The following is a 144,179-nucleotide window of genomic DNA, read 5'->3' as shown; positions in this document are numbered from 1 at the left end:
GTTGATTTAGTATTTTTGCTTATTGTTGAATACAAATATTTAGTCATAGAGTCTAATGTCTTCAGTAGCATTCTATCTATATGTATTATATATATATATATATATATATATATACAAAAACTCCATAAATATAAGTTAGTAATAAAAAGAAGCATAAAAAGAACTTCATATTATTTTAATTATGTATATAGAAAATTAAAAAATTAATTAATTACAATTGATTTTATTAGTATAACAATTATCAAGATAGAAAAATATATTTTTAATTTGATATAGCATTATAGAAATATTACAAAAAAATTTAAATTTTCTTTAGAATTTATTTAAAATTATTTAGGAACTTCTAGATTAATTTTTAAGACTTTAATAATAATAAAATTTTACTAATTTGAAAGGCTATTATAAAAAGGTGGAATAAGATTTGAAGGCCATTCAAGGTTTCTTCACTAATATATTATTTTCAAATACCATTTTAAAGTCAAAAATGAAAAAATATTAGTTTTACTAAAAAAGAATAGAATGACCAATAGCTAGTATAGTCCTTCTAGGAAGAAAGTTGCATAAGTCCCATATGGATGTAAGTAGGAGGATAAGACCCAAGTTTTGTGACCATTCTAGAACATCCATATGCACTACTTGTGAGCCTTGGTGAAGTTGAAATCATTAATCTTTTAAGAAAATTATCTTTGAGGTAAATTTAATTCACTAATTTTTTTATTATTTAATATATATTTTTGAATCTTCATAACTTACTTATAAAAAATTAAATTTACATGTTCTTAATGTTATTAGAAAGATAATAAGATTATCTATTTAAAAATATATAATTTATCTTTTAATTTAATTTTTTATTGAATAAAAATTTAGTGAACAGATTGTAATTAGTTTTGTAGGTAAATTTTTATAACTATATATATTTCTAAAATTGAATGTGTAATTGCTTAGTTATAATTCATTCACTTATTTTATGTTATTTTTCTTTGTTTTTATTATTTTATTTTTTTACTTTATACCATCAATAATAAATAATTTTTTATTAGAGCCATCTTATGATTTAGATTGAAGAATTTTTTTTTATCTTTGCACCATGGAATGTATCCAACTAAGAATATGTATTGGAAAATCAACAATTAAATAATACATAAACATTTCAAATAATACAAAACATCCTATAGTAATTTAATTATTTAATAAAATTTTAAAAAATTATATTATAATATAAAAAAAAATTTGAAAAAATATAATAATTATAAAATAAAATAATATTACATGAAATCAATAAATAAAAAATTTAATTAATTAAATTTTCTTTGATTTCCATAATCAATACAAAACCTTCAATTTTAGAAATATATATAGTTATAAAATTTTAATATTTAAATATATATATAAATAAATATTAAATTAATCTTAATAGTGATTAAATCAATCCCTTTTTATTATACTTCTCCTCTCTTGTTTTCATTTCCAATCCTTATTTGTTGTTCATATTCTTAGTCAATTCTTTCCATCTCAATCTTTCTTTTCATCTCTTCTCTCCTTTCTCCCTAATTTTCCATTTATGTTTTTAATTAATGTCTTTTATCTCAATTCTTCTTTCTTTTTTTCCTTTCTCTCCTCTCTCTTCTATTGTTGGCCATTTCTACTCCTAATCCTTGTTTTTTTATCATGATCTTCTCTACTTGTTGTTCATCTTATAATCCTTTTAAACAATGGCTAGGTTTTAGGATTTAACTTATACTTCCATAAAAGTGTATGTTTTTGTATTTTCTTTCTTTTTATTTCTTGAAGTGAGTGAGTGAGTGAGTGAGTGAGTGAGTTGAGTTCTTCTTCCTATTTTTTGGAACAACAAACAACATCCAAATGTCAATTTAAAGAATTCCATTGATTTGATTCAATGCTAATCTAATATATATCTTAAAAAAATTATTATATTAGCTATAAATATTTAAATCTTATTTTACCAAAAAATATTAAAAAATCCTATTGAAATTATTCAAAAGGTTTAACTTAGGCATTTATGTAGGTCTACAACATCAATCACGGCTAAAAAACACAATGAGATAAATCTACAAGCAACACTTTATATTCTCTCATCTACAAAAAATTTAATCAACTTTATTAATCCACAAAATAAGACATCAAACATAACAATTAATTTTAGAGAAATCTATTAAATTGCAAGAAAGTAGACACTAAGTCAATGAAGGAATATCTTGTCTTTTGAGCAAGCTCACTAATTCTTCTATTGAATATTGTAAATAAGAATGCAAACCAAGTGATGAAGCAGATGCCACATTTGCAACAAATGTACAATTGAATAAAGTAACAATTGTGGTAAGAAAGTAAAGATGAGAGATTCCATAACTAAAAGTGCATCTAGGAGCAAGAGCATTAGAAGTACTCTTTGTGGAGCTAAACAATAAAGAATGCATCTCAATAGTAGTGACAATGAATGAATGAGTGGGATTCTAAATTTAATTGGCCCGATTGAAAAAAGCACCAAAATTAAAAATAATATGAAGAAGAGAGGAGGAGCTTGACTCACTTACTTACTCTAAGAAAAAGTAAAAAACATAGAAACATGTACTTATATGGAAGAATAGATTAAATGGGATCACCGTTTGAGGAGGTTAGAATGAAAACAATAAACATGGAAGGTCATGACAAGGAGATGGGGCTGAAAACAAGAACATCAAACAAAGGAGAGAGGTGAGGAGGTTGTGAAGCATGATAGAGGCTAGGAATAAGAATGGCAAACATGGATTGAGAAGGGGGAGGAGAATACAATGATGGGTGGATCAATTTAACCACTACTAGGATCAACTTAATATTTCTTTATCTATATATATATATATATATAAAATTTTTGTAAAGTTACAACCATTGAAAAATTGTATTTGAAAAAAGAGTTTTTGAAAAGATCATTATTTATTATTTGTATGATTTTTTAAAACTACAATAAAAATAAGATAAAAATTTTAATTTTTAAAAATCTGATATTTTTGATGTATTTTTATATTCATTCTTAGGTGTTGCAATATTTCTATATTATTGAAGTAGAACTATTGCAATGAACAAAAAAAAAAAAAAAAATTAATTATATATAGAATATTTTTAAAAAATATCTATTGAATTTCTTGAGCCATGTCACTTTAAAAGAAAGAAGCATTTACATGGATTATGTGACCATTGACCAAATTTTTTGCAAGAAAGAATGATTTATTTTATAATTTAAAATTGCACTATAAAAAAATGATTTTAAAAATTGAAGTTTTTTTATTATATAAATTACTAACATAAAAAATAGAAAGATTAAAAATTAATAATAACCAAAAATCTAAAAACAGCAACAAAAAGAGATAAAAAGGAGAGAAAGTTTAGAAAAAAATTATTTTCAAAGAATATACAAAAAAATTATAAATCAAATTGGTAATTTTTATTTTGAACCCAGGATTTTTTAAAATATCTCATTATGTTAATTCATTAGTTCATTGTTGGCTTATTGAAATTAACTTGTACAAGATGCAATAATTTGATAAAGATTATAAACTCTGTACTTTAGTAAAAAGATTACTTTGATTTCAGCAATATGATTTGCTAATAATTGTAAATTTCATGGTCATTTTTAGATGCAAAATCAAAGTAAAAAGTCACAGTTTTTTGCAATTTTCTTGTGTTTGTCAAATAACTTGTGAATGTAAATTAAAAAAATTGCAGATTCTTGCTCTACCAGTCTTGTTAAGAATTTGTGCATATTGATTACTAAATCAAATTCCTGGTTTATGTATGTGCTGCTAGATACAAGAATCAAGTCCACTCTTAGGTTGGTAAAGTGCCAAATACATTTTTCTCATTAATAACAGTTGATCATGTATTTTATACATAAAAATTTACTCTAGATATTTTAAAAAATAAATTATGTCATGTTTAATATAAATTATACATCTCAAGGTTATAAACTCATATTTTTAAGAACGAACATAGCAGAAGAAGAAGAAGAAAGAAAGAAAAAAAATAAACGTGTGGTTTTGCAAGCTAGCCTTGAACATTGGGGGTTCTATCAGCGTCAACTTGTGTAGATGGTAAGTCTGTTCGTGGCTTGGAACCTGTTTGACCGTCACTCGGCATAGCAGAGGCCCCAAGACCACTGACAACTGCCCAGGCTTTGAAGGTCAGAAATGTGCTTCAATTCGTGGATTTACGCACTGTCTTGGTGATGGGCTCCTGATTTCTTTCTAGAGGTGACGTAATAGGGTGCCCGGGTGCTAAGGCAGCTCCATTGTCGATCTCGGTAATCCTCGACACACGCATCGGCGAGGTAGGGCTTGGATGCTGGACGGAGACGTAACGATGCGCGTGTTTCTGGCAGCAAGGAAGCTCTTTCCTTGCATGTACCATCTTGCTGGCTGACTTGATTGCTGCCCAAGTTGATGCTCTCCCCGATTTGGTTTTATTGGTCGGCCGCTCTCTTGGTGCTTCACTGCCATGGCTCTCGTGGATTATGCCTCCGATGACGACGAGGACGATGCTCTCGCCTCTCCCAGGTGCAGGTCTCCCTTTACCTCATGCCCTGTCTATCTTCTTTCCAAATCTGATTTTACTTTTAAATTTTCTTCTCCCTTAATTATTTCCTTTCTCTTGCAGCTCTCCCGTTACTCTTCCAACACCTCCTAGCACCCTAATCGTCGCTCCGCCACCCCCTCCACCAACTTCTGTCTTGCCTAACCCTGCTCATCTTTTCGCCACCTCCACGGCGGTTGCCTCCACCAGCATTTCTTCTCTTTCTAGGAAGCGGCTCCAATCAAATGGGAGCGCACATCCTTCACATCATCCCAAAGTCCCGCGCGTTAATTCTTCATCTGCCCGGACTTCAGTGGGAAGCACCCTTGTGCCCCCACAGCTGAGAGGAAGGTCAGTCTTTTGTTTTTCCTGACTGCATTGTCTTTTGTTTTTCTTGGACTCCATTACCGCGGACAGCCCCTGCACTTCTGTCCCGCGTGCATCATTATTTTCTGGGGACAATTTGCAAACCTTGTAATAGCTGTGGTGCACACTTTTTCAGGAGTAATGTGGCGACTGAGGATCTGGATAAACTCTTCGTTCACAGGCAACAACGGAGACCAGGATAGAACTTTCCGTGTAGAAAGCTGAGCGAACTACTTTCAGTAATGTAGGTTTTTTATCTGTGTCTAATGTGAGATTTACAGAATCGCTTCATGACAGCTTTTAATTAGTTTTCCGTCTTATACGTTGTATGCAAATGCCAAGGTTTAGGATTACCTGAATATGATTTGTACAGAATATCTCTTTCACTCTGGGGTTAGTCGTTAGTGGTGGTTTCTTGTTCTCATTGTTAACTTTTTGCATCTCACATTTGTCGCAATGGTTTTTCGAAGGTATCTTTTAAATTATAAAGTGAACCTCTAAAGTACTTATCATACTCTTCCTTGACAAACTCACAATAAAACATTTAACTTTAAAAAATAAACGTCTCAATTATTAATTGAAATGTAGATGACGTTAAGAGATATGTACAGAGCTTCTGTACCTAGCTGATAAGCTCTGCTAATCCTCAAAGTTTTAGGTGCCAACCTAAAAATATTCAGCTTGTCTTGGTGTTCAAAGGCATTTCCATGTACTTAGCAAACATAGCCATAGCATGTCGAAACAATTATTTAATTATTTGACTAAAATTCAACTTAAAATTGTACATCAATTGAAATAATGTCTTTAATTTTCAATACCACTCACAAATAGTTTTTGAGTTTGCTATTCTTTGAAATTCATCTTCCTAATGTTACAACCTTTTAATTTGCAACATATTTATAGTTACCATCTTTTGCTCCAACTTGTTTGTAATTCAAGTCCTTCGTAAGTTAGTTGATCAATCAACTTTTTACTTTACGTTCCAAACTTGATGTATTTATCATTGCTTTAATAGCAATGGTTTAAAAATATGGCATTAAGATTCAATGACATATTTGTAGTGTTTGAACATTTGGAATCAAGTCTATGTTTTAGAGTTATAATATCAAAGATAAAATTGGTATCAACTTTTGTATGGATTCAATCTATTCATATTCTTCAAGAAAATCATCTTCGTCAGATATAATTTGGATTTATTTAAAATGTGGTGTACGGGGTTACTTTGAGATTTGACGTCATGCAACAATTCTATGGATGTAATATGTACTAAGATTTTGGCACAATGACTATCACTCTTAACAACCACACATTTCTATGAGAGTGTAGCAAATATCTTTGTCAATGTTTCATTGGTCTTAAGGATAATGACCACCAATCAATTCCATTTTCATCTTCAATCGGTGCAAAACCAAGTAAAAAAGATCTCACTTGACCTCATCTATAGTTATTTCCTTTGCCTTACAATTGCTAAAAACTTAGTACTTTAACTTTGGTTGGTGCAAGTAGTAGCATTGTTATAATAGTTGACAAAGTTTGTTGCAATGATTGTTGCACCTTGCTTGCTTTTTACAAAAAATAGGCAATTGTGTGAACTTGGTTGGAGTGGAGAGTGGTCTAATGAAGGTGTAGTAGATTGAATAGATTGCACTATAAAAATAAGTATTTGAAAACAACATGTTGAGGGCTAAGTTGATGTGGTGGTTGAAATTACAATAAGATTTTGTAAAGGGTTTGGATTAGTAATAGCTTGGTTTGTGTGTATTTATTGATAAGAATGTGTATCTTTTCTTGAGTTGTAGAGTTGCATGGTGTATTGAGCTGCAGAACAATTGTTGAATTAGATTTTATACATTGATGTTGTATAGGATTTGTAGGATCGTCGCCAAAGTAGTCAATAAAGATTGATGTCCTTTGCTTGCTTCTTACAAAAAATATGCACTTATATGAATCTAGTTGGACTAGACACTAGTTTACTAAGTGATTTTTTTTTTTATAAAATAAGAGATTTTATTTAGATTTTTTTAATAATAAAATTACTTATTGATATAATTTCTTTGTTACAGAAGTATTTACATTTTTATAAAAGGATAGGTTAGTATTTGATGGTTGAATTACTTAGAAAAATGAGCATAAGCATAGGTATAGAAAGAATTTTGAATTAATATAGAGAGATACTTTTATTATCTTTATTTTTATTTATTTATTAATTATTCTTTATATATTTATATAAAAAATTAGAAATTATAAGAATGTCATAATGAATTAATGTAATAAATACTATTAGATCTAAAAAATATAAATGTTATTTTTTTAAATAATAAAAATAATACATATAACTTGCAAGTTAAAATTTGAGATAAAAAAGATATTAGGAGTGTAGGTAAAATTGAGTGAAATCGACAAATGAGTACCATTTACAATACATTTGGTAGAGCTTTAAAGTTGGAAAGAACATAAGTTTGCTGAAAGTTATTCTTATTAGAATATGCATCAAGGTCTTTTGTTTTAATTCGTAAATTATTCAAAAGACATAATTTGATTAAATATTTTTTAAATCTTAATTTGGTTTTTTATTCAATAAAAAGAATATAAATTTAAAGTTTATAATTTAGAATTTAAGATTTAAAATTTTAAAAACTTTATATAATGATGTTATATTTTGAATATAAATTTTTTGTATTATGTTTGCATCTTGTCGAATTACTATTTAATTATGTATTATAATTTGTAATATATATATTTTTAGATAGAAGTCATTTAAGATTTAAGATTGTAATTTAAAATTAATAATTATTATATTAAAGTTGAAAGGTAAAATGAGATTATTAAAATATATAAAAAAATTAAGTTGTAGATTTAGGATTATATAAGAGTGATGATTTGATTTTAGAATTAAAATTTTAATTTGTAAAATAAAAGATTGTATGATTTGTGATATAATGTAAAAAATAGTGCTTAATAAATAATCATAAAATACCAAATAAATTTAATTTATATTTTTTTTAAGTAATGAAAAATTAAAAATGGATTTTTTAAAAATTATTTCATCATGAAATATCTTTTGAAATTATTCAAGAAATACATATTCATGTTTTGGAGCTATTTATATAATTTTTTCATATCAATATTTATAAGTATGATAGAAATATAACAAAATATCAAATATATAAGATATTTGTAAAAATACTTAAGAAAGATTTAAACTTCATATTAAAACATTCAAGATTTAGGGTTATAAGGGTGTCTCCAATTTTTAAAACTTGATATTTTTGGAATTTGACTTGATCTATCTCCCTATTCATAATATCTAAGATTTCAATAGTATAATTATTTTCTTATAAAAGTCCATAGTTTGGAAGATATAGCTACTTTGACAAGAATTTTAGGATTTTTACTTTAATCATATAAAGATTTTTAAAAATTTTAAAAAGTCCATTGGATCTATTTGAAGATTATCTATTTTAAATATGTACTTGAAGTTTTTTAAAAATACATGATTTTATAGATATAAAGTATTTAGCCATTTGGTTGTTGAATTGACTTTACATAAAAATAGATTTTTAAAGTTTTGATTTAATCTATCTTCATATTTTAAAGGTCTAGAAATCTAGTAGTAGACTTAAAATCCTATACATGTTTTTTAATTTTGAAATATAAGGCATTTGACTTGATACAATTTTTTTTTTGATTTTTTGTATACTCTATTTTTTAAAGTTTTGATTTTACCTACTTCCCTATTTGTGATACTTTTGATTCTAATTGTATATTTGAAATTCTTAGCAAATTTATAGTTTAGGAGATATAAGGTTTTCAAAATAATAAAATTTATCTTTAATTAATGTATGTTATATATATATATATATATATACATATAGTAATTCAAAAAATTATTTCAATGTTGATATATTTTGAAAAGAATGGTGTATTAAAAATTAATTGTAGTGAATAATGATACATGATTTCTATAGCAAATAAAGTACTCTTTTATAGCTATCAAATGAGCTTAGGTTGAAAATAATCCATTAGGTAATTGTGGAGCTACAACCAATCCAATTTGAAATAGTATTAAAATACTTTTTTGAATGTAATATCCAATTATATATCAGTACTTTATAGGACCTACTTTGACCTTAAAAATTACTTTTAACCTCCTAGAAATACTTTTTATTAAGTTTAGGCACATAACTGCTTCAATATTATTTCATTTTATAACTATTCTTTTCTATAATTCTCAAACTTCCTTTGGTTTTATCTTTCAAATGTTGAGTTGGCATTTGAGGTACTTCCAAAGATGTTCAAAGGAATTAAGATTAAAAGACCGAGCAGGCCAATCCATTATTTTAATCCTATGATTATCAAACAACTTCTATGCTAGTTTTGAGTTATACTTGGGGTCATTATCTTGCTGAATAATCACCTCCTCTTCAAAAATGCCAAATTCTTTAATGTTAGGAAACAAGTTTTTTTCAAGAATTTCTACAAATTGCTTAATATCCATCTTCCTCTTAGCTTCTACCATCTTTTCAATCTCATTCCATCTCATATAATCTCATACCATTATATTTTTACTTCTATGCTTAACTATTTCTTAGATCTTCTTGTTAAGCAAAGATTGACCTTTTTGTTTCCACACCTGGTTTTTGCCCTTTGATCCAAATCTATTGATTTTTATCTCATTTGACTAAATAACCTTCTTCTAATCATCTGTAATTCATTTCTTGTACTTCAAAATAAAATCCAAGCATTGTTTTCAATAGCAATTAGATAGTAGTGGTTTTTTCTTCTTCACCATGACTTTCATATTTCATTTCTTGAAAATATTTCAAATGGTTTGGATTGACACAGGATTATTGATAATATTGTTAAGGTTTTAGCAATTTCAACAATATTTTTAGCCTTCTTAATATTGATTTGGCAAATGATTGCCATTTGATCTACTATAGTGAGCTTCTTTGGTCTACCTAATTTAAGATTTTTCCTATAAAAAGTGATATATATTTAGAAAAATATATATTTAGAAAAATGTATATTTAGAAAAATGTATATTTAGAAAAAAATGTATATTTAGAAAAAAAGTGATATATTTTTCTAAATATAAAATAATAGCCTTATTGCAACTAAATTTCGAAGCAATTTGGCCATAAGATTTTTGAGAATGAAGAAGAGTAGAAGTGATGTTGTCTTAGAAAGAGCAAGAAATGAGTTTCATAGTTGGTTAAAGAATTTTTAAGGATACAAGAATCTCACAAAGAAATATGTCAAGATTAAAAACAAAGAATGAGATTGCTAGCAAAAGTGATTTTAAAGACTCCTATTTATACTATAATGAAGGTTACATCAGTCTATGGTACCTTCTATGGAAGTTTTTAGAAGTCTAAAGAAGCTTCTAGAAGCCTATGGAACTTTCTAAAAGATTGTGAAAGATTTTACAAGTATTTAGAAGGTTCTAAAAATTTGTAAGAAATTCTAGAAGGTCTTAGAATGAGGTAATTTAAAATATATTGATGCTAAGAATTGTGATTAAGAATAGTACTTTTATAGCTATTAATAATTATTAATGATGCCATTAAATTAGTAATAATATTCTCATAGTAAATTTGATGATGATAGAATGCTGTAATGTTGAGAAATTGATAGAATCCAAAAATTAGACACCACTTTTTAAAAAATTGTTTCAATACTACTCAAAATTAGATTGGTCATAGCTTTACAATTATCTAATGGACTCTTTTTAATGTAGGATTATTTGGTAGCTATAAAAGAGTATTTTATATATGATAAAATTACTAAACATCAAAAATCTCTTAAGATATTGAAAGTTTAGTACATTATCTTTATACACTTTATCTTTCTTTCAATATCCATGTATTCAAGAGAGTCTCAATGTATATAAAAATCAAGTACTAAACCCATAATAAAATCACTAAACATCAAAAATCTCTTTTAAGGTCATGATACCAAACACATTATATTTGGGCATTTATTTAAAGAGAAATATATTATCTTTTAGGATCTTCATTTCAATTATGTTGTTTTGAAGGTTGTGATAATTATAATGTCTCATTTGATAATTCAGCAAATAATAGCTCTTGAATTGAATTTGCTTGTTATTAATTTTTTATCTTTTTAGTGCTACAAATACACAAAAGCTATATACAAAGATAAAAAGTAAAATGCTATCTTTTATGTATCTTGTTTCTTTTAAAGGAAAGATTTACTATTCTTCAACTTCACTTTGATAGATGTCATTGATAAAAAGCCTCAACCTTCTTTATTGTATTTATAAGATTCTTTGTTAGCTTCAATGTGCATTCACTAATATCATATATGCACTAATAAATAAGATATTTCAATCTATGTTGGCGTTGCCTAGAATCTAAGTGAAAATTTCTACCATTGAAAGGTGACAATTTCTACCATTAGAAGGTCAAAATGGAGCTTTTGTTGGCATCTTTGGACCTTTGGAACATTTTAGATGAAAGTGAAGAGCCTCCAAGTATGCATGCTGATGCTAAAGAGAAGAAGGACTTCACAAGATGTGAAAAGAAGGCTTTTGGCATGATTGCCACTAATTTGGATGAAGCCAAATTTTCTCACATCATTTCTTGCAAAGGACTAGCAGAAGCATGAAAGACTCTTTGCAATATATATGAGAATAAGAACTTATCTAATATCATCTTCACAGGGAGGAAATTCTACACTTGCAACATGGAAGAAGGTGAAGACGTCATGACTCATGTCAATAAGGTAAAGGCCTTTACTAATCAACTTGCAATTATTAACAAGCCTTTAAAAGAGAGTGATATTGTCATGACCTTGTTTATGAGCCTTCTCGAGTCCTACAAATACCTCATTGTGGTATAAAAGTCCATCAAACTAAAAGAACTCACAATGGATTATGTGATGGCAAGACTTGCTCATAAAGTCATCAAGAGGAAAGAAAAAGAGCCTAAAAGTGAAGATTCGGCAAGACAAGGCAAGGGGAGTCATTCTAACCAATGTGGCAATGTAAGAACTTGCTTTATTTGTGGAAAACCAAGTCACTTTGCTCGAATGTTGCTATAAGACTAATAAAGGAGATAAAGAAAGAGTAAACAATGCTTCTGATGAATATGGACGTGATGATTCTGAATTCATGGCAAGTGAAGGCACTTCGATGGCTACCATGTCCAAGTAGATTATTAATTCTGGTACTACCAAACACAAGACTCTATACAAGTGTTCATTTAACACTTATGAAGAGATTTTAACAACAAATATCTTCATGGGAGACAATGGCATAGTACAAGCTATTGAAATGGGCTCTATTGTTATAGAATCGTTGTAAAAGGCCAAACCAAGAGGATCAGATTGAAGGACGTCTTACATGTGCTAAAGATGAAGAAAGACCTCCTCTTGGTGAGTAAACTTGTTTCACATGGTTATAAAGTACAATTTAATAAGAATGGATGTTTTGTGAAGACATTGGAAAGAGATCATATTAAAAAGGGCTTTAGAGATGGCAACCTCTACTTCATCAAGTATAAGAAGGTGAATGGAATTGAAGTGGTAACATTTGCTGAATTTTCTCAAGATCAAGAGAAGTTTGGTATTTGGAATTGATGATGTCATGATGTAACATGAATAATAGGTGAAAGAGTATGGAGATTATTGTAATTTAGGAAATCTTAGTTCAAAGTATTAGAACAAATTATCTTAGAAATATAGTTTATAGTCAAAGAGGGAGAAAAATTAAAAGATACCAATGCTGCCTTTTAAAACGGTGACTTCTACTTACTTTGTAATACTATAAGTAAGGCAAAACAAAGTAGATTAGAAAAATAAATAATATATGAATCTTAAGAAGAAAATTAAGAGTGAATTCAAAAAAAATTTACTTAGAAAAACTAGATATCGATACCCTGAGAGGGCCGGTTATGAACCAGGGTCGAAATCAGATTCTAAGGCACAAAACTGAGTCTCGATGATGACTATGAGGTTATTTTGGAGATCGGAGTATGAGGTTTGAGAGTAGACTGAATAGGCTTTCTATGAGCATTGATTTTGGAGGATTTGAAGTTGTTATGACTTTGTAATAGCTTTGCAAAGTCAAGGTTGGGTTTGAATGACTTGGATTTTATGAAATAAAATAGGATTTATGTTTTGAGTGATTTCAAGAGTTTTTTTACTAGATCTACAAGTGAAATTTTGTAGGTTCTTGGTTATAGTTGTGTTTAATATGTAACATGAATTTCAGCTCGATCTAATGGTTGAATTGAGGAATATTGAGGTTTAAGTTGGTCAAGGTCTCAAAAAGTAGAATTTTAGGTTCACTGAGGGTTTTTAAGATATCTTACAATCTACTAGTTGGATTGGAGTAAAAATTATGTAAGAGGGTATTAGACTTGTTTTTCTATGTATTAGAGAATTTTGAAATCAATCGAATAGTACAAAGGAGAGATATTGACTCTGGAAGATTGGCATCAAGATTGGAGAAGGAGGCCGGCCAATATCCAAGTACATTTTTGAAGTTATTTTCAATTTGGTAAATCCGATCCTTTTCAATTTTTTTGTGCTTATTTTTTAACTTATTTTTCAAAAAGAATACAAAATTTGAGTTGAGATCAATGGTTTATTCATTAGTTATTGAGGTTTAAATCTATTATAGGAATTACTAGGATTTGGTTTAGGGTTTGGATTAGGATTTGGTTTAGGGTTTAGGATTTAGATTAGGATTTATTTAGGGTTTGATTTAGGATTTAGGATTCAGTTAAGATTTGGTTTAGGGTTTAGGATTTGATTAAGGATTTGATTTAAGATTTAGGATTTAGATTAAGGTTTAATTTAGGATTTAGGATTTGGACTAGGGTTCGATTAAAGGTTTAGTATTTGGATTAGGATTTAGTTAGGGTTTGGAGTAGGATTTAGTTAGGATTTGGATTAGGATTTGGTTTAGGATTTAAGATTTAGATTAGGATTTGGTTAGGGATTGGTTTAGGATTTGGCTTAGGATTTGATTAGAATTTGTTTAAGATTTGATTTAGGATTTAGAATTTGACTTAGGATTTAGGATTTTATTAAGATTTAAAATTTAATTAGTTTTGGTCTAAAGTTTGAATGAAGTTTAATAGGATTTTAACTAAAATTAAACTAAGATTGAATTGACATGTATTTGAGTGATATTTGTGATCATTCTAATATTTCTTTAAAAATTGTTATTATTTGTTTGAAATTTCTTTGAATTTTTTTTGAATTTGATTAACTTTGTTTACCATTATTATCGTCTGTTTGAACATTGTTAATATTCTATTAGAATTAGGATTTTGTTATTGCAATTTCCATTCTTCCTTCCACATCCAAGTGCTCAGAGCATTCTCAAGCAAGACTTCACGTATTATGAAAATGCTTAGGTCATTTGAATGCCAACAGCATGAAGGAGCTCCAATCCATGGTAAGTGGCTTAGATCTTGGTCATATAAGCCACAATGCTATGACACTTGCTTGTGAAGGTTGTATTCAAGGCAAACAATAAAGGGCCTCATTTCCAAGTGGAGTTGTAATATGTGCAATCAAGTTATTGGAGATTGTCTATTCTGATGTTGGTGGATCTATGAAGATGCCATCAATAGGAAGTGCAAGGTATTTTGTCACAATCATTGATGACTTTTCAAAGAAGGTGTGGATTTTCATCCTAAAAACAAAGAATGAGTGTTTCACAAGGTTAAAGGAGTTTAAAGCTCTTGTGGAGAAGTAATGTGAATGCAAAATCAAGGTATTGCATACGAACAATGGAGGTGAATATATGTCAAAGCAATTCAATGATTTCTTGAAGATGCTTGGTATTGCAAGACAAATCTCTACTTTTTACACTCCACAATAAAATGGAGTTGCTGAAAGAGTAAATTGAATCATTGTGGAGATGGCAAAAAATATGCTTCATGTACAACATCTTGGACATGAATTTTGGGTGGGAGTAATGGTGAATGCAGTGTACACAAGAAATAGGTGTCTTATAAGTGTACTTACATCAATGACACCGAAAGAAGCTTGGAGTAAGAGAAAACCTTGTGTTTCTTACATAAGGACCTTTGAATGCATATCATATGTAAAGATACAATTGCTAAGATCAACAATGAAAAGCATGAAGATGTTGATGATGATGGTGATGAGGATTATAAACCTTTAAGTGAGAAAAGACTATCTTCAAAAGAAAAGAAGGATGGAGGTGACCATGGAGTGCAACAAGTTGAGTTTTCTTCAAATGAAAGGAGATATCTTTTGAGACATAAAAAATAATATGGTGAATGGTGGAAGGACCACATTTTTCTTCAAGTAAGTAAAGAACATGCCAATGTTACACTTCTTGCTAATCCGTTTAGTTTATGTGATGCAATGAAGTCCACGGATGCTATGAAGTAGGAGAATACTATAGAAGAAGAATACAAATCACTCATAGACAATAGAACATGGAAATTGAGTCAACTTCTATCAAATCGAGCTTCAATTTGTTGTAAGTAGGTATTTAGAATAAAGAGGGATGCAATGGGCAATATTGTGAGGTATAAGGTAAGATTAGTAGGTAAAGGCTACTCACAAGTTGGTGATGTTGATTTCAATGAGACATTTGCTTCCGTGGCCAAATTCACCACCATTAAAACCATTGTGGCAATTGGAGAGCAATGGACTTGGAGATGCACCAAATGGATGTGAAGACGACTTTCTTGAATGAAAAATTAGAAAAAATCTACGTGGATCAACCTCAAAGATTTATTGAAGAAGGCAAATAACACATTGTATATAAGTTGAAGAAATCCTTGTATGGGCTCAAGCAATCATTAAGAGCATGGTACCAACATATCGACACCTTCTTTGTGAAAAAGAAATTTGTAAGGAGTGAGTCTGATCATTCTATGTATGTGATGTAATCAAAAGCCTTCTTATTCATTGTTATTCTTTATGTTGATGATTTGATCATCTTGACCAATACTTTGAAAAAGATGGATTGGTTGAAGGCAAAGCTAGCAAAAGAATTTGAAATGAGTGATTTGGAAGAGCTCCACTATTGCTTAGGAGTGGAGTTTGTGAGAGATCAAGCTAAGAAGATCATTACATTAAGCCAAAAAAAGTACATTGAGGAAGTATTGAAATGGTTCAACATAGAGGAGTGCAAGTCCATTGGAATACCTTTGGAGGCAAATTTGAAGTTGATGAAGCTCACAAATGAGGAATTTGTTGAAGTTGAAGAAGAAATGAAAGATGTTCTATACAAGGCAGCAGTAGGCTCATTTATGTATGCAATGGTTGGTACAAGGATAGATCTTGTATGTGTGGTGAGTGTTGTGAGTCAATACATGTCAAAAGCTGGACCAATTCATTGGGCAACCATTAAAAAGATCTTGAGGTACTTAAAAGGTACTTTGAACTTCAAATTGTGCCTTGGAGGTGATAGTATTACATTGCATGGATATTGTGATGTAGATTGGATTGGAGATGCAAATGATAGAAGATCAATAATGTGATATATATTCTTTGTTGGAGTGGGAGCAAGTTCATGGAATTGCAAGAAACAACCAATAATTGTAAGGTCTACAATGGAGGCAGAATACATGGCAACAAGTCATAGTGCAATAGAAGCAATATGGCTAAGAAAAGTTTTAGAAGACATTGAACTTAAGCAATTGGAAGCAACTCCAATGAAATGTGACATTCAAAGATGCCTTGCTTTTGTCAAGAATCCAAAGTATCATTCAAGGATAAAGCACATTGACATTCAACATTACTTCATACGGGAGAAGATTGAGATGGGAGGCATTGACATGAAGTATTGTGCAATAAAAGACATGCTTGCTGATTTGTTCACAAAAGCATTGGTCAAAGATAGACATTATAAATTGATAAAGGGATTAGGTTTACTAACCTTTGACCAATAACAAAGTGGGAGTGTTAAAGTAAATCGAAGAGAAGTTAGAAGGTAAAGGATATTATTTTAGATAAGTTGCTTATGATCAAAGGGTAGCAAAAAGTTACCAAGTTACCAAGATGGTGGCTAGGATTATAAGTCGCAGCTAGGATTTAAAAAGGCGGCTAGGTTAAGAAGAATCTAAGGTTAAATTGAATGAAAGTAAAATGAATACTAGCTAAAATGGATGTAAATTCTACCTATAAGTAAAGGATATTGGAAGTGAGAAGCATCTCATTCCACACTTCTCTTATGTCTAACCTTGCTGTTTTCTACTTACTTGTATCATGCTTGTTGTATTTTTTCAATAAATATCTTAATTAAATACTTTTACTATCAATTTTTTAAGAAATAAAAATTTATATAGTTTAAAAAATGATCAAATAATAAAAATGATAAAAAATAATAAAAAATAATAAAAATGACTTAATAATAATAAATAAAATAAAATAAAATAGAATTAAAATTAAATCAAATTATCTAATTAGAAGTAGAAGAAAGAATTATTTTACATGATGTTAAGGAGTGGATTATCATTAAATGTGAGTAATGTTAGAAGATTTGATTAATGACTTAGTATTTTAAGAACAACAAGTAATAAGTAGATTAGAATTTAAATAATAGCTTTAATTTTAAAATTCACATAGTTAATTCACTTATTATGAGTTAGAATAAAATTTTAATTAATGGAGGTTTATTTTAGCTCACATATAATGAAGTCACCTTTTTAATATTCAAGTATAATTTAGATGATAAACCAAAGACCATTGAAATTATGCGCACTCAAGTTAAATAAGTTACACACTTATTTAAATTTTGGAACAGTATAATGACAATGATCTCAAGGAATGCCTCTTAGGTTTTAGGATCAAAATTATAGCCCTTGGCATGTACATGGTTGTTGAAGGCTAGTGTCTTTGCTTCATCTTAGATGTTCTATATTTGCAGGATATTAAGAAGATATTGGGAGGAGTTTTTTTTGGTTCAACGTATTTCTATCAATGAAATTCTTGCAGACTTGAAGTTGAAGGTCTAACAATTACAAGGATTAGTGCAAGATAATAATGATACAAATTGAAGAATTAGGATGTGATTTGCTTTCAGCAAAGCACATCAAGGACTATGATAGAACAACAAGAACATGTAGTACCAATTATAAAAAGCTTGAAAATCAAGACAAGCTTTCGTAGCTTGAAATAGAAAAAAAAGACATCCTTTGTTCCAATATGATGGTTGGGAGTTGGACAAAGAAAGAATATATTCCTTGATTGTTGACTTCCTACATAATACATTCTAACAAAATCACAGCAGATTAAGAGATCCAAACTTTTATCCAAACATGCTACAAAAACTATAAATAGGAGGATTTTGAAAAAAAGATGATGTCTACGTAGATTGTCTTAGATGATGTTTCTTCATCAATAGATATGGACATAATTAGAGGCGGTATATAAAAGCTAGACTCTAGAACTTATATGTAGATGTTAAGATTAAGGATTTACAAAAAACAATAGCAACAAGAATTAATTGAGATTTTAGTATTTAAGATTTAAATCCTCAATCTTAAACTTAAAATTCCATTAGTATATATATTAAAAATGATATATTATTACTTAAATTATTTTTGTGTAAGATAAATCAAATTTCAATTGAAATCTAATAAATTTTTAAATACACTTCAAAGACTATAATATTCTTAAGAAAGTATTTATTAAAATAATTTTTTTGATTACATATAATATAATTATTCAGAAAATTTATACACATATTTGTGAAATATCAAAATCAAACAAAACTATAGTAAATTCTATAACTATTAAATTTCTAAAAAATAATATTATAAACCAAGATTAAAGATTTAGAGTTTAGGATTTTAGAATTTAGGATTTAGGATTACATATATGTCTTCATAAAATAGGCATACTTTTATTGAAATTTTTATTTGACCTATCCCACTTTTTTTAAGGATTGTAATTCTAATGGTGCAATTAATTTTACTTATGCTTCTTTCATTTGGTAGATATTGACTTTTTAATTTTTAAAGATAGAATTGATTTTTTTATTCATAAATAATTAAAATATATTGAAGTATCTTACCTCCTTATTTTAGAATATTATAAATCTATTTATATAATTAGTTTTTTCAAAAAATATATAATTTAAATGATATAGAGGTTTTAAAAATAAACTTTAAAATTGGTAGTTTCTTAAATTTTTAGAATTTTGAAATTTGGATGTCACCTGCCCTCTGCATTTTTGAAGGTTGTAATTACAATGGTGTAAAAATATTTACTTATGCTATTTTTATTTGGAAGATATGAAGGATATGATTTTTTAGGATTTAAGGTCGGCTATAGAATCTTAAGGTTTAAGATTTATAATAACAAAATTATAATTTAATATGAACTTGATATAAAGCATAGCTATTGCCTTAAAAAATTACTTAGAATAGATTTAAAAATTGATACAATATAACAAAAATTGAATTCAAAATCAATAATAAAAAATTTAATTACTTGATTCAAATCTTTAATACATTTATGTTCATATCTAAATATTCACAAAAAATCTACAAATTTATTATATATTTTTAGAATCAAAGATTTTACTTTTCTGAAACACACTACAAGACATTTTTACTTATAACTAATAATTTATGAAAAATCCACAAATGTTCTATATACTATTAGAATTTCCTTAAAAAATCGGTCATAATAGACTCAAAACTTGCTCAAATTCGATCCAATTTGCATACAAAATTAATAATTAAAGATTTGGTTTTCTTAAAATAAATCTGTTATATTTTTTAGTTCTTAAGTAGAGATTTACAAAATATCCACAAACATGCTATATACCATTGAAATTGCCTTATAAAACCAATTGGAAAAGATTCAAAATGTACTCGAATCAAACCAAATTTGTATACCATGTATCAAGGACAAGAACTCCATGAAAAAATAATTCAGACAAGTGAGCCTTCACTCAAAGAGAGGTAACAAAATATATATAAACAAGTATATATATTGAAAGAAAAACTGGAATGGCTATTGCCAAAAGACAAGAAAACTAGAGACCCTTGAAACTAGACTAGAAGCAAGAAAGGAGTTGACAAGAGTGAAGAAGCCTTCACTCTTGTCTCTATATATACTATCTAACTAGGGGCTATGTGGCGACGTTCTATAGGACCTCCAATATGTGTTGACTTTGTAGGATACATGCCTTGACTTACAAGGCAAGTTTTTCTACGTGTGGGCCACATAGTTAGCTTGATCTTCAAACTAACAACATGTGTGGCACATGGCCAACTTGTTGACCACATTTCTAATCCAAAAAGTCAATTAAAGACACTTATGAAGTCAAAGCAGCGTCTAGGAAGTTTCTAGGAAGCTTTTATATTAAATATTATAGAATTAACTTACTTTTATCTACTTTTACTTACTTCTACCTATTTCTATATGTAATTATTAGCTTACATGATTATGGCCGTGACATTACCCCCCCTTCTAGGGACGAGATCCACGAGGAGCGGTCATTATATGTTGAAGAAATCTATGATGCGATGAATCGTATTTGCTACATACTCTTATCTCTGTTCTCTTCGAAGATGATTGATAGGGCCTCTCAACCATCGGTAGTGTCCCATACCAGGGCGGAAAGACCACCCAGTTATTTGATCATTGTTGAGGCCTTCGTAACTTCCTTCGAATAGAATATTTGGAACACCATGAGGCGATGTTCCTACCTCTAGCACAATCACCAAACATCGGGAGCCCCTTCCCAAATCGTGATACCAAACGCGTTGTATCTCACCATCTATTCGAGGAAGAACATGTCGTTGTTGAAGATCTTCATCTCGATTGCATCGTCTTGAAGGTTGTGACAATCGTAATGTCTCGTCCGGCAGGTCAGCAAATGAAGGCTCTTGAATTGAATCCGCTAGTTGTTGGTTCTCCATCTCTTAAGCGCCACTACTACAACGAAGCTACGAACAAGAATTGAAAGTAGAATGTTATCTTACCTAGATGTTGTTTCTTTTATAAAAAAGGTTTTCATCTTGATATTGATGGATGTCGTCGATGAAAAGCCTCCACCGCTTTTGCTGCATTTGCAAGATTCTTTATTGGCTCCCATGTGCGTTCACTAATACCATATCCGCGCGAATGGAAAAGATATTCTAATTTATTTCAGTGTCACCTTGAATCTAAGACTTCTTCTACTTCAAACTCTTTATTATTGTCCACTTCTATAGGAGGAGGTGGAGTTTCTCGTCTTCTTGGTATGTCCACTATCTTGTATGGTTCAAGAAGAGACACGTGGAATATTGGATGGATTTTCATTGACTCCGGTAGATGTAAACGATATGTAATTGGATTGATTTGTGCAGAAATAGAAAATGGTCCTAACCTTCGATAGTCCAATTTGTCACAAGGACGAGTGGTCTTGATATTACGACGAAGTAGCCATATCTTATCACCCAAGACGAATGATGGTTGTACCTTTCGATAGACATCCGCATTGGCCTTTTGTTGTTCTTGAGCCTCTTTTAACTGCGCCTTCATCGTTGCATGTAGCTCTGATAAATGAATTGCCAAATCTTTCGCAGCAGGATTATCAACTTTTAAAAAGTCAAAAGTATCAAGTCGTGGATGATAACCATAATTAGCAAAGAAAGGTGTTTGTTTTGTAGAAGAGTGTATCGTATTATTGTAAGCAAACTCTGCCAATGGCAAAAGAGTTGTCCAATTATCTTGTTGGTAATTAATGATACATCTTAAATATTGCTCCAAAACTTGATTAACATGCTCCGTTTGTCCATCAGTTTGAGGATGGAATGCCAAAGATAGTTTTATATCCACTTTAAGAATCTTGAAAAGAGTCCACCAAAATCTTGATACAAATGGAGTTCCCCTATTTGATATAATATCCTTGGGTAATCCATGATAGCGATAGATATTGTCAAGAAAGAGCTTAGCTGTTTCTTCACCTGTAATAGATTTTTTACATGGTACAGAATGTGCCATCTTGGTAAAACGATCTACTATCACGAATATAGAGTCATAAGAATCTAAGATTGGAAGATCCGTGATGAAGTCCATAGAAACAGAAGACCATGGTTGTTCTGGAATGGATAATGGCTGAAGAAGTCCAAAAGATCGATGACGAGGAGTTTTCGATCTTGAACAAACATCACATGATTGTACAAAATCTTTAACTGCCTTTCACATTTGAGGCCACCAAAAATCCATAGATATCAGCTCCAAAGTCTTATTATATCCAAAATGTCCTGTTGCTGGGAAGTCATGACGAGCTTGAAGAACACGTAAACGTGCTTCTCCTTGTGGAACATATAGGCGTCCTTCGAAATAGAGTAGGTTTTTCTTGAATTCAAATTTAGATGGATCATGAGATTTAGAAGAATTGTTCTTGATATCATGAATAAGAGGGTCTGAAGACATACTTAACTGGACTTGCTTAAGAAAAGTTAAATCAACAGTCAATGTTGATTTTATTGCTCGAAGATGAAATTGTTCCGGCTTCAAGAGAACCATTCTTTGTTGCTCAAAAGCTGCATCTCCTTCTTTTGGTGCAAGATAAGAATGTCTAGACAAGGCATCGGATAAACCTTGTTGTTTTTCTAGCCGATAAGTGATGATGAACTCGAATCTTGATAAAGACATGTTCCAACGAGCTTGGCGACGATTTAATACGCGTACTGACATAAAATATTTGAGGTTCTTATGATCCGTATACACGGTGACTGGACTAGAAGCGCCTTCTAGATAATGACGCCATTCTTGAAAAGAATCCACAATTGCAAGAAGTTCTTTGTCGTGGATCTCATAATTGATTTCTGATGCTAAGAATTTTCTTGAATGAAAGGCTACTGGATGAAGTTTGTCATCTGTTCCCATTTGTGATAAAATCGCACCCAGAGCAAAGTCTGATGCATCTGTTTTCATAAAGAATGCTTTGGAAAAATCAACACGATACAAGATTGGTGGAGAAACAAACGCTGTCTTCAAAGATTCAAAAGCAACTTCCGCTTCTTGATTCCATTGGAGTTTTTCTTTACAAGTCAAACGTGTAAGTGGAGCTGCAACTCGAGAGAAGTCTTTGATGAAGATCCGAGAGTAGTTGGCAAATCCCAAAAAATATTGGACATCTCTTACTGTTTTTGGGATCTTCAAGTCTATAATAGTTTGAACTTGCTTAGGATCCATCATAAGTCCATCATTTGAAATGATGTAACCTAAGAAATTGATTTGAGTAGTGTGGAATACACACTTTTCTATCTTGGCATAGAGTCCTGTATCTCTTAATTTTCGTAACACACGACGAACATGAAGTTCATGTTCTTTTGGATTCTTAGAATAGATCAAGATGTCGTCTAGATTACATACTACAAAATCGTCCAAAAACTCTCAAAAAACATCATTCATTAGATATTGAAAAGTTGCTGGTGTATTTGTAAGTCCAAAAGGCATGATTTTATATTCAGAATGTCCATACCTAGTTCGAAACGCAGACTTCTATTCATCTCCTTCTTTGATGCGTACTAGATTGCATGCTCTTCGAAGATCTATTTTTGTATAGATCTTAGCTTGATTCAGCTGATCAAGAAGTCCGGATATTAAAGGTAGTGGATACCTGATTTTGATGGTAATCTTGTTGAGTCCTCGATAATCAATACACATCCGCAATGATCCATCTTTTTTCTTCACAAATAGAATTGGAGCTCCTGCCGGAGATTTAGAATGGCCTATGAAATTCTTGGCTAGATTTTCTTCAATATACTCCTTGAGTTCAGCCAACTCATTTTGTGATAAATTATAGATTGGTCCGAATGGTGGTTGTGCTCCTTCTTGAAGGTCAATTGAACAATCATAGGGACGATGTTCCGGGAGTATATCCGCATTTTTTTTTTCAAATACATCTTGAAATTCTTGATATTAGCTTGGAATGCCACTTGAAGTCTTCTCACCAGTAGGAACGGGTGTAGCATAAATAATGTATGGTGATTCTTTCATAATAGCATGCAAGAAAGCTTTTACACCTATAAATACGAGTTTAATTAAACTGGACTTATGACTCTCTACTTGCTTAACTACACTGTTAGTTATACTTTTAGAGAAAGTGAGAGTTCGGGAAATCCAGTCTATTTGAGGGTTGTATTTTTCTAACCACGATAAACCTAAAATGATTGGATTAGAGGGAGATCTAATGATATTAAATACTACAAAACTATTATGACCATTGATTATTACTTCTATAGGAAGGATTTCGTGAGTAATATCTCCAGAAGATAATGGACGACCATCTATGACTTCTACATGAATAGGTTTAGTTTTCTTTACTAAATATATGCTATGTCTTTTAGTAAATTCTTCATCTAAAAAACACGGTGAGGCTCCTGAATCTAACAAGGCAGAGACTTTGTAATGTTTAGGTCCTAAAATAACATTTAATATAAAACAAGGAGAGGGCTCTGAGGAGAGAATAGGATCTTTACTAGAAGTTGTGCAAGGTTCCTGCCACACGGTCCCTATTGTAGTTGGACAAACTCGTTTTTCGACATATTATCTTTTTTTACAGCCATACTCCTCATTTTGTGATTGCGTCATTTCTTTGGATAATGTTGAGCAGTGTGCTTTGGTTTTCCATAATATAAACATAATCCTTCTTGACGACGACGAGTCTTTTCTTGCTCAATAAGACGTTTAAAACGTACTGCATCAATTTACATATCCTCTACTTTCGAATGTATGTGTTGAAGAGGTGTTGGTGTTGCCATCGAATTATAGTAACGTTGAGGTCCACTTGTATGGTTCTCAGATCGAAATTCAAAAAGGCGATTGTCGCACTTCACAGCAAAATCAATTGCTTGACTCAATGTTTGAGGATCAGATAAGTTGAGCATTAATTTTTTTTACCTCATATTGTAATCCGTAGAGAAATTGGCTAATAAGTGCAGTATCATCCCACTTGATATCAGTTGCAAGTTGTCAAAATTGTGAAGCATATAACGTTACTGATCGATTGCCTTATCGTAAAATACAGATCTTATTGGTTGCAACACGAATTGCATCATGTTTTCCATACATGGAACGAAGCTCCGCCAAAAAAGCCTCTAGATTATCCAATATTGGATCTCGTTGTTCAAGAAAAGATGAAAACCATGATAGTGCTGAACTTGAAAGAAGCGTACCAATGAATCTAACTTGTGATCCTAGAGTTGAATAGCTTTGGGGTTGAAGTTCAATTACAAGTTACACTTGATTGATAAATCCTCGAAACTTGGATCTGGTGCCATCAAACTTCTCGGGTAGGATAATTCTTGGTTTTCAAACATTTGAAGGGCGTTCCACCATAGGAGAAAGGACATGGTTTGGTGTAGATGTTGAAGCAGTTCCAACCATTTCTATATCTTCACTTCCTGCCAATCTTGTTGCTCCTTGTGGTGGTAAATTGAGTTGATGCATTGCAAGCATTAACTCCCTCAATTGCTCTTACATTTGTGCCATTGCACTCTTCATTTCAAGAAGTTCTGCCATGATAACACTTAGAAGAGGGAAGATGTCTAATATCGCTCAAGATAAATAAAAGAGAAGACTTGCGGACAAAGAAAATACTAAGGATAATATCAGTTTAGAAGAAGGTAATCCGCAACTTCTAATACGCTTACATCTTATCAAGAAAAAGGGGTAATCCACTCTTAATGAAGATTAGACAAAGCTGTGATATTGTAGGTGTACTCTTGTCAATCTGTCAAGGACAAGAACTCGATGAAAAAACAATTCAGACAAGTGAGCCTTCACTCAAAGAGAGGTAACAAAATATATATAAACAAGTATATATATTGAAAGAAAAACTGGAATGGCTATTGCCAAAAGACAAGAAAATAGAGACCCTTGAAACTAGACTAGAAGCAAGATAGGAGTTGACAAGAGTGAAGAAGCCTTCATTCTTTTCTCTATATATACTATCTAACTAGGGGCTATGTGGCGACGTTCTATAGGACCTCCAATATGTGTTGACTTTGTAGGATACATGCCTTGACTTACAAGGCAAGTTTTTCTACGTGTGGGCCACATAGTTAGCTTGATCTTCAAGCTAACAACATGTGTGGCACATGGCCAACTTATTAACCACGTTTTTAATCCAAAAAGTCAATTAAAGACACCTATGAAGTCAAAGCAACGTCTAGGAAGTTTTTAGGAAGCTTTTATATTAAATATTATAGAATTAACTTACTTTTATCTACTTTTATTTACTTCTACCTATTTCTATATGTAATTATTAGCTTACATGATTATGGCCTTGACACCGTGTTTAAGATTTAGGATTTAGAACGTAGAGCCTAAGTCTATACTAGTCGAACTTATTACAAGGATAAATAATCTTGATATTGTGACAAAGTATCCATATCTTGTTATCTACATTGAATTACGATTTTTCTTTGTGATAGGCATCTACTTTGATATATGTTTTCTCATTTTTTAATTTCTTATAATCGCACCTTCATTGTTGCATGTAACTTTGACAAAAAAAATTATCAAATCTTTTTCTATAGGATTATCAACTTTTGAAAAGTCAAAAGTATCAAGTCTCTTTAATAGAAAATTGTATTAAGTCTACAACTTCTAATTCTCAAGTATTATGAAACTTAGAAGAATTATTCTTGATATTATAAATAAAAAAATCAAATAAAAAATTTGATTAAATTTTTTTGACAAAAATTGAATCAATAGTTTATTTTGAATTTATTTCTTAAAGATAAAAATGCTTTAATTTCAAAAAAATTATTCTTTCTTGATTAAAAGCCAAGTTTTTTTTTCTTTTGATGTAAGATAAAAATATCTCGAAAGGTTTTTTGCCAAATTTTATTATTTTTTGGATTAATAAGTGATTTTGAAATCAATTCTTAATAAAGACATGCTCCAACGAGTTTGGCGACAATCCAAAACATAAGCCAATATGAAGTACTTGAGGTTCTTGTAATTTGTATATATGGTGGCTAGACTTGAGGAACTTTTTAGATAATGATGCCATTCTTGTAATGAATCTATGATTGTAAGAAGTTTTTTTTTTATGAATCTCATAATTAATCTTAATTACTAAAATTTTCTTATAAGAAAAAACTATTGGATGGAGCTTATTATTTATTTTCATTTTTAACACGGATTTAGGGTTTAGAATTTAATGTTTATGAGTTAGGATCATAACAACTTCCAATTCTTCAAACATCATATCTAAATATTCTTAAACTAAACTATTTAATTTAAAAGTACTAGGAATATTTGAACTAGTATAATTTATTCTATGACTATGAACATATGGCCTATATTAATCACTAAATGGTTATTGTTGATATCCATACATGCATATATAATTATAAATTATATTTTCTCTAGATATACTTTTAATATCTTATTTTTTTTTTAATTTTTTACCTAAAATATTAGACATCCTCTCAAAAAATATATATATATATATATATATATATATATATATATATATATATAATAATAATAATATTTCCATCAAAAATAATAAAATCTATTTTAATTTCTTATAAATTCTTAAAAAATCTTTTAGGAATTTTTATATTTTAATTACTTTAGTAATATTTTTAAAAATTAAAATAGTATTTCTTATGAATCTATTTATTATAAATGCATCTCTTGTAAATACTTATAAATAATAATATCAAATTAATATATTTTAAAAATATAAAATAATATATTATAAATAATAAAATACATATATAATTTTCCATCACATCAAATTAGAGCATCAATATATCAAATTCTTCAAAAGTAATTTATAAATAATAATATAAAAATTCAATAATAAATATCATGTTAAAATCTTTTTAATTTATCTAATATATATCTAAAAAATAAATCAAAATATAAAAGAATTAGAATATGCTATAATCTAGAAATATAATACCATCAATAAATACTCACATTGCTCAATTCTACTCGAATATATGAAAATTTCTTTACCAATCAAGCAAAAAATTAATATAATCAAATTACAATTATAAAATCTTCATTACTCACATTTTAGACATCAATTTCAAATTGAATTTAAGAAAACTAATTAAAGAATAAAATAGAAGTATAAGTAATGATCATCTTTTGATATTGTGGTGTATATGTTATGATCATTACCTACACTTGCATTTTGTGCATACATTTATACTTACAACATCATTTTCTTTACTTACACTTACATTTATACTTATATTTTTATCATAATTTTTACTTACACTTATAACACCATTTTTCTTTTGAATATATAACTTATATAAATATCTATATAATATAGTTAGGTTTATATGATTGTCTATTCATTGTACAAAGCAAAAAATCAAGATAAAAAAGTTGATCAATTTTGAAACTTTAGATGATCAAAAAAATTGCAATTAAATCCCTATTTAATAATAAATACATTTTATAATTGTACCAAATCACACTCAAATTTATGGTTTAAATTTATCTTAAATTTAGGCTAGAATTTATTTTCACAAAAATTAAGCTATTAATACCATAAGATTATATCTTTAGATTTTAGATGTTTAAGTTTGATTACTCATGTAATATTTGTTTTTTTAATGTTTTGTATAAATAGAGATATTAATAATATAAATAACAATTATAAATGCCTCTCATAGAAAAATCTATTTATAATTGAGAACCACATTACTATCTTAATAAGCTTTCATTTAAAATTTATTATATTTTAAATTTTTATATGTAATCATAATAAAAAAATACATGAAATTAAAATTATTTACTCTAATTGTTCAAAATATCAATAAAATATGCAAAGATGCATTTTTATAAAATATATTAATGATTATACTAAATTTTCAGATTTAAAATTTAGGATTTAGGATTTTTAGGATTTAGAGTTATATGTGTGTTCAAAAAACAATTTTCATACTTTTTTTAAAATTTTGAAATGACCGACTTCTTTCTCTTCTCTCAAATTTAGAATTTGGGATTTAAAGTTATATATGACTAGATTTAAAATTTTAGGATTTAAATTTATATATGTATTTAAATCAAATTTAGGATTTTAAAATTTATGATTTAGGTTTGAGTATATGATTTAGGTTTTAAGATACAGTGCAAGACTAGATAAGAGCAAAGGAATAGGAGATACGGGAGCTGAGAAGACAGATCACAGAGAAGAAAGTGGAAATAAGAGAGGTGAGAGAGGAGATCAAAGAGAATGAAGAGGAAACAAGAAGGGTGGAAAAAAAATTGCCATTTCTTTGGAAATAGAAGTGAAAAAAATAGTTGAAGCAAAGCTGCAGTTCATATGGCAATGAATCATCAACCGTAATTAACAGATTAGTAGTCTCCGATAAGAATTAAATAGTCTTCAATCTATGCAAGAAGCACCGGCATTGGCAAGTATATAATCTTAGAAAGCAACTGGATTCATAATATGTCAGATGATTCTTATGTACTCGAGTATGCTTACTCGTTTAGGATTTGCTTACTTATACTTGTGATAACATCCTTCTCTGGTGACGAGGTTTAGGATTTAGTGCTTAAGACTTTTTACCTTCATAGGCAAAATAAGTAAGCCTAGTGTAAGTTTTTTCATTGTGTTTTTTCATTAAGGTGTCAGATAAAGCTTCACGTGATGCATCTTTTACATATTGGTGTCTAATCTAGAGCCTTTGGCATTTGATTTTGTCATTGAAGTGCATGATCTACTATGTTGATATTTTGATGTATTCTTATAAGCTCCTGCTTTTTGTGGTGATCTGGGTTTTTTAGGGCTTTGTAGCCTGAGTTTGCTGATAGAAAGGTTGAAATACTTTAGATTTGTTGTCACTAAATCATTACTACTGCTGCCTTAGATTTTGGCAGTTCATTGTGATATTTTAGTGAATATATTATGTTAGCTATGTTTGTGCTAGATAGATCATCAAACTTTCTTTTAATTTGTAGAGTCTGATACTTCGATTTGCCCAATCATGTAGGATTTTTGAAGGATGACTTTTCCGCTATCCATTGTTGCTGGGAGAGGTATTCAATTAAATTTCATTTCAATATGTATCATGTTGTTTTTGTAATATGTGCTTCTTTTCTATTCGTTGTTAGTTCTACTTTAGGATTGCTTTTGAAGCAGTAGGATGTGTGATTATTTGATACTTGGCTTATTTTTTTAGCAGTATGAAAAGCGCTATAGCTTAAACCTTAAACTTGATTTTTTTAATGTTTGATTGAATTTTTTTACCATTGTATATGATCTCCTATTATGCACAACTATTTCCAGAGATTTGTGAAAAGTTCTTGTAGGAGTTGACAAAATTCATGGTTTTGAAGAAGGCAAAATACAAATCAAAGAAATTGGTTTATTTATTATTTGTGAGCTAGTCTATTTGAGATATTGTTGAATGGCAAGAAGGTTTGAAAATGATGTTTCAAGATATTGATTCTAAACCCAAGCGCTTCAGTAATCTAGTTGCATTCAATTAGAACGATAGGTAAGAAAGGTCACAAGTTGATAAATACACTCTGTACATAAGCAAGATAATAAGAGACAGAAATGGACGCTGATTGATACTACAAATAACCATCTAACCTTTTTTTGGTTTTTTTGGTGGTTGGAATTTCCAAGGCACCATAGATGTGACTTTTGTACATTGGATAGTACTCAAGTCTAAACCTTGCCATGGGTTGAAGGATATCTTTGAATTGAAAAAAGATCTTCGAGGTGGTCATGAAAAGGGCATCATCCAGACTGTGATTTGTCCCATAATGGCTAATGTTATTGCTCAACAGTTCAAACTTTTTGCTATTCTTATTGACCTTGATGATTATTGGTCTTTAAATTAGATGGATGAATCAATAATATATTGGTATACTTTTTAGTTGAGGGCTAGGGCCATTAGATGCATTAAAGAATTTTTGCAGGATTTTAACAAAGTCGAAATAGTCACTTTCGAGGTACTAGCAATTTATGCACATCTACATGGTAAAAATAAGGATTTGCTAGTTATAAAGAAATAAAGAATGTATGAGCCTCCAAAGATAGATAACTTGAAGGATTTGATTGAATTAATATTTGATGAAGAAATTTTGTGTGCTTAAGTTCAAGCTAGCGTTCAGCAACTTCAAAAGTTGCTGCACAAACCTTTGTTCTCTGGTGTATGAGATGTGGATGTGCCTAAGCAACATAGCATATATTATTAAAAGAAATTATTAGAACTATTTTTTTTTAGAATCATCAATTAATTGTCAACAAATTTTATTGCATTTGTACATATATATCAAGCTTTTGGTGTAATTTAGAATTTTTTTCATCAATTACTGTCTTGTCAATGTAATGCCTATTCAGTGGAGAATGTTGTGGAGATAAATTTGGTAAAGATTTGGTATAAAGAAAATTCCAGATTTTGTGCCATTCTGCTCTAAGAGATTCTAACATTAGTATGATACTATACATATTGTATATTTACAATGTCTTTTGAGCATATGATATTGAAATTGGACATCAAATGGATGAGGGGTCATTTAGAATTGTATATTAGGGTTTTATTTACAAAGATATTTACAGCCATTTTAATTCCAGTAATATATCTCAATGAAAGTGGCTTTTGTTGGCTATGAAAGTTTCATTGTTGCGTGGCTGATGGTATGATAAGTTTTCATTTTGGAAATTTCAACCGCTGCATGATGAATATGCGAAGCTTGTTTATTGTATCATCATGCTTTGCTTTGCATTTTCAGGAAGAAAGAAATCAGAAAAGGAGGTAGTACTTATGGTTTTAAAAATGAGTAAATTTAGAATAGCAAGTGATCAAATGCCAAATTTCATCTAAATCAACGTCTCCAAGTTCATGCATTTAGGTTGTAGATTTTATACACATTATTCAGAGATAATGCCAAATTGGATGGAATTAACTGCTATGAGAATAAAGCATTGAAGTAGACTATAAATGAGGGTGTTTTGTGTTTTGTAATCTAACAATTGCTATTTAAGTTATTGTTCCTTTATCATATCTTAGAACAACACTTTAAATATGTGTTGAATTTCTAAGCACTATGAATGTTTCTAGGTTTCAAACATGGGACAAGGTGATCGAGGTTTGATTCTTCTATTCATTATATAGTAAGGTTTTAAATTGCTGGCATGCATGTAAGAGTTTTGCTGGAATGTAAAGTTGGGCTACATATCATAAACTTTGACAACAAGTATGCTAATGCAGTAGAAAATTATTTAGAGAAGTTCTTAGAGAAGGATTTTAAACAACATAACTAGGATTTTTAAGGATCAAGTTTTGAGTACATCCCTTCTTCCATTTTTGATGGTTACAATTTCAACGCTGCAATTGTTGACCTATACCAATTCTCCAATTGAAAGACATAGACGGTTTGACTTTTAAGATTGGAATTAAATTTTAATTATGACTTTGTAATTTAATTTAATTAATTTATTTATTTTTTTGGTTTAGATCAAGATGTAAAGGCTCAATGTGGGATTCTAGAATGGTATGGCATTTATTCATGGAACACCTTATAAATGACTTGTATGTGAATGAAGTTTTAGGATTTTAAAAGTATGTATTTTTAGAGTTTAGAGTTTAGGAGTGAGAAGTTAGAGATAAGAGGTTATGAAAGGTTTGACTTTCGACTTAAGATTTGACCTTTGATTTTTAAGGTTTATGAATTTTGTTTAGGGTTTAGGGTTTAGGATTTAAGGTTACGATTAACTTCAGTTTTAATATGGGCGTTGATTTGGACTTTGACTTTTTTATTAGATTTTAGTCGTCACCTTGACTTTTATATTATTTTTAGATAATAACTTTGACACTTGGGCTTTAAACTTTGAACTTTGAGTTTGTAAATACAAAGTATAAATATAAAATATATATACAAATTTTAAATATAAAATTTAAATTATAAAATAAATCCTAACTTTTATATTTGTGGATCTATTCTAAATGGATTATACATGTTGGCAGCAAGTGGCTCCAAATTGACCAATAAAATAGCATGTTGTACCAACACAGTCTTCAAAAACACCTTGTTCTTTAAAAGTTAAAAGTAAAAATAAAGGTTAAAGAAATTATAAAAATAAAAGTAGAATGAAAATATTAAAGTTAGAATTAAAATAAAATTTGAAAATAAAAAATAAAAAATATAAGTTTAAGTTTAAATTAAAGTTAAAATTAAGATAAAAGTTAAAGTTAGAATTAAAGTGAAGGTAAATAAAAAAAATGGTTAAAATTTAGGATTTAAGGTTTAAGATTTGAAGGTTTAAAGATTTAGACTTTAAGATTTAAGGATACATTGATGTCTTGTAGAAAGATTTAGTTTTTAGGATCTAGGATTAAGGATTATGATTTAGGATTTAGAGTTAAGAATTACAATTTAGGATTTAAAGTCATAAAGGTGTCTCATAGCATTTTGACTTTTTATTTTTGGATTTTTAAGGCACTTATCTCCCTATTTTTAAGGTGAAGCCACAAGATGGATGTGAGTCCTACAAATTGATCTTAATTGGTAGATTAATTAAAAACATAGTTTTAAGTCATTCAATTATACAAATATTAAGATTAGAAAGTCTTTTTGACTATTCAAGTATTTATTATAATTTAGAAGTATCCACAAGTTACAAAAGTCTTATTAGATGAAAAGTTATAAAAATAGAGTCTTAGTAAGTCTTGGAAGCAATTATCTTAGTTAGTTTATTATTTTCTTATTGTTAATTATTAAGAATTAGTTATTGAGACCAATATCTTCATTGGCTCCTATTAACATGTATTACTTATAAAATCCTATCAATGATTAGTTAGTAGTTAGAAGAAGCATGAAAAAGAGCTTCATGTCTTTTTAGTTAATTATATAAAAAAATAGGATTTTTAGTGGATTTAAATTAATTTTATTACTATAAAAATTACTAAGATAGAAAAATATAATCTCATATGGATATTAGTATTATAAAAAAAATTATAGTATTTTTTAGAATTTATTTAGAATTCATTTAGAATTTTTTATAAATTTTTAGAGAAAATTTCAAGACTTAGATAAAATTGAGTTTTACCACCTTGGGAACCATTATGAAGAAATGAAGCAAGATTTGAAGATTGTACAAGGTTTCTAGGCTGATTAGGTATTTTTGAACACCATGGTGAAGTCGAAAATACAAAAAAAAAAAAAAAAAAAAAAAAAAAATTACTAGTAGAAAATAAGAGGACTAGCAACTAATGTAATCCTTGTAGGAAGAAAAGTGCACAATTTCCATGTGGGTTGTAGCACCTTGGATATATGTAGGAATATAAGACTAAGGCCTCAAGTACTCTATAGACAACTCTTACACACTACATGTGAGCCTTGGTGATGCTCGAATCCCTAATCTATAAATAAGTTACCCTTGATGTAAAAATTATTCACTTAACTTATCCATTATTTATATTCTATCTTTAATCTATCATAACTTACTCATAGTACCTTGAAATTACGTGATTTTTATGTCATTAAAAATATAAAAAAAATCTATCTAAAAATATATTTTTTAATTTTTAATTTTACTTTTTATTTGATGAAAATCCAATGAAAAAACCTTGACTTAGTTTTAGGTGTTGTAATTACTTGATTTCATTTCTTTCACTTGTATTGTGGTTGTTCTTCTTTAGTTTTTACCAATTTCTTACTTTACTTCATCCAAAAATTACAAGAAACTCTTAAATGAGGCCATCTTGTAATTGGAGCTGAGGAGTGATATTCACTCTGATAATAGGCATTATCATTTAGTCTTGATTGTTGGTATTATTAATTAACAAGCTATAAATTACAAAAAGATATCATGAATTATAACTTGAGAGATGGCAATCTCTATGTCATTTAGACTAATGATAAAGAATTTGAGATAAAACATACAAAAAGCTTCAAAATATAATAATATAAATTAGAATCTCAAGGATAGAGATTTTTTTCTTCTTCTATAATAATATAATTTTGGCACCTTTAAGATTTTGGAAAGATTGTGTATGTAGCAATGGCTTTTGTATAGATCCAAAAGTTGTATCATTAAGCATGATAGCTATAAGTGTTATTTCCACATCAATTTGGATGTTTTTTTTTCCTTTTATGAAGTTATAATTTTAAAAGATCTTCAGAGGTTTAGGATTCTTCATTTACGTCAATTAGAGGAATATTACATATTCTAAGTCATTGTTGATATCATACCATGAGAAATTTTTTCATGTAAACATGGTATTTTTTTATTTCCTTCAAATATATAAAATACATATTATTGCAAGGAATTAACAAAAATAGATGAAGTTCTAACCAAGTTTGATTAGAACCAAAATTAAACAATAATATGTTAAATCTATACTTCTATTAGTTGTTTTATTAGACCAACTAGTTTAGAGTGGCTACTCAACTGACGATTCTGCTAATACACAAGTTCTACATGACATAGTTTGAAACTATGTGATAGCAAGGAAATTGCCTATTGTTCTTTTCAAGCATGTCAACCATAGTGTATGACAACCAACCATATATTTTGACATAGTTTCACTAGAGAATAAAGAAAATCATTAAAGACCGCATCAAAATTTTAAAACATGACAAATTGAATTTTTTTGTGACGACTCATTGCATCACGAACGTGACGAGGGATACAACAAACATACAAAATATTTTTCAAATATCTTCAAATATGCTCAAATATTCTATGGATATTTCAAAAATATACTAACATGACTAACAAGTAGATACATATGATGGTTGGATGTAATAGATGTGACATCCATTAGATTTCATAACCTTAGACCATGTCATTATGCTCAACTCATTTGTTAGAATTAATAACCTCTTTGAATGGACTAGATGGGCTATTTGGAAGGTTAGTTGATTTTTTAGATTCTACTTAATGTGATATTTGAAGATGTGCTTAATAGAGTAAGAGCGAGGTTGCAAGTGCCCGTGATTGTTTCAACATCTTGTAAGGTTGATCTTTTTCGCATCCTCAAATATCACATTTGCCAAAGCTAGTCCTCAAATGCAATAGTTGATGCAATCGTCATAAGTGCATTACTTCATGTATGCTTGCTAAAATCTTGTTTTGTCTCTCATGGGGTGCTAAAGCTCAACTAAGATGGTGGTTGATGCTACCACATTTTGAAGATGCACAAGGTCAAGTTTAAAACATAGCTACTTAAATTTAAGAAATGTATTGTAGATATTCATTATCAATAACTAGGAGATTGATAAGGTATATAGAAAAGGAATTGAGGCCTATTTTTTACAAGGATTTTGAATTCTCATGTTCTTTATTAAATATATACAAGTATAGTCCCTCTTCTGTTATATTTTGAAAGCTAGGAATGAATGTCAATTGTGAGTTGTATTTTTGATGTGAAATAATTATATAGAATATTCTATATAAGTCTAAGTATGTTATTTTTATAAAGCCTGAAAATAGCAATTGTTTGATCGGAGCATACTAGAATCATTGGCTTTATAATTGGAATTGTTTCTATATTAACTACCTTAAAGTTTTCTTGCTTATGGTTTTTTATTTTTTTATTTCAAATGCCAAAAGTAGAACAAACAAGAACACCGTGTGGTTTAGGGTTTAAGGTTACATGGGTGTCGTTGAAAAAATTGGCTCATTAATTTTGAGTTTTGACTCATCCTCATTTTCGGGATCTACAATTCTAATGGTACATATTTTTATTTATTTATTTATTTATTTATTTATTTTTCCCGACAAGTTTTTCATTTGGAAGATATAGGAGGTTTGACTTTCAAATTTAGATTGACTTTTTGAGTTGTAGGATTTTGAAAGTAGGTATATTTAGATTTTGACTTAACCTATACCCCCATTTTTGGGATCTACAATTCTAGTGGTACAATTTTTTTAATAAGTTGCGAAGAAGCTGGGAGGAATATGGTACGACAAGTAAGATGTTACAAGAAGCTACGAGTGTGCTATTGTACCCAGTACCTCACAGAGCCTCGACATTGTCAGCGTTTCTTTTACCTGGCGACAAAATTTCGCCAGACACTGAGAGGTGGCACCCTTAGATTTGTTCAAATCTGGAGGGACCAACCACCACTGGCTGAATGGGGTCTGCTACATGACAAACGAATCGTTGGACACGGTACTCAGACAGATGTAGCAACACTTGGATCCACGTAGAGCAACTTGAGGAGGGCATCTTTACCGATGATACCCGCTTTTATTTGATGACGCTGCCGATCAGAATCAGACACTATTCGAGATCGTACCATACCCCCAAATTAGATCAACTTGCTGTACCTACCAGCTGAAGGACAGGAGATGCTGAAAAGATCAGCTTGCCTAGGTTGAAAAGGGAGCTGCTGCCGGGCTGCCGGGCACCCAGAGCCAAGCAATGGCCGACTGAACAAGACATTCATGACTGCATGAGCTCTCACCCCGGCCGCTGCCGCCACATGTTTCCCTTGCAGGGCGCCTTTAGGTCGGTCGTTGCTTTGCGTTGCAGAGATGAAGGTCGATATGATCACGAAGTGTCTACTGTAATGGCGAGGTGTTGGTAGGCTTAAGTAGGAATTCATCAGCTCCTCGATCTTCAGCAGCAGTCGTGATCCCTGTTTGAGTTAGAACTTGAACCCAAGGGATCGATGGCGTAGTCCATTCCTGGAGGCTGTGGAACTCCGTCCCACTGCCAGTATTGGTCCAAGGGCACCGGTCAGAATAATTCCTGCCAAGATTGCGGTCGCTATGCGCCCACCGCCGGTGTGGGATACAATTTCTGCTCCCAGTGCTATACCAAATCGTGTACGAGTTGCGCTTCTCTCAAGCTGCAAGGAGGTGCAACACAGTCACGGTCACGTGGAAGCCCAAGCTACGATTCGGACGATGATGGCGAGAAGAATCCAGTAACGCCGTCTGTAGTATCGATGGCGGAGACCGTGCTAGGAGGGTGTGGAACCCCGTCCCACAGCCAACTTTATGGGTTTAACGGTGGGGGTGACACTATTGCCTGCGACGATTGCGGTCGCCCGGTGCCTGGCAACGCCGATGTAGGGTACTACTTCTGCAACCAGTGCCATGTCAGTTCGTGTGTGAGTTGCACTTCTCTCAAGCAAAGCCATCCGGGCTCGTTCAATGCTCCACGGGAGAAGAAAACCTTCAATGCAGCTCAGTCGTCGCGTGCAAGCCCAGGGACGCGGACTTCTTACAAGGGGAAGATCAGCTACGATTCGGACGATGATGGCGAGGAGAATCCGGGAATGCCGTCTGTGGAATTGATGGCGGAGACTCCCATTCCAGGAGGGTGTGGAACCCCGTCCCACTGCCAGTATTGGTCTAGGGGCACGGGTCAGAATATTGCCTGCCAAGATTGCGGTCGCTATGTGCCCACCGCCCGTGTGGGATACTATTTCTGCTCCCAGTGCTACGCCAAATCGTGTATGAGTTGCGCTTCTCTCAAGCTGCAAGGAGATGCAAAACAGTCACGGTCACGTGGAAGCCCACAGCAGCAGGCAACTGCAGCAGCGCAGGTGAATTGATCTGCTCTGGGTCAGAGATTCGTTTTTCGGTAGTAAAGCAGTTTCAATTCAATATTGCTAACATTTGATTGTATCAGAGATCCCGTGGGCTTCCGCAACAGACTGTGAATGCAGCACAGTCTTCACGTACAAGCCCAGCGACGCGGAATTCTTACAAGGTGAACAGCAATCCAGTAACGCCGTCTGTAGAATCGATGGGGAGGGCCATTCGAGGAGGGTGTGGAATCCCGTCCCACGTCCAACGTTATTGGTGTAACGACAGGACTATTGCCTGCGAAGATTGCAGCCGCCAGGTGCCCACCGCCGGCGTAGGATACTACTTCTGCAACCAGTGCGAGGTCAGTTCGTGTATGAGCTGCACTTTTGTCAAGCAAGGCCATCAGAGCTCGTCCAATGCTGCTCCATCTTCACGTGCAAGCCCATTGGTGCTGGCTTCAGACGACGACAACGACGACGACGAGAAGCCAGTACTGCCGTGTGCAGGATTGCTTACCCATTCACTCGAATTCCTGCAGAAATCACCTTACTATGGCAACTGTTTTGGCTGTAACATGTGTGGGGAAGCAGGCTACAGCGAGCTCTACCACTGCGAATCTTGCCAATTCGCCGCACACAAACAGTGCGCAGAAGTCGAGGAGGAAGTCAAGGTAACATCATTCTCTGTGACATTGCAAGTGTTTTCAGTTTCCACACAATTCATTGGTCGTCCCACTTTGCACAGAATGAAATTATCCATTGTCCTGATCAGTCTCATTTGAGCCAACAGATATGTTGGCAGTAGTTAGTTTGTAAGGACTTATCTTGTCCCAAGAAATCTGACAGTAAGTCCCACGGGTTCAAATCTGGAGCCTAGAGCTTTAACAGGCTCAATTGACGTGTGTTGTGGTGTTCAGGTTTTCTACCACAAGCATCCGTTGCAAAGATATTACACAGGTGAAGATGAAGAGGACATCATTTGCCAATGTTGCCAGGGAGAAGTAGAGGAAGATGTCAGCCCTTGGGTGTACAAGTGTCCCGACTGCACCAACTTTGCTGTGCATGCGCGCTGCGCGAAGTACGCCAAGTCGTTGACGCATGGAAGCCATCCTCATAAGCTCAAGCTGGTGCACAAGTCATCGAAAGGCAAATCCCGGCAATGCGGTTGCGATGGATGCGGCAATGAAATACTCCACACCTTCCATTACACTTGCACCAAGTGGGGGTGTGACTTCGATCTGCACCCGTTGTGCGCGGTGCTTCCAACCAAGCCTCTTTGTCGAATGAATCCTTCTCACCGTGTGGAGATAGATTATTTTCCACTGGCGTCTGAGCAGTGCGCCCTTTGCGATTCCCCGTCAGATGAAGCCTGGTTGTATCGATGCCGCATCTGTGATGTGTCCATGCATGTCGACTGCTTCAGTGCTGAGACAGACGAAGATTCCAGCGATGACGAGGATGACGAGGAAGACGAAGATTTGGGTGAGCTATATCAGAAATTCATAGATTCCATGGACGATTTCGGCAACCAAGGCAATGAGGAGAAGGTGGACAAGCTCTCGGAGCTCGTGAATAGCTTCAAGAGCACCACGGAAGCTGCAGCAGCTTCGTCGCTTCCCAGACAAAGTTCAGGTTTGAATGCGACAACCAGATCCTTTCACAGTTTCTAACATTCTATGAGTCGTCTGCCATGTCCATAGTTCGCAGTGCAGAGTTGGGGGTTTGGGGTTCAGGGTTTAGGCACATGCTCAAGAGCGGACAGTGATAAAACCCTTAATGACGTCACTGAAATGGTGTTGTTTATGTGCAAAGTAGTGACATCAAGGGTGCATCCGAAGGTTAGCTCACTTGCTCGGAGTGAGACGCACATCTTGGATCAAGGGTTCGCGAACATGAGTCTGGGCGACTGCTCACCATCCAGATATCAACGCGACAGCTCACCACCCCCATATTTCCCAGATGACAACCCACAATCCACATATTCCCCAGGCGGCAGCCCAGATCTCGCGAGAGCGACGCATCGGAGGAAGAGCGTCGAAGGATCAAGCAGGCCGCCAAGGAGCAAAGGCGGAAAGAGAAGGCAGCAGCGAGGGAATTGCAGGAGCAAGAGAAGGCAGCGCGGAGAGAAGAGAAGGCGAAACGGGAAGCGAAGGTAATTGCTGAATTGCAGAACATCGCAATACAGCTCCAGAAGAACCAGAACAGCAAAGACTCTGGAGGCAATGATGCTACTGTCGGTCAGAAGCTCGCTGAGTTGAAAGCTATGACGGAAAACTGGCAAGCGTCAGATGCGAGGCGACACCAGGAGCAAGCCAAGTTCAACGAGGAACGACATCTCGAGCAAACCAAGCTACATCACGAGCAAGGCAAGCTCAACCAGGAACGACATCTCCATCACACCAAGCTACATCATGAGCAACTCAAGCTACAGCACGAGCAAGCCAAGCTACAGGACAAGCGACATCTGGAGCACACCAACCTACTGCAGGAGCGAAATCAGGAGTATCTGAACGGATTGCAGGAGATCATCAACACGCAGGTAATCACCCCCACTCAGTGACATGATCAATAGGGAGTGTTTCCACTATCCCAAATCGATTGTGTTGTTACACTCTGTCCCATTTCATGTACAGAATGTACGTAATTAATGACTTGAGAAGTCTCCACGTTTGAACTGAACTGTTGTTGTCTGTAGGTGTTCTAATCTCTCTCTCTATTCAAGTCTCTGTCTAGACATTCTGTATCGTCCGATTTCTTTTAGTACATTCTTGTCTCAGTCAACCTGAAAACACTCTCATTATGTGAACTGAAATGATGTTATTCAGGTGCAATCGACGACGCGTGTAGTGCCGCGTCTCGTTTTGTGCACGGAAACGTCGAGTAGGGTGAAGAAACTGATCACGAGCCTCCGAGTGGGCATCAAGGTCGTGCAGCTGCACCTGTTTTGCGAGCACGCACAGCAGCCGCACGTCGTGGCCGGCGCGCCGGGCTGCGAGATCAATCAGAAGGTTGCAGGCGATCGATGGACCAAACTTCAGCCGTTTCTCGCTGCTGGATTGATGGTGGTCAAATTGGCCCTTAACTTTGGCACCACGATGGGCGCCGGGGTGGGCGTTCTCAAAGACGTTTTGCCCGACTTGCATAAGATGGTAACCCCATTGACCTGAATCGGGAGAGACTTTTTTCAGTTTCCAAACCTCGTCGGTTGTGCTGTTGCAGTTTGTCAAGCTATGGTGTAGGGTCTCATACCGTGTATAGAGTCTCTCTCTAGACCCCTGGTGCATGTTTGCCTCAAATAACCTAAAAACACGCTCATCTGAATCCCGATTTGAATTGAACTGGTGTTCAGGTGTTGGAAACCCAGGCCATCGACCTCGGGAAACACGCCGTGCAACCAGCCCGCTGCAAAGTACTCCCCAGACAGGAAGCGGAAGAAGCGGAAGTAATGGCAACGCAGTGGCTGGTATCCTACTTGAATGACCAGAAGGTCAACATCGCGGAATCCTTCAAACTGTTCCGCGTCCGCTACACAGCTCCCGAGCACATCAAGGGCACCGTCGGTTGCCTCTGCTTCAACCACCTTGATCGCGGCATGAAGGATGGTTCCCTTGAGCATTTCCCCCTGCGCTGATAATCAAGTACCCGGATGAGCCAGTCCATAGCCTCACGTCTATACACACATAATTAGTCAGTAGTCCAAGATGCAATCGGCGTCTATATATACATCCCGAAGGATCACTTGCTTTCAAATTCTATCTCCTTTTCACGAGTTCCTCAGGTACGTGGAGGATTGAAAGATTGGCATAGTCTGCAGATCGCTCCGCCGATATATATATATATATGTGCTACATTCGGTTTCTGATGATAAGCATGTCTGGCTAATTTGCTGGCAGCCGTATCAGTACATAGGTGCTTCGACGCGACCGTACTGCTGCGTCACGCACGATATTTATACCACTGCTTCAGAACGAAGTTCAGCTTCGTCGGATGGTTGGCAATTAATGCGACCTAGATTGTATGTTTACAAATAATTGAAGTATGAAGTGGGAAATAACTCTGAAAGAGTGCAAAGACTCTAAGGTGAGTGACAAGTTGTTTGAGCTTTCTCGTTACTTACTGAGCTTGTAACCTTCCGTAAGGATACGTACATGATGCTTGTCTGTTGTGACCACACTGTCAATGCTGTCCAGCCAATTGCACTTTCAGATGATGCAATTTTTCCACGAGCTTCCAAAGCCCAGCCACAAACATAGAAAACCATAAGCATGTGCGTGCTGCTAGAATGTGCCTAATCACGGGTTGTGATGCTGGAAGTAACCTTCATGGCTCAAATACCTTCGTTTGGAACGATGGCACGAATTGCACCGTTCTAATCCGACTTGCACCGCTTTCAACCACAACTTTGGGAATAAAGATTTAATGTAGCTGAAATTCATAAGGAAAGAGAATATATGACAATTCTAAACGTATGTTAATTTTTTATATTGTTTAAAATTTAATTTATTGTAGAGTATTGATTATTGAAAATATGCTATATTTGGGATTTAGGGGTTGGGAGTACTATTGAGTATCCATACTTTGGAATTTGAAGTTGAAATTTTGATGTATTGTTTTTTAAGGTGATTTACACCTCTTAGGGCATTGTGACCCTTATATGCTCAAAGTTACTTGCTAAGCATTGGTTGTGTCTAAATTTGTCCATAATAGTCCATAGCTTTCATCTTTTCTATTCTTACTTGACCAAATAAGCTATTACTCCTCATTAGATCCACTATGACCAAGTACAAATAGACAATGATAGAGGTACTCTAGTACATTCAAACAAATATAAATACCAATTAATTAAACTTAGGTGAGCATAGATCCATAAATAAGTTTAGAGTTTAGGGTTATAAGGGTGTCCTCGATTCTTTAGCATCAATATTTTTAGATTTTGACTTGACTTACCTCTCCATTTATGCTATCTAGGATTTCAATGGTATAATTTTTTTCCTATATATATTCATAGTTTGAGAAATATAACTACTTTGACTTGGACTTGAGGATTTTGACTTTTGTCATACAAAGATTTTTAAAATTTATGAAAAGCTTGTTGGATCCATTTGAGAGTTGCCCATTCTAAATATGTACTTGAAGTTTTCAAAAAGTGTATACATTTGTAGATATTAAGTGTTTGACTATTTTGACTTTTGATTTGACTTTGTATATGAATAGGAAATTTTAAGTTTTGATTTGACCTACCTCCTCATTTCAAGGGTCTAGAAATGTAGTGGTGGACTTGAAATCCTATACATGTTTTTCAATTTTGAGATGTAAGGCATTTGACTTGATACAATTTTCTATTAATTTTTTTTGTACTTTATCTTTTTAAAGTTTTGATTCAATCTATCCTCCTATTTATGATGCTTTTGATTCTAATGGTATATTTGAAATCTTGAGCAAGTTTATAGTTTAGAAGATATGAGGTTTTCAAAATCGCAAAAGTTATTTTTGATTAATATACGAAAATATATATATATATATATATATATATATATATATAATAAATACATATAGGCACCTAGATATAATACTAACATATTAAATAGAATATATATGTATATATCATTTTTTTGTTTCAAAATATTATATATATACTACTTTTTGTATATACTAGTATTTAGGATTTAAGGTTTAGGGTTACAAGGGCGTCCCATAGGTTTTTGATCCTAAATATCTCATAGTTTATTACATAATTGTCAATTTTGAAATTTTTCCAAAGACCTATACAAATGCTTTTGTTTTTCAAAATTATGTGTTTGATTTTTCAAAATTTAGGGTTTGAAAATCCTAATTAGGATTTGTAGATTCTAATGAAGAATCTAAATTTCAGATTTGTTAGGATGTAAGATCCATGCATAGAGTGATAGAGACATACCTTGATTATTTTCAAAAGTGAGGATTAAGCCGAATGTAAAAGCCAAGTAGCATTATCTTGAAATGAGCATAATTCTTTTTGCACGCTTATATTGCCTATGTGACCACCTCCTATAACATTCAACCTTATGAGCAATTCATTAAAATGCTATCACATTCATATGCAAAAGTAAGTAGTGCTTAAAATAGATACAAAACTTTGCTCAGCAAAAAAAATGAACATATATTCACAATGAACATATAAACTATACAATCTATATTTTAGTAGAGGAGGTAATCACCTCCTAGCATTTGTTGGGATCTATGAAGGCAAGATAACAAAATCTTTGACATTGGTATTAATCCTGTGAGCTTTGTTAGTACTAAACCTTGGTCGTTCATCCTTCAACAGGATCTTGATGCTCCACGAGGATCATCCTTCAATAAGACCTTGTCATTCCAAACGCTAGCATCTTCTTGAGGGTGGGCAAGCAATTACACTATCACCACAAGGGCTACATGGTTAGCCTCTGACTTATATTTTGAACAGACATAATAGATTATAATCCTTGATAGGATCAAGATTGTGAATAGAATTACTAGTAAGAAGGAACAAGGCTTTTTGTTCTTCGTATTTATGGAATTAGAGTTGAAGTTCATACAATGATAAGGTAGTTTGGAAATTGAGATGCATTAAAATAGAAAGTAAGGTTATCCTCAACAAACTTGTGACTTCTTATATCAACCTTTGTTAATGTATTAAAACAACACCAACCTGAAAACTAAATAATGTAAATATCATGAATATAATCCTCAGCACAAAGCAAACATAATCATCCATGTCACTCCAATTCTACGATGGATAGAAAATAGCACCTTGTTATTAAAATTGAATAAATATTAGCATACACAAGGTCACTTATTAAAAGGACGGAATGTTATCTTTTGATCAGATTTTGAGTTAAGCCCCTTAGCATTTAGGCAATCTTAATTGTGTTAGAACAAATGACTATCACCTAGTCTAGGTCCAACTTTCTCTCCTAATTTGCCCACTCTCCACCTGCTACACTATCAGCTCTTTGTCCTCGTTCTCCTCCACCTGCCATCGCTCTTTTTAATCCTACCATTCAAATACCTTCATTCGCATCCTGGACATGCTCTATAAGCATCGACGCAACAGTAATGGTATCGTTGTCTACTGTTGGTGCATCCAGTGCACAATTGATGTCGCTGTGCACCTTGAATCTCCATCATTGACTTTTGAAGGCACTCCCATTGGCGACGTTCGTGTCAATCCCAGATGCATCTACAAGTACAGCCTCCAATGCTCTCTTGTGCTCAATATTGATAGTGTTCGCATCGAGTTCAAATGATCCAAATGTTGCCAATATGCCAATACCACTGACGAGAGAGCATTGGAGGTTTAAGATTTAGGGTTTAGATTTTAGAGTTACAAGGGTGTCCAAAGGTTTAGGACTTAGGATTGAGGAGTTACAAGAGTGTCCAAGAGGTTTTTGATCCTAAATATCTCTCAATTTATCATTATTTTTTTCATTTTGAAATTTTGCCAAGCCTTATATTGTCTCAAAGACCTCTATAAACATTTTTGTTTCTCAAAAACATGTGTTTCATTTTTCATAATGAAGGATTTAGGAACCCTAATTAGGATTTGAAGACCCGTATTCAGAATCTGAGTTTTATATTTGTTATCAAGTGAGAACTGTGTATAGAGTTGGAATGCATATCAAATTTTGCTGTACCAAAACAAATCTCAGATGTGTGGCATTACAAAATTTGTCGTCCATATTGAATAGATGGCTTGTGGATTGTGGGTCTTAGGATCTTGGGGTTCTAAGGTCTTAGGATTCTAAGATTTTAGGATTCTGGGATCTTAGGGTTCATGGATTTTGGGATCTTAGGGTTCTAGGGTATTAAGGTTCTAGGGTCTTAGGATTCTAGGGTTCTAGGGTTCTAGGGTTTTGGGTTACAAGAAAGTTCTAGAGGTTTTTTATTCTATATATCTTTCAATGTATTATAGTTTTTTCCATTTTGAAATTTTGTCAAACCTTATATTGTCCTGAAGACCTCTATAAATATTTTTGTTTCTCAAAAGTATGTATTTTATTTTTCATAATATAGGATTTAGGAACCCTAATTAGGATTTGAAGACCCGGATTCAAAATCTGAGTTTTATATTTGTTATCATCTGAAAACTGTGTATAGAATTGGAATGCGTACCAAATTTCGCTACACCAAAATAAATCCTGGATGTGTGGCATTACAAAATTTATCGTCTAGGTTGATTAGATGGGTTGTGGATTGTGGGTCTTAGGATCTTAGGATTTTAAGGGATCTATGATCTTGGGATTCTAAGGTCTTAGGATTCTAGGGTCTTAGGGTTCATGAATTCCGGAGTCTTAGGGTTCTAGGATTCTAGGGTTTTGGATTACAAGAGTGTCCTAGAGGTTTTTCATCCTATATATCTCTCAATGTATCACAATTTTTTCCATTCTAAAATTTTACCAAGCCTTATATTGTTCCAAAGACCTTTATAAATATTTTTGTTTCTCAAAAATATGTGTTTCATTTTTCATAATGTAGGGTTTAGGAATCCTAATTAGGATTTGAAGATCTACATTCGGAATTTGAATTTTATATTTGTTATCATATAAGAACTGTGTAGAGTTGGAATGTGTATCAAATTTTGCTGTGCCAAAACAAATCTCGAGTGTAAAGCATCACAAAATTTATCATCCAAGCTAACTAAATGGATTGTGGGTTGTAGGTCTTAGGATCTTAGGATTTGAGGGTCTTAGGGTTTGAGGGTCTTAGGGTCTTAGGATCTTAAGGATTTGAAGGTCTTAGGGTTCTAGGGTCTTAAAGGTTCTAGGGTCTTAAAGGTTCTAGAGTCTTGGACTTCTAAGGTGTTAGGGTTCTAAGGTCTTAGGGTTCTAGGGTCTTAGGGTTCTAAGGTCTTAGGATTCTAGAGTCTTAGGGTTCTAGGGTCTTATGGTTCTACCAAGTTTAGAATTTAGGATTTAAGGTTATAAAAGTGTCCTAAAGGTTTTTGATTCTAAATATCTCTCAATGTATTATAGTTATTTCGTTATGAAATTTTGCTAAGCCTTATATTGTCCCAAAGACCTCTATAAACGTTTTTGTTTTTCAAAAACATGTGTTTCATTTTTTGTAATTTAGGGTTTATAAATCCTAATTAAGGTTTGAAGACCCTAATTCGGGATTTGAGTTTTATATTTGTTATTATGTGAAACCAAAATTTTCCTAACCTAGAATAAACTTGGACAGATGGGTCGTTCAGCTAATCCAGGTCTGGAGAGTCCCCCACACCACTCCCAGCTTCGTTGAACAAACTCCGACTCAATCCCCCATATGTTCTTGCCCCCAAATTTGCCAACTCTCCATTTGCTGCACCTCCAGCTCCCCGTCCTCGTTCTCCTCCACCTCCCATCGCTCCTTCTGATCCCACTGTCTCCAAATCTTAGTCGGCGTCTCGGGTACACTCTGCGAGGTCTGATGCAGCGACAACGGCCTTGTAGTGTACTGTTGCTGCTGCTCCATCATCGACTTCTGTGACACCCACTAGCGATGTCGAATGCATCTGCGAGTGCAGCCCCTCGATGCTACCGTACGTTGAGTATTAACAACGTTGGGATCGAGTTCAAATGTTCCAAATGTCGCCGATGTGCCGACACCTCAGACATCTGCTTGTGTCCCCTAGCCCCTAAGCTTGCGCCGCTTGCTGTAGCGTCGCTTGCAGCAACATCCCATATTGCCCTCACGACATTGACCTGCTTGCATATGACCCCGCATTTACCCCCAATCTTGAACCGACCCAAGCGATGGCGGAGGCTACTCTAAGGGAGACAACAGAGGTCTCAACAGCAACGCGTATTGCTTGTACCCGACTACTACCGACCTGGGCGATGAATTCTGTGATGTCACACACCTTGCACCCGAGTGGGCCGAGCTCGAGTACCTCGACAAGTGGCTCAAACCGTGACCTACTGATACTATGTCGTGAAACAAGCTCTCATCGTAGCACGCTGCTGCTCTAGCTCGCGGCAATCCATCGTAACCTCCTCCGCTCCGACCTCCCGTCATCACTACCTATGCCGTTGCAGGCAGCAACCGAAGCTACTTCAGCGTGTGTGCAAAAAAATACACCCAAACGACGATAATTCTGCCCATCTTTGCACGGTTGCATCTAATATCGAGCCGGATGCAGCCAACATACGAATACTCTGTGCACAAACTTGCATGCATCGCCTCTCCGAGAGCTTTCTTTCCAAAAGTCCAAATACGCCGTCCCCGAGTAGTGGTACTGCCACAGATCGCAATGCTTAGCTTTGTCACCTGGGTGTACAAACGGGCACTCCGTTCAATCATGGATCCTCCCCCTCATCCATCGCTTCACCTTGAATTCAAACATCTAGAACTGGTTGCACCCGTATATGTCCACCACCGGCTATGCCTCCTCGTCCTTGTTGTTCGACGACAAAAACTTATTGAATAGCGCATCAAAAAGTGTTGGTGACCCCAGTGATGATCCCCCGGCCCCCAACGACGACGCCGATCTCAAGCTCAACCCTCGCAGGTCCGCTTGACCCGCTCTACTTCTTGCTTCCCGCTCCCCGCCTCAATCAACGATTCCTTATCCAGCATAGAAAACCCTAAGAACTCACCCCTCGACACCGGCAAGCTCGAAGGCCTCAAAAAGAAATTGTTGAATGCGTGCAATCGCGTGCTCTCCCTGCCCCTGAAGTTGTGGCTCCTCTGATACACTCCACCCAACGCGCCATCTACAAGCACCTCTGCATCGTGAATTGTCGTCAACGAGAACGATACACTCCACTAGACGCGCCATCTACAAGCACCTCTGTATCGTGCATCGCCGTGGACGAGAACGAGTTCAGCCATTGCATTGCATGCTATGTCTGTATATGCTAAGATATAGGCACGTAGTCTATCATTGATTCATACAACAATAGAGTGGCATCAAGGAGACAGTGGCAGTATGCAATGGACAGCGCCCTTGATGTGCCTTTCTTCGGTGCAAGCGCATGTGCCCAGTTTTGGGTGTAGATCGTGGGTGTTACCTCGTAAGTGATATCAAGTTTTATGAACCCGCATCTATGAATTGATAGTTTTCACAGCATGGTTATCTTTGTGAGTTCGGCTCACAGTTTTGTGCTTCGACTTACCTTTGTGTTTAGATGATTGTCAGTTATATTTCTTAAGGTTCGGGTCCTTACGAAAATGGTATCAAAATATTGAAATAAGACCCAATTGTTACATAAACCTACACCCTCATCTACCATTTTTGTAAGGAATTGTTCTTTTGCAGTTGGAACTGAAGTGTAGTTCTAAGCTTTTTCAGTCTTGATATTGGAAGTGCAAATGGCATCCAGGTATTGGAAGTGCAAATGGCATCCAGCAAGTTGGTTATTGCTACACAAAGGTAATATGGCTAGGGAGTTGTGTTTAACAAGTAACATGGTTTGCACTCACTGACTATGCCATGAAAAGTGATGAGAAGTTTTTCAAGTGAATTAGAAGGTGGGCAAAGTATACGTGTTAGGGCTATGTTGCTAATTATTGTAATACTTAACTGCAGAAACGGTTTTAATTGGTATTTTTATTTTATTTTTCTTCTAGGTTTATATAACAATTGGGTCTTATTTCAATATTTTGATAGTTGCTGTGTACACCCTGCACCCGAGTAGGCCGAGCTCGAGTACCCTAAGAAGTGGCTCAAACTGTGATCTCCCGATGCTCCATCGTAAGACAAGCTCTCGTACCCAAACGCCCCATCGTAGCTCGCCACTACTCCAGCTCGCGGCGATCCGTCGTAACCCTCTCCGCTCTGACCTCCCGTCGTCGCTGCCTGTGCCACCACAGGCAGCAACCATAATTGCTTTGGCGTGTGCGCAAAAAAATACACCTAACGACGACAATTCCGCCCATCTTTGCACGACTACGTCTGGTACTAAGTCGAATGCAACTAGCACTCGAACACTTCGTGCACAAACTTGCATGCATTGCCTCTCCGACAGCTCCCCTTCCGAAAGTCCGGATACGCCATCCTCGAGTAGTAGTGCCGCCGCGGATCGCGTCACCTAGCTTTCTCGCCCGGGTGGGCAAACAGGCACCCCGTCCAACCGTGGCTCCTCCCCCTCATCTTGAATTTAAACATCCGAAACTGATCGCACCCGTGCATGTTCATCATCAGCCACGCCTCCTCATCCTCATTGTTCAACAGCAAAAACTTATTGAACGTCGCATCGAAAAATGTCCATGACCCCATCGTCGATCTTTCGGCCCCCTAGCAGCGACGTCGGCCTCAAAGCTCAACCCTCACAAATCCACTCGACTCACTGCCTTCCTGGCCTCCTCAAAGAAGCCCCCCTTCCCGCTCCCCGCCTCAATCAGTGATTCCTCGTTCACCATCAAAAACCCCAAAAACTCACCCCTAGACATCGACGAGCTTGACGGGCTCGAAATAAAATGTTAAATGCGTGCAACCCCGTGCTCCCCCCACCCCTAAAGTTGTGGCTCTTCTAGTACACCCCACCCGACGCGCCATCTACAAGCACCTCTGCATCATGCAAACGCGCCCTGCAAGAAGAAGATCCCGAAACTCAGATTCATCTGAAAGTAAGTCAAGTCAGGCAGCGTCGCCAATTGAAATCAAATCTGCAGAGGAGATGTTGTCGAGGGCAATGTTGTCGAGACCAAGGAGAGAAATAAGCAATAAAGAATGCATACTGTTGTCGAGACCAAGAAGGAGAGAAACATGCAATAAAGAATGCATGCTGAATCCATCTTTACAAAACGGTAGATCCAATTCACGGGACCCAATATCGGAATGTGAAGGTTGGAGCGCAGTCATGGGGACAGCGGCGGAAGTGGGGGAGATGGATGAGAAAGTATACCGCACGGACACAAGCCCCCATGTGACATCGTGAGGCCGCGGTGGAGGAGCTTGGAGTTCAGTCATGTATTGGGATTCCTTGAGGATGAATTGGGGACTCGTCATCAATCGAAGCCATGGATGGATGTACATAGGGATGGATGGATGGATGGATGTATATAGGGATGGATGGATGTACATATGGATGGATGGATGGATGGATGTACATATGGATGGATGGATGGATGGATGAGAGCTCCACTACTGGGATCAAGGTTCGGGTTTCTCGCTCCGTCTGAATGTATCTTCTTTGTCTTTAATGCTATTTTTTTTTTTTTTTTTTTTTTTTTCCTTTAATTTTTATTGTGTGTGTATATATAATATTAATTTTGAATATAAATTTATTAGTAGGATTACTTTTTAAGAACGTTGTATAATGCACAGTTTGTTTCATGGGTTTTTCAAGTATTATGTTTCAGTGTAAAAAAACGTTTTGTGAATTCTTTTAAGTACATAAATAAGTAGCAAATATAAAATATGTTTTAAAATCTGATATTTTATGGTTTTTAACTATTTTATTTATTATTTTCTTCATAAAATACGTAAGAGAGGATATGAACAAAAAATAGAATAGAATTTGATTGTGTTGGAATAGTAATTTCTTTGGAACTTAAACATGATTATATTTTAGTTCTGCACTGCTTATGCAGATGGTTTTTTTTTTTTTTTTTTTTCTTCTTCTTCTTCTTCTTGTGTTCGTTTTTTGCAGTTTTTATGGGTTTAAGATTTAACAAGGTTCGAGAATGCTTTTACATCTTCTCTAGTCGAGGTCAAAACTCCAACATGAATCAGAAGCCATTCTCTACTGAAGAGAGGAGGCATCGATCTGCCAAGATCACTGAGCTGAAGAAACAAACGAAATGCAGAAAGTGCGGCCGGAAGGGGCATTAGGAGCGAGAATGCTTGAATTTCAGGAAGCATAGGTTCTTCGAACCAGCAACGGGCAGAAGCATGGGTGCGAAAAATTGCAAAGCCAACGCCGCAGTAACAGAAGATTGCTATGAAGATGATTCCGCGGCCTTCATGGCCCATGTCAATGAGGATGTCGATGACGGCACAGAATCATGCTACATGGATGGAAGAACAATAAACCACATGATCGACCGTCTGGATTGAATTTGCCTCGTTCAAACCAATACCACAAGGACGATGGCCTATTATGATCGCGGACAACAAGCGCCTTTGGATATGAGGCATCGTTCGAATCAACGCCCAATGCAAGATCAACGATACTTAGAAGCCCCAATGCATGGAACGGATTCTGTACGTCCCCAAATTAAGATAGAACTTTTTTTGATTGGACAAGCAGCCGACAAAGGTTTTGTAACAACCTACACAAGGCGCTACCTCACAAGCGACGAAGGATGCAGAAAGCTTGTGCTTGTCGGTTTCTATGTCGATAAATTATACAAGCTGAAACTGTGAGTTGTCCGCCCAACCGCCCAAGCCAACATTGCCTTGACACACACCATCAGAAATAATCTCGAATTCAGAAAGTCACCAAGTAGATCTAACAAAGCGCCAAAAAAGAAGCTGGATTTACAGCATCAACATTTCGGGCATGTGCACAACGCGATGATCGTGCACATGCACACCCACGGGATCGATTTATAAAGAAATACAGTGCCGCAGGGACCCTTTGAAGGCTGTGCCATCGGGGAGAGCGCCCGACTGATTTTTCCAAAACAACAATCCTCGCCGCGAGCTGAAATACTAGGATCATTATTCCACAATGACGTCTGCGGCTCCATGCATCATGAGTCTTTTGTGAAGACACGGTATTACGTTTCATTCAAGGATGACTACTCGGGCTACCGCATTGTGTATTGCACTCGCCACAAGTGCAATGTCTTACAGAAGTTCAAAAAACTCTGCAATTCTGTCCCCTAGCAAACCAACAACAGAATCCAGATTCTGCGAAGTAATCAGGGAGAAAAATATGTGGGCGCGGAGTTCATCAGTTTCTTGAAAAAAATCTGGCATTTGACACGAACTCACGAGCCCCTATTGTCTAAAACAAAATGATAGCGCGGAAAGGGAAAATTGCACCGTCGTCAAATGCGTGCGAACTATGTTGCACTCAAAAAATCTCAACCTGTAGTCTCAGAGGGAAGCGGTACAAACTGCCACGTACTTACTGAACCGTATCGCATCACGCCTAGCTTTCTCGCCCGGGTGGGCAAACGGGCACTCCGTCCAATCGTGGCTCCTCCCCCTCATACATTGCATCACCTTGAATTCAAACATCCAGTTCGCAATGCCTAGCTTTTTCACCCAGGTGGGCGAACGGGCACTCCGTCCAATCGTAGATCCTTCCCCTCATGCATCGCCTTACCTTGAATTCAAACATCCGGAACTAATCGCACCCGTACATGTCCACCACCGGCCATGCCTCCTCGTCCTCGTTGTTCGATAGTAGAAACTTGTTGAACAGTGCATCGAAAAATATGGGTGACTCCATCGACGATCCCCCGGCTCCCAGCGGCGACGCCGATCTCATCTGCTATCGAAAACCTCAAAAACTCACCCCTCAATACCAGCGAGCGGGACGGGCTCAAAAAGAAAATGTTGAATGCATGCAGCCCTGCGCTCCCCCCACCCCTAAAGTTGTAGCTCCTCTAATACACCCCATCCGATGCGCCAACTACAAGCGCTTCCGCATCCTGCAAACATGCTCTACAAGAAGAAGATCTTGAAACTCAGACTCATCTAAAAACAAGTCAAGTCTAGTCAAGCGGCGTCGCTAATCGAAACCAAATCTACGGAGGCAATGTTGTCGAGACTAGGAAGGAGAAAGAAGGAATGCATGCTGAACCCAGCTTTACAAAACACTAGACCCAATTCACGGGACCCAACAGCAGAATGTGAAGGCTGGAGCGCGGTCATGGGAGCAGCGGCGTGGTGCCCAAAGCAGTGAGGGAGGTGGATGAGAAAGTATACTGCTCAAGCACAGGTCTCCATGCGACATCGTGAGGCCGCTGTGGAGGAGCTCAAAGTTCAACCATGTGTTGAGATTCCTTGGGGATGAATTGGAAATGCATCATCAATCGAAGCCGTGGATGGATGCACTCATAGATGGATGATGAGAGCTCCATTGCTCGGATTAAGTTTCGGGTTTCTCACCTCCGCCACCCCAGACCGCACCTACTATATTGGCCCAATCTCGCACTCTTTTCGATCTAATGCTCGGTCCGACTTCCATCCATGGTGGACCTTCTTTCAACGGCCGCGCCTCGAAGTACGATGTGTTGTGCTTATTTAAAGACTTGGTTTGCACTGTCTTCCCAACATCACTATTGTCCAACCACGTCAGATCCGCAATGGTTGTTGCAGTCTATTTTGCCTTCTTATTAAGTCACTACCTTCGCATCACTACCTCAAGCTCGCCACTAAATGTCGCCATTCACTAGTAAGCGACAGATCCTACTTCGATCACATGTCGATCGCTCCCATGTGGCTTCCTTCTTGTGGACACGACAACAGCCTCTGCCGCCCGACACAAAGACCTCGAGTATGGTTTTTTCTCGGTTTGATCTTGCAACTGTCTCTCACAGAAGCATCAACGTACCTTTGATTCTTGTCAACTGCCGCTCACCCTGCACTACTGTGCTAGCCCCCCACAACAACCTTCTAATATTCCTGATCTGGATCCGGTCCAAAATGCCCCGTAAGCTTCTTGCGCCGCGCGGCTCTCTCTAAGATAAGTCCGTTAGCAGCCTTGTCCTAGTTTCATCGATTGACTTTCATCCAATTCCGTGGATTGCACAATGGTCTCAAGATGACAATGATTTTTCTCATCCAAAAATTGGATGACTGTTGAAGACTACTGCCCTCGAAACTGTGAGCCCTTGCAGTCCACCTAACATTGTCATGTGATGTGGTAGGCATCGTGTTGACGTGGTATAGTCCACGTGGCAGTTCAAAAATAAATATAATTTGAAAATGTTAAAAATGTATAAGTTTAGAGGTTAAATTCTAATTTATTGTATACCCTGCATTGTCATCCAACGTGGCATCTTGCAGACATGACAGAGTTCACATAGCATTAAAGAAGTAAAATTATAATATTTACATTTTAGAAGTTAAATTCTCAAACTGATTGAGATCTATTTGGTACTGGTGAAGCACAGTCTAATATAAAATATAAAAAATATAACGAATTAATAAAAATAGGATTTATATTTCAAACATGTGTTATGACAATACAACGTTGAGGTTTGAAATTACAATCCTAGTGTACATGTTATGATATTAAAATTTTAGAGTCTAGGTTGTATGATTAAAAAAATAAGGTGTGAATTGTGATTTTACATTTTTTACAAATGAAAATATGTTTTAGAATAAAAGTGAATGCATGCAAGGGTTTAGGGTTTAAGGTTACAAGGGTGTCTTAGAGGGTTTAGGGTTTAGGGTTACAAGGGCATCCTATAGGTTTAGGGTTTAGGATTTAGGGATACAAAGGCGTCCTATAGGTTCAGGATTTAGGGTTTTGGATTACAAGAGTATCTTAGAGGTTTTTGATTCTAAATATCTTTCAATTTATCAATAAGGTTTAGGATTTAGGGTTTGTACAAGAGTGTCCTAGAGGTTTTTGATCCTATAAATCTTTCAATGTATCACAATTTTTTCCATTCTGAAATTTTGATAAGCCTTAAATTGTCTCGAAGACCTTTATAAACATTCTTGTTTCTAAAAAATATATGTTTCATTTTTCATGATGTAAGGTTTAGAAACCCTAATTAAGGTTTGAAGACCCTAATTTGGAATTCGAGTTTTATATTTGTTATTATGTAAGAACTATATATAGAGTTGGAATGCGTACTAAATTTTGCTACGCCAAAATAAATCCCGAGTGTGTAGCGTCACAAAATTTGTCGTCCACGCTAACTAGATGGGTTGTGGATTGTAGGTCTTAGAATCTTAGGGTCTTAGGATTTGAAGGTCTTAGGGTTTTAGAATCTTAAGGGTTCTAGGGTTTTGGGGATCTAAGATCTTAGGATTCTAGTGTCTTGAGCTTCTAGGGTCTTAGGATTCTAGGATTCTAGGATTCTGGGATCTTAGGGTTCTAGGGTCTTAAGGTCTTAAAGTGTTTGGGTTCTAGGATTCTAGGGTTCTAGGATTTTGGGTTACAAGAGTGTCCTAGAGGTTTTTCATCCTATATATCTCTTAATGTAATATAGTTTTTTTTCAGGTTTAGGATTTAAGGTTTAGAGTTTAGAGTTGCATGGTAAGCCTGTAATGGTCATGAGCTAGGGTGAGCTTGGTGCTACTTCTTTGTTTCTTTGTTTTTTTTGCAGAAGAAAAGCCATGGATGGTTTTCCGAATAATGTGACGTGAAATTTTGGAATGAAAAAAGGGATTTGATGTTTTCGAATGAAGTATTGAATTTATTTGTAGGATGAATATAGTAGAGAATTGGAAGTAGATGATGGGAAGTAATTGTGGAGAATGGTAATGAATGGAAGAATCATGATACATTAAATATTGGGATTGGAGAAGGAGACTATGGAGTTTGAATTTGTGTGAAGAAGTGTAGGAAGGATGACAATTGGATGCGAAGGATTCCAATGATTGGATTATGGAATGATTGTGTGCTGTCTTTTAAGACAGTGTGGTATTACTTGAGATTGTTGTCACACATTTGAAAAAGAGAAGAGACGGTAAAACTATGAGATGAGATTATTAATTGTGATATTTTATTTATTAGAAGATTATAATATTATAGAGCATAATAAGATGAGATCATGTGAGATGTAAATAAAACCATACAACAGGATATTAAAATAAGGAAATATAATTTTATATTCTTAATGATAGTTAAAACAAAAAAAATGGTTTCAAATATGTGTTGCTGGAACTTAAGATGTTCTTGGCCTCAGTTTGTATATATTAAAATTAAAGTAAAAGTAATCTAAAGACCAAAGTAAAAGTGATTTATTTTTAAAACTTTATTAGAATTCTAATTTTAGTAATAACTCTTTGTTAGGTCCATTTGCTGATTGCTGGTATAGAGAAGTAGGATTTAGGGTAACTTCTTTACATACAAATGTAATTTTTGAATGTGCTTCATTTTTTTTTTCTTTCTTCACAAAGTGAACCTATTAAAACCCGACTTCATAGCCAAATTCTTTAGTCACTATTATGGCTACCAGAATGGATGTCATCTATGGTACCTGTGACCATATTAGGTCCTGACCTAGTTTAGCCATCGAATCCACTATCGCTTGTCCATTCAATGTAGACGTGGATGCTGTATACTTCATATTGAATGTGCATGATTTACCAAGTTTTTTTGGAGAAATTGCCCATCCAGTCAAACGAAAAGTCCATGTGAAGGATGTAGAGTATTTTCAAACTTAATTATACATGATTTTTGACCTTGTGCTTGTAAAGGTAAATGCTAACAACATAAGTAGAGAAAGGCAGGTTCACAAGCATGCTATTTGTCGAGAGCTGCGGAAGAACTATCAATTGGCACTGACTCTCAATAATAGCAAAATAATTCTTTCGAAGAGCCAAGTGAATGTTCCCGTTCGAGCCATGGTAGATGCACTCCATGCTTGTGATCATGTGGAGTGCAGAGTAGGATTCTTTGAAATGAAGTGGGCCTTTTCAAAGGCCCAGCCTAAAATTGACTTGCTTGTGGAATATCACATGATTCTTCATGGCACAACAACTGTGGTTGCATGGAACTGATTTGACATTGGGATTGTGGTGACAACAAGAACAATAAATATCTTTGGCTTTAGTGAAAGTCAATTCCATTCCCATCAAAGGTTTAGGAAGGCAGAGGTGTACAAAATGTTTAATACTAGTAAGCTTGGTTTTCTAGAATTTTACATCGATGGATGTGAAAAGATCATAAATATGAAGATCTATCAAGAGTTGTGCCACGAGGTCATTGCCGCAATACCAAAGGATAACTTGAATGATGTATCAAAGACCATGCAAATCATACGCACTCGGGTGGAACAAGTTGCAAACTTATTATAGGCTTGGGAACAATATGATGGTAATGACCTCGAGGAGTACTTCCTGGATACCAGGATTGAAATTACGGTCCTTGATGTGGACACAATTGCTGAGGCCTATTGCATTTACCTCACCTTAGATGTTTTACATTTGGAGGGTATTAAAAAGATGTTGAAAGGAACCTTTTTGGTCTGACACATTTCTATCAATGAGGTCCTTAGAAGCTTAAGATTGAAGATCCAACAACTGCAATGGTTGATGCAGGGTGGAAATGATACAAAGTCGAGCATTAGGATGTGATTCGCTCTCAAAGAGGCACGTTAGGCACTAGGATGGAGCGGCAAAAACATGAAGCGCTAGCTCCAGGAGGCTCGGGAGTGGAGGCAAGCCATACTGGCCCAAAATAAAAAAAAATGAATGTCCTTTGTACCAGTACGATGGTTGGAAGTTGGATGAAGAAGGAATTTGTCTTTTGATTGTGGACTTCATGCATAATACATCTTGATAGAATCAGAGCAGATCAAAAGACCTAAATCTTGATCCCATAATACTACAAAAGATAGAAGGAAGAGGATATTGAAAAAAAAGATAGTATCTATGTAGATCTCATTGGTGGCGCTCGTTTCTTCATCAATAAGCACGGACGTAATTGGAGGCAGTATGTAAAAGCTAGCCCTTAAGACTCATGTGTAAGGAATTAGATCTAAGGATTCATTCAAATCAACAACAATGAGAATGAATTGGGGTTTTAGTATTTAGGACTAAGGGTTCCTAAATACTAAACTCTGAACTTGAAATTCCACTAGTCTCATAGATTTTTAAAATAAAATTTTATAGACTATAATATTATTAAAAAATATATATATTTATAGAAATATTTTTTCTTTTTATTTTTCTTTTTATTATTATTATTATTATTATTATTATTATTATTTGAATAATATATAATATAATTGCTTAAGCAACTATAAGAGATTGTTGTATTTACAGGTCCAACATTTGGCATTTGGTTATTTGGACCTTTCATGAGTTCAATTGATACTTCTGTTGTTGAAAACATCATCGCCTTAGAACTTGCTGCCCTCCATAGTAATGAAGATTGGATGAGAGAATGTGTAGGATTCTATGAAGGAGCTTCATAAACCTGGTCATTTTCTTATTTCTTTTTCCTCCGACAGCAACAATATCTACTATTGTTTTTTCATTTTTTTGTTTTTGTCACACAAGATCGGGAACTGTTTTGTGTAATTTAGCTTGCTACATCTTCACGTTTCTTTCTATGGCCACTTCCAATCTTGATTGACGAGCTATTGACCGTGGGATCTTTCTTTGACTTTCTCCATCTTTTGTGTGTGTGTGTGTGTATGTGTATGCATGCATGTGTATATACATGTGCATGTGTACGATACTCATTCCACTAATGGATGCAAGGAGGGCTATTGACTATGGGATCTCTCTCCTACTTTCTGTGTGTGTGTAAGTATGTGAGATTAGACTAACCTTTCTGGACTACTCTACCTTGAACTTAAACTTTAGTTATCATGCTTATTCATGTCTATGACACCTACTACAAAAGTCTTTTTTAGAGTCCAACTTTATCCTGAACTTTAATTATGTAACTTTTAGTCATGTCTATGAGACCTACTATAAAAGCTTATTTTATTTATTCTTTATAATAATACAATTCCGCCCTATGTTGAACTTTAGTTATATCTCTTAGTCATGTTCATGACTTTTGGTTATGTCTATGATACTTATTACAAAACTATAACATCTTTTTGCTTTTTTTTTCTCTTCATCTTTTTTGGCTTTTGTCTTTATCAACAATAGATGATAATTTAAATTTCAATCTAAATTTGGATGGTTTGAGTGAAATTAATATATACTTTTGGATCCTAAATCTTCTAATATATTTTTTATTCTATTTTTTATCTTTGTTCTTTCCAAGTATATTTTGTTTCTAAGTTTGATTTCCTTGATTTTTTGTATTTTTTGTTTGATTTTTTGTTTGTTTGTTTTTGTTTGTTTTTGTTTTGACCGAAGATTGTTGAAAAATCCAAAATAATCAAGGAGAAGACACCAAAAGGAAGGAAAGAACTGGGTTTTAAGCTTATATATGCTTGGATATAGGAATACATTCTCAACCATACAATATGAGTGAATATTATACAGGAACTAATGAAGTTATTACTGTTTCCTACAGGTGTTCTTAGATTGAGATAAATGGTGTTAATTAAGGACATCACCCAACCATTGGACAATCCAATTCTAAACAAAATTGATGTCAATCTAGCTTTGTAATATCTTCAAGGACTGAAGAATTTGCTTGCTTTTAAATCTATAGAAGAGTTGGAAGAGTTTGTACGAGGAAGGCCCCTGCAACCTACATTAGAGAAGAAAGCTCTAAAGTAACTTCTCTTGGAGCTCAAAAGCAAGCTCTAAACATAGCTTGGTAAAAAGAAAGTAGACGCCCAATAAACAGAGGCCATCCGAGATAAGTTTGGAATATTTGTGGCCACGACTTAGATTTTATGGCATCCGCTCATTTTGGAAGAATTTGCAGCATCCACTATTGCTGGGAAGTACAACTTGTGAGCCCAATCTTTGATACAATCTCCTCATCCAATGGCCATCCCTGATTCTGAGGATCGCATCTTCCATGACATACAAGAAACCTTGATTGATAGGAAGTTCAAGGAGTTGGAGGGAGCACTTCGAGTATCACAAAGCGAGCTACAAAACATTCTTAAGGTCAAGTTTGCAGAGATAAAGAGGTCAGTTGTAGTATTGGAAGATGTCCATTATTTGTTGAAGAAACTTATAAAGGATCAAACAGAAGTATGTAAACAACATGTTTGCTTCAAAAATCCACGGACTCCCTCTGGTTTAGGACTTAGTATTTTGAACTTGCCTCCTTTGGCACATGCACAAGATTTGGAAGATGATAACATGTATGAAGGTAAAGATAGTCCCTCTTCAAACGCACCTTACTCTCAACCTTCCTCCGAGTACTTACATCCTAGTAATTCACAAGACCATTTTTTGTCTCCATCACATCTCCTTCTAGTCAACCTGAGCCTTCACAATATCAAATAAACTGTCCGTGGCTTAGAATTGTTTTGGTCTCTTTCCCAAATCACAAGTATAGTAGATTTGATGTATGGAGGGCAGAAGGAGAAGCAGCCTTTTGAGAAGATTGACCGTTGTAGTGAAGTGCTTATTTGTAATTCCGAGCAAACTATACATGAATGTAAATCTAGTGAGTCTTCTCTTGCAATTGAGTCTGGCTCGACACAAAGACGATTACAAAAGAAATGGTTGGGTGAAGAGGTTGAGCTTTTGAAGTAACAAGTCCAAAAGTATGAAAAAGGACATTGGAAGAAGATTTTGAACAATAATACAGATGCCTTTCGTGGGTGCATTGAAGTTGACTTGAAGGACAAATGGACGAACCTGGAAAAGTACGAGAGATTGTAAGTTCTTTGTAATTGCCACACTACTTGTGTAGTTATAGTGGACTTATACTTGATCAACCAAAACTCCTTCACAACTGATTTTCATCACTATATTTACATTACTTTTATTTACATGTCAAAGTATTCACTTTACTTTCATTTCCATCTTGATGTAATATACAAAAAAATTCAGATTCATGAAAAGCTCAGGTTCCTACAAACTGTTATGGACATTACTTTGTGTTTGATTTCCAAACCATACATTTTTTCTATTTCTTTTGACATGATCTTTTATTTTTAAATTTTGATTTGTTATATTTTCATTGATAATTCTTACAAAATATGGATGAAGCCTTAGTTGCAAAATCAACCAAAAGTTGAATACTTGGTCAACAGCAACTTGAATATTACAATAGAGGAAAATTCAGATGGGTGGTTAAGGGTTAGGGTGACAGTTGCATGTGCCAGTGACAATGCTGCCTCAACAAATACTCCATTATTATTTTTCTTGCTCAATTCATCTTTGTGAAGCTCATCTCAATCACTGGCTCTTGTTTTTCATGCAATGTCTTATGAGAGTGCCTTGACATCTAACAAAAGGGGAGTTTTAGGAGATATCATTGTCTTTGCAACATAGTGAATCAGATAGAGGGTGTAATGAAAAACATTATCAGTATGCTAGGTGGAGATCTACGAGCTCTATTCATTGTTGCAACAATCTCAATCTACTCATGAGAGGAGCATGAATCAGTTTGTTGTGCAAAGATCACTGTAGGATGGGTAGAAATTGGTTTTTGTAGGAAATTGATTAAAGGACCTAGTGAAATAGATTAATCATCCATCAAGCAGTCAATTCAGGAAGTAGGATGGATGATTCAATCAAGAAAAGTAGTTACGTCAGAAATATTGCCTGGAATTTAAAATGACATCAATTTCTATAACTACCATAGATTTCTCTTTTCAATCAAATATAAAACGTTTGTAATCTCGTCTCCCATGAATCTCCTATTTCACTGACTTGTCTTTCTTCCATCTTATAATACTATCATGTAATACTGCATTGCCTTAACCAACTGCATATATCTATTGAATATTCTCATCATTGGATATAAATCTTCACACTAATAACATATTCCGAAACTAATCATTTCTTTTATATTTTTTTTCACACATCTAATTCTATCTATCTCTTATATAGATCTCCTTCATTGTTCAACTCTTATAGCCAATATGGCATAACATCATCCCTCACAATTGAACTACACCAATATCTTTGATCACTGACTTTCAATTTGCCAAACGGAACTCAATATTCAAAAATTCGATTTCTTACTCAACAGCATGAGATCCAATTTCTATTTCCTCACAATACTCTTGATTTACATTGTTCAACAATCGGAATGGATCCCAACCTCTCAACTCTATATTTACATTAAAAGAAAAAAAAAACAAAACAAAAATAAAAACAAAAATAAGAGATCACATCCAACTTGCCTCGGCTCTACACTTTCATAGTTTGGGCCCCTTCTACTTCTTTTTTCAATAGGTTTGTACTTACCCCTGGATACCAAACATTATACATTCGATGTTGACTACTTTTTTCCTTCCTAACCTAGTTAACCCTAAACTCTTATCTTTGCCAACAATGAATTGTTAAAACCTTTTCTATTAAATTATCTTACAAATTTTTTACCTTGGGCTTGCCGGATTGATCAACTCCAACATTCATTAGAAGTAGTTCTCTACAAGTTCTGGCTCCAATGATGAAACCTAATCATCCTCCTTTGATACTTCAATTGACTCTCTCTGCAATTGAACTGATAAATCTTGATCGTATCCTAAATTCAATTCACGAACTTAGGCCTTCAATCATAGAATCCTCAAAACCTGGCTGCTCCCAATTGGTGCTGCTGTTGTCTCACCTTCTCTTCCAATTTACTAACTATTAAAATTAGTGGGATAGACATCCATGATCGATCAATACTGGCTCAGTCACCCTCCAATTTTGTCACTACAGCTTTCTAGGTTCCTATTTTTGCCTGTAATTCTTCCGTTTCAATCCAATATACTGGACAACCAATATCCTCATTTTTTCTTGTTCCAATATGGCTGCCTTTTCTTCTTTTTCTTCCAATTGATGCTTTGCCTCTTCCCATTCCAAAAGCCATGCCATAAAATTTTAGAGTAGTTCTTGCCTTTGGCTTTCTAGCATACTTTGAGTGTTTTTTTTTTTTTTTTTTTTTTTTTGTATTATCCCAAGTTTAGTAGAAATCTGCTTGGTAGCATCATTTTCATGGAGCTTAAGACTTGTTCGACCAAGTTTACAGATTTTTCTGTCCTACTTTGATAAGCATTGATAGAATCGCAGTTGCGATTCTTTGGTTACTCTTTAGTTACCATTATCAAATGTGGCTAGAAGAGAAAATCCATCTTTGCATGGCAACCAACAACTTTATTGAGAGTTTCTATTCCCACAAAAGATGCATTGAACAAAGGGTACATAGGAGTTCTATGGTTGCAATAATACCTTTACAACATCAGATTCATTGTTTCTATGCAAGTACTCGACACTTGTTATGATCTCCCTCTCGATGAGTATCACTTGTGCAAAGAAGCAACGTAAATTTGTGATGTGGTAGTATTTTATTACGATGAAAAAAAAGAGCTTTCAATTTCAAAAATGATTATTCTAGCTTCCTCTTGGAGATTTTTCTACAATTCTCTTGCTAAGAGAAGATCAAGTACGTGTTCAATTATGCAAAGCAAAGCGCTTCTCCTCCTCCTCTCCCTCCCTTCCTCCTTCTTCCTATGTCTAGGTGACGACGGACAAGCAACAAATACTCAGTGCATGTATTCAGTCCAATCTTGGTCACTTTCTTCCACATAACGATAGACAAGCAACTAACATTCAATGCTTGGTGCCCAATCTGACCCTGTACACCAGAAGGAAAGAGAAGAAAATTCAAATGATGCATGGTAGAAGAGGGAAGGAGTGAGACATATGGAAAGGGAATTGGAATAGGGACTTGCAGTGGGACCGATGTCGTGTTGTAAGACGAGTATACAGTGAAAATAAAAAGAAAGGGGAATTTTATTAATATTCAGTTATCTCGAATATTGGGAGCATCGACCAACTCCAGTACAAATACTGAGTGGTCAGGTTCAGTGACTCCGTTACAGTCAGCCGGGGCATACTGGAATGCCCCGTTCGATTCCAATAACGGGAGTCAGCAGGAAGAGAAGGACCAATTCACACGACGGGTTCGAGGAGCCAATTGGATCCAATTTCGAGAATCCAATCCGGGTCCTCTTACCCAATATGAGACCTGTATTGGTGGGGCAACCCAATGCAGTCTAGTTACAGGAAATCCAGGTCTTACTACGGGTCTTAGCCAATCTGATGCGAGGACCAATTTGACCCAATTACGGGAACATCCAAGTTACTACGGGCATCTTTCCCAATATAGGACCTGAATTGGTCGGGCGACTCAATGTGGTCCCGATTACGGGGTTCAATTCTGTTTCAGGTTGTCCTGTTCTCTGTGCCGTCTCAGGGAACGTTGTTTTCGGTAAATGGATTTCTTAAAGGTAAAAACGGAGGAGAAAGCTTGAGGTGGGAGCCAATTTCGGATCCAAGCTTGAGGTGGGAGCCAATTCCGGATCTAAGACGGAAGATTGAAGAAATTCAGAGGATAAGGTTAGGGGGAATATAGTTTTGGAGTGGTGTGGGTTTTTATTTGGGGATGGGAGGTTTTTGAAGATCAAGGGAATTAGAGAGAGGAGCTTCATGCTTCGGGTCAGGGAAGGAAAGACATAGGATTTGGATTTTTCTTCTTCGTAGAGTTTTGGGGAAGACTGAGGCAATCGCTGCTGAAGTCAGTGTTGTAATGGTGAATCGGGATTTTTAAATGAAGTGGGTTTGAATACTCTTGACTGTTTTGTGAAATCGAGTTACGTCTGTGATTGAAGGATTAAAAGGGTGTCTATAGGATTGAGTATGCAGAGTGAATGAAATTTATTGGGTTAATCTAACAAGACAGTCAGTGGATACAAGATTGTAAGTACAAAGCAGTATTGAAGGTTAACAGTTTGGATTGTACGGGGTTCTCTGTAACGTCTAGAGATCTACCGGCTGGGGCAAAAAGGACTTCGACAAGCAGTCGAAGAGCACCCGTATAGATTTACGGTACATTGTTGCAGTCGTTTATATTCCAGCAGTCAAAAACTGATAGACTGCTTGACTATCGGCAAATCTCCATACTACCTTCTACAGCCAGACGCCCGGCGCGTTCTCGAGCAGGAAAGCACGTAATACGACATAAGTGGTGAACCCAACGTGAAAGCTTGAGGTAGAAGGTATTGGATTTCGGTTGATTTTATCTTTATTTTTTATGGAAAATGAAAATAAAAATTTTGAAGGATTTTTGGGAGAAATTTCTGGTGGGGAGTCTTCTAAAGGAAGAGGTATGCACATGGATCCGTCTATTGCTAGTTTGTTTCAAGCCTTCTCATTGTCAATGCAGCAACAGCAAAGCAATGATCGAAAGGAAGCTTTGGCAACCAAAGCATTGCAAGCAGTGGTCAATAAAATTGATCAATTTGATGGGAGGAATATTTCAAGGTATTTAAGATGTTATGTTCGTGAAATGGAATTAAATCGGGTTTCTGAGAAGAAAATGGTTGCACTATTTGGACTTGCCACGATACCGGAGATAAGGGACCACATTACATCGATTACGGATCGTTGTGGGAATTCATGGGAGGATTTTTCACATGCATTGAAAGACGAATATTTCTTGAAGATGCTGATCGCGTTACTAAGAAGCTGTTTCTGGGATGGATTGAACGGCCCAATAAGAATTTGCAAGCAACAGAGCTACTAAGGGAATTTGAGAGGCAGTACTCTCAATTATCGAAGGTAGAAAAATTGACATTGGAGCCGAACAAAGTTGATCTATTTCTTCAAGCTGCTGATGGAGAATTGCAAGAGAAATTAGAACCCCTTCTTGAAGACAAAGAAGAAGATGAAGGATTGACAACGAAGTGGAAGAACGTTGAAGATGCGGTGGGGTTGCTTACAAAAAAAGAAAGGAGGAAGGATAGGAGTAATATTTCGAAAACAGTACAAGCACCCAAAGCTCCAGTACGTACAACACCACCAACAATGCCTACAGTTCAACCTTCGACATCCTTGTCAAAGAAAGCAGATATGGGTATGGAAGAAATTATATGAAGAATGCGAGATCTTTAAATCAAATTGGCAAGACTTGAAGAGAATACTTCAATAAACAATTCGAAGAATGTTTCAAAACAAGGATATGTACAAAGATACATTTGGTGTGATGATGCTTCACACACTAGAAAAGATTGCAATGAATTTAATAATATGATACGGCAGGGAATTATTTGTTGGAAAGATGAGAAGATAACATTGAAAGATAGGGAGGATCTTCTTCAAATCAATTTTGGCAAGGGAGGAATGAGAGCATTGGTTCAAGATTACTTAAAAGGGCATGAAACAGTAGCACGAGAAAGTGCAAGTTATGGTGCTAGAGTAGATGATGAAATTGGTGGAAGTACGGAAACTAGTGAGTTTTGGGCTTCTGCCGTTTCTACAATGCAAGAAGGGAAATTACCTCGAGAAGCATTATTGAGAACTGCAGCTACAATACGAGGTAGAATAGGTTGGAAGGATCTTGTTGAGTCTCTTTCAGTTCATGCATATATTGCTAAGAGCCAACATGAAGCTTTGATGGAAGAGAAAAGACGAAGAAATTTTGATGATAATAGAGAAGGAAATTCTTTTAAGAGGCAAACTTGAGGAGACAAGGCTCGGGAGGCAGCTTCACAAGAATTGCCTGTAAAGGATACCTCAGCATCATTGGGAGAAAAAACAACGGAGACAAAAGATAAGGGCAAATCAATTGCTTATAAGCTACTTTCTGACATTGAAGCGGCAACAAATTTGAAAGGGGTGTTGGAAGAACGTATATTAAACGCTAAGGTGGAATTCACATTGAAAGAAGTCTTGGAAATTGCAAAGAAGGAGTTTCATGATGTTATCATTGACAGCATTAAGCGAAAGAGGCAATTAATGAGCGAAACTGGAATGAGTCATGCTATTGACGCAAGAATATGTAGAGATGAAGAAGAGGTTGATATTGGTTACAAGCAACCAATAAATGAAAAGAATGGGTATAATCAGCGAGTACATTTTGAAGATTCTAGTGACAAGGAAATGGAAACTTTGAGCCATTATACTCGAAAGCATTGGGCAAGGGCAACTACTGAGGTATTGGTGAAGGTAGGAGATATAGAAGAACCAATAGTTGCTTTGGTGGACCATGGTTCTGAAATAAATCTCATGTCTAAAGATCTTTATAAGAAGCAAAAATGGCCAATTGATATGGAACATGGATGGGCAATACGAGCAGCTAATAACACACGAGGCGAATTATATGGAGCTTGTCCAGATGTCAAAATTCGGATTGGGGATGTTGCTACGGAGCAACATTTCTTCATTCAAGATACAACGTCTTATCCGTTGATTTTAGGACAACCTTATATCACGGCAACACGGATGGAAACAAAGGTACTTGACGATGGTTCTGCTTATGCAAGGGTACGGAGCGAAGATGGGAGGAAAGCTGTACAATTTCTAACAGTACTTCCTAACCATGAACGGAATCGAGATAGGTTGAGGGAGAAACCATTGCCAAAGATTGTTGAAGGATTTAAGGATTTTGGGGAGGTACCACTGTAAAGCGAGATTATGGAGGTACAAAAGAGGAGGTACTCTCGCGAGATGAAGGTGCCTTTGATGCGAGTTTTATTGGTATAATAGATAATGGAAATATTATGTATAAGAAAGTTGATGATTTCAAAAGAAAAGAAAGAAAAAGATTATATGATATTGAAGGACAGTTACGCAAGATAGGTACATTGTAAGATGATGAGAGGATTTTAGGTGTTTATGAAGAAAATGGGCTGGAAGATTCATTGGAATTGATTACATCTATTGGGTTAGGAGATAATGATAAGATTGTTGAGATTCATTCGAGAGAGATTTATACCATGCTTGAATCTTTTCAAGCACCAGAAGTCACAGTAGAGAAGAGATATAAAATGGCAGATAAGAAGGTAAAGCCTGTTGCCGGACCATTACCAGAGGATTCTAAAGAACAAATGGGAGAAGCATCAAAAGAAGCAAGTTTAAGAGATCCAATGAGTATTGGACATCAGTTTACTGAAGAAACTTTTGAAGAATTGAAGATTGGTTCTGATGGTTCTTTATTGTCGGAGGAAATTACTTGCTTCAAAAAGATGTTGGCTAAACAAGGTAGATCGTTTGCCTTCGAATCTCATGAAATTGGGTGTGTGGATCCAAATATTATAACACCTATAGTTATCTTCACTGTACCGCATGTACCTTGGAATCTAAGACCGATTCCAGTACCGAGGGCACATTTACCTAAATTGGTGGAACTATTGAAAGAAAAGATAAAGATGAAAATATTAGAACCTTCATTTGCGCCGTATTCTAGTCGATGGTTTACGGTACCTAAGAAGAATGGGTCACTGCGGTTTATTCAAGATATGCAGCCGGTGAATGCTGTAACTGTCAAGAATGCAGGAATTGGACCTATTGTGGATGAATTTGCTGAGGCGTTTGCTGGAAGGGCGATGTATTCAATGGGTGATTTGTATTCAGGTTATGATCAATTTCAACTTGCCGAAGGAAGTAGAGATATGACAACGATGAGGACACCGCTTGGATTGGTTAGAATGTACACTCTTTCTGAAGGCGCGACCAACTCAGTTGCGCATATGATGAATGGGATGAATAAAGTATTGAGAGATTTTATCCCGGAAAAGACAATGCCTTTTCTAGATGATGTTCCTATAAAGGGGTACAAAGAAGGAGACAAGGATGAAACTTTAGATACGAGGGGGTGTCGCAGATATGTTGTTGATCATATACAAGATTGTGAAAAGATTTTAACTCGGCTTGGAGAAGTTCATCTTACATTATCGGGTATGAAGTCCGTATTTGGAGTGCGAGAGGTTGTAATTGTTGGACATTTATGCGGATCTTACGGAAGAAAACCAGATCCGACTAAAGTTGATGCATTTGGAAGGATGAAAGAGGATTGTGGTTCTTTAACAGAGGTTTGCAGGTTTTTGGGTGCATGTGTATTTTATCGAATCTGGATCCCTCATTTTGTTCACATAGCGGATCCATTATATGAACTGTTACGCAAGGGTTACCGATTTGAATGGAAAGAAAGGCATATTCAAGCAATGCAAAGATTGAAGAAATTTTTGATGTCACCTCCAATATTGAGGAAGGTTGATTATAAGTGCAATAGACCAGTGATTCTTACTGTAGACGCTAGTCCAATTGCCGTTGGATGGGCTGTGGGTCAAGATGATTCGAATGGGAGTAGATTTGCAGTTCGATTTGGGGCTAAAGTTTTAAGTATTAGTCAGCGTGCATATTCGCAAGTCAAAAGAGAACTTTGGGGAGTCGTTTTGGCTATGAAAGCTGAAAAGGACTATTTGATTGGGGCAATAGTAGTAATTGAAACAGATTGCTAGCCATTGCTTGGAATGATTATTAACTGTTCAATGCCAGATATTGCAATGTTGAGATGGATTGCTTATATTAAGTCACTAAATCCAGAATTTAAGCATATCACTGGAAAGGACAATTTAGTAGCAGACATGCTATCTCGAGCAAGATACGAGAGGGAGGACGAAATGGTTGAAGACATTGATGATGTCGGATTGAAATTCTATTCAATATCAAATCTCAACAGAGAAGACAAGCTATTTCTTGAAGAATCTTATGAAGGAGAATTATTGGATATTGGTCATTATTTGAATACCTTGTCTAAGCAGGGGAATTGGTCTACAGAAAAATTCAAACAAATAAGAAAAAAAGCATATGGATTTTTACTTCGAGATGGATTCTTATGGAAGAGACCGAAGAAAGGAATTGGGATGCCACAACGAGTGATAGGCAAAAGGGAAGAAAAACTAAAATTATTAAAGGAGTTTCATGATAGTTTATGGGCAGGGCATAGAGGAATCTGGGCTACTTTTGCTAAACTCAAGGAACGATATTGGTGGAAAAATATGTATCGAGATGTGCTCTCATTTGTAGAGTCATGTGAAATCTGTCAATCGTATTCTAATATCCGACATCGAGATGGTCTTCATCCTACGTATCCTCTGGCTATTCATTTTAAATGGGTTGTTGATTTGGTTATTATGTCGGTTGGGTTATGGCAGATGAGATATTTGGTTTTAGCTCGTGAAGATTTATCAAATCAAGTAGAAGGAAGAGCATTGAGGACAAAATCTACAGAAGGGATTTGTAGGTTTTTGCTTGAAGATGTCATTTGCCGTTACGGGTGCGTAGAAAAAATCACTGCAGATCATGGAGAATTAAATGCACAAGAAGCTCGTAAGTTCTTTGAAAAATGTGGAGTTAAACTATCACTGACTACTGCTTATAATCCGGAAGGGAATGCGAAAAGCGAACGCGGTCACCCGCCGATTGTGAAAGCATTGGTTAAAGCTTGTAATGGGAAGGTTAAAGAGTGGCCATGGCTTTTGTCATTTGCATTATGGGCTAATCGAACAACACATAGTTCGATGGCAGGATATATGCCAGTAGAACTTATGACAGGTCAAAAACCAATTATGCCGATTGAAGAAAAGGTACTTACTTGGAGTATGCTACCATGGGAAGATGGATTGACAAGAGAAGAACTTTTGGCTATTAGGATTCGACAATTGGAGCAAAGAACAGAAGATGTCCTGATAGCATTGGAAAGGTTAAAAAGAGTAAGGTTACAAAATAAGGCGCGATTCGATAAGCAACATCGATTGAGACCAAAAGCAATCGAGGAAGGTGACTGGGTACTTGTTTATGACAATAGTCTGGATAATCAACATAGTACTTTGCGGAAATTTTCAAAACGTTGGTTTGGACCATATGTTGTAACAACTGTTCATGATAATGCGACTTACTCATTACGGGAGTTAGATGGTACAAAATTAAAAATACCAATTGCAGGGAAGAGAGTAAAAATATTTAAACGAAGACACGTAGAGATGAATATGGAAGACCTTAATGAAGGTACAGAGATTCCGCAGCAAGAAGATGAAAGTGATATGGATAATGAAGGTGACGAAGACGAACTGGACAAAGACGTAGGGGATATATTCTGAATCAAACAGCAATTGGGTAAATTGGTGCATACCGGAGGATGCACAGGTTCAGAGGGGGTGGATGTCGTGTTATAACACGAGTATACAGTGAAAATAAAAAGAAAGGGGAATTTTATTAATATTCAGTTATCTCGAATATTGGGAGCATCGACCAACTCTAGTACAAATACTGAGTGGTCAGGTTCAGTGACTCCGTTACAGTCAGCCGGGGCATACTGGAATGCCCCGTTCGATTCCAATAACGGGAGTCAGCAGGAAGAGAAGGACCAATTCACACGACGGGTTCGAGGAGCCAATTGGATCCAATTTCGAGAATCCAATCCGGGTCCTCTTACCCAATATGAGACCTGTATTGGTGGGGCAACCCAATGCAGTCTAGTTACAGGAAATCCAGGTCTTACTACGGGTCTTAGCCAATCTGATGCGAGGACCAATTTGACCCAATTACGGGAACATCCAAGTTACTACGGGCATCTTTCCCAATATAGGACCTGAATTGGTCGGGCGACTCAATGTGGTCCCGATTACGGGGTTCAATTCTGTTTCAGGTTGTCCTGTTCTCTGTGCCGTCTCAGGGAACGTTGTTTTCGGTAAATGGATTTCTTAAAGGTAAAAACAGAGGAGAAAGCTTGAGGTGGGAGCCAATTTCGGATCCAAGCTTGAGGTGGGAGCCAATTCCGGATCTAAGACGGAAGATTGAAGAAATTCAGAGGATAAGGTTAGGGGGAATATAGTTTTGGAGTGGTGTGGGTTTTTATTTGGGGATGGGAGGTTTTTGAAGATCAAGGGAATTAGAGAGAGGAGCTTCATGCTTCGGGTCAGGAAAGGAAAGACATAGGATTTGGATTTTTCTTCTTCGTAGAGTTTTGGGGAAGACTGAGGCAATCGCTGCTGAAGTCAGTGTTGTAATGGTGAATCGGGATTTTTAAATGAAGTGGGTTTGAATACTCTTGACTGTTTTGTGAAATCGAGTTACGTCTGTGATTGAAGGATTAAAAGGGTGTCTATAGGATTGAGTATGCAGAGTGAATGAAATTTATTGGGTTAATCTAACAAGACAGTCAGTGGATACAAGATTGTAAGTACAAAGCAGTATTGAAGGTTAACAGTTTGGATTGTACGGGGTTCTCTGTAACGTCTAGAGATCTACCGGCTGGGGCAAAAAGGACTTCGACAAGCAGTCGAAGAGCACCCGTATAGATTTACGGTACATTGTTGCAGTCGTTTATATTCCAGCAGTCAAAAACTGATAGACTGCTTGACTATCGGCAAATCTCCATACTACCTTCTACAGCCAGACGCCCGGCGCGTTCTCGAGCAGGAAAGCACGTAATACGACATAAGTGGTGAACCCAACGTGAAAGCTTGAGGTAGAAGGTATTGGATTTCGGTTGATTTTATCTTTATTTTTTATGGAAAATGAAAATAAAAATTTTGATGGATTTTTGGGAGAAATTTCTGGTGGGGAGTCTTCTAAAGGACAAGGTATGCACATGGATCCGTCTATTGCTAGTTTGTTTCAAGCCTTCTCATTGTCAATGCAGCAACAGCAAAGCAATGATCGAAAGGAAGCTTTGGCAACCAAAGCATTGCAAGCAGTGGTCAATAAAATTGATCAATTTGATGGGAGGAATATTTCAAGGTATTTAAGATGTTATGTTCGTGAAATGGAATTAAATCGGGTTTCTGAGAAGAAAATGGTTGCACTATTTGGACTTGCCACGATACCGGAGATAAGGGACCACATTACATCGATTACGGATCGTTGTGGGAATTCATGGGAGGATTTTTCACATGCATTGAAAGACGAATATTTCTTGAAGATGCTGATCGCGTTACTAAGAAGCTGTTTCTGGGATGGATTGAACGGCCCAATAAGAATTTGCAAGCAACAGAGCTACTAAGGGAATTTGAGAGGCAGTACTCTCAATTATCGAAGGTAGAAAAATTGACATTGGAGCCGAACAAAGTTGATCTATTTCTTCAAGCTGCTGATGGAGAATTGCAAGAGAAATTAGAACCCCTTCTTGAAGACAAAGAAGAAGATGAAGGATTGACAACGAAGTGGAAGAACGTTGAAGATGCGGTGGGGTTGCTTACAAAAAAAGAAAGGAGGAAGGATAGGAGTAATATTTCGAAAACAGTACAAGCACCCAAAGCTCCAGTACGTACAACACCACCAACAATGCCTACAGTTCAACCTTCGACATCCTTGTCAAAGAAAGCAGATATGGGTATGGAAGAAATTATATGAAGAATGCGAGATCTTTAAATCAAATTGGCAAGACTTGAAGAGAATACTTCAATAAACAATTCGAAGAATGTTTCAAAACAAGGATATGTACAAAGATACATTTGGTGTGATGATGCTTCACACACTAGAAAAGATTGTAATGAATTTAATAATATGATACGGCAGGGAATTATTTGTTGGAAAGATGAGAAGATAGCATTGAAAGATAGGGAGGATCTTCTTCAAATCAATTTTGGCAAGGGAGGAATGAGAGCATTGGTTCAAGATTACTTAAAAGGGCATGAAACAGTAGCACGAGAAAGTGCAAGTTATGGTGCTAGAGTAGATGATGAAATTGGTGGAAGTACGGAAACTAGTGAGTTTTGGGCTTCTGCCGTTTCTACAATGCAAGAAGGGAAATTACCTCGAGAAGCATTATTGAGAACTGCAGCTACAATACGAGGTAGAATAGGTTGGAAGGATCTTGTTGAGTCTCTTTCAGTTCATGCATATATTGCTAAGAGCCAACATGAAGCTTTGATGGAAGAGAAAAGACGAAGAAATTTTGATGATAATAGAGAAGGAAATTCTTTTAAGAGGCAAACTTGAGGAGACAAGGCTCGGGAGGCAGCTTCACAAGAATTGCCTGTAAAGGATACCTCAGCATCATTGGGAGAAAAAACAACGGAGACAAAAGATAAGGGCAAATCAATTGCTTATAAGCTACTTTCTGACATTGAAGCGGCAACAAATTTGAAAGGGGTGTTGGAAGAACGTATATTAAACGCTAAGGTGGAATTCACATTGAAAGAAGTCTTGGAAATTGCAAAGAAGGAGTTTCATGATGTTATCATTGACAGCATTAAGCGAAAGAGGCAATTAATGAGCGAAACTGGAATGAGTCATGCTATTGACGCAAGAATATGTAGAGATGAAGAAGAGGTTGATATTGGTTACAAGCAACCAATAAATGAAAAGAATGGGTATAATCAGCGAGTACATTTTGAAGATTCTAGTGACAAGGAAATGGAAACTTTGAGCCATTATACTCGAAAGCATTGGGCAAGGGCAACTACTGAGGTATTGGTGAAGGTAGGAGATATAGAAGAACCAATAGTTGCTTTGGTGGACCATGGTTCTGAAATAAATCTCATGTCTAAAGATCTTTATAAGAAGCAAAAATGGCCAATTGATATGGAACATGGATGGGCAATACGAGCAGCTAATAACACACGAGGCGAATTATATGGAGCTTGTCCAGATGTCAAAATTCGGATTGGGGATGTTGCTACGGAGCAACATTTCTTCATTCAAGATACAACGTCTTATCCGTTGATTTTAGGACAACCTTATATCACGGCAACACGGATGGAAACAAAGGTACTTGACGATGGTTCTGCTTATGCAAGGGTACGGAGCGAAGATGGGAGGAAAGCTGTACAATTTCTAACAGTACCTCCTAACCATGAACGGAATCGAGATAGGTTGAGGGAGAAACCATTGCCAAAGATTGTTGAAGGATTTAAGGATTTTGGGGAGGTACCACTGTAAAGCGAGATTATGGAGGTACAAAAGAGGAGGTACTCTCGCGAGATGAAGGTGCCTTTGATGCGAGTTTTATTGGTATAATAGATAATGGAAATATTATGTATAAGAAAGTTGATGATTTCAAAAGAAAAGAAAGAAAAAGATTATATGATATTGAAGGACAGTTACGCAAGATAGGTACATTGTAAGATGATGAGAGGATTTTAGGTGTTTATGAAGAAAATGGGCTGGAAGATTCATTGGAATTGATTACATCTATTGGGTTAGGAGATAATGATAAGATTGTTGAGATTCATTCGAGAGAGATTTATACCATGCTTGAATCTTTTCAAGCACCAGAAGTCACAGTAGAGAAGAGATATAAAATGGCAGATAAGAAGGTAAAGCCTGTTGCCGGACCATTACCAGAGGATTCTAAAGAACAAATGGGAGAAGCATCAAAAGAAGCAAGTTTAAGAGATCCAATGAGTATTGGACATCAGTTTACTGAAGAAACTTTTGAAGAATTGAAGATTGGTTCTGATGGTTCTTTATTGTCGGAGGAAATTACTTGCTTCAAAAAGATGTTGGCTAAACAAGGTAGATCGTTTGCCTTCGAATCTCATGAAATTGGGTGTGTGGATCCAAATATTATAACACCTATAGTTATCTTCACTGTACCGCATGTACCTTGGAATCTAAGACCGATTCCAGTACCGAGGGCACATTTACCTAAATTGGTGGAACTATTGAAAGAAAAGATAAAGATGAAAATATTAGAACCTTCATTTGCGCCGTATTCTAGTCGATGGTTTACGGTACCTAAGAAGAATGGGTCACTGCGGTTTATTCAAGATATGCAGCCGGTGAATGCTGTAACTGTCAAGAATGCAGGAATTGGACCTATTGTGGATGAATTTGCTGAGGCGTTTGCTGGAAGGGCGATGTATTCAATGGGTGATTTGTATTCAGGTTATGATCAATTTCAACTTGCCGAAGGAAGTAGAGATATGACAACGATGAGGACACCGCTTGGATTGGTTAGAATGTACACTCTTTCTGAAGGCGCGACCAACTCAGTTGCGCATATGATGAATGGGATGAATAAAGTATTGAGAGATTTTATCCCGGAAAAGACAATGCCTTTTCTAGATGATGTTCCTATAAAGGGGTACAAAGAAGGAGACAAGGATGAAACTTTAGATACGAGGGGGTGTCGCAGATATGTTGTTGATCATATACAAGATTGTGAAAAGATTTTAACTCGGCTTGGAGAAGTTCATCTTACATTATCGGGTATGAAGTCCGTATTTGGAGTGCGAGAGGTTGTAATTGTTGGACATTTATGCGGATCTTACGGAAGAAAACCAGATCCGACTAAAGTTGATGCATTTGGAAGGATGAAAGAGGATTGTGGTTCTTTAACAGAGGTTTGCAGGTTTTTGGGTGCATGTGTATTTTATCGAATCTGGATCCCTCATTTTGTTCACATAGCGGATCCATTATATGAACTGTTACGCAAGGGTTACCGATTTGAATGGAAAGAAAGGCATATTCAAGCAATGCAAAGATTGAAGAAATTTTTGATGTCACCTCCAATATTGAGGAAGGTTGATTATAAGTGCAATAGACCAGTGATTCTTACTGTAGACGCTAGTCTAATTGCCGTTGGATGGGCTGTGGGTCAAGATGATTCGAATGGGAGTAGATTTGCAGTTCGATTTGGGGCTAAAGTTTTAAGTATTAGTCAGCGTGCATATTCGCAAGTCAAAAGAGAACTTTGGGGAGTCGTTTTGGCTATGAAAGCTGAAAAGGACTATTTGATTGGGGCAATAGTAGTAATTGAAACAGATTGCTAGCCATTGCTTGGAATGATTATTAACTGTTCAATGCCAGATATTGCAATGTTGAGATGGATTGCTTATATTAAGTCACTAAATCCAGAATTTAAGCATATCACTGGAAAGGACAATTTAGTAGCAGACATGCTATCTCGAGCAAGATACGAGAGGGAGGACGAAATGGTTGAAGACATTGATGATGTCGGATTGAAATTCTATTCAATATCAAATCTCAACAGAGAAGACAAGCTATTTCTTGAAGAATCTTATGAAGGAGAATTATTGGATATTGGTCATTATTTGAATACCTTGTCTAAGCAGGGGAATTGGTCTACAGAAAAATTCAAACAAATAAGAAAAAAAGCATATGGATTTTTACTTCGAGATGGATTCTTATGGAAGAGACCGAAGAAAGGAATTGGGATGCCACAACGAGTGATAGGCAAAAGGGAAGAAAAACTAAAATTATTAAAGGAGTTTCATGATAGTTTATGGGCAGGGCATAGAGGAATCTGGGCTACTTTTGCTAAACTCAAGGAACGATATTGGTGGAAAAATATGTATCGAGATGTGCTCTCATTTGTAGAGTCATGTGAAATCTGTCAATCGTATTCTAATATCCGACATCGAGATGGTCTTCATCCTACGTATCCTCTGGCTATTCATTTTAAATGGGTTGTTGATTTGGTTATTATGTCGGTTGGGTTATGGCAGATGAGATATTTGGTTTTAGCTCGTGAAGATTTATCAAATCAAGTAGAAGGAAGAGCATTGAGGACAAAATCTACAGAAGGGATTTGTAGGTTTTTGCTTGAAGATGTCATTTGCCGTTACGGGTGCGTAGAAAAAATCACTGCAGATCATGGAGAATTAAATGCACAAGAAGCTCGTAAGTTCTTTGAAAAATGTGGAGTTAAACTATCACTGACTACTGCTTATAATCCGGAAGGGAATGCGAAAAGCGAACGCGGTCACCCGCCGATTGTGAAAGCATTGGTTAAAGCTTGTAATGGGAAGGTTAAAGAGTGGCCACGGCTTTTGTCATTTGCATTATGGGCTGATCGAACAACACATAGTTCGGTGGCAGGATATATGCCAGTAGAACTTATGACAGGTCAAAAACCAATTATGCCGATTGAAGAAAAGGTACTTACTTGGAGTATGCTACCATGGGAAGATGGATTGACAAGAGAAGAACTTTTGGCTATTAGGATTCGACAATTGGAGCAAAGAACAGAAGATGTCCTGATAGCATTGGAAAGGTTAAAAAGAGTAAGGTTACAAAATAAGGCGCGATTCGATAAGCAACATCGATTGAGACCAAAAGCAATCGAGGAAGGTGACTGGGTACTTGTTTATGACAATAGTCTGGATAATCAACATAGTACTTTGCGGAAATTTTCAAAACGTTGGTTTGGACCATATGTTGTAACAACTGTTCATGATAATGCGACTTACTCATTACGGGAGTTAGATGGTACAAAATTAAAAATACCAATTGCAGGGAAGAGAGTAAAAATATTTAAACGAAGACACGTAGAGATGAATATGGAAGACCTTAATGAAGGTACAGAGATTCCGCAGCAAGAAGATGAAAGTGATATGGATAATGAAGGTGACGAAGACGAACTGGACAAAGACGTAGGGGATATATTCTGAATCAAACAGCAATTGGGTAAATTGGTGCATACCGGAGGATGCACAGGTTCAGAGGGGGTGGATGTCGTGTTATAACACGAGTATACAGTGAAAATAAAAAGAAAGGGGAATTTTATTAATATTCAGTTATCTCGAATATTGGGAGCATCGACCAACTCTAGTACAAATACTGAGTGGTCAGGTTCAGTGACTCCGTTACAGTCAGCCGGGGCATACTGGAATGCCCCGTTCGATTCTAATAACGGGAGTCAGCAGGAAGAGAAGGACCAATTCACACGACGGGTTCGAGGAGCCAATTGGATCCAATTTCGAGAATCCAATCCGGGTCCTCTTACCCAATATGAGACCTGTATTGGTGGGGCAACCCAATGCAGTCTAGTTACAGGAAATCCAGGTCTTACTACGGGTCTTAGCCAATCTGATGCGAGGACCAATTTGACCCAATTACGGGAACATCCAAGTTACTACGGGCATCTTTCCCAATATAGGACCTGAATTGGTCGGGCGACTCAATGTGGTCCCGATTACGGGGTTCAATTCTGTTTCAGGTTGTCCTGTTCTCTGTGCCGTCTCAGGGAACGTTGTTTTCGGTAAATGGATTTCTTAAAGGTAAAAACGGAGGAGAAAGCTTGAGGTGGGAGCCAATTTCGGATCCAAGCTTGAGGTGGGAGCCAACTCCGGATCTAAGACGGAAGATTGAAGAAATTCAGAGGATAAGGTTAGGGGGAATATAGTTTTGGAGTGGTGTGGGTTTTTATTTGGGGATGGGAGGTTTTTGAAGATCAAGGGAATTAGAGAGAGGAGCTTCATGCTTCGGGTCAGGGAAGGAAAGACATAGGATTTGGATTTTTCTTCTTCGTAGAGTTTTGGGGAAGACTGAGGCAATCGCTGCTGAAGTCAGTGTTGTAATGGTGAATCGGGATTTTTAAATGAAGTGGGTTTGAATACTCTTGACTGTTTTGTGAAATCGAGTTACGTCTGTGATTGAAGGATTAAAAGGGTGTCTATAGGATTGAGTATGCAGAGTGAATGAAATTTATTGGGTTAATCTAACAAGACAGTCAGTGGATACAAGATCGTAAGTACAAAGCAGTATTGAAGGTTAACAGTTTGGATTGTACGGGGTTCTCTGTAACGTCTAGAGATCTACCGGCTGGGGCAAAAAGGACTTCGACAAGCAGTCGAAGAGCACCCGTATAGATTTACGGTACATTGTTGCAGTCGTTTATATTCCAGCAGTCAAAAACTGATAGACTGCTTGACTATCGGCAAATCTCCATACTACCTTCTACAGCCAGACGCCCGGCGCGTTCTCGAGCAGGAAAGCACGTAATACGACACCGAGACTTGCATCAAAACTAAGACTTGCACCCTTGCAATGGGAGTGAGGATTGGATGCGATATCAGTTAGCGGACCTCGGAGTTGGTCCCATTTTCGACTTAAGTTCCAGTTCCATGAGTCCCACTCTTGGCATGAATTCTACTCCCAGTGCAAGTCTCAATCCTACAAGTTCTAGTCCCTATAAGACTCCCAATCTTATAATTCTCAATCTCGACATGAATTTTGGTCCTGCAAGTCTCAATCTCGGTGTGAATCCCTCTAGTCCCATGACTCTCAATTCTGACGTGAATTCTAGTTTGGCACAAGTTTCTAAATTCTAAATTGGAATTTCAGATCCTTCAAACCTCTTGAATTCTTTGTCTTTATAGACCAAGGTTTTATTTATTCTTTGTTGACTTTTTTTTTTGTTTTTATTTTTTTTATTTTTTTTTATGCTAAATAAATTTTATTTTAAATAATTATAATAGTAATGTGAAAAAGTATTAGAGTGAAATATACTTAGTTGCATGTGTAGTGAAGATTCCCCAGCTGCGAAAGTATTGTGTTTAGACTCATGACCGTAACCAAGTAATGTATTGAGGGTAATCTCTAAACTTGGTGAATTCTGTAAGTCTAGTCAAAGGTGAAGTTGTGATGTGAGGCAAGGTGAGCTAGATTCCAAGCTCTAACTCCTTGCATTAAAGATGATCGTGTACTAGATCAAAATTCGGCTACTCTGTATTGGTCTATTTTTCTTTCAAAGTGACGTTGAGGCATTCTTGGGGCAATTTGAATCATTTTTTTTTTTTTTTTTTTTTTTTTTTCCTTTATTTTACTTTATTTTATTTTATTTTGTTTTGTTTGGTTGTTTGTTTGTTTGTTTTTCTGTTTGTTTGTTTTTTAAAATAAGTAACTGTACTCTTTTATTGTGTTTCAAGTTGAAGTATGAGCTTGAAGGAGAGGGACGTTACATTACTTCGCATGTCCGTTATTAGGTCAATTCTTGTCTACTCCACCACTTGCATAACATTTAAAATGCCATCTAAAACTCTACATGCTTCCATATTTGTGTGGAGCATGGTTCCCAATTTAATTGTTTTATGGATTGTTGAAACTTGATTTAGGATTAAATTTGTTTTAGAATGGAATTAGAAGATTTGACAACTTTTTGGCTCAATGAATATGGGATTTGTTTTAAACCTCCTCATGGTTCTTATTTTTCATTCAATGCTACATCCGCAGTATATTGTATAAAAGAATCTACCAACTTAATGACAAGGACGGAGCATGCTGGTCCACAAGTTATTGAAGTATTCAATTTTTTATAATTTATTTTTCTCTAAACTATGGTCACAATGGCATGTTTGGAAGATGCTCTGTACATTACATCAAGGTCTTGTAATCATTAATGTAATAAGTTTTTTGTATTCACATTGAACTTGTTTACGCATGTTGTGTATTGACATTCAAGCAAGTTTGAGCATTGGAGTAGTAAGGGTTGCAATTATGGTCCTCCTTGTGAGTGGCAGGTTTACAAGTGCGTCTCAAGTTTGTACCATTGTGATTTCACTCTTAAGATGTGATGATTAGTGTTACATTTATCTTTCTGTATTTTTCATTTTCATCATTCAAATGTGATTAAGGCTTGTCTCCTAAACCTTGATGGTTGGCACATATTCTTTCTCTAGTATTCTTGGTGGCAGTCATGGTGTTGGTTGCATATATTACAAAGGTTGACAAGGCGACTACTACATCATGGTGAGTCACCTATTGAATTATTATAGTCCAAGTAGACCTTCGATTTTTATGTAGTCGTCTTCTTTTCAAACTTCTCTCATGATTTATTTATTTATTTATTTATTTATTTATTTTTAATCTGATTTCAACTTTGTTCACATGCTGTAGGTCATGGATATGCTCAGGCCAAGTCTCTAGAATGTCTAAAACTCTTCAGATCAAGCGTGAATATTTAAAGCAGCTCATTCTGATTGGGTAGGTATGTACATGGAGACGTGAAGCCCGAGAACTTTCTCTTGGAATAATCCAATGCACTTGAAGAGAAGAAGTTTTTTTTTGTACATCTCGGGCTTGGTGAGTTTTTAGTATTGTTGTGCTGCAATTTGTTCTTTGTTCACACAATAGTAACCTCCTTTACTTCAATTTGGTATTACATTAGTTTTTTTAGATCTGTGAACTGTTACATGAAGTGCATCTAGACTAGGAATTGGATGAGTTTATTACCACTATGTTCATGCACAAGTCAATTTCACACTAAGATTAATCTCTTTCTTCTATATATACAGCTACTCGATGGAAGAATGGTACGACTGGTCAGCATGTAGAATATGACCAAAGACCTAATGTGTTCCGGTGAGGCTCTTCTCCTCTGTCTTGATCTGTAGTTGCTATTCTTGTTTTGGCGGTTGAGAGCAATTGTTTTGCTTTTGAGCTATAGTTTGATTCCATGTAATTTCTGTACATGTAATGGAACTGTTCGTTATGCGAGTGTGCATACACATATAGGAAGGACTGAGAGTAGGAAGTACAACTTGGAATCATTGGCTTACACTTTGATATTCCTTCTACAGGGTAGTCTTCCTTGGCAAGGTTATCAAGTATTGATTAACTTTGTGGCTAGTAGCTAATAAGGAAGTAATCAATGCGATATATGTTTTTGGATTTTTTGGATTTGTTTTTTTTTTTTTTTTCAACCTTCTTTCTCACTATTTTTTATTTGGACATGCTATATGTTTGGTTTTATAGGGCAACAATAAAGATTATCTGATGTGTAGAGTAAGAAGAAAATGGCAAATTCTCCCGAAATGCTGTGCTATTTCTGCCCGGTTCTGTTTTTAAACAAACGTTTTGGAGATGGTCGCAAACATGAAGTTTGATGAAGAGTCAAATCATGGCAAGCTCATTCTACTCTTCGATTGTATCTTGGGTCCTAATCTTACTATGAGTTCTATAAATACATATGGTGTTGAAAAAATACATTCTATGACCTTCTTTTGCTTCATTTTTCCTATTCCTACAATTAGGATTCGTTTTTTTGAATCTACTCTTCATTTGATCATCATATTAATAAAGCCTTTTGGTTCTAGTATTTTTTACAAGTTGGTCAAAAGAGAGGGCAAATTAGATGTTGAAGAAGATGTAGGATGACCAATCTAAGAAAATGATCTGATTAAAAATTCCTGGAACTCAATGGATTGTAACATTTACAATGCTTGGTAGCCAAATGAAGTAGAGGTAAGGTGGTGTGAACTTTTGCCATTGATGTGGTATAATGTTGCTCAATTAGGCATCAGCTCGGTCATGTTTGCATTGTCGATTTTCACTTTGTCTTCTTGGATGTTGATTAGGAATTCCAATTTCTACGACATGCATTTACTTTCAGCAAACGGCTTGGATTCAGACAGATCCATTTACTGAACTTTCATTCCTATTTTGTTTTGACGTGTAGGTATAACTATGATGTAGCTGATTCTTGGCTTACGGAGCATGTGGAAAAGAATAATGAAGATGGTCTGTATGTAAGCAATGTGGCTTCTTGTACAAATCTGTGGGCCCTTATTATGGATGCGAGGACAGGATTCACTGCTCAAGTTCATGAGTTGTCACATGTATTTTCCATCCTCGAATGCATGTGGGTTTATTTAGAAATATATTTTGTGTAAGATTTTGCCTACAGTCTCTCGGAAGGTATTTCAGGTTTTTTTTTTTTTTTTTTTTTTTTTTCTTCTTATTGTTGTTGTTGTTGTTGTTGTTGTTGTTGTTGTTGTTGTTTGGCTGGTTGACTAAGTTTGGGATTGATGGAGAATGTGGAATTTTTTTTCATTTTTAGATTTTTAAATTTTATACAACACATTTATTTCATACATTTTGTTGCTTTGTTCAAGCTGTTGGTCGATTTTGTGTATTTGGCTTTGTTTGTATTTTTTTATTTTGTGTTGTATAGAAAGTGTTGGTTATTTATAAATGAATGTTGCTTCCTTTGGCTCACATGAAATGATGAAAGCTATTACAGTTTGAGGTATACAGCAGCTAGTAATCTTCAATTGTGGACTTGAAAATGAGTAGAACCATGAAAGTAATTGTGAACTGAGCTTCAGAATTTGCGAGTATTGTAAAATCCCTAAATCCTAAAATCCTAAACCCTAAATCTTATTCTAGTCAAAGGTGAAGTTGTGATGCAAGGCGAGGTGAACTAAACTCCAAGTTTGAATTTCAAGCATTGGAGGTGATCCTATGCTAAATCAAAATTCAGCTATCTTGTGTTGATTTATTTTTCTTTCGAAGTAAAATTAAGGCATCCTTGAGGCGATTTGAATTCTTTTTGTATTTTTTTTATTTTTTTATTTTTTTATTTTTTTATTTTTGTGTGTATTTTCTATAGTGAATATTTGTATTTTTTTGTTGTGTTTTAGGTTGAAATAGGAGCTTGAGACAAAGGGAAGTTACATTGCTTCGCATGTCCCTTATTAAGTCAACTCTTGTCTACTTGGTCACTTACATAATATTTAAAACATCATCTAAAACTCTACATGCTTCCATGTTTGTGTGTGTGTGTGCCTGTATGGTTCTCAATTGGCAGAGGTTGATGGATTGTATACTAGGCTCAATGAGATGACGAAGGCTTAATAAATCTCATACCATATGATTCTATGATTAAATCCAATGTAATCTATTTTAACGTAGTCCGGCCAATATAAAAATCAAGTCCTTCCATCAGAACTCTAATTGATTTTCATAACTTGACTATGTAGAAAACCATATCTCAATGAAAAAATTTCTAGTCTAATATCATGGAGATGGAAAATAATCTTAAAACAAAAAGTATCCACCTACATGCATGCCATACAACAAAAGAAGATGCTATATGCTTCTCACACTGAACACAACAAAAGATGACACAATTTAGTAACCTTCAAAATGTAAGTCAGAAAAGCTCACGATTAGCGTCCTGTCAATCACTGGACATCGATAGACACAATATTCTTCCAATAATAACCTACAATTTGAAAAAGAATTCTAGTGTTTGTGAGTTGACAGAACATTCGATATAATTTTAGTATCCAAATACGCATGAAATTCATGAAATTGAAAGAGGTGGCTCTACATAAGATTGTTCAATTTTTTGAGTATTGAAGACTGACCTCCAAATAGGATGCGATGAGTACATCAATTTGCGGCCAAGGTACAACACTAGGACAGTAAGCACTTAGGTCATCTCTTTTTTTGTTTTACAAGGAAAGATGGACTATTAGCACGTAGTATGAAAGTATTACATTATTTTAGTATGACTTACATTTGAGACCACCTAGACATACGGTGACATTGAGAAGCCCATGTACACCATTGTCCAGTTTAGTCTGAGAGAATTAGGCAACTATGCATGTGACGTCTAGTTCAAAGTTGTCCCCCTTTCTTACATCGTCTAGTTCAGTTTGAGAGAATTGGGCGACCATACATGTCATATCTAATTCAGAGGAATTCCATATTCTGGCAGTCCCCTTTTCTCATACTTGGTCCTTATCTTGCTTATCATCTTCATGATCAAGGTTTAGGTCATGGAAAGGAAAGTAGTATAAATTAGCAGTTTGGATGAAAGGAAGGAGAGTGGAAGAGAAAGAAATCCAACAAATCATGGACGAAGAGGCGGAAGGAAACGAGCACGGCAGGGTATTTGTTGTGGATTGTAGAGCATGCATGCGCCCAATAAGAGGAGTCAGTGCAACAGTATAAAAAGGAGAGAGGTACGGCATGGCTTTATTCCATGCTAATTCAACACAAAAGGAAATGGGCACCGTAAGGCATTTATCTTAGATTGTGGAAAATGGCCATGGGAGGAGTGATTGCAAACTAAGTAAAGTCAGCTACTTTGGTGGTTGCAAGCAGTAGAGGATTGAGATAAATATAGCAATAAGGAATCAAGAGAGGACACAATGGTATTAAGGAAGAAGAGGTATGGCATGGCACTGTTCTATGTCAATTCTACGTACCACGGATGGAAAAGCGGAAAAAAATAAGCACCGCGGGTCGTTTATCCTATATTGCTGTACACACATACACTTGATGCAAAGAGTGATGCAGGATTGAGGTTCAGGTCATAAGTGGACAAACAGTGTAAATTAAACAAGCATCGCAAGGTATCTATCTTAAATAATAGTATATGCATGCCTCCTCCCCCCTCTCCTCCCCTCGCAAAGAATATCTACAATGATTTGAAGATGAGAGAAGCGTGGAGAGGGGAAGGGAGGAAAAAAAAAGGGTCTGACATATCACGGATGTGGATGCAGAAGGAGGCGAGCGCCGTGATATATTTCTGTTGGATCTTGATATATACATATGCCTTGCGCAAGGAGTGACTATAATGGCCTAAAGAAGAGAGAGGTGCAGTATGGCATTGTTCCATGCTAATCTCATGCACCATGGACAAAGAGCTTGAATCATGGAAACGCCTTGTAAGAGTAGTAACTGTGCAAGGAAGGAGTGATTGCATATTGAGTATAGCCAATTGCATTGGCGATTGTGAGCAATAAGGGATTGAAATGAGTAGCACAGTACTAGGAAGTTGGAAGAGGAGGATTGAGATGAATAGCACAATACTAGGAAGTTGGAAGAAGATGAATGGCTCATACCTTAGAGACTAAGTATTCATTCTCCCTTGAAATGTTCACAATTTTTTTTATTTTATATTATATTATATTTTCAATAATGGTAATTTCTTTTATCTTACATTATATTTTCAATAAAAGCGATTCTTGACATCTTGTTTGTCATCATTCTACTATGTGACTTAAGTGGAGCCATACATTGATTGATCATTTTACATGTTTGTTTGTGATCATTCTACATGAGTGTTTACGAGTCACCTTCTTCTTCTTTTTTCGAGGGTGACTGTTTATATTTGTTTTGAGTATGAATTGAAGTCTATGAGGGATATTTGGATTAGACAAAGAAATAAGAATATTGAGAGAGGTAAGATATCGAGGAAGGCAGGGCATATATGGAGGAAGTGTCGAGGTAGAGAGAATTTACCTCAAGAAAACGTTGAGCTTCTAGTTGTCATTAATTATTCAATTAAGCTTGAAAATAAGGAAAGCCCTAAGTTTATATATAAATTTTCTCTTTTTGAGCATTTATACCAAATACACTAGCCTCAAGTTACCAACACCACCCAAAATATGATAAAAACCTCTAAAACCTTGTATATCCTTACATGGAGATTTTCTCGAACTTCAACACCTCATATCTATTAATCCGACCGTCCAAACAAACTCAAATTTTCCATGAGGTACTGATGTATTCTTATTAACTTCTACAATAATTTTCAATTGCAAATTCATTACGGATCTTGAGATATCTTGAAAATCCTAACAATCACTTCAAACCCTTCTCTTTATATATCTACGTGTAATTTTCTTCATATCTCAAAAAAATATAAGTTCAAATGCCACAAAATTTATATGTATAGCTTCTTAGCACAAAATTTTACATTCTCCAAAAAGTTTGAGCCAAAAATTCTTTCAAATACTCAAGTTATGGCTCCTACCATTACTATAAATAAAACCACTTACTTACTCCCTTTAATTTGGAAGTACCGCCTTCAATTTCTTATAACTCCTTTATATGAACTTCAAAAGCAATAAATCCTTTATTAAAGATATAGGCCTTAAAATCGCTGTTCCAATCGCACCTTCTAATCTTCAAAAGCTATTGTACAACTCCTCGTATTTTCAAAAGAATAACAGTATGTCTTAAATTAACACCTTAACTTCAAACGGCTATAACTTCTTCATTCTTACTCTAAATCCTCTAATTTTTGTATGAAAATTGTATTCCAAATCCTAAACTATATAATCTTAGCTTCTAATCTCCAAATGCCTTCTTTGAAGTTACCAAAATCCTTATTAAGGTCGTAGGTAGCCTCCTCAAAGCCCATTGGATATGATATTCAACCAATAGGGATGAAGTTTCCCATTCCTTGCCTTCATCCGACCATGCTTTACTTTCATCCCTCCCAATTAGCCTCCTAGTAGTTTAGATTTTTATCCTTAGGCTTCCACCTTCTCTCGAAGCTTTATACTAAATATTTAGGTCCTTCATATATATATATATATATATATATTAATGTCAAAATCAAAACAAGTAAAGAAATAAAATAAAGTTTCTTATATCAACTCCTTTTAATTTAATCTACTAGCCACTCTAACACAAATCTAGATTTATTAACATATAATATAATTTAATTAACTTTTCTAAACTATAAGCATTTATAATACGATAGTGGGATATTATGGGAGGCAAGGTATCAAGAGATGCAAGATATCTTATGAGGCGGGGTATCAAAGAATGCAGGATACACTAGAGGATATTCAAAGAGGTAGGGTATAAAGAGATGCAATAGTTACAATCTGGGATGTTGCTGCAAGCAACGCCACAACAAGCAGTGCAAGCTCACGGGCTAGGTAGACACATGCAGTCTTTGGCGATGCCGATACATAAGCGATATTTGGATTGCTTGAATTTGATACCAATGCTATCCATACTAAGCGTGAGAGACCATTGGAGGCTATACTTAGGGATGCATCCAAGGTCGACAAGGACGTTATCAAAGGGAGTACGTTCAGAAGTTAATGATGGAGATTTGAGGTGCGTGTCTTACATTGACTACACAGTGGCTGCAGCAACAATACATGATGATACCGTCACCACTGCGTCGGTTCTCATAAAGCATATCAGGGACGCTAATATTAGAATGATATCAAGATAGTAGAATTAGAAGATGTGATGCCATGTGGAGGAGAACAAGGACAAGGAGCCAATAATGGAGCAAATCAAGAGTGCACGAATCTGGAGGCAATGCCAGTATCGTATTACGTGCTTTCCTACTCGAGGACGCGCTGGGCGTCTCGCTGCAGAAGGTAGTATAGAGATTCGTCGATAGTCAAGCAGTCTATCAGTTTTTGACTGCTGGAATATAAACGACTGCAACAATGTACCGTAAATCTATACGGATGCTCTTCGACTGCTTGTCAAAGTCCTTTTTGCCCTAGCCGGTAGGTCTCTAGACGTTACAGAGAACCCCAAACAACCCAAACTGTTAATCTTCAATACCACTTTGTACTTACGATTTTGTATCCACTGATTGTCTTGTTAGATTAACCCAATAAATTTCATTCACTCCGCATACTCAATCCTATAGACGCCCTTTTAATCCTTCAATCACAGACGTAACTCGATTTCACAAAACAGTCAAGAGTATTCAAACCCACTTCATTAAAAATCCCGATTCACCATTACAATACTGACTTCAATAGCGATTGCCTCAGCCTTCCCAAAACTCTATGAAGAAGAAAAATCCAAATTCTATGTCTTTCCTTCCCCGACCCGAAGCATGAAGCTCCTCTCTCTAATCCCTCCTTCAAAAACTTTTTTTCTCAAAACTATATCCCCCCTAATCTTATCCTCTGAATTTCTTCAATCTTCCGTCTTAGATCCGGAATTGGCTCCCACCGTCAAGCTTGGATCCAAAATTGGCTCTTGTCGTCAGAGCTTTCTCCTCTGTTTTTACCTTTAAGAAATCCATTTACCGAAAAGAATGTTCCCTGAAATGGCACAGAGAACAATACAGCCTGAAACAAAATCGAACCCCATAATCGGGACCACATTGAGTCGCCCGAACAATTCAAGTCTCATATTGGATAAGAGTCCAGTAGTAACTTGGATGTTCCCGTAATTGGGTCAAATTGGTCCTCGAGTCGGATTGGCTAAGACCCGTAGTAAGACCTGGATTTCCCGTAATTGGGTTGACCGACCAATTCAGGTCTCATATTAGATAAGAAGACCCGGATTGGATTCTCGAAATTGGATCCAATTGGCTCTTCGAACCCGTCGTGTGAATTGGTCCTTCTCTTCCTGTTGACTCCCGTTATTGGAATCAAATGGAACATTTCAGTATGCCCCGGCTGACTGTAACGGAGTGACTGAACCTGACCACTCAGTATTTGCACTAGAGTTGGTCGATGCTCCCAATATTCGAGGTAACTGAATATTAAAAAAATTCCCCTTTCTTTTCATTTTCACTGTATACTCGTGTTACAACACGACATCCACCTCCTCTGAACCTGTGCATCCTCCGGTATGCACCAATTTATCCAATTGCTGTTTGATTCAGAATATATCCTCTACGTCTTTGTCCAGTTCGTCTTTGTCACCTTCATTATCCAAATCACTTTCATCTTCTTGCTGTGGAATCTCTATACCTTCATTAAGGTCTTTCATATTCATCTCTGCGTGTCTTCGTTTAAATATTTTTACTCGCTTCCCTGCAATTGGTATTTTTTGAATTTTGTACCATCTAACTCCCGTAATGAGTAAGTCGCATTATCATGAACAGTTGTTACCACATATGGTCCAAACCAACGTTTTGAGAATTTCCGCAAAGTACTATGTTGATTATTCAAACTATTGTCATAAACAAGTATCCAGTCACCTTCCTCGATTACCTTTGGTCTCAATCGATGTTGCTTATCGAATCGCGCCTTGTTTTGTAACCTTACTCTTTTTAACCTTTCCAATGCTATCTGGACATCTTCCGTTCTTTGCTCCAATTGTCGAATCCCAATAGCCACAAGTTCTTCTCTTATCAATCCATCTTCCCATGGTAGCATACTCCAAGTAAGTACCTTTTTTTCAATCGGCATAATTGGTTTTTGACCTGTCATAAGTTCTACTGGCATATATCCTGTCACCGAACTGTGTGTTGTTCGATCAGCCCATAATGCAAAAGACAATAGCCGTGGCCACTCTTTAACTTTCCCATTACAAGCTTTAACCAATGCTTTCACAATCGGCGGGTGACCGCGTTCGCTTTTCGCATTCCCTTCTGGATTATAAGCAGTAGTCAGTGATAGTTTAATTCCACATCTTTCAAAGAACTTACGAGCTTCTTGTGCATTTAATTCTCCACGATCTGTAGTGATTTTTCCTATGCACCCGTAACGGCAAATGACATCTTCAAGCAAAAACCTACAAATCTCCTCTGTAGATTTTGTCCTCAATGCTCTTCCTTCTACTTGATTTGATAAATCTTCACGAGCTAAAACCAAATATCTCATCTGCCATAACCCAACCGACATAATAACCAAATCAACAACCCATTTAAAATGAATAGCCAGAGGATACGTAGGATGAAGACCATCTCGATGTCGGATATTAGAATACGATTGACAGATTTCACATGACTCTTCAAATGAGAGCACATCTCGATACATATTTTTCCACCAATATCGCTCTTGAGTTTAGCAAAAGTAGCCCAAATTCCTCTATGCCCTGCCCATAAACTATCATGAAACTCCTTTAATAATTTTAGTTTTTTTTCCTTTTTGCCTATCACTCGTTGTGGCATCCCAATTCCTTTCTTCGGTCTCTTCCATAAGAATCCATCTCAAAGTAAGAATCCATCTCAAAGTAAAAATCCATATGCTTTTTTTCTTATTTGTTTGACATTTTCTGTAGACCAATTTCCCTGCTTAGTCAAGGTATTCACATAATGACCAATATCTAATAATTCTCCTTCATAAGATTCTTCAAGAAATAGCTTGTCTTCTTTGTTGAGATTTGATATTGAATAGAATTTCAATCCGACATCATCAATGTCTTCAACCATTTCGTCCTCCCTCTCGTATCTTGCTCGAGATAGCATGTCTGCTACTAAATTGTCCTTTCCAGTGATATGCTTAAATTCTGGATTTAGTGACTTAATATAAGCAATCCATCTCAACATTGCAATATCTGGCATTGAACAGTTAATAATCATTCCAAGCAATGGCTAGCAATCTGTTTCAATTACTACTATTGCCCCAATCAAATAGTCCTTTTCAGCTTTCATAGCCAAAACGACTCCCCAAAGTTCTCTTTTGACTTGCGAATATGCACGCTGACTAATACTTAAAACTTTAGCCCCAAATCGAACTGCAAATCTACTCCCATTCGAATCATCTTGACCCACAGCCCATCCAACGGCAATTGGACTAGCGTCTACAGTAAGAATCACTGGTCTATTGCACTTATAATCAACCTTCCTCAATATTGGAGGTGACATCAAAAATTTCTTCAATCTTTGCATTGCTTGAATATGCCTTTCTTTCCATTCAAATCGGTAACCCTTGCGTAACAGTTCATATAATGGATCCGCTATGTGAACAAAATGAGGGATCCAGATTCGATAAAATACACATGCACCCAAAAACCTGCGAACCTCTGTTAAAGAACCACAATCCTCTTTCATCCTTCCAAATGCATCAACTTTAGTCGGATCTGGTTTTCTTCCGTAAGATCCGCATAAATGTCCAACAATTACAACCTCTCGCACTCCAAATACGGACTTCATACCCGATAATGTAAGATGAACTTCTCCAAGCCGAGTTAAAATCTTTTCACAATCTTGTATATGATCAACAACATATCTGCGACACCCCCTCGTATCTAAAGTTTCATCCTTGTCTCCTTCTTTGTACCCCTTTATAGGAACATCATCTAGAAAAGGCATTGTCTTTTCCGGGATAAAATCTCTCAATACTTTATTCATCCCATTCATCATATGCGCAACTGAGTTGGTCGCGCCTTCAGAAAGAGTGCACATTCTAACCAATCCAAGCGGTGTCCTCATCGTTGTCATATCTCTACTTCCTTCGGCAAGTTGAAATTGATCATAACCTGAATACAAATCACCCATTGAATACATCGCCCTTCCAGCAAACGCCTCAGCAAATTCATCCACAATAGGTCCAATTCCTGCATTCTTGACAGTTACAGCATTCACCGGCTGCATATCTTGAATAAACCGCAGTGACCCATTCTTCTTAGGTACCGTAAACCATCGACTAGAATACGGCGCAAATGAAGGTTCTAATATTTTCATCTTTATCTTTTCTTTCAATAGTTCCACCAATTTAGGTAAATGTGCCCTCGGTCCTAGAATCGGTCTTAGATTCTAAGGTACATGCAGTACAGTGAAGATAACCATAGGTGTTATAATATTTGGATCCACACACCCAATTTCATGAGATTTGAAGGCAAACGATCTACCTTGTTTAGCCAACATCTTTTTGAAGCAAGTAATTTCCTCCGGCAATAAAGAACCATCAGAACCAATCTTCAATTCTTCAAAAGTCTCTTCAGTAAACTGATGTCCAATACTCATTGGATCTCTTAAACTTGCTTCTTTTGATGCTTCTCCCATTTGTTCTTTAGAATCCTCTGGTAATGGTCCGGCAACAGGCTTTATCTTCTTATCTGCCGTTTTATATCTCGTCTCTACTGTGACTTCTGGTGCTTGAAAAGATTCAAGCATGGTATAAACCTCTCTCAAATGAATCTCAGCAATCTTATCATTATCCCCGAATCCAATAGATGTAATCAATTCCAATGAATCTTCCAGTCCATTTTCGTCATAAACACCTAAAATCCTCTCATCATCTTGCAATGTACCTATCTTGTCTAATTGTCCTTCAATATTATATAATCTTTTTTTTTCTTTTCTTTTAAAATCATCAACTTTCTTATACATAATATTTCCATTCTCCAATATACCAATAAAACTCGCATCAAAGGCACCTTCATCTCGCGAGAGTACCTCCTCTTTTGTACCTCCATAATCTCGCTTTACAGTGGTACCTCCCCAAAATCCTTAAATCCTTCAACAATCTTTGGCAATGGTTTCTCCCTCAACCTATCTCGATTCCGTTCATGGTTAGGAGGTACTGTTAGAAATTGTACAGCTTTCCTCCCATCTTCGCTCCGTACCCTTGCATAAGCAGAACCATCGTCAAGTACCTTTGTTTCCATCCGTGTTGCCGTGATATAAGGTTGTCCTAAAATCAACGGATAAGACGTTGTATCTTGAATGAAGAAATGTTGCTCCGTAGCAACATCCCCAATCCGAATTTTGACATCTGGACAAGCTCCATATAATTCGCCTCGTGTGTTATTAGCTGCTCGTATTGCCCATCCATGTTCCATATCAATTGGCCATTTTTGCTTCTTATAAAGATCTTTAGACATGAGATTTATTTCAGAACCATGGTCCACCAAAGCAACTATTGGTTCTTCTATATCTCCTACCTTCACCAATACCTCAGTAGTTGCCCTTGCCCAATGCTTTCGAGTATAATGGCTCAAAGTTTCCATTTCCTTGTCACTAGAATCTTCAAAATGTACTCGCTGATTATACCCATTCTTTTCATTTATTGGTTGCTTGTAACCAATATCAACCTCTTCTTCATCTCTACATATTCTTGCGTCAATAGCATGACTCATTCCAGTTTCGCTCATTAATTGCCTCTTTCGCTTAATGCTGTCAATGATAACATCATGAAACTCCTTCTTTGCAATTTCCAAGACTTCTTTCAATGTGAATTCCACCTTAGCGTTTAATATACGTTCTTCCAACACCCCTTTCAAATTTGTTGCCGCTTCAATGTCAGAAAGTAGCTTATAAGCAATTGATTTGCCCTTATCTTTTGTCTCCGTTGTTTTTTCTCCCAATGATGCTGAGGTATCCTTTACAGGCAATTCTTGTGAAGCTGCCTCCCGAGCCTTGTCTCCTCAAGTTTGCCTCTTAAAAGAATTTCCTTCTCTATTATCATCAAAATTTCTTCGTCTTTTCTCTTCCATCAAAGCTTCATGTTGGCTCTTAGCAATATATGCATGAACTGAAAGAGACTCAACAAGATCCTTCCAACCTATTCTACCTCGTATTGTAGCTGCAGTTCTCAATAATGCTTCTCGAGGTAATTTCCCTTCTTGCATTGTAGAAACGGCAGAAGCCCAAAACTCACTAGTTTCCGTACTTCCACCAATTTCATCATCTACTCTAGCACCATAACTTGCACTTTCTCGTGCTACTGTTTCATGCCCTTTTAAGTAATCTTGAACCAATGCTCTCATTCCTCCCTTGCCAAAATTGATTTGAAGAAGATCCTCCCTATCTTTCAATGCTATCTTCTCATCTTTCCAACAAATAATTCCCTGCCGTATCATATTATTAAATTCATTGCAATCTTTTCTAGTGTGTGAAGCATCATCACACCAAATGTATCTTTGTACATATCCTTGTTTTGAAACATTCTTCGAATTGTTTATTGAAGTATTCTCTTCAAGTCTTGCCAATTTGATTTAAAGATCTCGCATTCTTCATATAATTTCTTCCATACCCATATCTGCTTTCTTTGACAAGGATGTCGAAGGTTGAACTGTAGGCATTGTTGGTGGTGTTGTACGTACTGGAGCTTTGGGTGCTTGTACTGTTTTCGAAATATTACTCCTATCCTTCCTCCTTTCTTTTTTTGTAAGCAACCCCACCGCATCTTCAACGTTCTTCCACTTCGTTGTCAATCCTTCATCTTCTTCTTTGTCTTCAAGAAGGGGTTCTAATTTCTCTTGCAATTCTCCATCAGCAGCTTGAAGAAATAGATCAACTTTGTTCGGCTCCAATGTCAATTTTTCTACCTTCGATAATTGAGAGTACTGCCTCTCAAATTCCCTTAGTAGCTCTGTTGCTTGCAAATTCTTATTGGGCCGTTCAATCCATCCCAGAAACAGCTTCTTAGTAACGCGATCAGCATCTTCAAGAAATATTCGTCTTTCAATGCATGTGAAAAATCCTCCCATGAATTCCCACAACGATCCGTAATCGATGTAATGTGGTCCCTTATCTCCGGTATCGTGGCAAGTCCAAATAGTGCAACCATTTTCTTCTCAGAAACCCGATTTAATTCCATTTCACGAACATAACATCTTAAATACCTTGAAATATTCCTCCCATCAAATTGATCAATTTTATTGACCACTGCTTGCAATGCTTTGGTTGCCAAAGCTTCCTTTCGATCATTGCTTTGCTGTTGCTGCATTGACAATGAGAAGGCTTGAAACAAACTAGCAATAGACGGATCCATGTGCATACCTTGTCCTTTAGAAGACTCCCCACCAGAAATTTCTCCCAAAAATCCATCAAAATTTTTATTTTCATTTTCCATAAAAAATAAAGATAAAATCAACCGAAATCCAATACCTTCTACCTCAAGCTTTCACGTTGGGTTCACCACTTATGTCGTATTACGTGCTTTCCTGCTCGAGAACGCGCCGGGCGTCTGGCTGTAGAAGGTAGTATGGAGATTTGCCGATAGTCAAGCAGTCTATCAGTTTTTGACTGCTGGAATATAAACGACTGCAACAATGTACCGTAAATCTATACGGGTGCTCTTCGACTGCTTGTCGAAGTCCTTTTTGCCCCAGCCGGTAGATCTCTAGACGTTACAGAGAACCCCGTACAATCCAAACTGTTAACCTTCAATACTGCTTTGTACTTACAATCTTGTATCCACTGACTGTCTTGTTAGATTAACCCAATAAATTTCATTCACTCTGCATACTCAATCCTATAGACACCCTTTTAATCCTTCAATCACAGACGTAACTCGATTTCACAAAACAGTCAAGAGTATTCAAACCCACTTCATTTAAAAATCCCGATTCACCATTACAACACTGACTTCAGCAGCGATTGCCTCAGTCTTCCCCAAAACTCTACGAAGAAGAAAAATCCAAATCCTATGTCTTTCCTTCCCTGACCCGAAGCATGAAGCTCCTCTCTCTAATCCCTCCTTCAAAAACTTTTTTTCTCAAAACTATATCCCCCCTAATCTTATCCTCTGAATTTCTTCAATCTTCCGTCTTAGATCCGGAATTGGCTCCCACCGTCAAGCTTGGATCCGAAATTGGCTCCTGTCGTCAGAGCTTTCTCCTCTGTTTTTACCTTTAAGAAATTCATTTACCGAAAATAATGTTTCCTGAAATGGCACAGAGAACAGGACAGCCTGAAACAAAATCGAATCCCATAATTGGGACCACATTGAGTCGCCCGACCAATTCAGGTCTCATATTGGATAAGAGTCTAGTAGTAACCTGGATGTTCCCGTAATTGGGTCAAATTGGTCCTCGCGTCGGATTGGCTAAGACCCGTAGTAAGACCTGGATTTCTCGTAATTGGATTGACCGGCCAATTCAGGTCTCATATTGGATAAGAAGACCCGGATTGGATTCTCGAAATTGGATCCAATTGGCTCTTCGAACCTGTCGTGTGAATTGGTCCTTCTCTTCCTGCTGACTCCCGTTATTGGAATCAAATGGAGCATTTCAGTATGCCCCGGCTGACTGTAACGGAGTGACTGAACCTGACCACTCAGTATTTGCACTGGAGTTGGTCGATGCTCCCAATATTCGAGGTAACTGAATATTAAAAAAATTCTCCTTTCTTTTTATTTTCACTGTATACTCGTGTTACAACACGACACCGGACCTCCATTAAGTCAACAATTCATGTGTCAAGATTTATTTTGGTACAGCAAAATTTGATACGCATTCAACTCTATACACAGTTTTCACATGATAACAAATATAAAACTCAGATTCTAATTCTGGGTCTTCAAATCCAAATAAAGGTCTCTAAATCCTAATAAGGGTTCTTAAATCCTAATAAAGATTCTTAAATCCTAATAAAGGTTCCTAAATCCTAATAAGGATTTCTAAATCCTACATTATGAAAAATGAAACACATATTTTTAAAAAACAAAAACATTTATAGAGGTCTTTGCGATAATATAAAACTTGGCAAAATTTTAAAATAGAAAAAATTATAATACATTGAGAGATATATAGGATGAAAAACCTCTAGGACACTCTTCTAACCTTAAACTTTAAATCCTAAATCCTAAACCCCAAGAACTTAGAATTCTAAGATTCTAAAATCCTTAAGATTCTAAGATCCTAAGACCCTCACACCCTAAAATCCCAAGATTCTAAGACCTACAATCCACAACTCATCTAATCAGCTTGGACAACAAATTTTGTAATGCCACACACTCGAGATTTATTTTGATGCAACGAAATTTGGTATGCATTCCAACTCAATATACAGTTCTCACATGATAACAAATATAAAACTCAGATTCCAAATCCAAGTCTTCAAATCCTAATTAGGACTCCTAAAGCCTATATTATGAAAAATAAAATACATATTTTTGAGAAATGAAAACGTTTATAAAGGTATTTGCGATAATGTAAGGCTTGGCAAAATTTTAGAATGGAAAAAATTATGATACATTGAGAGATATATATAATGAAAAACCTCTAAAATACTCTTGTAACCCTAAATCCTAAAATCCTAAGACCGTAGAATCCTAAGACCCTAAATTCCTAAGATCCTGAGTTCCTAAAATCTTAAGACCCCGAAATCCATGAATCATAAGATCCCAGAACTCTAAGACCCTAGAATCCTAAGACCCTAGAATCCCAAGACTTTAGAACCATTAAGAATCTAAGATCCTAAGATCCTCAAATCCTAAGATCATAAGACCTTAAGATCCACAATCTACAATCCATTTTGTCAGCCTCGACAACAAATTTTGAGACGCTACACATCTGGGATTTAGTTTAGCACATCAAAATTTGGTATACATTCCAACTCTATACACAGTTCTCACATGATAACAAATATAAAATTCAGATTTCAAATCTGAGTCTTCAAACCTTAATTAGGATTCCTAAATCTTACATTATGAAAAATAAAATACATATTTTTGAAAAAAAAAAATATTTATAAAGGTATTTTAGACAATGTAAGGCTTAACAAAATTTTAGAATGGAAAAAACTATGACACATTGAGAGATATATAGGATCAAAAATCTCTATGATACTCTTGAATCTCAGAACTCTAGAACCCTAGAATCCTAAGTCCAAGAACTCTAAGACCGTAGAATCCTAAGACCCTAGAATCCTAAGATCTTAAGACCCTAAGATCCTAGAACCTTAAGATCCCGCAATCCACAAACCCTAAGACTCAAAAACTCTAAGATCCTAGAATCCTAAGATCCTAGAACTCCAAGACCTTAGAATCCTTAGATCCTAGAATCTTTAAGACCTTAAGATCCTAAGACCTTCAAATTCCAAGACCCTAGGACCTTAAGACCCACAATGCACAATCCAACTAGTTAGCTTATATGAAAAATTTTGTGACCCCACACATCTGAGATTTGTTTGATATAGCAAAATTTAGTCGCATTTCAACTCTATACACAGTTCTCATATGATAACAAATATAACACTTTGATTCCAAATCTAGGCCTTCAAACCCTAATTACGATTCCTAAATCCTCTATTATAAAAAATAAAATACATATTTTTGATAAATAAAAATATTTATATAGGTATTTTAGACAATGTAAGGCTTAACAAAAATTTAGAATAAAAAAAACTATGATATTTTGAGAGATATATACGATCAAAAACCTCTATGACACTCTTGTATCCCAAAACCCTAGAATCCTAGAACCGTAAGTGCTGAGAATCCTAAGATCGTAGAATCCTAAAACTCTAAGATCCTAAGATCTTAGAACCTTAAGATCCTAGAATTCTAAGACCTCAGAATCCACGAATCCTAAGACCCCAAAATCCTAAGACCTAAGAATCCTAAGATCCTAAAATCCAAGACCCTAAAACATTTAAGACCCTAAGATCCTAAGACCCTTAAACCCTAAGATCCTAAGATCTTAAGACCCTCAAACCCTAAGACCTTAAGATCCTAAGATCCTAAGATGCACAACGCACAACCCATCTAATTAGCTTGAATGATAAATTTTGTAACACTACACATCCAGGATTTATTTTGGCGCAACAAAATTTGGTCGCATTTCAACTCTATACACAGTTCTCATATAATAATAAATATAAAACTCAGATTTTGAATCCGAATCTTCAAATGCTAATAAGGGTTTTTAAACCCTCCATTATAAAAAATGAAATACATATTTATGAGAAACAAAAATATTTATAAAAGTATTTTAAACAATGTAAGTCATGGAAAAAATTTCAGAATGGAAAAAACTATGATACATTGAGAGTTATATAGGATCAAAATCCTCTAGGATACTCTTGTAATTCAAAATTCTAGAACTTTAGAACCCTAAGTCCCTAGAACTCTAAGACCATAGAATCCTAAGACCCTAAAATCCTAAGATCCTAAGATCCTAAGACCATAGAATCTTAAGACCCCGGAATACACGAACCCTTAGACCTTAGAACCTTAAGACCCTAGAATCCTAAGTGCCTAGAATCCCAAGACTCTAGAACCCTTAAGGCCCTAAGATCCTAAGACCCTCAAATCCTAAGACCTTAAGACCCTCAAATCCTAAGACCCTAAGATCTTCAAATCCTAAGACCATAAGATTCTATGATTCAAATTCTACAACTTATCTAGTTAGTCTGGACAACAAATTTTGTGATGCCACTCACTCGAGATTTGATTTGGCATAGCAAAATTTGATACGCATTCCAATTCTATACATAGTTCTTACATGATAACAAATTTAAAACTCAGATTCTAAATCCGACTTTTCAAACCCTAATTAAGGTTCCTAAATTCTATATTATGAAAAATAAAATACATACTTTTGACAACCAAAAATATTTATAAAGCTGTTTGAGAAAATGTAAGGCTTGGCAAAATTTCAGAAGGAAAAAACTGTGATATATTAAAAGATATATAGGATAAAAAATCCCTAGGACACTCTTATAACCTAAAACCCTAGAACCTTAGAATCCTAAGATCCTAGAACCCTAAGGCTCTAGAATCTTAAGATCTTAAAATCCTAAGACTCTCAAATCCTAAGACCCTAAGATCCTAAGATCCAAAATCCACAACCTATTTATTCAGCTTGGACGACAACTTTTGTGATGCTACATACTTGGGATTTGTTTTGGCGCAACAAAATTTGGTACGTATTCCAACTCTATACACAGTTCTCACATGATAATAAATATAAAACTCTGATTCCAAATTAGGGTCTTCAAATCCTAATAAGGGTCCTAAATCCTTTATTATGAAAAATGAAATACATATTTTTGAGAAACAAGGATGTTTATAGAAGTCTTTAGAGTAATGTAAGGCTTACCAAAATTTTAGAATGGAAAAAATTATAATACATTGAGAGATATATAGGATCAAAAACCTCTAAGAGACTCTTGTAATTTAGAACTCCAAAATCCTAGAACCCTAAGTCCTCAAAATTCTAAGACTATAGAATCTTAAGACTCTAAAATCCTAAGATCGTAGAATCCTAAGATCTCGGAACACACGAACCTTTAGACCTAAGAACCTTAAGTTCCTAGAATCTTAAGTGCCTAGAATCCCAAGACCCTAGAATCCTTAAGATCCTAAGACCTTAGAACCCTTAAGATCCTAAGACCCTAAGACCCTCAAATCCTAAGACCTTAAGATTCTATGATCCAAATCACACAACCCATCTAGTTAGCCTCGACAACAAATTTTGTGATGCCACCCACTTCGGATTTGATTTGGCATAGCAAAGTTTGGTATGCATTCCAACTCTATACACAGTTCTTACATGATAATAAATATAAAATTCAAATTCCGAATCCGGATCTTCAAATCCTAATTAAGGTTCCTAAATCCTACATTATAAAAAATAAAACATATATTTTTGAGAAAAAAAAATATTTATAGAGGTCTTTGAGACAATGTAAGGTTTGGCAAAATTTTAGAATGAAAAAAAATTGTGATACATTGAGAGATATATAAGATGAAAAACCTCTATGACAATCTTGTAACCTAAAAAATTAGAATCCTAGAACCCTAAGTCCTTAGAACTCAAAGACCCAAGAATCCTAAGACCCTAGATTCCTAAGACCCTAAGATCCTAAGATCCTAAGATCTTAGAACCTCAAGATCCTAAGATCCTAAGATCCTAAGATCCTAGAACCCTAAGACCCCTGAACCCACGAATCCTAAGGCCCCAGAATCTTAGGACCCTAAAATCCTAAGACCTTCAATCCTAAGACCTTAAGATCCTAAGCCCCACAACTCACAATCCATCTAGTCAGCCTGGTCGATAAATTTTGAGATGCTACATACCCAGGATTTGGTTTGGCGCAGTAAAATTTGGTACGCATTCCAACTCTATACATAGTTCTTAGATGATAACAAATATAAAATTCACATTACAAATCCGAGTCTTCAAACCCTAATAACGGTTCCTAAATCCTCTATTATGAAAAATAAAACACATCTTTTTGAGAACCAAAAATATTTATAAAGGTGTTTGAGACATTATAAGGTTTGACAAAATTTTAGAATGAAAAAAACTGTGATACATTGAGAGATATATAGGATGAAAAACTTTAAGATACTCTTATATCCTAGAATCCTAAAATCCTAAAATCCTAAGACCCTAAGACTTTAAAATCCTTAAGACCCTCAAATCCTAACATCCTAACATCCTAAGACTCATAATCCACAATCCATCTAGTCAACTTAGTTGACAAACTCTATGACCCCAAACTTTCAGGATTTGTTTTGGCATAGTGAAATTTGATACGCATTCCAACTCTATACACAGTTCTCACATGATAACAAATATAAAACTCACATTTTGAATCCAGGTCTTTAAATCCTAATAAGGGTCCTAAACCCTCTATTATGAAAAATAAAATACATATTTTTGAGAAACAAAAACATTTATAAAGGTTTTTTTGATAATGTAAGGCTTGGCAAAATTTTAGAATGGAAAAAACTTTGATAAATTGAGAGATATATAGGATGAAAATCTCTAAGACACTCTTGTAACCTAGAATCTTAGAACCCTAGAATCCTAGAATTCTAAGATTCTAAAATCCTAAGATTGTAGAACTCTAAGATCGTAGAACCCTAAGATCCTATAATCATAATACCCTAGGATTCTAAGATCTTAGAACCCTAAGACTTCAAAACTCACAAACCATAAGATTCCAGAATGCTAAGACCCTAGAATCCTAAGACCCTAAAATCCTTAGATCCTAGAATCCTTAAATTCCTAAGATCCTAAGACTCTCAAATCCTAAGTTCCTAAGACCCTAAGATCCACAATCCACAATCCATCTAGTCAGCTTGAACGACAAATTTTAAAATGCCATACACCCGGGATTTGTTTTAGCATAGTAAAATTTAGTACACATTCCAATTTTATACATAGTTATCACATGAATATTAATATAAAACTCAGATTTCAAATCAGTGTCTTCAAACTCTAATTAGGATTTCTGAACCCTACATTCTGAAAAATGAAATACATATTTTTGAAGAACAAAAATGTTTATAGATGTCTTTGGGATAATATAAGGCTTGACAAAATTTCAAAAGGTAATAACTGTGATATATTGAGAGATATATAGGATCGAAATCTTCTAGGACACTATTGCAACTCAAAACTCTAGAATCCTAGAATCTTGAGATCTTAAAATCCTAAGACCCTAGAACCTTAAGATCCTAAAATCCTAAGACTCTCAAATCCTAAAATCTTAAGACCCTAAGATCCATAACCTACAATCTATCTCGTCATCGTGGATGACAAATTTTATGATGCCACATACTTGGGATTTTTTTTGGCGCAACAAAATTTGGTTTGTATTCCAATTCTATACACAGTTCTCACATGATAACAAATATAAAACTCTAATTCCGAATTACGATCTTCAAATTCTAACAAAGATCTTAAATCTTCCATTAAGAAAAATGAAACACATATTTTTGAAAAACAAGGACATTTATAGAGGTCTTTGAAACAATATAAGGCTTGGCAAAATTTCATAATAGAAAAAAGTGTGATACATTGAGAGATATATAGGATCAAAAATCTCTAAGACACTCTTATAACCCTTAATTCTAAATCCTAAACTATAAACTCACGAATCCTAAGATCCCAGAATGTAAAGATCCTAGAACCTTAAGACCATAGAATCCCAAGACACTAGAACCCTTAAGACCCTAAGTCCTTAAGACCCTAAGATCCTAGAACCTTAAGATCCTAAGATCCTAAGACCTTAGAACCTCAAGACCCTAGAACCTTTAAGACCCGCAAGATCCTAAGACCCTCAAATCTTAAGACCTTAAGACCCTAAGACCCTAAAATCCACAACCCATTTAGTCAGCCTGGATGACAAATTTTGTGACACCACATACCTAGGATTGGTTTTGGTGTAGCAAAATTTGGTATGCATTCCAACTCTTTACATAGTTTTTACATGATAACAAATATAAAACTCTAATTTCAAAATCGGGTCTTTAAATCTTAATAAAGATTCTTAAACCTTCCATAATGAAAAATAAAATACATATTTTTGAGAAATAAAAACGTTTATAGAGGTATTTTGGACAATATAAGATTTGGCAAAATTTTAAAATGGAAAAAACTATGATACATTAAGAAAGATATATAGGATGAAAAATCTCTAGGATACTCTTGTAACCCAGAATCTTAGAACCCTAAAATCCTAAGTTTCCAAAATCTAAAGACCTAAGAATCTTAAGACCCTAGATCCCTAAGACTCTAAGAACCTAAGACCCTAAGACCCTAAGATCCTAGAACCCTAAGACCCTAAAATCCTAAGACCCTAAAATCCTAAGATCCTAAGACCCTAGAACTTTAAGACCTCGGAACCCACAAACCCTATGACTTGAGAATCCTAAGACCCTAGAACCATAAGACCCTAGAATCCAAAGATCCTAAAATCCTAAGATCCTAGAATTTTAAGACCCTAGAACCTATAAGACCCTAAGATCCTAAGACCCTCAAACATTATGATCCTATGACCCTAAGACCCTAAGACCCTCAAACATTATGATCCTACGATCTTAAGACCCTAAGAATCACAACCCACAATCCATCTAGTCAGCCTAGACGACAAATTTTGTAATACCACACACTTTGGATTTATTTTGGCACAGCAAAATTTGATACACATTCTAACTCTATATATAGTTCTCACATGATAAAAAATATAAAACTCTCATTCTGAATCCATGTCTTCAAACCCTAATAAAGGTCCTAAATCTTCCATTATGAAAAATGAAACACATATTTTTGAGAAACCAAGATGTTTATAGAGGTCTTTGGAACAATGTAAGGCTTAGCAAAAATCTCGAATGGAAAAAATTATGATACATCAAGAGAAATATAAGATCAAAAATCTCTAGGACACTCTTATAATCCTTAACTCTAAACCCTAAACCATAAACTCACAAATCTTTAGACCCCAGAATCCTAAGATCATAGAACCTTAAGTCCTTAGAACCCCAAGATCCTAGAACCTTTAAGACCCTAAGACCCTAAGACCCTCAAATCTTAAGATCCTAAGATCCTAAGATCCATAATCCACAACCTATCTAGTCACCTTGATCGACAAATTTTGTGATGCTATACTTCCAAGATTTGGTTTGGAACAGCAAAATTTAGTATGCATTCTAACTCTATACACAGTTCTTACATGATAAGAAATATAAAATTCACATTCCAAATCCACGTCTTCAAACCCTAATAAGGGTTCTTAAATCCTCCATTATGAAAAATGAAACACATATTTTTGAGAAACAAAAACATTTATAAAGGTGTTTTTGATGATGTAAAGTTTGGCAAAATTTCAGAATGGAAAAAAATTTGATACATTGAAAGATATATAGGATCAAAAACCACTAGGACACTCTTCTAACCCAGAATCCTACAACCCTAGAACCCCAAGACTCTAGAACCCTAAAAACATAGAACCCTAAGACCATTGTCGAGGTAGAGAGGTTTTGCCTCAAGAAAGCACTGGGCTTCTGGCTGTCACTAATTGCTCAATCAAGCTTAAAATAAGGAAACCCTAATTTTATATATATAAGTTCTCCTTTTGGGACAATTACACCAAATACTTAAGTCTTAAATAACCAACAACACCCAAAATATGGTAGAAGTACTCTAAAACCTTATATATCCTTATGTGGAAATTCTCTTGAACCTCAACACTTCATAACTCTTGATCCAACCGTCCAAACAAGATCAAAATTTACAAGAAGTACTGATATGTTGTTATTAGATTGTACAACAAATTTCAACCGCAAATTCGTTACGGATCTTGAGATATCTTCAAAACCCTAACAGTCGCTTCAAACCCTAATCTTTATATACCCACGCGCAATTTTCTTCATATATCACAAACCATAAGTCCAAATGCCACGAAACTTGTATAGATAGTTTTTCAACACAAATTTTTACATTCTCTCAAAGTTTGAACAAAAATTTCGTTTGAAAACTCAAGTTATGGCTCCTAACACTACTTTGAACAAAACTGCTCACTTACTGCCTTTGATTTGAATGCGCTGTCTTTAACTTCCTATAACTCCTTCACATAAACTCCAAATGCAAAATTTTCTTTGCAAAAGATGTATGTCTTGAAGTTGCCCTTCCAGCCGCACCTTCCGATCTCCAAAAGTTTCCGTAAGACTCCTCTTAAACTCAAAAGAGTAACAGTAGGTCTCAAATTGACACCTTAACTTCAAACGGCTATAACTTATTCACCCCAACTCCAAACCCTATAAAATTTGCACAAAAATTGTAGCCAAAACCCTAACCTTTACAATCCGTGCCTCTGATTTCCTAATAGCCTCTTTGAAGTCGCCGAAACCCTTATCAAGGTCGCAGGCAGCCTCCTAAAAGCCCATTGGGCATGGATTTCGACCAATGGGGATGAAGATCCTTATTTCTACCTTCATCCAACCATGCCTTGGTTTCATCCCTCCCAATTAACCTCTTATTAGTTTAAATCTTCATCTTTAGGCCCTTATCTCCTCTCAAGGCTTCATACTTAACATTAAGGTTCTATAACTTTTATATACTATAATCAAACTAAGTAAGGAAAACAAAATAAAGTTTTTTCATTCCAACTCTTTTTAATTTAATCTATTATCCACTCTAACATAAATTTAGATTTATTAACATTTAATGTGTTCTAACTAATTTTTACATACTATAAGCATTTACACTACGACATCCACCTCCTCCAAACCTACACATCCTCTAGTATGTGCCACGTCTTACTCCTCTCCTTCTTCTTGAAAGTGCTCCAAATCATTCATAGATTCTCTTCCTTTATATTCTTGATCCAAATATTGAGGTAGGACTTCTTCAAGGTCTTCTATTTTGAACCGCCCATCTCTTCTTTTAAAAGCCTTTATCCTCTTTTCAGCTATTGGAATTCTAATGATAGCTCCATCTAACTCCAGTAAGGTGTATGTGGCATTATCATGGACTGTGACTACCACATATGGTCCAAACCATTTTTTTGCAAATTTCTTTACGGTGCTATGTTGATGTTCAAGGCTACTATCATAAACTAGAACCCAGTCTCCAGCTTCTATAGGCCTAGGCCTTAATCTATGAGTCCTGTCAAATCTTTCTTTATTTTTTAACCTTGCTTCTTTTAACCTCTCTACTGCAATTTGCAAGTCTTCAAATAACCTTTTCAATTATTAGATTCGAAGTTCTAATAATCTTTCCCTATCAATGTTATCTTTCGAAGATAAAAACATCCATGTAGGATATGTTCTTTCATCTGGCATTATAAATTTTTGTCTTAACATTAATTCCATGGGCATATAACTAGTGATAGTACTATGAGTAGTCTTATCAGCCCATAAAGCAAATGGAAGTAATTTAGGCCATTGAATTGACTTACCCTTACATGCCTTGATCAATGTATAAATAATAGGAGGGTGACTTCTTTCACTCTTGCCATTGGCTTCAGGATCATAAGAAGTAGTCAATTTCAAATGAACTCCATACCTGTTGAAGAATTCTCTTACTTCAACAGCATCCAACTCCCCCCTATCGGCTCTCATCCTTCCAATGCTTCCATATCTGCTGAAGATATCTTCTAGTATAAACTTACATACCACTTTTGTGGTCTTGGTTCTCAAAGCCCTCCCTTCAACATAATTTAATAGCTCTTCTCTTGCCAAAACCAAGTATTTCATATCCCAAAGTCCTAATGGCATAGCTACCAAATCAATCACCCATTGAAAATGTATAGAAGGTGAATAAGTAGGATGTAATCCATCTCTATATCTAACCTTGGATTGTAGTTGATACTTTGTACATGAACTTACAAAGTCTTCTACATCTTTGTATAGACCCTTCCACCAATACCTTTCCTTGATCTTGGTATATGTAGTCCAAAATCCCCTATGTCCTGCCCAAAGTGTATCATGATATTCTTTCAAAACTTGAATTTTAGTCTCAAGATCTCTTATTACCTTTAACGGAAATTTATCACCTCTTTTTGGCCTCTTCCATAAGAATCCATCTTTAAGTAGATAACCATAGGATTGATGTCTAATATCTTTGAAGGTCTTATCCATCCATCCTTCTTGCTTCTTCATTGTGCTCAAGTAAGTTCCAATATCCCTCAATTTGCCTTCATACAAATCCTTATGGAAAATTTCAGCCTCATCATTAAAATCCATTCCACCTGTAGAAAATAAATTTTCGTAGTTCTTGTCTTCTTGATCTTCACTCCTTTCATGAGACACCATTTCTTCTTCAAAGGTATATCTAGCTCTAGACAACATGTCTGCCACTAAGTTTTCTTTACCAGTAATATGTACTAAAACAGGATTCAATGTTCTTATATATGCTATCCATCTTAGCATAGCAATATTTGGAGTAGTGCACTTAATTATCATTCCAAGTAAAGGTAAACAATCTATTTCTAAAACCACACTTGCTCCAATCAAATAATTCCTTTGAGCCTTTAGAGCAATGAGTGCTCCCCAAAGCTCTCTTTTAACTTGTGGATAAGCCCTTTGCCTCTTTGTAAGAATCCTAGCTCCAAATCTTATAGCAAATCTTCTCCCTTCCATATCATCTTGTCCAATTGCCCATCCAATTGCTATAGGACTTGTATCCACTGTTACAATCACTGGTCTTCTACATTGATAATCTACTTGTCTAAGCACAGGTGGTGAACTCAACATCTTCTTTAGATTTTCCATAGCTATTTTTTGTTCTTCTCCCCAAACAAATTTCTTCCCTTTCCTCAATAACTTGTATAGTGGTTCTGAGATATGAGCAAAGTGAGGCACCCAAATGTGATAGAATACACATGCCCCTAAAAACCTTCTGACTTCTGTAATATTTTTACAAGCCTTCATTGTAGATATAGCATCAACCTTATCAGGGTTTGGTTTTCTACCATACTTACCGCACATGTGTCCCATGACTAGAATTTCATCAACTCCAAAGCTTGATTTCTCCAAAAATAATGTCAAGTTAACTGATTCCAATCTCTCCAATATTTTAGCCACATCTTCAATATACATCTTGACAAACTTTCTACAACCTTCAACCTCCATGGTCTCATCCTTATCTACTTTTCTATCTCCCTTAATAGGTATATCATCCAAAAATGGCATGGTCTTCTCAGGTACAAAGTCTTTTAATATTTGGTTCATAGCATTTTGCATATGAGCCACTGAGTTGGTTGCACCTTGAGATAAAGTACACATCCTCATTAAATCCAAAGGAGTCTTCATGGTGGTTAAATCTCTACTCTCTTTAGCCAATTGAAATTGGTCATACCCAGAATACAAGTCTCCAATAGAATAGATGGCATGACCTACAAATCGCTCAGCCACTTCATCTACTATAGGTCTTGATCTCATGTTTCGGATAGTCACTTTGTTTATAGGTTGCATATCCTGAATGAACCTCAATGTCCCTGACTTCTTAGGTACTGTAAACCATCTATTAGAGTAGGGAGCAATTGAAGGTTCTAAAATTCCCATCTTCACTTTTTCCTTCAATAATTCTATTAATTTTGGAAGCAAAGCTCTAGGCACAGGTATAGGTTTTAAATCCCATGGAATATGTAGTATTGTAAAGATTACCATAGGTGCTATAAAATTAGGATCTACACATCCAATCTCATGAGGATTTAAGGCAAATGCCTTACCATGTTCAATAAGCATTTCTTGAAAAAGATTCCTCTCTATTGATGTCAAGAAATCACCTCCTCCAATCTTCAGCTTAAATAATGATTCTTGAGTAAATTCATATTCAATTTTACGCCTTTCTCTTAAACTTGGCTCCATAATTGCTTGTTTGATATGCTCCATAGTATCCACTGGTAACTAGGTAGTTACAGGTTTAATCTTTTTAGCTACAATTTTTGACAAGGACAAAGACTCGATCAAAGAAAATATACACAAAAGGTCTCTCTCAATATAATAAGTCAAAATATAAAAAAATATGTATATTAAAAGGAAACAGGAATGGCTATTGCCACAAGACAAGAAACTAGAGACTCTTGAACCTGGACTAGAAGCACGAAAAGAGTTGACAAGAGTGAAGAAGCCTTCACTCTTGTCTCTATATATACTATCTAACTAGGAGCTACGTGGCAACATTCTATAGGACCTCCAATATGTGTTGACTTTGTAGGATACATGCCTCGACTTACAAGGCAAGTTTTTCTATGTGTGGGCTACATAGTTAGCTTGATCTTTAAGCTAACAACATGTGTGGCACATGGCCAACTTGTTGACTACGTTTCTAATCCAAAAAGTCAATTAAAGACACCTATGAAGTCAAAGCAGCATCTATGAAGTTTCTACGAAGCTTCTATATTAAATACTATAGAACTAACTTACTTTTACCTACTTTTACTTACTTCTACCTATTTCTATATGTAATTATTAGCTTATATGATTATAGCCGTGACATTACCCCCCCTTCTAGGGACGAGTTCCACGAGGAGCGGTCATCATATGTTGAGAAAATCTATGATGCGATGAATTGTATTCGCCACATACTCTGTTCTCTGTTCTCTTTGAAGATGATTGATAGGGCTTCTCAACCATCGGTAGTGTCCCATACCAGGGCGAGAAGACTACCCAGTTATTTGATCATTGTTGAGGCCTTCGTAACTTCCTTCGAATAGAATATTTGGAACACCATCAAGAATTGTTCCTACCTATAACAAAATCACCAAACATCAGGAGTCCCTTTCCAAATCGTGATACCAAATGCGTTGTATCTCACCATCTATTCGAGGAAGAACATGTCGTTCTTGAAGCTCTTCATCTCGATTGCATCGTCTTGAAGGTTGTGACAATCGTAATGTCTCGTCCGGCATGTCAGCAAATGAAGGCTCTTGAGTTGAATCCGCTGGTTGTTGATTCTCCATCTCCTGAGCGCCACTACTACAATGAAGCTACGAACAAGAATTGAAAGTAGAATGTTATATGGCCTAGATGTTGTTTCTTTTATAAAGAAGGTTTTCATCTTGATTTTGATGGATGTCGTCAATGAAAAGCCTCCACCGCCTTTGTTGCATTTGTAAGATTCTTCATTGGCTCCCATGTGCGTTCATTAATACCATATCCGTGCCAATGGACAAGATATTCTATTTTATTTCGGTGCCGCATTGAATCTAAGACTTCTTCTACTTCAAACTCTTCATTATTGTCCACTTCTATAAGAGGAGGTGGAGTTTGTCGTCTTCTTGATATGTCCACTGTCTTGTATGGTTCAAGAAGAGATACGTGGAATACTGGATGGATTTTCATTGTCTTCGATAGATGTAAACGATATGCAACTGGATTGATTTGTACAGAAATAGAAAATAGTCCCAACCTTCGATAGTCCAACTTGTCACAAGGACGAGTGGTCTTGATATTACGACGAAGTAGCCATACCTTATCATCCACGTTGTGTTGTGGTTGCTCTTTACGATATACATCTCCGTTTATCTTTTGTCGTTCTTGAGCTTCCTTCAACTGCGCCTTCATTATTGCATGTAACTTTGACAACCGATTTGCCATATCTTCTGCTACAGGATTATCAACTTTTGAAAAATCAAAAGCATCAAGTTGTGGATGATAGCCATAATTGGCAAAGAAAGGTGTTTGTTGCGTGGAGGAATGTACCGTATTATTATAAGCAAACTCTGCCAATGGCAAAAGGGTTGTCCAATCATCTTGTTGGTAGTTGATGGTACACCTTAAATACTGCTCCAAGACTTGGTTTACGCGCTCTGTTTGTCCATCAGTTTGAGGATGGAAAGTCGAAGATAGCTTTATGTCCACTTTTAAAATCTTGAAAAGGGTCCTCCAGAATCTTGACACAAATTGAGTTCTCCTATTCGATATGATATCTTTAGGTAATCCATGATATCGATAGATATTATCAATGAAAAGCTTAGCTGTTTCTTCACCTGTGATAGATTTTGTACATGGCACAAAATGTGCGATCTTGGTGAAACGATCTACTATCACAAATATAGGATCATAAGATCTTGAGCTTGGAAGATCTGTGATGAAATCCATAGAAACAGAAGACCATGGTTGCTCTGGTATAGGTAATGGCTGAAGAAGTCCGTAAGGTCGATGACGAGGAGTTTTTGATCTTGAACAAATATTACATGATTGTACAAAGTCTTTGACTGACTTCCACATTTGAGGCCACCAAAAATCTCTTGATATAAGTTCCAAAGTCTTATTATATCCAAAGTGTCCTGCTGCTGGAAAATCATGACGTGCTTGAAGAGCACGTAAACGTGTTTCTCCTTCTGGAACATATAGGCGTCCTTCAAAATATAATAGATTATTCTTGAACTCGAACTTAGAAGAATCATGAGACTTAGAAGAATTATTCTCGATATCATGAACAAGAGGATCTGAGGACATACTCGACTGGATTTACTTGAGAAAAGTTGAATCAAAAATCAATGTTGATTTCATTGCTCGGAGATGAAATTGCTCTGGTTTCAAGAGGACCGTTCTTTGTTGCTCAAAAGCTGCATCTCCTTCTTTTGGTGCAAAACAAGAACGTCTAGACAAGGCATCGGACAAACCTTGTTATTTTTCTGGCTGATAAGTGATAATGAACTCGAATCTTGACAAAGATATACTCCAACGAGCTTGACGACGATTCAACACGCATGCTGACATGAAATACTCGAGGTTCTTGTGATCTGTATACACAACGACTGGACTAGAAGTGCCTTCTAGATAATGACGCCATTCTTGGAAGGAATCTACAATTGCAAGCAATTCTTTATCGTGGATCTCATAATTGATCTTGGCTACTGAGAATTTTCTTGAATGAAAAGCTATCGGATGAAGTTTGTCATCTGTTCCCATTTGTGACAAAACTGCATCCAAGGCAAAATCCGATGCGTCTGTTTCTATAAAAAATGCTTTGGAAAAGTCAACACGATATAAGACTGGTGCAGAGACAAACAATGTCTTCAAGGCTTCAAATGCTGCTTCCGCTTCTTGATTCTATTGGAATTTTTTTTTATTGGTCAAGCGTGTAAGTGGAGCTACAACTCGTGAAAAGTCTTTGATGAAGATCCGATAGTAATTGGCAAATTCCAAGAAACATTGGACATCTCTTACTGTCCTTGGAATCTTCCAATCCATGATTGTCTGGACTTTCTTAGAATCCATCATGAGACCATCATTTGAAATGATGTATCCTAAAAAGTCAACTTGAGTAGTGTGAAATACACACTTTTCCATCTTGGCATACAATCCTGCATCTCTAAGTTTTTGTAATACTTGACGAACATGTATTTCATGTTCTTCAACGTTCTTAGAATAGATCAGGATATCGTCTAAATAGCAGACAACAAAATTGTCTAAGAATTCACAAAATACATCATTCATGAGATGTTGAAAAGCAGCTGGTGCATTCGTGAGTCCAAAATGCATGACATTATATTCAAAATGTCCGTACCTAGTTCGAAACGCAATCTTCCATTCATCTCCTTCCTTGATTCGTACTAGATTATATGCTCCTTTTAGATCTATTTTTGTATAAATCTTAGCTTGATTCAACTGGTCAAGGAATCCTGATATCAAAGGTAATGGATACTTGTTCTTAATTGTGATCTTGTTGAGTCCTCGATAGTCAACACACATTCGCAAAGATCCATCTTTTTTCTTTACGAATAGAATTGGAGTTCCTGTTGGAGATTTTGAATGGCGTATGAAATTCTTCATTAAATTCTCGTCAATATACGTCTTGAGTTCAGCCAACTCATCTTGCGATAAATTGTAAATTGGTCCAAATGGTGGTTGAGTTCCTTCCCTGAGGTCGATTGAACAATCATATGGGCGATGCTCAGGAAGAATATCTGCATTCTTTTTCTCAAAAACGTCTTGATAATCCTGATATTGACTTGGAATGCCACTTGAAGTCTTTACGCTTTCAGAAATAGGTGCAGCATAAATAGCAAAAGTTGATCCTTCTTTTGCTGCGTGTATAAATGATTTTGCACCTATAAGTACGGGTTTTACTATACTAGACTTATAACTTTTTACTTGGTTGGTAGAACTATTAATAATGCTCTGGGAAAAGTCAAGTTTACGAGAATTCCAATCTATTCGAGGGTTATATTTTTCTAGTCAGGATAAACCTAAAATAACTGGATTGGACGGAGATTTAATTATGTTAAAAGTTATGTAGCTATCATGACCGTTTATTGTTACTTTTATAGGGCGAGTTTCATGAGTGACATCTCAAGAAGACAAAGGACGGCCATCAATGACTTCTACATGTACGGGTTTAGTTTTTTGTACAAAAGGTATTTTACGACTTTTAACAAATTGTTCATCTAAAAAACACGTTGAGGCTCCCGAATCTAATAAAGCAAAGGCTTTGTAATTCTTAGGTCCTAAATATAAGTCTATTATAAAATAAGGAGAGGGTTCTGAGGAGAGGATAGGACCTTCATTAGGAATTGTACAAGGTTCCAGCTGCATGGTCCCTATTGTAGTTGGACGAATCCATTTTCTGACATGTTGTCTTCTTTGACCACCGTACCCCTCATTTTATAGTTGCATTGTTTCTTTGGACAATGTTGAGCAGTGTGCTTAGGTTCTCCGCAATATAAACATAATCCTTCTTGACGACGACGAATCTTTTCTTTCTCAATTAGGAGTTTAAAACGTACCCCGTCAATTTACATGTCTTCTACTTTTGAATGTACGTTTGGCGAAGATGCTGATGTTGCCATTGAGTAATAATGTTGAGGTTCCCATGTACAACTCTCGGATCGAAATTCAAAAAGTCGATTGTCACATTTTACCGCAAAATCGATTGCTTTACTCAAAGTTTGAGAATCAAGTAAGTTGAGCATCAATTTCTTTGTTACTAAGCGGTTTCCTTGTCGCAAAATTCGGATCTTGTTTGTTGCAACACGAGTTGCATCGTGTTCACCATACATAGATCGAAACTCCACCAAAAAAGCTTCCAAATTATCCAATATTGGATTTTGTTGTTCAAGAAAAGACGAAAACCACGATAATGCAGAATCAGAGAGTAGAGTGCCAATAAACTTGACTTATGATCCTGGAGTTGGATAGCTTTGCGGTTAAAGTTCAATTGCCAATTGTACTTGATTGATGAATCCTCAAAACTTTGATCTTGTACCATCAAATTTCTCGGGTAAAGTAATTCTTGGTTCTCTAGTGCTTACAAGGTGTTGTACAATTGGAAAAGGAATGTGATTTGGTGCAAATGTTGAAGCAGCTCCGATCATCTCTATATCTCCACTTTCTGTTATTCTTGTTCTTTCTTGTGTTGGTGAATTGAGTTGATGCATCGCAAGCATTAACTCCCTCAATTGTTCTTGCATTTGTGCCATTGCATTCTTCATTTCAACAAGCTCTGCCATAATCATACTAAGAAGAAAAATTTGTCTGATATTGCTCAAGACAAAAGAAAAAGAAAAGACTTGATAACAAAGAAGATACTAAGAACAATATCAGTTTAGAAGTGGATAATCCGCAAACTTCTAATACGCTTATGTCTTGTCAAGAGAAAGGGGTAATCCACTCTTACTCAAGAAAAACAAAGCTCTGATATTGTAAGTGTATTCTTGTCAATCTGTCAAGGACAAAGACTCCATGAAAAAAAATATACACAAAAAGTCTCTCTCAATATAATAAGTCAAAATATAAACAAATATGTATATTAAAAAGAAACTCGAATGGCTGTTGCCACAAGACAAGAAACTAGAGACTCTTGAACCTGACTAGAAGCACAAAAGGAGTTGACAAGAATGAAGAAGCCTTCACTCTTATCTCTATATATACTATCTAACTACGGGCTACGTGGCAACGTTCTATAGGACCTCCAATATGTGTTGACTTTGTAGGATACATGCTTTGACTTACAAGGCAAGTTTTTCTATGTGTGGGCCACATAGTTAGCTTGATCTTCAAGCTAACAACATGTGTGGCACATGGCCAACTTGTTGACCACGTTTCTAATCCAAAAAGTCAATTAAAGACACCTATGAAGTCAAAGCAGCATCTATGAAGTTTCTAGGAAGCTTCTATATTAAATACTATAGAACTAACTTACTTTTACCTACTTTTAGTTACTTCTACCTATTTTTATATGTAATTATTAGCTTATATGATTATGGCCGTGATAGTTTTATATTTAGTTTGTACTTTAGCCTCTTGTTTCAACCCATAGCTTGTAGCAAGTCCACCATTTGCTACTATCTTTTCTAACTCCTTATAAGTTCCCCTTGAGTGTAACTCTACAATGGCATCTCCATCCATGCTTACAGCCAAATCCTCCAAAACCTCTATCAAATCCTCTTCAAAATCCACTTCTTCTATCATTCCAACTATGGCTTCATCACTTGAAACTAAACCCACTCTTTTTAAGTTTTTCTCTTATTTCTTCACCCTTCTTTTATTTACAAAATCTAAATCTTTGATCTTTTGAACACTCACAAATCCATTACTAGTCAAGTTTAAAAATCCAAAACTCATATTATCTACACTGGGATTTATAGATGATTCATTTGCACCCATGTGTCTCCATCCAATTGAAGTGCTCTCTAGAAATCTACAAAATTGTTTCTTGGCTCCAAAAGCATCCCTCTTAATTGCTCCATGTGCCTGTCATGAATAGGTTTCACAGTAATAAATTATACAGCTTTTTTTCCATCTCAACTACAAATCTTGGCATAATGTGAACCATCATCCAAGATTCTAGTCTCCATTCTAGCAGCAGTAATATAGGGCTGACCAAATATTACTGGATATGTAGCAGAATTTTGTACGAAGGAATTTTGTTCCACCTCCACATCTCCAATCTTGGTCTTTATAGCTGGACAAGCTCCATATAAATTACCTTGTTGATTATTTGCTGCTCTAATTACCCAACCATGGTTGATGTCAATTGGCCATTTATTCTTCTCATATATCCGCCTTGGCATAATATTGATTTCAGATCCATGATCAACTAAGGCCAAAGTTGGATCTTGAAAATCTCCCAATCTCACATATGCCTCTGTAGTAGCTCTAGCCCAATAAGGAACTGAATAGCTACTATTTCCCATTCCATCATTATCACATTTAGAACAAGTGTTTACACATGCTTCTTGTACAATCTCTTTTTTTACAGTAGATTCATCAAATGTATATTCCACTTGATGCTCTTTTATAACTCCAACTTATTTAAGTGAATCCTTGTCTTCTATATCAATCTTACTTCCAACTTTTGGCATTGCAAATTGTGCAAATACCTACCCTATCTCTTTTTCTTCATCCACAGTTACCCAAGTGTCCAATGCTTCCACCATAATAGCTTCAGTTGTCATCTGCCTCTTTCTCTTTATCACATTGATAATCAGCTCATGGAAATCCCTCTTGGCAATACCAAGAGCCTCTCTTAGAGTGAATTCAATCTTTGCATCCAAGATCTTCTCCTCTAAAATACTCTTCATATCTGTTGATGACTCTATATCAGATTGAAGCTTATAGGTAGGAGTTTTACCTTTAGCTTTGTTAGAATCATCCTTTTCCTTCATTTTGTCTTTCTCCCACCACTCTTTTGGTAATGGTGTGTCTCCAGGACGAGTAGAAGAAGGCACCTTCTCAAGATTTTGTTCCTCTTGATCTTCTTTATTTCTTGGAGACCTCCTCTTGCTTGCTAAACCCTAAAACCTAACCCTAAAACCTAAACCTAAAACCTGCGCAAAATCATCACAACATTTTGTGCAAAATGTTGTGAAAGCAAATCTTCTTGAGATATAAGGAGATCTTCGTGCTCAGTAATTTCAAATCCTGGTACTCACGAGGAATTGTCTTACATAAGTTTGATACTCCAATCAGAAGCTGATGATTACAGAGTGAGGTGGTCCTTATGCTATCTGCTTTCTTGTTGAGTTGTACGGCGAAGGTTGGGTATGGCGTTCTCACCGATATCCAGAGCTGGTATCTCTTCAAAAGAGATCATACCGGCCGCCTTTATGTCTCAGTGGTTTTCAAGTGGGGTGACAAGAAACTACCTTTACATGCTGCAATTGAGTATTTGATCAATACTGCCGTGGACACCAGTGGTGAGTTTGATGTTTCACCCAGTGATGGTGAGCGTTCCTGGAATTGGGAGGCGACTCCTTCTACCAGTCCCGGTGGTGGTTCTAAAGATGATGAAGATGAGGACCCTAACTACCATCCGCATAAATTTTTTTTGGGTAGTTTTGAAACATCTTCAACTAGGTAACCTGTCAAGCCAGTTACCTAAACATTGCCATGTTTTTTGGGATAGATAGAAGAGAACAAACGGTGGAATGGTGGCAAGCTTATGTACAGGACTCGAGAGGCATGCTAAATAGGAGGCAGAAGCAATTGCAGGAGATTTTTGCATCCAACCTTCATCTAGGAGACCACCCCATCACCAATGAGGGATGGAGCGGCTGCGTGGTTGGTGGCCACATGAATGGTCGTCGTGTTGTTGTGAAGTTTGCTCTCCCAAGTCGGAACGAGCAGAGGTGAGCTGGAGTTGGATCATATCGAAATGTTGCGTGCCTATTTAAAAGTTGGCTACTAATTGGTCTAATCCGGGTCTGATTTAAGAGTGGTCGTGTCAGCGATTGCTTTCATAGCAGCAGTCTTTGCTAGATGCAACGTGGAGCGTTGCTCTGTTAAAATGCATGTGCAGTATGCCACACCCTACGGGCTTTTGATCTTGCTCTCTTTGTACCGTCTTCTGGCCGTGCTTGTACAGACTCTATTGAACGAGGTGGGCGCCTATCTGAAGCTACAGGAGCATTGGGGGGTTTTTGTCCACCCATTAGTAGGATATGGAACCACAGCTCATTGCCAGATTGTTTATGTAGCAATAGAGTTGATCGATGGCAGTCCACTCAGACCTGCTAAGTAATAAGCTCTTGAAACCAGCAAGTGCGGAGTGTGGTCGTCCTCCTCTACTGATCCGAAGGTTCGCGTGCTGCTGTGTCATGATGCTGGAACAATATCTTTGGTGGTCCACAACGCCAAAGTATGTATCTATTTACTCTTCAATGTGTTGTTTTTGGTTCTCAGCAATAGTGACTGGGGAGGTGGCTAATGTATGTTGAGGCACGGAATATTATAGTTGTGCGGGGTACACAGCCTTCTGTCCACCTTGTGGATTTTGGCTTCGCGCGGTGCAGCAGCAATAGGAATTCACAGAAGGCAGAGCTCAGGAAGTTGCAGCGCGTCTTGGAAGAAATGATGAGAGTTGGGGTGGGAAAAGTGCAGCTGGACGATAATTTGCTGAAGATGAGCTATTGTATAAAGTTGGTGCGTCTGGTGTGCAAGATTCAATTTTTAAAACCTGATGCAGTCTTGCAGAAGTTAGGCATTTCCTGGATTTGAATTCAGAGCCTTGTGATGAAGAATACAATTGTAACGTGGTAAGTGGTAAAAAGAATTATCAAAATGGAAAACAAATCAGTAGAGCTGTTGATGCCTAAACTTTTGAGGCCTGAGGGAACTTTGAGCGTTCACAAACTCTGCTCATGTTTACAGACCCTGCTCATGTTTATGCACAGATTCCGAATCCTCTTTGCAGATGATTGGGTGGGAGCCTTGCTGCATATTTCTTGCTGCCGGTTACATCCATCCCAGGGCTTAAAGATGCTCATATTAGGTTTAAGGTTAAGCGGGAGGGGTACAGGCTCCATGGACACGATCAGTAAGCATGAGGCAGCTACGTTGAAGGCAGTCAGCTTCATGGCCACCGTTGCAAAGCAGGTGTTTCTGGTTACAGATCCTGCAGCTGCTGAGATGTTTGAAACTGTTTACGCTGAGACGTTTGGGTTCAATAGCTGCCTGCGGTTGCATATCCCTGTCCTTGGTGCCTTCTGAGCTATACCACGCAGGGACAGTAAAACTGAGTTACCTTTCCTGCAAGTTCCTTCCCGCTCAGCTTGGTACACTTGATAACAATGACAAGACTGTTGCTTCCTTTTGAGTTGGTTTCTTTTCTCTCTCGGGTTCTTTCGAGGAGAGGGGTGCAATTAGCACTAGGTGGTTTTGATATTGTGTAGCTATTGATTTACAGCGTATTTGCTCACCTATTGTGCCATCAAATGTATCGTCAGTACGCCTCCAACATGTGATTTCAGCATTGAGAGTATTGAGATTTTTGTTTTGAGAGACTTGAATCTGCTCTATCAGATGGTGTGGTCTCTCTTCGAGATTCTGGAAACTTGGATTTGCAAGTGAGTTTAGTCCTTCCCTCTTCCATTGTGCTGATGAATGTACGATGCTTGTTCATTCGCTTCGATGGGGTGCCTGTTGTGGGCGTGTAGAGCTCTGCTTTCTTGATAGGATTTGCTAGGGTTCTTGTGTGATGCCTTCTTTGGTGGAGACTGCGTGGCGAGATGCTGATGAGTGAAGCGGTGATTGTCGTGTGGCTTTTATTATCTTGGAATTGGATCAAGGGGAGGCGTTTCTGGTTGATATGGAGGTTGGTTCGAGGAATTCTATGTCGACATTGTCTTCGAAGTTAAAATTTTGTAGGGAGCTCCTCGCTTGCGTGTTCAGGGTGTGTACTACGTTGATCTGAGGCTCAACCTGGAGCGGTATGTTCACCTCCGTCCGTTTGTCCACACACACCTCGGCCAGGGAATGAACCATTGTCCTACTTGTGCAGACATTCGTGTTCAATGCCTATGAGGTTTCGGATGAGGATTTTCTGGGACTTGCAGTGCCTGTACGTTGCGTATGACCAATTCTCAGTTTTCGATGTCCCGAGGATGACGTGGGAATCTTGGGCATGTTTGAGAGGTTCGAGTTACTGGAGTGTTGCAGGTAAACAGGCATAGCAGAAGTATTGTACCGGTTGATTTGCTTAGCAGCATGGTCATCGCTGGAGCTAGGATTGGCTCTGCAGAACGTGTTGGGGAAAGGTCAAAAGCAGACAGTAGCTGGAGCTGGCATTCCGGTCGACCCTTGGTTCGGCATACAGGAAACGTAAAGGTTCCCTTCGATATTGCATGGAGGTTGACCGTACTGAAAGAGACGTCCAGTGTAACTCCACCATGTTGCAAGAATATTTTGAGAGAATCCAGATGCTGAAGGGGTCTGCAGAGGCAGGTGGTACGAGATCTGAAAGAATTGGAGAAATTCATGAAGGGCGGACCTCAGAGCAGACAGAGAGAAGATTGGAGACGTTGGTCACTGCTACACTCTAGACGGAGACGACGCGGATGTGAATCGACCTCCCTCCCCTCTTTGCATGGACAATCCCTTGTGGCCTTCGAAGCTCGGGTGCATCTAGGTTCTTGCTCCGAGTATATACCCTTTGGTCGCCATTTTCAGCGCATTTTGACGGGACATATCTGACGTGGTCATTCCCCAGTGACTGGGTGCCATTGCAGAGTTGGAGCAGTTAACGGTACTGTGACAGCAGAAGGCCTCTGAGCAGGGAAGACAGCAGCCTATCGACCTCACTTAAGTGACACTTCCCTGTTCAATCAGAGTAGAAGAAACTGTGTTCACTGCGATTGGAGTTGGAGGGACGAACTTTTGTAGGAACGCATTTCTGAGTCGTTGTTTTCTTCTCCAACTACTGGCTCATTCCTTGAATGCGAGCGCTATTGGATCACACGGTTGTAGCTCATGCTTGGTAGTGAAGCACTCGATAATCATTTAGCACTCACTACGCTCAATCTTGCTGCATCTAGAAGAATCGCTGACACGAACGCAGGACACATTGTTGGCGGCGCATCTGTTGGCGGCCGTAACACTGCTCGTGGACCGAATGTCGATGGAGTCACTTGTATCTTCGGTCCTCGAAGCAACCTCCCGATCTTGCCATGGCGAAGTCTCTTAGTGGGGTCCTTCTTAGACTGGAGAAGAGGTACTTGGGTTCACAGTCCAGGCGAACTGGGAAATGGGCACTCCTGATGAGGAATTTCTTCCAGACGAGGTCAGATCACCGAGTGGAACGATCGTGTGAAATTGCTGCAGAAGTATGACGGCAACACTGGCTGCCCTCATCGTGAGCAGTGAGGAGCGGTGGCACTAGTCGATTATCCCAATTCTGGAGCAATGCTGATTCGTGGCCGGTTACAGATGCAGGTGTTCCGTGCAGAATTGACGGACTCGCAGGTTCCAAGCAAGCGAGGAGACAGGTGGAAAATGCCGAAGAGCATCTTCGAAGAGCCTCATTTGGTTTAGTTTCAGCGGTCCACGCACCAAACACCCCATCACTCATGGCCTTGGACATATCATCATAAGCTACCAACATGGCTCCAGTTCTGCTCCCAATGCTCATCGTCGTCGCTGCAAGATATAGCAAGAATTCTTTATTCGGGCGGGGAATGCATCTCCTTCTAGTTTCCCACTTTGGCCACATGAGTTCCTTGGAATGATTCAGATTGTCTATTCAAAATTCACCTGAACTGAGTCTCCACTCGACCGGCGTTGACGTCGTTATTGTTTTCGTTCTTTTCCGGGCCCCTGCTGGTGCTCTCAGCTGCTCGGAGGAACGTTACACCATGCCAGATGATTGCTAGAAACGTACTGAGCAGCCTGGGATTGTGTTAAGCTAGTGTAGTTTCTGAAGAGGCTCACCTAGTTCTAGTCTGAATGATGGATCGCGGAAGCGACTTCCACCTTTGGATTGAAGATTCTTCAACTAACAACTTTCTTTCAATTAGAGGTGGCATTTCAATATCTGAACCTTATCATGTTCAAATACGACACCATACACGTAGAACATTGTGGCCACCAGTGGCACCTTCTGACGTTTAAGGGTTAATGGCTTTCATGGGCTTGGATTTCATAGCGAAGGAGCTCCAAAAACAGCGATGTTTCATAGTAGTTGTGCACTGGAGATAGTGTTGCGCAAGTTTGGTGAAGCATTCTGTTGAGGAACGTGTTGCGCTTCTTGGCATACTGATGTGATGGATGGTTGGATGTGGTTTCAATCTGCAGGATTTGCTTCTCAGCCTTGAAACCCCAGACGACGTTCTTTCTCATAGGCCCGTTCTCGTTTTCAGGTGCGATTACATGCTCTTCGCTTCTTTTTTTTGTAAGGGTGTGTATGAGTTGAAGAGCTTTTCTGTTAGTTGCAAACGTGAATGCAAGGACGAGGAACACATGTCAGAATACTCATAGGTTATTAGGTTTGTTTTGCCGATGAAAATTGTCAGGTTTAGGGTAAATGTGTAAATCTCAAGAATTAAAAACGAGAACGAGGCATCATCTCTATAAGAAATAGAAAATTGCTACACACATAAAAGCAAACCTTGATTGGATCTCGTTGGTGAGTAAGCGCCCTTTCTTCAGTTCGAAGATGGAACTCGTGAGCTACTGTCAACGTCGGAGGATTTTTATATCTCGGCAATCGATCTTTCATATAAGGTATCTGCATACAGTTAAATACAACAGAATTGAGCAATGTCAAGCAGAAAAACAATCCATACGACTAGGATTACTCATTCAGAATCGCAAATCCATTACAATATTCGAGTAAACACCTGCCGAAGCCTCCCTCCCTCTAGCTTCTGCTTCTTATCGGCTTGACTAGCAAAACTTGGGACCGATCATTGCCAGGTCCTTGTTGGTTGAACCTTGTTAGGGTCACGGCTGTTTTGGACACACGTATCCAAAAATATTCTAATAAAATTGTTTGCTGGAAGTAGTGTTAACACAAATATACAATTCATCTATGCATACTACAGAGCAAGATAGAAAAATGGCTGATACTGTACGAATTCACATAGACCATTAAATAAACTTCAAAGGGGAAATGCCGAACTTCGAGAATGAGAATCTGACTTCAGAGAGTGAGCGAGGTTCATGTTCAGAAAAGGACGGCTCCTTCCGCGCATCTGAATACCATTCGAAACCTTCGCCCATACTCGCTCACGATCACTCTCACTGTCCTCACACAACCATCTCAAGCGCATCCAATTTGCACCAGACGCTCAAATCCAAAAGAAAACCTCCCTCTCAACCCGCCGCACGCTCACATTTCAACCAAAACACGAAGTCATAATTTCTGGGATAGATTAAAGATGAAGCATTCTCAAGGAGTTTTTACAGAACTCAAAAATAACAGACTTTCCAAAACAATCACGCGCTCCAGATTAGCCGAGCAAGTCTTCCGAGGACAACACTGCTACAACTTTAATTACTTACCGCAAATCGTAACAGAAGGCAACTCTTTCCACGACCTGAGTCTCCAATCAGCAGGAGCTTGAACAGGTAGTCACTACAAAAGAGAACATTCAGTCCCGGCTCTGACGATCGATGACTGCCCTTTCCAACCCCTCAAAACAGAAAACAAAGACCTGCCGCGAAGGGTACTCGGACAGGCAATCTCTACTCAGTGCACTACACCCTAAGAGTCAACGACGAACTGATCGACGGAGGAGCGATCACGAAACAGTAGACAGAAATTTGCTCCTGATCACTGAACTCTTAAGTTCATGATTTTCCAACTAATTAACATACGAAACTACAAAATGTTAGAGATCAAAAAAAGAAAAAACCAGAACAAGCGACAGCAACAGAGAACCTCAAGAACTATCAATGTGTGCACACTCTCTGTCGCAAACTCAATTCATGATGCCATTCTTTCAATATGAACTAAGGACTAACACAGTGCACCAAAGGACCTCAAAAAAGCCTCAACCACAGCAACCGTCACATTAAGGACGATCTCATACCGAGAGCAGCGAACCGACGCGAACGGCCCGCGCGCAAGGAAGGCGTCGGCAGAGTCATTGCGTACTGGCCGCTCCTGAAGAAAGTCGACGCCGCGGATGTCACTGTGATCCTCGACGGAAGAGACGCGCTGAGCGCCAGCAACGCAGCCATGGCGACCATCCTTACTCGCAAATCCGCAACAAAAGACTTAGCAGTTCAAGGAAAAAATAGGCTGCTCTAAAAAACAGTAAGCTACTCAATCCGGAGTTCCGCCGAAGATAGGACGAGCTCATCGCTTTGTCTTCACGAAGAGGATAGGTTTCAGGTCGCGGACGGAACTCTGAACCGAAAACGACGAGACATGGATCGGCCAGAAATTGAAAGGAGGACGTCCTGCGCTGAGCTCACCTAAATCCACGGAAAACCATCTCCACACCACGAATCTGTCACAGCAAAAGACGGACAAGAAACAAGAAACAAGTTCGATTTTCATAAGAAAAGGGCGCGAGTCGAGAGCGAGAGGAGTGAGAGGACGCGGTGATAGAGCAGGATCTCAAAACCGTGGACACATCTATTGCTCTCGACGATAATTAGATGTACGACCACAGTATATGTCGACCATGACTAGATCTACTACTCTCGTACATTATCTAATTAGAGTCGACATATACTGTTTTCATATATCTAATTACCGTCACCCATCTACTTCCGTCATACATCTTCGTCCGAGAGTGCTCATCAGGGCATACACTACATTCAATTTTTGGCACCAATTTCCAACATCGTTATTAGTGAGATTTGCTACATGCGGCGAAGTAATTACATGATGGTGCAGTAACCACTAGGGGTAGTCACACCCATCGTTGCACCTTTCCCATGAAAAAAGGGCTACCGTACCCATTCTCTGAAGATTGAGAATGTGCATTCTTCATGTCTGGAGGTGTAGGATGGGTCGTGAGAATCATTCAATTTACTCTTGAGGCTGTCTTTTGCTTGCCGAGTTTGCATACCGTGTGGGGTCTACCGACGTGAGGCCACCTGTTCTGCTCTTAGATCCGTGCGCTCTTAAATCCGTGCACCAAATCCTCATGTTCATGGTCCGGTCTTTGATTGCCTCTGTAATTGGTGAGCTTTTAAGGTCAGGGATATTGTAGCAGGTATTGTCGAGGATGTAGATTGTTGTTAAATTAATGGAGGAGCACTGCATTTTTGTGTTTGAGAACTTGTCTATTGAAGTTAACCCTTTACCTACCAAGGCACTTTTTGGCAATGTCAGGATTTATGCTGATTTTTTTCTTTGAGTAATTTCTAATGAAAATAGAATGTCCAATTTTAGTATCTAAAATCGTATAGAATTGAACTTATCCCGTGTCCTAAACTTTGAGGAAAATTTGGAGAACATCCAATGGTTCATGAAAGCGATTATAGTGTTCAAAGTTATTGTATATTGATAGTGAAAATTGGAGATTCTAGAGGGTGTGCTACTTTACCAAGAATAGAATCGTATTGGAAATTTTGTACTTTAGATTGACGTGGTTCAGACATGCACTAAGTTGGTAGCTTTGCATTGATTCACAACATAGTGAAGTAAACATGCATGCATGATTTTTGATAAATTTTCAACTCCCTTCTACTTGATTGTATACATAGATGTACCAAAATTTGTATGGATCATAATGGAAGTTTTGTATGTGATGAGAGAGATCAGCAGTCATAAAACAATGAAGAATCTTTTGAAGACAAATTTAAATCAAATTTTTTGACCAAAATTATTTTTCATGTGTAAGAAATACCACATAGTATGCAGCATCGTATTTGTAGATGTTCATTGTATTTGAGTGTTTTTGGTGTATTTGGCAATGTATCCCTACATTTTCCAAGAGTTCCATAACTCCAAATCATGATCCGATTTTTGCAAAGTGTGCATGTAATGTGTGTGCAAATCTAAACTGATCTAACCATAACCAAAATTCCTAAATTTTCATAATTTTATCTCCAAATGTCCAAATGAGGGAAGAAATTATATCCCCATGAAGCTATGACATTCCTACACCTTCAAAAATAGTTTCAATAAAATGAACGTGAAACTGATATCTGTCAGGGATATGAGAATACGGAACAAGAGTCAGAAAATAGAAGATGATTTTCAAGAGGGAAAACTAGCGTTCTTTGTCTTTGCCACATGGCTCTCTCTCAATTCGTGCTACCGAGGTTCTCGATAGAGCGGAGAAGGTAAAGAATCTAATGCCTAGGTCTCCCAATCAACATCTGGAGAATGTGTTCAGACTTTTTCCAATCTGTATTCACCAATGTCAATTTTTATCAACGACGTTTAAACCAGAGGCCATGTCGACCTGGAGCAGTTTATCAGGTATTAGTAAGCAAGGGCCACATCCTCCTAGTTAGTTGCAGCACAGCATACTATAAACATAGATCTTCACCGAACCTTGCATTCTCTCACTGACGTCCTCACTTCCAGTGATCTTCATTGCCAGATCGATTCCTGTATTGCCACCATATTCCTTAAGGTACACTATTCCTCGTCCTTTTGATAGTGTTAGGATCATATTTTGAAAGGCACGCGTTCTGATTATCCTCGCTGAAATCTCCTTTGCATAGCAATATATCTCCTCGTACAGATTCAGCTGATGTAGACACTTGTTTATGCAGTTCAAAATCGCATTGCAAGCATGAAATGAAACAGAGGCTTGCAAGCAAGTTGAGAGGATGTTGAAATGCCTCGACTTTGAATCCGAGTTCCTGAATCTTGCATGCCACTAGGCAATAGCTTGCAAAATGATTACAGTTGCGCTGCTGCACTCTGCAGCGGGCTAAGCTTATACTCTTCGGGACAAATCATGGCCACAGGAGGAGTCGTTTTCAGAAACCTCATCCTACTACTGGTCTACGAAAGCAACAAACACAATGACATATTAAAGCACTTCAAGAGCGCACAGAAGCGGCTGCAAGACGTAGGTTACGAGAAATTCTTTGGTGCCGGGAGCAAAGGGGAACGAGAAGCTAAATGGTTTTCCGGTGCATCTTGGAACCAGGCCATGGAATGTGATAGTGAACAAGACTGAAAGTCTTGTGCTGAGTTTTATGCGATTTCTTCAACCTTATACTCTGTGCTCCCAAATCCCTCGGCAGCCTCCAATTTGTACAAGCAGCTTTGCTACTCTGTATCGGCTTTGCTGGCAGCAGTTGATGTGAACAAGAACGAGGTGACACATATTGCAACAAACTACTTGGATAAATGTCAGAAGGTGCGTTCTATCACACACCCCTAGCTACCTTGTCTTCGTCTTAGGTGGATGACTTCAGAATTTCAGTGGATTTACTTATCTTCATTTCCTGTAAGTATACAAGACACTTGTTGCCATGCTGGACTCTTGGATCGTAATCGACGAAAACTATGACATCTGCCTGAATCTGCTACTCTTCGAACTCAAAGGACGAGCAAGAGAAGATGCAGAACAGCTCAATATTTTGAAATGATGCAGCAGCATGCCAGGGTTCACAGCTAAACACTTCTTCAAGATGGACCTTGAGACCTGTATCAAGAGAAAAGAGCCTGTTATGGAAGTTGCAACAGCCTCATTCCGCATGTGCCTGACCCTAACACTTAGTGATCCAAATGCTGATTACAAAGTAGCTGCTGCGGTCATCAGAAAGATGATTAACCTCGCAAATAGGCGCTGCAAAGATGGCCCAGACGCAAGCACTAATTCTCCGTCCTCTATTCTCCTAGTGGTCAGTCCCAGGAGCATAAAAGGAGCGTAAAACTCTGCCGAATCAAGTTGCTTATTTTAGTAAAGCCTGGTTGTTGAACTTGTGATGTGAATTTGTTTCAGGTACTTGACCTCTACAAGCACGCACAACAAATTCTCTCGGGGTTAGGTAACAATGTCTATCCACAAGACGAAGCTCAGTGGTTGGTTTCTTCTGCCTGGAACAGAGCTGCACTTTACCTTAAGTTGCAGAAATATGAAAATGCCGAACTGTACACTACTGGCTAACTGCAGGTTCAAGTGGAAAGCGGTATGGGATTCCAATCGTGCTAGTAAGGAAGCTGGCTTGACATGGCAAGTTTGGCACCGGGCCGTGGCTGTGAATGTGTGGAGACGGAAGATCCTTAATGCTCTTGATGCTGCTTGTCTTGTGTGCGAGCTTGGAGCTGAGGAGTCTGTGCTTCATCGCTTCTGAGCTTGCCCTCAGGGTTACTCATGCGTGGAGTTTTGTCCTTTCCATTCTGTATCAACTTCAATCCTCGGATACAGCCCTACCGCGTAGCAAGTTCAACTTTCGCTACGCCATCTTGACCACCGGCTGCCTAACCGTTTTTCTGAAGTCACTACGATTTGGAATCTCTTGTGAGGCATTAGTATGTGGATCCTGTGGATTGCAAGAAATGACTGTGCTCAATCAGGTTAGATGGTCTCCGGAAAAAGTCGCGCCAGTGATCTGGGCTAGCTTGGTAGGATATGGTAGAGCTGGTTGGATGAAGGTTTCCCAGAGCAAACATAAGCCCGAAAAAGAGCAACAGAAACAACTAGATCTGTTTGATTCTGTTTGGGCTAAGCATCTGTTTCTCTGCCAGCGAGTGGAGCTGAAAGTCACCTGGGGCAAGTTTCATCATGATCGGGGGGGAGGGGATGGGTTAGTCTGTGAGGATAGTGAGTGAGTGACGGTTCGTTTCCCTGTTACCGTAACTGGTTTCGGGTGTACACTATTTTCTTCTCGCAATTGAATCCCGGTTCTCTTATTTCCAGAAAAAAAAAAAATTTAAATGCCGAACTGTGGATGGAGCTGCTCTTGAGCTGCTCAAGCATGTAATGGCTACGGAAACTCGCAGACCTTTTATGTTGGAAAGCTTAACCGAGCTCCTACGGCAAAAAGCTTCTTCACACATATTAGCAGGATAGGCTTTGATGTGACAGACCGCCGCAATAATCATTTTATCAAATTTTGCGTGAGTATATGGAAAAGTATCAAAGTGTCTGTAGATCACGCACTCATGGCCAGCTATTACCATCATTATAACTACTTTCTAATGATTAATGCCTCAAGGCAGACTCGACCTCGGCCCGCAGATCAAAGCTTTCTTGTGTGGGCATCTCACTCGGGTTGCAAGGGGCACCAACATCGTTTAGATTGCAGAGCATGATGCTGCACAATCGTAATCTGTTCAACTCAGAGCAAACTTTAAGGTTGCACTTTCCATCCGGTTCTTTTGCATAACTCCTGAAGAACATAGAGTCGACGCTGGTGGATTTAAGTTGTTAGAGCATTTGGAGTTGATGTTGGTTATGAAGGAATGGCTGTTGGTTGAATCGGGGAGACGTTGACGTGCGATTTTCCGCTTCGCGCTCTTTGTTTGCGCTTCTTGTGGAATGATGGAGTTGGAGGTGGAGAAGGCGTCTTCTCCTCACTCACCTGATATTCCGCTGTTGTGGAACTTGGAGTATTTTCCTGGAGAGGAGTTCCAGATTGAGGATAGGAGAGCAATGCTTATCAAGAGTTTGCTAGACTTTTTCCAGACCAGTGCTGCCAAGCAGATCGTATCAGCCAAGGTATGATTGAATTGTTCATTACCTTCTGTTTCTTTTACTTCGGAGTTAATTATTTGAGTATGAGGTTGTGCAAATGATATTTTGGATTCTTAATTAAGTACTTCTGACTATGCACACAATCAAGACAAGATAGTATCGGAAATGAACTATTAGATATCTTTGTTTGTTCTATCAGATAGTGTAGGAAATGTTGGCTTCTAGTAGACTGTCAGAAAATTGCTCAGATTTGCATTCCTTGTTATTTTGGCTTCAATTTTTGTGTCTCAATTTGAGGTCTGGATCGTTGCTGTCGGAGCTCGGTTTTACGTGTCAGAATGGAGTTAGGAGATATTTATGTTCCAGTCTTTACGAGCCGTGCGTAGCAAAGCAAAGCAGATTCATTGGAGAATGTCAATGAATGTAGGTTAACTTGTACCTAACCTCCTTATTTCCAGTTTTTTTACAATAGTGTATGCCATGGAATTGCGTTCACAGGTGATATTGGATATTGGTACGTATCGTTTGCCGGTGGACTATCAAGTCCTTCAAATCCTTGGACTTGTTCAACATTTTTGACATTATTGACTTGTCCAACATTTGTTTGCCGGTGGGCTTCAAGTCCTTCAAATGAGGGACTTGTGCAAAGCTAATTTGGTGCAAGCCCGTACATCTGAAGCCTGACACAAAGTCAAGAGTGATGTTGAGGATTGGATTGAAAGAACAGGAACATGAGATAATAAAGAGATCTAGTTTGAGAATGATTTTGCCTATTCCCGTAAGATGATGATTAATGGAGCAATTAGTCCTTTCATTGATCTAATGTTATTGCTTTCTCATACAAGTTTCAGCAGAAACTTGAAAATGAACTTACTGTAGACCAGCTCAAGCGCTGCCAATTTAAGAGCAGATTCTCCAGTAGGCCACTGACAACACCACTCAATCACTATTTTACTATTATTGATAATAAGTTGATGCAATTGCAGTGATTGAGGTCTATTCTTCGTGGCCTCCTGGAGTCTATGCTCTAAATCTCGTCGCTAGCATTGTGTAGGAACGCAGTGGTGACTCATGTAATAAAGACAAGCATTATTGATATCATAAATTGCATGCTTTATTTTGCAGAGGCGAGCAGGTGGTAAGTCCGGAGAGGATCACCGTCAGGCTGCATAATCATCCGGAGTCTTTGCTTGCACTGAACTTTTGAAAGCATCATCTATAAGTAATCTTCCTGGCGTAAAAGTTCATTATGGTCTCGTCTTACAAAATTTTCCGTGGTTCAAAACGACCACGTAGGTAATTATGCAATGAAGAGAATTCAGACGGAATCTTAAAGATAAGGTTATCTTATTATTTACCGGAAAATCTCAATATCATAGGGAAGCTAATTTCAGTGGGAGGAACTGTGTAAGGATGAGTGTCGTGAAAACGCTTGTCACCAGTCGGGACTTCTCGTGTCCCAAGTGTAAGTGCGTTATTCCTCATCAATTTAAAGACATTGAGAGGTTCTCCCTACCCACTGGCTAGGGTGGCATGAGTCAACAGAAAGAGGGCAAGCGATTTTTGAGCTTCTTCAGGGCAAAGCTGCAGCAGAGAGGAATTTGTTCTCGACAGCAGTAAGCGAAAGTGAACCTGCTTTTTGAATAATCTTTATTTTAATAACTGTAATTTACATATTGGATTACTTCCATCCTTCAATCCTGTCCTTTATCTCATCCTTTTCGTTTTGGCAGGAGTTATTCAGTATTGTAGATCAAATCTGCCTCCAAGTTCTGGATGTGGATTCACTTATCAAGTTAAATGTTGCTGGCTATTTGCTGAAAAAGGGACATCGTCAATACCAGGTAGTAGTATTTCCGTACATCTCTATTGCTCCACTCCTTTCACATTCACATGAGTAGTAACTGCGCACACAAAGACGTGCCTGAAGTGTAATCCAACATGTGAACCAAGTTCCTTTGATAGTCGCCTTAATATGTTTTATCTGTCTTAAGTGTTGGTCATCTATTTGAACTACGATACAATAATGAGGTTTTTTCACAGCCACTACAATGTTTATGTTTTAGAAACATTTCTAGCTCTCAACATCACGATTGTAGTGGATCCTTGCTTGCAGGTTCAAGCTTCCCAAACAAAATACTGATTGTTGCAGCTTTTAAAGAAACTGCACGGCACCAAGAACTAGCGAAAGGAGCAGCGAAATTGGTACAATGATGGAGATGAACACCGGAAAGAGCAAGCAATAAGTGCAGATATAAGGCGTACTGTATAACAGAAGATTCAGATCCTGGAAATATTGTTACCTTAGCAGCTTGAGGAATCAGAAGAGGATTCAGAGATGCAATAGCTGCCATGTACAAAACTCTCCCCAATAAATGCAATAAGTTACACCTCCCATCCTGCATGGACCCACTGATTGTCCAGACTGGGTTTGGCTAGACATGTGTGTATAAATATTATAATCGATATGCTCTAGGAGAAGACATATCCAATTTGCACTCGCTTCAAACGGAAGCTCGCATATAGATTTAGTGCGAAATGAGCAACAGACAGGCGGGAAACATTTTACGATGCTTGAAATCGTTTACATTTCGGAAAACTTTGAAGTAAGACTTTAAAAGACAACTCGTGCCACCAAGCACTAAGATCAGAGTTTTGTCCCACTGCTTTTGAGCTGTGTTCCGGTAGTCAAAGAAGAATAGTGGTAAACGTGGGTATTACCGCTCACCTGACCACACTCGACCGCTCATCGCCGCTAGCGTCCTCTCACGCGAGGTTTTCCGATGAAATTTAAGCTTAATCTCTTCTCTTCGCTTCTCTTCCTCTCGATCGATTGCAAATCGATTTTTTCTTTTCTAGATAAGCTGAATCGTAGTTTAACATTTAGAAGCGCATTCACTCTTTTGAAACAGGATTTTCAAACAGAAAGATGAAAAATTAGTGCTGTTGCCGAAGAGTGGAAGGTGAGCTAGCTTTAGCAAATTGTCTGAACACTGGATAAAGGCTTTCGATCTCGTCATTAACCTCACCTTTGCGGAACGACGTCACACTTCTTTGCCACAATCAGGGTTTGTATTCAACGCCGCAAACAGGAGCTGAATTTCTTCTCCGCACTGCTCTTCCTCCTAATCGATTGCAGATCGTCATTGTACTCTCGACACCCAGGACGTTCGCAGTAACAACTGAACTGCCTCTTGAATGCAACATTCAATCAATTGACCAACTGAGCCAGCTCTACAGAAAACTTAGCTACTAACCATTATCATTATCATACAAGGTCACCTGAGTTACATATTCACAGAGCCTACTACACATCTTGTCTTGACAGATTCTGTCTTCAGCCATAACCCACATGAAGAAATAAGAGTTGCAGTAAATACCCTAGTTGTGTATGTGCAAGGGCTGCGGCAACTGAGTGAAATCGTGCAAACGTGGTCGTGTCAAGCTGGTTGCAGGAAGATTATGTGATCGATTGATGTGCAGCCAATTGAGGGGGTTTCAAGCTGAGAGTTTGAACTGTTTGTGTTGGATATTCAGAATAGCCTTGAAGTGTGTGAGGATTGAGATCACCTTGCACATGTGAGGCTATGTGTGTATGTGAGATGCGCACCAAGTAAGGGCACAATGAGAACAAATAGTACAGAAATCCAAGGATGCTCTGAATTCGCGCATGACTAATGATAATCTCCTCCGACATCAGATAAACACAGGATGCCACCATTGAAACTAGCTATACAGCAAAACTCAAATGATGTTGTAGACATCGTCTGCTCATGACAAGATCGGCTCACCAAGATGTAATGCAAACCAAGTTGAGAGTCACCGTGCAGAGAAGCTGTGAAACGAGAGCTGGAGAGTCACCGCTCACCTTGGCTGCTAACCCCCCCAGGAGAGAACTTTTCACCACCAGTTTTGACCTCTCTCATCTAATATCTCTTCAGTTTGAAATCGTGAAAGCTTATGAACATTATTTTTGCAAATCTGTGTTCCCAACTCATGTTTCTACTTGAAAAACTAAAAATGTATTCATTTTTAATAGTTCAAGGTCACAAAATCTCCACCTAAAACAATGTATTGTAGAAGCCTTGTGGCTGCAATGTCCCTAATTCCAGAGTTTGCTAGACATACATCAGAGGAAAAAGGTCTATGAATTTCATATGAAGTTGATATGAAATTCATCAACATCAGAAAGGAAATTTAATCCCATCCTTGATGCAAGTTTCATATGAAACTCACATAAACATAAAATTAGTGTGGAGTTCCATAATATGTATGTAAGTTTCGGGAATATTAGATCCACATTAATATTTGGAAATCCACACTAATTTTATGTATATGTGAGTTTCATATGAACCTTGCATCAAGGTAGTATTCAAAATTTCCACTTTGATGTTTTTATATCAACTTCATATGAAATTTACTAGACCTTTTTATTTTCTAATGGAACATTGGGTCTCATTTTGAGGAACCAGTAGAAAACTAAGGTGTTATTCTAATGTAAGGTGCAACATCTAATGATAGGTGTTATTCTTACCAAGGGTACAACATTATTATGATGCTAAAATGACATTGAAATTATATTTGCAAATAAATGATATTGAACTAGTATCAATATTAGAGAAAAAGAAGCATTGAATCTCATATAATATTCATATGGTCTTCACTAATATCAAAATTAAAATTTTGAAGTTGCATGAAATGTAAATTTCATATGAAACTCAGAAATATACTAATCTTGCTTAATTCTCTAATCTACCATAATTTTCACATACAAGTCCTATAATCTACCAATCCTATACATACCAACACAGTTAAGAAGATGTAGCACTTATACCAATATAAAAAATATATATTACAATTGAAGAAGTATTACACACCAAAGCCATATCATTTGATGTCAATTTTGATCATGTCATACCAACAATTATTACATTCTGACCAGTGGTCTTGAACTCCAAGACTACCTCAATGGACTAAAAGTTAAAAGTACTAGCATAAGATGCATATTTAGAAGGAGAAGGGTGCAAGGCGGTGTTGAGTAGCGAGAGTTTGCCTCAAGAAAACACCAGGTTCCTCGCTGCAACTAGATTGATCAAAATTTAAATGAACTTCAAGAATGAGCCAATATTTGGTATCCCATAAAATCAACTTCCTTTAGTGATATTAAGTGAAACAAGTTCACATAAACTTTCTTTCATATAAGCCTCTATGCATTTATGATCATACTTAGGCTTTGTGAAAATAAGTTCAAGTTTCCTAAGTAAAACTCTCCTTATACTTATCTATATCACATTCCAACTCCAACCTTTTTCACTAACCAACTATTCTAGAACCTAACCCCTCTAAAAATCTAAACCAAGGATTTCTGACTAAAAAAACTCTCAAAATTCTCTCATGATAAAAAAACTAAAAATATAAAGAAATGAAATTTTAAAAAAAATAAAAAAATTAACTTAAAACTCACAAGAAGCCCCTCAACCCCCGAACTCCTTTTTCCCCTAAACTCCCAATTCCCGGAGCTTGATCACCAAACTTGAATTCGGAAAACTAAAAAACATTTAAAAAATTAAAACAATATCCCGCAAACCCAGTCCGACGCTACACCCTGGCCCGCTCAGCTCCAGTTTCAAGTTCCACGCCCTGGCCCCCTCAACCCCAGTTCCAAATTCCAACCCCTAGCCCAGTCCTTGCCTAGTCCCGACCTATCCCCTTGCCCAACTGGGGCCCTCGCCTAACAGTTGTAGGCGCCTTGACCGACAGCAAATCCTTGATCACTTTGCTGGCTTCCTCCAAATCCGCAGCTCGCCCTACAATATGTCACCTTTCTGACTCGCCCCGACTCTGACCCTCCTCCCCGATCCCTATCCCTCAATCATGCCTTGTCCTTTTCTTTCTAAAGATAAAACTATCTAAAACAAACTGTATCCAGTCTCCCAGCTCATCTCAAACCCGACACTCCCAGACTCCAAATTAAACCCTCTACATCCCAGCTTAAATTCTCAACTCCAAAATATACACACTCCAAACACACTAATACACTCAAACAATTTTAAAAAACACACTAACTCAACACTGTCCAACCCTTCCTCTCCTTCTCAATTTATACTTCTTCTACTCTACCATTTTCTCCACTTGGCCAAGAAAATTATTAGAGAGAAAATTAGATGTCAAGCATCCCCTGTGGCCTTTGAAATTGGATTTTTAATCAGCTCATTTCCCTCCATTATACTTTGACTTCTCTCCATGAATTTCATGCATGTCCCACCATGTTCTTGCCAACTAGTCATTAATTTTCTTCATGGACAAAGGCGACGATGTTGACTTGCCTTTACCACCAAACCATCTTTAAATAATAAAGCCCTTCTCCTTTCACACTCACTTCAGCCCTAACCACTTGCCTAAAATTTAATCATCAGCTCTCATTAAAAGGGAAATAAAAGAAACTAATGGAAACTGATAAAGAAATTGGGAAAATGAAAGGAATAAGGATAAACTAATGGAAAAAAGGGAACATGACTAAACAAAATGAAACGAACACCATAAAATCTTGCGAGCACAACTATTGACTGCTAAGTAATGAGCTTGGTTGGTTGGTACAGTCGGATGCGCCGTTCAGAGCCGGCCTGGATACGAATCCTGATGGCCTTATTGACTGGCATATGTGACCTGTGGCCAGGCACTGCTAGCGAGAAATGCAGGCAGGAAAGCTACACATCCAATCAGCACCCCTACTTCCTCGGCTGTGGTAAAATGCAGTATGTGTACCCCAAGATAAATAGTGATCGTGATGACTAACCCAATTCAAACGGTTGTCACCGCTTAAACCTCAACAAAAGTTTCTTACTGCTTTTACTAACTTTTTACATAGTGCCACCATTTACGACACAACAATGGGGCCACAAGTATTAGGTCACATAAGAATGTAATATTGCACTCTTTGTTTCCATCACTGTAATGATATGGGTTGATAAGAGCATTTCCAATTGTGTTGTAATTGGAAAGTTTTAATAATATATATAGGCCAATATAGAAAGCGCCTCTATTCAAACTTGATTTAGAGGTTTCAATTTGGTATTGGATACGGTAGTTTTTTTTTTTTTTTTTTTTTTTTTTTTTCATTTTGCTCAAAGAAATAATTGTTAACAACTACTTTTTGGAGCTAACAAAGAAAAAAAAAAAAAAAAAAAAAAAAAAAAAAAAACTACACGGTTTCATATACACAGTGTGAGTTCCAAAATATTGTAAAAGTAGATCATTATAAATAAAAAATGGCTCATGTATATTGATTGCAGCATGAATAGTGATTAGATGCATAGTAATTGCATGCATAGTTATTGAAGATAAGTTTTGGCATACTAAATCGTATGCTCACATTTACTCAAATAATTTTATTAACACTTTGTACATGTAAAAGGTGTTTGGAAGATTTTTTGGAGGAACCTTCAACATTTTTGGAAGGTTTTGCTTTGTAAGCTTTGAAGAAGTTTGAAGGAACAAAATCATCCAAATAGGATATTTGAGTAATATATATGTAACATGATTTAAAATGTTCTAAAGGTAAAAGATAATATCTAGACTGTAACCATGTGCTCTATGAATGAAGTGCGATGATTGGTGCAAGAGGTGGAGGTTATAACCTGTAAAGCACTAATTGAATCTGAAAAGCCATCCAAATCCTAAACCAACCAGTTCTTTCAAAATTTTGTACCATAATTGGTAGCAAGCCAAATCCGAGCTACAGAAAATAAATCATTGAGGATGAAAACTAGAATCAGTTCACAATTTATAAGCTTGGTGTACAAATGGTTATGTAAGGTTGAAATCTTTTCAAGCCTACCGGCTCTCAAAGGTTATGTAGCCCATAGCCTAGTGTTAGGTTTGAGATATTCTATCCTTACTTGCAAATATTTTAAATCTAGCACAGACTAAAATCAAGATACTATTGACTTATATTTGCCCAACACTAGTTAATTTTTGATTTATGAGCTAATGAATAAGAGTATTCTTCATGTTATGTATGAGTGGACAAATGTCTACAAATCTCAAGTTGTTTTGAGGTCTAATTTAACCCCTAAATGCCTATTTGGACAAAAGTGTCCATTTCCATATCTATTTGATGACTCAAAATGAATTATTTAGAATCTTCTACAAAGGAGCATGTTATATACCAATGGAAAGAAGGAAATTTCTTCAACAATATGAGAAGATATAAATGTATTGAAGAAGTTTCTATTATTAGATATTGAGCTTTGAAGTGAACTTTCTAATTTTTTGCACATGCACTTAGGGGTTAATTCAGGAATCAAGATGACTGAGCGTTCATAGATGAATTTGCAGTTACGGAGATGGGTAGAAAGGCATTTCCACACTACAAATGAAAGGATGAGCACCGAATGTCGACAACTGCGGATGTGCTTTCTGACGAATGCTACCGGAGATGAGGGGAAGGAACACGCATTCATCCCAATTTCACCCCACCACCTCAGATCCAGATCTTTTCAAAATTCAGAAATCCATTTTGAGATGGACGTGGACAGTGACACTCATAGTGACAAACTCTAGCTTTGGTAGAATGATGGAGGACCAGTTGTGAGTAGAGACTGATCTAGTATTTTGAGCCTGCCTCTCTCTAAAGAGGTAGGACATGATGAGGATGTATAGAACTTGGCTGAGTATTTGAATCGAAGGGGACTTCTCCGGAGTCAGTTTGCAGCTACCATCCTTTCTCGAACGTCGCATCATTCTAAAATTACGGTGAGGCTCAAAATTCCACAGGCTCGGAGCTGCTCCGCACAAGGAGCTGGTGTCTGTTACATGCCAAGACGGTCAATCGCCTCCAAAGGCTATGTACATGCTAATACCATTGACTCAGGCACTATCACTTCTTGCTGATGTTTCCTGCGACATCACGCGTACTCGTATTCAGTGATTGTGCGATGTAAGATCAAAACCTTCAGAATCCTTAGGCTATATAAATATCAATGCAAATTGTTTCGGTTGAGATTTGGGATTATCGGGCTAAACAATAATATTTCTACTTTATATTGTTTAATGATTCGGCTTTTTCTCTTGAATTAGAGCCTTGAAACTCCATTTGCATCTTCAGCTTTACGAGTCTCGGCAGGATTGCTTCTGAAGAGCGGCTTTCCGTTTTGCTAGATTTCTAAGGTCGGCAAGCTCGAATATCAAATATGAATGTCCTCTTGGTAACGAACTAGACATGGATGTCCTCGTGTCATGGTAATATATGTGTTGGTTCCCAATGTGTATAACGAGTGATAGCATTAATTTCAACTTTAAGATCATCACAAATCGAATTGGCTTCGAGAATGCGGGTTGTGCGGAAACTGCCCTCGCCTCGGAGACCATTGCTGCCTGCATTCAGTTGCCCAACTAAGCTCCAAAAGAATATTAGTCTATGGAAGTGTGATGAGATCTTTTCCCGCAGTGCATTTTCGAAACGGGGATCAAGCAGCGCCAGTTGGCTGACACAGCCCATTTGCCCGACCATCTAGCCATGACCGTGGATAATATTGGCTCGGTTCCTCGGGTTTTTTAGATCAGCACAACGACCCTTGAGAGGATCTCTAAATTCTCATGTAAAATTCGTGGCATGAAGAAAAGATCTTTCGGAGGATCCAAGCGGTAGGAGCGATTTACCAATAAAAACCTGCAGTATATTGGAGAGATGATTCTCCCGGAGAAGCTCATATGTAAGACTTTGGGCAACAACCCCGACACTAGCAAGGCTCTAAGTCTATAAGATCACCTCTCCACTGAGTAATCATTTCAAATCAGCATGCTCCACAACTTTATATATATAACTGCAAACCGCATCATTTATCTACCATTTGTACAGTACAGTGACTAACTGTAAGACACTTTTTCTGAAATAACTTTGTTCTATTTTACTATGTCCATGATGTGGAATGTAGTACACAATCATGTGACAAATTTGCAGTGGAAGTCCACATCCCTGCTTTGTGGCGAACACGATAGATGGTCAAGAAACAATCAATTTGTTCATTATGCTTTAAGACAAATGCTTTCTTTTTCAGCTATACAGAGTGAGTTCTAGAAAAGTCACATTACATTTCTAACTGCTTTTAATCCTAAGCTGTGCAATTCCTTTTGATCCTTTTTCAGATTGCTGGCAGAGCGCAAAGTTAAGCGCGTAGGTTCTGGAGGCAAAGGTCGACCTTATGAATATGTGGTATTCAACGATTCTCTCCAGTGATTAATCTTGGATTTGGCATGCTTGAAATCATGCCTACATTTCTGGCCTTGATATGTACCTGAGTCGAAATGCTCTGGGTCCGAAATAGAGATAAAGGTAGTAGGCGCCACGAGAACTTTACTAAGAGTAAACAAACATTTTTGCTGCGTAATTGGTAGTTGGAAGACCATGATATGACAATATAGGGGCTTTGATGTCTCTTCGCACGCCACCTAGTAAGGTCTCCTTCATATTCATGAAATGAAGCAAGCTGTAAGTGTAGTGGTTAAGTTGACGCCTGGAAGTGTCTCGTCTTGCAATCCGATCAATGGCGCTTTGATGGTCTCGGATGTTCCCACATCTGAAGCACAGTGCCTCCCGACTCAAGACACGAACAGTCCGGAGGCCTCAGTATCAGACACAAATGAGAGCCGGCTTTACTCGCTGACACCACATTGTTGCTTACAATGGCCGATCACACAGACCCTAAACTGCGTCCTTGGTTCACAGTCGCTCAATCTTCCGGGTTCTAGGATCACTGAATGCTGATAATCCGAGAAAGAGAAACCCGGAATCATCTGCTTCGTAAAGATGTACATGGTAAACGGCATCGGATGAGATATCATCCCCGGTTCCTGCTTTTCACAACCTGTCAGTCCAAGCAGCCGCGAGCTCTGAGGAAGGCTAATTAGCTCACCCCATGAAGTTTGCTTCATCACATCCTTTTGTTGAGATAGATCTGATAAAACTCACAACTTCGTTTCACAGGACATAATATTCCTAAGAGCCACTGACATTTCAAATTTTCAAGGAGACTTGGGGAGGCGGTCAATAGTTTATTTTCTTAGAAAATCCCCCTTTTTACTCAGATCACCTCATATCTAGTGATCATGGATAGGTACTTAGTTGTACTCCGAATAATCAGAACCGCAGAAAAGAAGTGCTGCGAGTGCCCGAACACATGGAACTGTTTAGCATCTAATCGCAACAATCATCTTTGACCTATTAGAAAACTAGTGTTGCACATACCTCCATGCTCCCATCCACCCATCCCTCAAGAGCTTATCCAAAACTTATCCCATTGTCTGTTTCACAAGGATTGGCACATTCACACAGCACGTGCTTGGAAAGAACCATTGAAATTCGACTTCTACTTCTCACACAGACTCTCACCAACTACCATCCAGGTCTTGCTATTAGCAACATGCCATGGACACAGTCCCATAACTACAGCACTTCCACGACCCACATAGTCAAGATTGAAGATCGTAGATAGATTACAGTAGCACATGATGAAAAAGCCGCAAAATTTCTCACATGTGATTCTCCTCTCCAACAACTTAGATTACCTTGATGCAATCCTTTATTGTGGAAACCTTGACACACTTCTATACCATCAATTATGAGTCACTACCTCTTACAGCACTCCTGGGTAGTCCGATGCTCTTTCCATTGGCAAAAAGAGTGTCTCATACTTCACCACTATTTTAAAAGGAATGAATCTTCTTATGAGATGTGCAACTCGTTCTCCTTCCTAATCTTTAAATCTGATGGTGCATTTAACACATATTTAATTTGATCTAGAATATTTAATTAGATCCAAATTGGAGGGTACCCCATTTCCCTATCTATTAAGCATGTCACAATGTAGACAAAAATGTTGATTTCATAGAAAGCAATTGCTTCCTTTAGAAAGAGAGGGAATAAAATGGATAGGGAATGGATAGGGAATAAAATGGATAGGGAGCATTCCCTATATTTTCAAATGCTCTGAAAGGAATGATAGAACAATGGATAGGAAATACTTTCTATTTCTTCAAATTCTTAAGGACCATAAAAAAAATACACACCCTATTTTTGCAAATGCTTTTGAAATGCCATGTGACATTTCTACCAATCCAAAAATGCCACATGGCATTCATCCTATCTAAGACTAATATGTAGTATTTCCATTAATCTGGAAATACCATGTAGCTTTTATAAGGTGTCTAGTTTACCTCAAAGTTATCAATACATAATAAGCACTCTTTATCCTTTAACTTCTTTTTGTCCTATAAATTGATCTAGAAATAAGAAGCACTCCCTATCATTTTTGCCACTACATGTACAAAAGCAACTCCAATGATAAGAAACACTCCTTATTTATTTTGTCCTTTGGTCTTTCTTGAGGTATTTGAACAATCCATTATAGTAAGAAAAATCTATGTGCTAATATTTATTCATCAAGTTAATGATAAAATTCACGCACGTTCTAGTAGAACTTATACACTTGTTATTCAACAATCTCTAAGAAGACAATCCAAACATAGAAAACAAATAGTAGGAAAAATAGAAGTCTAGGCTTTACAAGGTTTTGGAGTTGCTTATACTTTATAAGAAATGCTTTCTATTAAATCAAATCATATCCATGCTCATTATAAAGTATTTGGTGCCATCATAATAAAAGAATTGATATCTAAATTTAACACTATTTCAAAATCTTTTCAATTATTTATTTGAAAATTACAATCTTTATCTTTAGAATTAAATCATGTTGTTTTATATAAAAAGAATTAAATCTAAAATTCAAAATTTTTTAATATAAAAAATAAATTTAAATTTTATGATTCATTAATAAAAATATCAATATCTCCAAATTCAATTAGCTTTTTCTAAACAAATATAAAATTGAACTAAAAAAACTTTATCTAATGGCAAAGTTGTAGAATAAGTAACAAAGCCATATACTATATATCATAAAATATAAAAACCTAAAAACAATGGCTATTTTATATATTTATTTTTGGACCTATTTAAAATAGAATTTATACTTGTCAAAAATATCAAACAATTAAAAAATATTCAAAATTTTGTAAACAATGTAGAGTTAAATTTATTGAATCTTATATTTAAAAATATCAAATGGAAAATACTAAATTAGGATGTCCAATAGTGCATATATGGTAATTAAAATATTTACCTAATTATATCACAAATCTATTAGTTAAACTTCTTAAAGAATTAGACAA

The 144,179-nt window shown here is 36.7% G+C and overlaps 3 protein-coding genes, 2 long non-coding RNA genes and 1 pseudogene across 15 annotated transcripts; 5 read left to right on the top strand and 1 right to left on the bottom strand.

Annotated features, from left to right (window-relative positions):
* The first annotated feature begins 4,293 nt into the window (after window positions 1-4,293).
* Window positions 4,294-5,315, top strand: LOC112295857 (uncharacterized). Of its 2 annotated transcripts, none has more exons than XM_024547866.3 (3): window positions 4,294-4,547; window positions 4,774-4,914; window positions 5,066-5,315. In XM_024547866.3, exons 1-3 carry the CDS (start codon window positions 4,489-4,491, stop codon window positions 5,130-5,132), a joined length of 267 nt encoding a protein of 88 aa, XP_024403634.1. In that variant the 5' UTR covers window positions 4,294-4,488; the 3' UTR covers window positions 5,133-5,315. The 2 variants fall into 2 exon arrangements, with proteins under 2 accessions (XP_024403634.1, XP_024403632.1); XM_024547864.3 differs by having other exon boundaries at window positions 4,648-4,914.
* A 31,925-nt stretch (window positions 5,316-37,240) lies between these two features.
* LOC112295878 (uncharacterized) lies at window positions 37,241-42,444 on the top strand. 2 transcript variants are annotated; one of them, XM_090244810.1, is made up of 6 exons: window positions 37,241-38,397; window positions 38,484-39,053; window positions 39,300-40,014; window positions 40,195-40,921; window positions 41,208-41,531; window positions 41,732-42,444. In XM_090244810.1, exons 1-4 carry the CDS (start codon window positions 37,795-37,797, stop codon window positions 40,536-40,538), a joined length of 2,232 nt encoding a protein of 743 aa, XP_090100936.1. In that variant the 5' UTR covers window positions 37,241-37,794; the 3' UTR covers window positions 40,539-40,921; window positions 41,208-41,531; window positions 41,732-42,444. The 2 variants fall into 2 exon arrangements, with proteins under 2 accessions (XP_090100936.1, XP_090100937.1); XM_090244811.1 differs by having other exon boundaries at window positions 37,263-38,397; window positions 40,198-40,921.
* An 18,421-nt stretch (window positions 42,445-60,865) lies between these two features.
* Window positions 60,866-118,981, top strand: LOC141044544 (casein kinase 1-like protein HD16; annotated as a pseudogene).
* Window positions 118,475-120,715, top strand: LOC112295728 (uncharacterized). The gene is made up of 3 exons (XR_016498578.1): window positions 118,475-119,249; window positions 119,486-120,042; window positions 120,294-120,715. It is a non-coding gene; the product is annotated as an uncharacterized LOC112295728 (long non-coding RNA).
* Window positions 120,716-121,855: 1,140 nt separating this feature from the next.
* Window positions 121,856-125,884, bottom strand: LOC112295727 (uncharacterized). Of its 5 annotated transcripts, none has more exons than XR_016498581.1 (4): window positions 125,427-125,884; window positions 124,897-124,969; window positions 124,001-124,722; window positions 121,856-123,814 (listed from the first exon to the last, which is right to left on the bottom strand). It is a non-coding gene; the product is annotated as an uncharacterized LOC112295727 (long non-coding RNA). The 5 variants fall into 5 exon arrangements; XR_016498582.1 differs by having other exon boundaries at window positions 124,001-124,341; XR_016498583.1 differs by having other exon boundaries at window positions 124,001-124,120.
* Window positions 125,885-127,565: 1,681 nt separating this feature from the next.
* Window positions 127,566-133,350, top strand: LOC112295947 (uncharacterized). Of its 5 annotated transcripts, none has more exons than XM_090244826.1 (6): window positions 127,566-127,934; window positions 128,077-128,672; window positions 129,261-130,979; window positions 132,081-132,571; window positions 132,689-132,799; window positions 133,072-133,350. In XM_090244826.1, exons 3-4 carry the CDS (start codon window positions 130,800-130,802, stop codon window positions 132,126-132,128), a joined length of 228 nt encoding a protein of 75 aa, XP_090100952.1. In that variant the 5' UTR covers window positions 127,566-127,934; window positions 128,077-128,672; window positions 129,261-130,799; the 3' UTR covers window positions 132,129-132,571; window positions 132,689-132,799; window positions 133,072-133,350. The 5 variants fall into 5 exon arrangements, with proteins under 5 accessions (XP_090100952.1, XP_090100953.1, XP_090100951.1 ...); XM_090244827.1 differs by adding an exon at window positions 131,454-131,469 and having other exon boundaries at window positions 132,689-133,344; XM_090244825.1 differs by having other exon boundaries at window positions 132,689-133,344.
* Window positions 133,351-144,179: the final 10,829 nt, after the last annotated feature.

The sequence above is a fragment of the Physcomitrium patens genome, chromosome 19 (genome assembly GCF_059467195.1).
Source record: "Physcomitrium patens ecotype Gransden chromosome 19, ASM5946719v1, whole genome shotgun sequence".
NCBI lineage: Eukaryota > Viridiplantae > Streptophyta > Bryopsida > Funariales > Funariaceae > Physcomitrium > Physcomitrium patens.
Note: the sequence above shows the minus strand (reverse complement) of the source record. Positions and strands in the feature narration are given on the sequence as shown.

Bases quoted from the DNA above. Each gene is read 5' to 3' on its own strand.
- LOC112295857 (XM_024547864.3), top strand. From the start codon at position 4,489: ATGGCTCTCGTGGATTATGCCTCCGATGACGACGAGGACGATGCTCTC. The intron at 4,548-4,647 runs GTGCAGGTCTCC...TTTCTCTTGCAG, and splicing joins GATGCTCTCGCCTCTCCCAG to CTCTCCCGTTACTCTTCCAA. The intron at 4,915-5,065 runs GTCAGTCTTTTG...ACACTTTTTCAG, and splicing joins CCCCCACAGCTGAGAGGAAG to GAGTAATGTGGCGACTGAGG.
- LOC112295947 (XM_073528910.2), top strand. From the start codon at position 129,521: ATGTGTGGAGACGGAAGATCCTTAATGCTCTTGATGCTGCTTGTCTTG.
- LOC112295878 (XM_090244810.1), top strand. From the start codon at position 37,795: ATGGCGGAGACCGTGCTAGGAGGGTGTGGAACCCCGTCCCACAGCCAA. The intron at 38,398-38,483 runs GTGAATTGATCT...TGATTGTATCAG, and splicing joins AGGCAACTGCAGCAGCGCAG to AGATCCCGTGGGCTTCCGCA. The intron at 39,054-39,299 runs GTAACATCATTC...TGTGGTGTTCAG, and splicing joins AAGTCGAGGAGGAAGTCAAG to GTTTTCTACCACAAGCATCC.